Consider the following 144,179-nt stretch of genomic DNA (forward strand, 5'->3'; position numbering starts at 1 on the left):
CCAGAAGTAAAATAACTTGCCAAGATATACACAGCTAGTAAGTGAGGCTTTAGCCTAGACTGTTTCCAAGTCCTCCCGTTCAAACACTACAATAGACAGATTTACACATTGTACTTGATAATTTTTATGTCAGTGTCTATTCCCTCTTTAAAAATAAGGTAACTGAAAAAAAGAAAGATTCTCTGGCAAGGTTTGCAGGGTTTAAATGGCAAACTCGGAACTATATCCCAAGTACTATTGCTTCCAATCCAAGTTCTTTCTACTGACTGCTCCTGCCTCTCTCCATGTTAATATGTGATATCAGCTTTTGGCTTAGTTTAGACCCTTATTTTATTTTGTAATGGTGTATGTTCCACATATATGCCTTAGGAAACCACACATATTTGGACATTTAAATTAATTCATCTAAAAGTTTGAAAGCTTCTAAAATGCCAGTGGACAGATTGGAAACTACTGATTTTTGAATGAAAGGGCCTTTGAGCCTACAAATGAATGAACCAGAAAAGTGCAGCTGTGTTTAGAAAGAGGCTTTATAATAGTCCGAGGCAGAATTTATTAGTCATTCCTTCTTAATGAGTTCCATATAATATTCTCTCAGTTAATAAGCTAAAGATCATCTTTATAGCTGACAAACCTGCAGATTCTGACTTAGACTTACGAAAAATGCTGGGGTTTGTTATTAAAGCAAGGAGACACGATTCGGCTGTGCGCCAAATTCATGTTTTAAGGGGGAGAATTCCAGAAGCTGTATGGTGTTAGGCTGTAGCCTTCAAAGAGAAGCAGACAGGTATTTACTATTCTTAAATGCCATTTTCTTCCTGCTTCATTTCCAACTCTAACACTTAAAAGAACATCCCATGGGAACATACAATAAACTGAGCCGAGCTTTTCAAAGGCTAAAATCCTTTGCCTCTTTATCTTGTTTACCATTTCACAAAAAGAGGTTTCTGTTATGTGTCATCAATGGGATAGGGCGAGGCAATGCTAATTGACTAATAAAATCTCTATTCAGTGAGGTAATTGCTAAAGGACCTATAGTTTGACTGCAATTCTTGCTAAACCATGGGGGGGCTCTCCCCTCCTTTTGGCCAAATCACTGTCAATGATATTAATTGAACTGCAATTGCCTCAGGCTGCAAATTGGGATTTACTGACAATTGTTTCAAGTTGTAGGATTAAGATCAGATGTGGGATTTAGTCAGGAAACAAACATTAGCTAAAGTGCATTACCTCATCAGCTAAGGAAACTCACTTTACTGCTCATTATTTCCTCAATAATGTTAACTAGGAAATAAAATTCAAATAGCACTCTAAGATTTTTCATTGTAACGTTTCTGCACTTTACAATTCATAATTTTTCTTACTTTTAGTAAACTTCTGGCTTCAAAATTCTGTGATGTAAAATGGCCTTTATTTAGCCATATTAAAATATTTCTTATTTATTCTTCAAGATAGGTCTTTTAGACAAATGACTTTGTTCCCTATGTTTTTTAATATTATGTATTATATTCTTATTTGTATTACAGTGATTTGTACATTTAGCGTATCTTTCCTTCTTACATGATTAATTTATATCATTTAAGAGTGGAAGCTCTTTTATTCATCTTTACAGTTTTTGGTTAACACAGACCTTTAACATTAAGTATCCAATAAACATTTACTAATTTACAACTTTTGTTTAGTATTTTCTTGGAGGGTTTAGAAAGAATTGTTTTGGGTGTGATATGTGAGAATTGAGAAATTTGGAATGATATGGGGTGAAAATGCCCTAATTGTTTGGATTACAGAAAATCCAGCTAGAACAGAATTCATAAACTTTCTCCTTGTTCTTGCTGGCTAAGGACATAATAAAATAATATAAATGCATACACAGAGTACATATATATATAGAGAGGGAGAGAATGCAAAGTGCATTGAAGTATAAAATATCATGCTTATGCATATGTGCACATACACATCCTAAGAGAATAACCAGTCTTGAGTATGGCATCCCTATTTCCCATTAATATTAATCACATGAAAGTCTGTAAAGCATTCTTACTCCAGGGATGTGGCGTATGCTTTGAAAGAACTTGACCCTGACCTAACCTCTTAAAAGGTTAAGACTAGCTTCATTAGAAAAATGGGAGTGAATGCTAAACTATTGATATATAGCATAACCATACGCAATTAATTTGAAACATAATTTGAATAAATCTGCTGATCTAAAGCAAGAGAATAATATCCTATCAAGTAAGTACTGAGTAAAGGCTATAAACAAGATTTCAAGGATCGGTACTTTAAAATTTTATGTCCAACTATTTATTTCAGTATAGGTAATAAATGAGTTGTTTTTAAAGAAGCTTAATTTGAGCACTACATGTGTAACGGAAAATATTTTAACTTCATTATTCACTAAAGATGTAACCATATGACTAAAATACATCCTATATTCTCATTCACATGTGGGAGCTAAAAATGTGTATGTCATGAAGATAGAGAGTAGATTGGTGGTTATCAGAGGGTGGGAAGGTGTGGGGCAGGAGGGAGTGGATAAAGAAAGGTTAATTAATGAGTACAAATATACTGTCAAGAGAAATAAGACCTGCTGTTCCACAGATCAGTAGAATAACTGTAGTTAACATTAATCTACTGTATATTTCAAATTAGCTAGAAGACAACAATTTGAATATTCCTAGTATATAAAAAAGATAAATATTTATGGTGATGGATATCCCAATTATCCTAATTTGATTAAATGATGTGTCAAATTATCACATGTAGCCAAAAATATGTACATCTATTATATATCAACAAAAAAACCACTTAATGTTGAATAAATACATATTAGTTAAAATGAGTACTTGAAGACACTTGACATCCAAGCCTGGTCCACTTAAAAGAAATAGTGAAACAAAGTTAACCACTTACCCCAAAGAAAAGGGACTGGCTGAACTCAGTACTCCCATCACTGGTAAATGTTATATAAAATGGTCAAAATTAGTTTGGCTGGAGTTTAGGATATGAGAAGAGTAGTAGAGTAAGAAACAGCTGCAAAGATAAGTTAAACATTTAATAGAGATAGTTTTCTATGAATTTGATATAAGAGAGGATTTTTTACTTAGTTCATTGGGTACCACAAGGCAGCAAAGTTGTTTGAGTAGGAGATTGCTAATGATCATGGCTCTACTTTAAAGAAATCAATGTCATGATAATTAAATGAAACATGTGATCCTGGATTGAATCCAAAATAACAACAAAAAATAGTGGGACAATTGGCAAATCTGAATTAAGTCTCTAGACTCTTGCATTTGGTAAATGTTAATTTCCTGCTATTGATACATTGTACTACTGTGGTTATGACAGAAAATGTTATTGTCTTTTAGGAAACGCACTAAAGTGTGTAGAAGTAAAGGGATTTCACATCTACAACTTTATTTTAAACATTTCAGAAAAAAATTTTCATGCACACAGAGTATGGAAAGAAAAATAAAACAGGTGGAACAGATGTGAGAATCCTGATATAAAACCATCCTCATATAGCCATCTCATCTTTGACAAAGCAGACAAAAACATACGCTGGGGAAAAAAATCCCTTTTCAATAAATGGTGCTGGGAAAACTGGATAGCCACCTGTAGAAGGCTAAAACAGGACCCACACCTTTCACCTCTCACAAAAACCAACTCATGCTGGATAACAGACTTAAACCTAAAGTATGAAACTATTAGAACTCCAGAGGAAAAAGTTGGAAACACTCTCTTAGACATCGGCCTGAGCAAAGAGTTTATGAAGAAGTCCCCAAAGGCAATCACAGCAGCAACAAAAATAAATAAATGGGACATGATGAAACTACAAAGCTTCTGCACAGCCAAAGAAATAGTCACGAAAGTAAACAGACAACCTACAGAATGGGAGAAAATTTTTGCATCCTATGCATCCGATAAGGGACTGATAACTAGAATATACTTAGAACTCACGAAAATCAGGAAGAAAAAATCAAATAACCCCATTAAAAAGTGGGCAAAGGACTTGAACAGAAACTTTTCTAAAGAAGACAGAAGAATGGCCAACAAACATATGAAAAAATACTCAACATCTCTAATCATCAGGGAAATGCAAATCAAAACCACAATGAGATATCACTTAACCCCAGTAAGAATGGCCTTTATCAAAAAATCTCCAAACAATAAATGCTGGCGTGGTTGCAGAGAGAGAGGAACACTTCGACACTGCTGCTGGGACTGCAAACTAGTTCAGCCTCTGTGGAAAGCAATATGGAGATACCTTAAAGCGATACAAGTGAATCTACCATTTGATCCAGCAATCCCATTGCTAGGCATCTATCTACCCAAATGATCCAGTGACACTCTACAAAAAAGACACCTGCACTCGAATGTTTATAGCAGCACAATTCATAATTGCAAGGCTGTGGAAACAGCCCAAGTGCCCATCAATCCAAGAATGGATTAATAAAATGTGGTATATGTATACCATGGAGTACTATTCAGCTCTAAGAAGCAATGGTGATATAGCACATCTTATATTTTCCTGGTTAGAGCTGGAACCCATACTACTAAGTGAAGTATCCCAAGAATGGAAAAACAAGCACCAGATATATTCTCCAGCAAACTGGTATTAACTGAGTAGCACCTAAGTGGACACATAGGTACTACAGTAATAGGGTATTGGGCAGGTGGGAGGGGGGAGGGGGGCGGGTATATACATATATAATGAGTGAGATGTGCACCATCTGGGGGATGGTCATGATGGAGACTCAGACTTTTGGGGGGAAGGGAGGAAATGGGCATTTATTGAAACCTTAAAATCTGTACCCCCATAATATGCCAAAATAAAAAAAAAAGAAAAAGAAAACAGGTATGAGAGAATATTATCATTTGGGAAATTTGGATGAAGGGTACACAGAAATTCTTTGTAATATTTTTTCAACTTTTTTGAAAGTCTGAAAAATGTCAACAACTAAAAAAAATAAATATAAAATAGGTTAAAAATTGACTACTGTGAGATCTTGGATATATCATGGTGAAAATCTACATTAGCAACTTCTTACAGGGAAATTGAAAGAACCTACCAGAATTTAAAATGTAAACATCTTTCAACTCAGCAATTTCCCTTCTGGCATCTGCTTCATGGAAATATACACATACATGCATAAAGATATTTATTGCAATACTATTTGGTATTAGGAAAATATGCAACTTAAATTTTCACTTGAAAAGAAGTTAAATTAAGGCACATTCATCCTATAGAATAATAGGTGGCAGAAGGTAGATTTATGAATATCTAATATGTCATCACCTGGAAAGAACTCTAAGGCATATTAAATGGAAAAAAAAATGCCAATCTATATATAAGGTAAAATCCCATTTGTTATGTCCCATTATGTTAAATTATCTTTTATATTTAAAAAAATAGATAGAAGTTGGAAATGCTTAGAATAAGGTCTGGGAAAAAAATAATCTGAACAAGTATGAAAAAATAGTGACCTCTGGGGAAGAGATAATATTTTAAAGAGAGAAGACTAAGAAAGTAATTTTGAGTGCTTACTCTAAAATACCTCTGTTTGTTTTACAATACATCAACATATTCAGGTATTTCTGTGCAGTTAAAAATAAAAATTACAAAGTTAGTTCAGTACTTTGGTTTCTCTTCAGATAGTATAAATCTTTCTCCTTTTACAAAGTTAGTTCAAAATTAAATTGAGTTTTAGCGGAGTGAGATTGTAGACTGCTGAAATAGTCTGATTAACTAGAATGGGAAACTGAATTAGGACGGTGTCAGCAAGAATGGAGAGGTGGTAGGTGTAAGTGGAAGAATTTATAGGACTTGGTACTTGAAAAAATAGACAGTGTGGGAAAAGAAGGAAGATTTAATACAGATGACTGGAATAGCAATGACTTTAACATAAATAGAAAATAAGAGAACCTACTGATTTGTGACGAGGAGGTGATAATTTTTATTTTGAAAGCACTGAATTTGAGTTATCAGCAGACCCTGCAGGTCTGCAAATCTCCTAGAAATATATAATATTAAAAATACACATATCAGAACTAAAATTAAATTACTAAACCTTTGAGAGAAGAATTACAAACTAATGGTCAGTGGACACTTCTTGGTTATGATTGTTGTCTAAAGTTCCATTTATAGTTATATATACACACCTAATGCTGGGGTATCTATCATATATATTTAGGTATTAAAATTGATTTTAAGAGGCTATCATATTATAGAAAATTAATTCGTTCACATTTTTAACAAATAAATTTGTTTTGAGACCTGTCTTCCATATAGCATATCTTCAAAATTATACCTAGATCAAACTCCCTAACATGAATGAAATTCTCAAAAATAAAAAATAGATTATAAGCAAATGTAATTATTACAAATAAAAACTTTAAACGATTTAAGCCCTACTCACGACATTTTTTTCCTACCACAGTTCCATTTAAATGCTATTGCCCTAGGTCTTAGAAAGATACTGAAGTCCATCAATAGGGTTACTTGTAGCATTTTAAAATTATTCAGATAGCTATGCTTTTGCAATTAGAAGGTGTCTGAAGGACTATGGAGGATTAGATTATATTACCTTAAAAATTTTCATGATCAGTGAGAATCATTTAGAAATTAAAATCTTCAATAAACTGAGTAGCATTCAATTACTTATGGAAATTTGAATAAATAATATTTAAATACATTTTATTATTGAATTGGCCACACAAGCTCTCAGCTGCCACAAAACTCTCCAAATAATGTAAACATACTTCTTTTGTGTTATGTTTACATTATGTGAATTACTGATAGTCCAATTTCAATTATGGCATAAATAAAAAGGTGCATTGGATGTGATATTATTAGGAAATGGGAGGTCTCATAAAATGAGACTTAGTGCTTCCTTTCAGGTTGGAACAAGATCAAAGTAACTAAATCTCAGTTGTCTAGACTTTTAGAAAGAAAGAAAAGACAAGTAGAAGTGAAGTCTAACATAAACACAGATATTATCTACTTAATCTTTAAATATCTTGTATCAAATCCCAAAATATTCAAGTAAATAAAAAGTAAATTAATTCAGAAAACATTTTTAATTTAAGCAAAAATATGTAAGCATTTTAATAAAATAAAGAAGTTAAAATCCTTTAATGATTATGGATTTATTTTGAACTCAAGCTACTTCTAGTAATAGAATATTTATTTTTGGCTTCTTAAAAATAATGTAAAATCACATGTCTATTACTGCATTCCAATTTAAAATATGTATGACTGTTTTTAAGGCACAATGTTTTTGTGTACTCTATATCAACAAATGAAATTCATGGAAATATATTTAGGTTTTAAGGAGGATTAAGTAGAATTTCTTTTATCCTAAATATTTAATCAATGCATCTATCCTTTATTTATTTTTTATTTTATCAGAAGGCAGAATTCAGTATGCTTTTACATAAGTCCAGGTTTCCCTTTGTTTCAAAACGCTTACTGTGAATCATTATCTGACATTTTGACAACACAAGTACACCTTAAAATGAGTTGATTTCACAAATTCATGATTTTTGAACTTTGTTTTTCCATAAAGCCTGCATAATTATAATGGATATATTTCTACTTACAAAGTTTAAACAATATGTAATACAATTTTGCATAATCTGTGATGATACCTTCTAAAATTATACAAGAATAAGATGGCTTTCTTTGAAAGTTACAAGGAAGGAAATTTGAAATACTACATACATTAGAATGGTGACCATAACAGGATTCAGCGTGCATATCATTTTATTATCAGAATTATCTGAAGTATTTGCAGTTTATATTAACTGAAGAGTGCTGTTTGCATTTATATTATGTAGTATATTTATCTTTCATTTATTCCTAAAGCAATATGTTCATTATACATATATACATCATTATTAGAGCACAGACATTATATAATCATGCTGCCATTCAAAATGAAGGTGTCACATTTTTTTTTTTACAATCCAGTGGCATCCAAAATGCAATATATTGCTATGAAAATGCAAAAATTTTCACAGATTGGCATTTGTAAGTGGGTTTGGTCACAATGAAATGGAATTTTGTTTTATACAAATGGAAAAAATTTATCATAAATATATAGACCAATATATAACGTTGAAGAACAAGAAGCAGAAAGGAAACAATGCTCTTGCATAAAGATCGATTCTCTTTGCTGCTGTTGGGATAACAGGTTTGGCAGGAGGAGGCTTCTTGTTGTTCTTTGCCTGAGATTTCCCAAGTCCATTGTTGACTTCAATGGGTTTTCCATAACAGTCATAATTGGATAATTCAAAATCTCTTGGTAAGCTTCCAACAATGCTGAAATCATTCGATCTGAGATCAGACTTAGAAGTACAAACCTTTTTGCATCTAGTCTCACCAACCTGAGAATAAAAATTAAAGACAAAATGTATTTAGAATTTTCCTATTTATAAAACAAATCTCTTCAAGAGATATTTTAAAAATTGCTAGTCTCCACAAGAGAGTATTTGTTTATGCCACAAAGAGCTCACAGAGATAACAGTCAACTGATTGCCTGAATATTTACGGCTCTAAAATGTTGCCTAAATTATAAGGCTTATGTCATGGAATAAACTTTTGATTAGTTATTTTATGCTAAGTCAACATTCATTTTAGGTGCTACTAGGCTTGTGAGAGTTCTCAGTTGTAAGATTAATAAATAAACATCCATCCTTGCTCCAATATTTAACCATGACAGAGATGATATTACTACAATGTTTGTATTACAGACACTTTTTTTGACTTCTAATATTTTGACTTCCCTATATATCCTGTTTCCAAACAAAGTGGTTTATAAATAAATGCCTGAGGCATTTATCTCTCCAATGAGAGAAACTGTGTCTCTAAATCACATTCACAAATAAGAACTAAAAGATGGTCACAATCATCAGGAACCACATATTTAATCATGACAGGCATTCACTCCTAACTTGGCTGAAGTTGAATTAACCAAACACACACAGAGAATACAAAGAAATTATGTAATCTTCAGCTAGACCATATGCTACAGAGATTATTCAGCTATTAATGTCTGAATTATTAAATTTGAATAAATTCCCTATCACATATAAAATAATTATAGTTAACCCTTGAACAACATAGGTTTGATCTGTGGGGGCCCAGTTTAATATATGTAGATTTTTTTTTTCAATAAATACAATTGGCCCTCCACATCCACAGTTCTGCATTTGCAACCAAATCCAGATGAAAAATATGGTATTCGCAAAACTTGTGGACACGGGGGGCCAACTTTTTGTATCCACAGGTTCCACAGGGCTGACTGTGGGTCCTTAGGTATGAATGGGATTTTGTTATTCACAGTGGGTAACAGAGCCAATCCCTTTTGGATACTGACAGCCATATTTCACACTGAACTCTCTCTAGCAATCAGAAATGCTCTTAGAAAGAGTAGAGGTATAGCTAACCCCCCAAACCTTTAAATAGCACGAATATTACAGAAGGCCACAGAGAGGTCAGCACTTGACTCTCTTGCTTAATCTTCTCACTGTTTTTACTAGTGAGTTATGTGATTCACTTTTGGAACCTTCACTAATGACATTTACTAAGACTTTACTGAAAAAGGAAATCATGTCATTGCATATTGTAAGTATATCATAGTTACTATAGTTTTTGCTTTATTAGTATAATAAATGCATTGACTAATTCTTAGATTCTATTTACATTTACTAGATTATGGCTGGGTTAAAAAAAAAAACTATACCTAATATAATAAGTAAATCAAATTATTTCCCAGCAGTACTTTAGGTACCAGGAGACTACCCTTTATCTGAACACTGATATATATTCTCTGGACAAGGGGCAGATGACAGTGCTCAGAGGTGGACCACAAAAGGACCCAAGTATATTAAGTGAAAAAGCAAGTTAAAATGCATTTACACATCCTTCTCTCATTATACATTTAGATTATTTCCAGTTTTTTCCAATTATGAACATGTATTGATGTTATAATTCTAAGCTAGTATACAAGTGTTGGCTTTATTATTATATACTTTATACCACTTATATCTTTGTAGAATGCTATTGAGTAAGAAATTTTTGAAAAGATGTTTATGTAAATACATGGTACAAAAATACACAAATAATGTTGATAAAGAGGAATGGGGATTAAGGAACCAGAAGTTCACCTTCCTGAAAAGTTCATACCTATCAAAACAAAGGAGTACCCTAGCCTCTACCTATAGACTTAGAAAACATGACTTCTTATCATTTATATTGAGTTTTTACAAATAAAATCAAAAGTATTAACAAATATTATCTACTATAAATCATGTTTTTACATGGTGTCAGGTGTGGTTTTAGAATCTATAAATAACTAAACTGGAAGCCAAACTTATATGCTATTATCACCTAAGTCACACATAAATATTTTATATTTTCTAATCTATTTTATTTCTATAAATATAGTCTTCAATTTTCAGCAACTTTAATAATTTTGGAGTCCTATCTATACAGTTATACTTATATATAGAATGTTATGGTTTTTCATAGAGATTATTTAAATACAGTGAACATATCAGTAAGGAAAGAATAATTTCTTCAATGTTAAAGCAACAACATAAAAAAGCATTCCCAAAAGCATAAATTGGTTATATTTTTAGCCATTTAATTTATTCAAACCTTTCTCAGAGATGTATTTGAAGATTCTTGTATTCAAAATGAGTGTGTGTGTGTGTGTGTGTGTGTGTGTGTGTGTGTGTGTGGTGGATGGAAGTTCTACTATAGAAGTAATTTTTAATGATATGACACAACTGAAGAAGGAGCGAGATTAGGTCCCTACTGAGAGGTACTCAGGGTTTCTGAAATAGGTCATGATTCATTAACTAGTTGGCCCGTCTCTTCTTGTCCCATTTATCACAGATTTTACACAAACATAACTTTCTTTTTCAGTTAAGACTCTCTATACCTTATTATCATATCAAATGCATACATAAAAGTACAAAATAGTTTATAATATAAACACTATTTTAAACAGCTATAATATCACATGAAAAGGATGAAATAAACTGCTTATAAATAAGACAGTGACTTTACTTAACACACATTCTTAAAAGCAAATTTGGCTATATTAACCTACAATTAATAATCTCTCAATTATTCATTATTATGAATATGGGTCTCACTTACTTTCATCATATAAACTTCTGTCACTTCTGAAAATTACTGATAACAAAAATAAGAGAGTGTGATAATGAAACTGTCAAGAATAAAAAATGATGCAGTTAAAAATGTCCTAATGCTGCAGACTTCATCCTCTATGATTTTCTTTGTGGTTCTTTTAAGTTTGAATCCACACACATTTAAAAACAAATAACTTTATGCAATAGTTCTTGGTCAGAAGACTTAAGCATGATTTCCTGAAGATAATGGTATCTTGTACAGACAATAAAAGTATGTTCAGAGAGAGTAATCTGTATCTATTTTACCAAATTTAAATCAATCCTTATTTTTAAAAACATACCATTATCACAAAAAACAATCTTATTCACACAGGAAGAAATAGCTTTGCTTTTTAGTTTATTCAAAATTGTGGGCATGGATACTATTTTGTCTTTTATTCATAAAGTCTTTGCATATGACACATACTAAGTGTTGGGAATAGGGTGATGTTAACAACAGTAGGTACTCGACTGTTTTGTTGAATAAAAAAAGGAATATGTGAACTAACAAACAAATTAGTGACCAAAACATTGGAATAGCTGAGAAAGCCCCACCTTTAGGGGAAAAAAAATCCCAGACAATTTTATATGTTAAATGACATATTCTTGTATTCAGGCCACAAATTATAAAAAGCTCATACTAAAAATTAAATTAAGTTATCATTTATCTGTTTGGGGAGGTAATGGGCACAGGGTCTCACTCTGTCACCAAGGCTAGAGTGCAGCAGCATTGTCATAGCTCACTGCAACCTCAAACCCTTAGGCTCAAACGATTCCCCTGCCTGGCGAGTAGCTGGGACTATAGGCACACGCCACCACACCCAGCTAATTTTTCTACATTTTTTTAGAGATGGGGTCTCACCATGTTGCTGGGCTCAAGTGATCCTGACACCCTGGCCTACCAAACTTCTAGGATTACAGGTGTGAGCCACCTCGCCTGGACTCATTTATCATTTTATACTATTTTTTTTATCATTCTTTTCCTTAGCAAGCACAATATTATTTTATAAATCAGCTTCAAGTATTTTATGCAATCTAAATTTCATTGCCCCCATTATCATTGGTATTCTGTTTAAAAATAAATGACATCTGAAATTATTGGGCAAAACTTTGTAATCATATTTTTCACTGCAAAACCACTGAATTGAAAAGGCAACAATTTAAAATTTTCAATTTTTATATTTTCTTTCATGTTTCAATATGAACAATCTTATGCATGTATCAAGTTACACATTTGATGTAAGTAATTTCTGAACTCATATTTTCTTGAAGCTTATCTCAGGATATAAATATTTTATGAGTACAATGTTTATTTTGGAAAGCATATTTTGTACCATAAGAATAAGAGTAATTTACATTTATTTCTAAAGATTAAAATTTCTGGCCAACTCTTAACTTTCTAAGCATCTCTCTTTGACTTTATAGCAAAATGTTATGAATCCAGTCAAGTGTGTTTCCATTAGCAGCTAAAAATACAGAAAATTAAAATACAGAAGTTCTTAAATATGGTTAACTTTTATTCATTGGGTAATTATTTTAGTACTTGAAAGATAAATTTAAAATAATATAATTGGGTTTAATATCTCATGGATCCTCTTCTCCTTTATATACATGTTTATAAATAACCTTAATATGCTCTACAATGCTCCAAAACCCTGATTTAATTAGTCTCCTTCTATTAATACCCTACTTGATGGAATGTATTAACATACCAAGATCATTTGCACACAGAGAATTTCTGTGGTTATTGAGGCTCCATTATATGCCAGAGAATGAAGCTGGTCATGGCATTACTGAAATCAATCACCTGTTCTCTGGAACATCCATGTTTTCTGAGTCCAGATCTCTCAACCAGGGTTTAAGTTAGAGGGGATTTGTGGGCTGGAAATGTTAGGAAGTGGTAAAAGATGGAGAGATACAAAAGGTGAGGTAGGAAGATAGCATCAAAAAAAAAAACAGAGTGACCTCCTCCATCTCAGCTATTTTTCCTTCAATTTCTGGCACGGAGAAATAAGTGTTTGTTTATTATTTAGGAGAAGCAAATTTCCTACAAAGAATATGCTTCTAATACCAGTTCCCTGATGTGCTGAAGCATGTCCTTAAGTAGGCCCCTATCTCTCATAGGTACTATTTAGCTTCTTAGACTTTGGTGGTAACCATAGATGCAAGTAAAATATTGGAAAAGTGAGCTATAATTTCTCTGAAAGAGTGTTTGCCCAGTGCAGGATTACAATAAGTCTGAAATGGCCCAGTAGATAGAGCAGTTATAACTTTAACAAACGTGTCAAGAGTAGCCCCTTGATATGCCAATTCATTAACAATTATCAGAGTGTGGTAGGCAGGGTATAGGTACAATGTAAATACTGAAGCCTGGAAAATCATAGAGGACTTTTGCTTCCAAGAAAATAGAATAGACACACTTTTCCTATTCCTCCTGTTAAGGTCAGGGAAAAACCCTGGACATTATATAAAAATGAACAAACAAACAAGCAAGAAAACATGACTATGAAAGGTAGAAAAAACAAGACAGATCAGCTGGGGACCTCAGGACCCAAGAAGCCACATGGTGGAGAGTTCTTGTGTTTCCTTTTCCTTTTCCCAGATTTAGAGCTGAAGTAGTTGGCAACTAGAAATGCCAACGGATGCAGATGAAAAAAGCTCCAGATATATCCTGCTCTGTCTGGCTAGAGGACAAAGAAAGGGGCAGCCCAGGAATAAAGAATGTTTTCAGACAATAGCTTGTTTAATCCAGCAAAATACTACAGAAAAAACTGTGAGCCCACTCCTACCCATGCCAGCAGGAGGGAGGGAGGAGGGAGGAGGGAGTAGGGAGGAGATGAGTCTCTACTTTCAAGAGGCTTAATGTAGCACCCCCACATCCCCATTGAGGTGGCGTCAGAGAAAGCCACGTGGAGAGCCAGGACTTCCATCTTTGCACACCAGTAACCAGGCCCCAGTCTCAGCCTCAGTGTCAGTGGAAGCCACGTAGGGAGCACGGACCCACACCCAACAGCAACAAGATGCTCCTCCTCTTCCACACTAGGGTGACATCACAGGAGGCTGTGAGAGCCTGGACCACTACCAAGTGGTCATGAGGACACCTCCCCTGCTGTGCTGGTAGGGACCACACGGAGAACCGGGAGCTCCCAATCTCCCCAGAGTAACAAGGAGCCCCCGCTTCACCGAGTGGGGAACCTGGACTTCCACCGCTCTCCGGCAGTCACATGGCAGCCCCAGTCCTTGCAGAGTCAGAGAAAGCCAACTAAAACAGGTTTAAACAAAACTCACAATCTCCTAACATAATATGAAAAAAAAAAGTCCAGATTTCAATAAAAAAATCATTCATACAAAGAACTAAGAAAGATCTCAAACTGAAGTACAAAAGAACAATCAGGAGATGTCAGTCCCAAGAGGCCAATGTGTTAGAATTAACACAGTCTGAGAAATCTGAGAAAGACATTAAAGCATCCATGATAAAAATTCTTCAATGACCAATTATGAGCATGCTTGAGACAAATGAAATGCAAACTCTCAGCAAAAATAAATATATGAATACATAAATACATACCAAACAGAAATTTTAGGACTGAAAAATACAATAACCAAACTATAAAAAGCTTAAGGATGTGATCAACAGGAAAGTGGAGGGGGCAAAGGAATCAGTGTCCTGGAGGATACAACAGAAAGTATTATTCAATATGAGTAACAGAGAGAAAAAAAATGCAAAAAAAAAAAAAAAATGAACCGAGCCCCCCTCTGCAGGTTCCATATCCACAGATTCAACCAACGTTAGATCAAAGATTTTTTTTAAAAAATCAAAAAATAACAATACAACAATAAAAACTAATACAAACTAGCAATAAAGTATAACTATTTGCATAGCATTTACATTGTATTAGATATTATAAGCAATCTAGAGATGATTTAAAGTATATGAGAGGATGTGCATAGGTTATAGGCAAATACTACATCATTTTATTTAAGGGACTTGAACATCTGCAGATCTTGGTATCCACAGAGGGTGAATACCTGAAACCAATCCCCTGAAGATACGCAGAGATGCTTATGTAATAACAGATCTAACATTTGTGTTATTGGAGTCTTGGAGAAAGAGGAGAAAGAGGGCAAATCTGAAAAAGTACACAAAGAAATAATAGCAAAACACTTCCCAAATTTGGCAAGAGACATAAACCTATAGTTTGACAACCTGAACAATCCCCAAATAAGATTAATCCAAAGAAACCCACACAAGACACATCATAATTAAACTTCTGATCAATAAAGACCCAAAAAATATTTTTGAAAGCATCCAGAGACACGTGACACTCTACCTATAGGGGAAAGACAATTATTATAGGATGACTAGTGCTCATCAGAAGCTACAGAGGCCAGAAGAAAGTGAACCCAATACTTTTTTCAGTGCTGAAAAAAATAAACTGTCACCCCACAATCCTATACCAAAAGAAAATATCCCTCAGGAATGAAGGAGAAATCAAGACATTCTCAGATAAAAGGAAACTAAAAGAACCTGTCACCATAGACCTATCCAAAATAATGGATAAAGAAATTCTCTAAACAGAAAATAATAAAAGACATAATCTTGGCATATCAAGATTAAAGAAAGAACACAGTTAAGGAAAAATATACAATAAGCTTCTCTTCTCCTCTTGAATTTTCTAAATTATATTTGATAATGATGCAAATATTATAATGTGGTTCTAAGTGTATATAGAAGAAATATTTAAGACAATTATAAACAGAAGCAAGGAAAAAGATAGAAAGGGAGGTAATGTTTTTACACATCACATAAACCGATAAAATGATGAGAGTCATAGACCATGATAAGTTATGCATGCACAATATAATATCTAGGCCAACCACTGAAGAAGTTATACAGAGATACACTTACAAACATTGCAGAAAGCTCAAAATGAAATTCTAAAAAATGCTCAAGTAATCCACAATGAAAGCAGAAAAAAGAAAATGAGAAGCAAAAATAGAACAGACAACAGAAAAAAAACATAGACTTATGCCCTAATATATCAATGACTACGCTAAATGAAAATGAGCTAAATTTATTAATCAAACATAAGAGACTGCAGATGAGTAGATTAAAAATCATACACAAGGCGGGGCGCGGTGGCTCACGCCTGTAATCCTAGCTCTCTGGGAGGCCGAGGCGGGCGGATTGCTCGAGGTCGGGAGTTCGAAACCAGCCTGAGCAAGAGCGAGACCCCGTCTCTACTATAAATAGAAAGAAACTAATTGTCCAACTAATATATATGGAAAAAATTAGCCGGGCATGGTGGCGAATGCCTGTAGTCCCAGCTACTTGGGAGGCTGAGACAGAAGGATGGCTTGAGCCCAGGAGTTTGAGGTTGCTGTGAGCTAGGCTGACACCATGGCACTCACTCTAGCCTAGGCAACAAAGCGAGACTCTGTCTCAAAAAAAAAAAAAAAAAAATCATACACAAACTCTACATTGTCTACAAGAAGCTCACTTCAAACATAATGATATAGACAAGTTAGAGGTAAAAGGACAAAGATATATCAAAGATATAACTTCTTTAAGTCTATGATAGCTCTGTGTTAAATACATTTTTCTCCTTATTCTTCAGGAAGGGCATAAAGAGTTATAAGGCGTAAAGAAACCTCCCTGAAGATAGCCACTAAGGATTTGCAGAGCTTCTTGTCTTCAGGTTCCAATAATGAGTATAAATGACTTAAAAAATAAATAAATAAATAAAGGCCACAGGAAGCCCCATATAAGAATGATTCATTTGCTTTTGTATATAAAAAAATACATATGTGGTACACTTGCCCAGCATTCATGGCAAGGGGAATGGTGGTGATTAGCAAACTGTAGAGTAGTGTGGGGCCTGCCAAGAAGCAGAGCAGGCATGATGTTCAAGGTTGTAGGATGGCATGGACCTATTAGTCTCTTGTGGGATTTACTATGGAAATGGGCTTCTGGTTGACTATTCTTTCCAGCCAGAGGGCATCAATTGGGGGGCACTCCAGGGTAAATGGACAGCTAACCTTAATCCATGAAACAGCCTGGTGCTCAAGGATTCATCCCTGCTCACCATTCTTAGACCCATGATCAACTGGCAAGGCAAGGTTAAAGGGTGAAATCTTATCCAGTTCTTTTCTACCCACTCTCCAGTGGGCTGGACAGATTTCTAACTATGGACATAGTTTTCCTCTGAGCCAGACATCCAATAAATAAGTAGCCTGCCTGACATGATATGTACACAGCTCTCTAACCCGATAGGGAACGATGGGTGATGTAATCAAGCGCACGGGCTTCCCCAAATCTTCAGTGTTGGCAGAAGGTCAATGATGCCCTCGGATCTCTGGCCTTTCGCTAAGGCCTGCCAGATGAGAAACCACAGGGAGGTCCATGTTCTAGCAGGGTCTCTACATTCAACGGTGACCATAAAAGCAGAGGTGTATCCTTAAACTTAGTGCCAAGTCCTCAAGAGATTTAACAAGGTGTTAATTTTTTTCCCCCAAGTGGTATTTGACCTAAGTATTTTGAATATTTTCTAAACAATACATCCTTGAAACAAGTGTGTTGTGCTCAGTTCCTTTACATCTGTGAGAGAAATGCAGATGAATGCCAATCCCAGCAAACCTTTACACACACAGAAAAGTATGCCTCTCCTGATGCTGTCGACAAGACGTGGGGAATCACTTTATGGAGCAATTTCATTCTTACCTGCAAAGTGCTAATATGAACAGGAGTCCCTGTACCGTTCACGGTATTCTTTTTAGCCACGTTTCCACCTTTGCCATCTGCTTGCTCGGCCTTAGCAATTCTGGCTTTTTCGGCTTCAACCCTCTTGGGGTTGTTCAGCATCACCTGGACGACGGCATACTCCACCAGCGAGGCAAACCCGAAGAGAAGACAAGCGATGAGCCAAACGTCGAGAGCCTTCACATAGGACACTTTGGGGAGCTCAGCAGCGAGGGTCGTGCACTCAGAGGCCAAGCTGAGGACTGAGAAGATGCCTATAGAAACAGAAATAGGAATTAAAGTTGCTTTTTAGCCCTAGAAAATGTTATGCAGTCATCACTTTTAACTAAATCCCTCTAAATAACTTTCTTTTTTTTTTTTTTTTTTTTGAGACAGAGTCTCGCTTTGTTGCCCAGGCTAGAGTGAGTGCCATGGCATCAGCCTAGCTCACAGCAACCTCAAACTCCTGGGCTCAAGCAATCCTACTGCCTCAGCCTCCCGAGTAGCTGGGACTACAGGCATGTCCCACCATGCCCGGCTAATTTTTTTCTGTATATATTAGTTGGCCAATTAATTTCTTTCTATTTATAGTAGAGACGGGATCTCGCTCTTGCTCAGGTTGGTTTCGAACTCCTGAACTCAAACGATCCACCCAGCTCGGCCTCCCAGAGAGCTAGGATTACAGGCGTGAGCCACCGCACCCGCCCATTCTTTCTTTCTTTTTCTTTTTTTTTTTTTTTTATTATAGACAAGGTGACTGAGGACCGGAGAAAGAATGGCAGGTTGAATTATTATTTATAATGAATATAACATTTACAACCAGTACAAATCACAAAGAAGACATTAATAAACTGATCCATACGAGAAAGCTGTTCGCTCTGACATTTTATAGCAGGATAAACCTGCTGACCTTCGTGAGCAAACAGACCAGCGCCTCACTATGGAAGAGGAAGAAGCAAGAAAGCCATGAGGGGAGAGCTTTAGCCAATGTGTAATGAAGACAGAGCCCAGGGGGTGTCCAATCCAGCCCCTTTTTTTTTCAAGCAAGCAAAGAAGTCACATGATCGGTATTTGCCACAATTTTGGCCTCCCAGCATCTATTTCCTCTTTTTTTTTATTTTTATTTTAGGGTATTATGGGGGTACAAGTGTTAAGGTTACATATATTGCCCATGCTCCCCGCCCCCCTTGAGTAAGAGCTTCAAGCGTGTCCATCCCCCAAACATTGCACATCTTACTCATTGTGGTTTCCAATAACTTTCCATGGACCATGAACAATTTATCAGGTCTCTTTAAAGCTCAAAGACTAGAAGGAATAATCAGTACATGCTTTTAATCTAGGAACGTATTGATTATGATTGGAGATGTTCATAAATGCTTAGCCTTCAAGAAAATAAAATAGAAATAGACCAAGGTATGAAAACACAATTTGGATCTGTTTTAAATTAAAGATGTCTAAAACATCTAAATGTCTAAATACTTCTACAGTATCTCTGAGGAAGCCACAGAGCTCGCTCATTACAGAAGACTATGTATTTTATTTTTCAGCTTTGTTTTAGATAGATTACAGCTCAAAGAGCTAAATTAATGCCCCCATGGACAACTAAATCAGAACAAGAATAGAACATAGAAAGTAATTTTCTGATAAGGTTCACAATAAGAAAAAAAATCTAATAGATAAGACAAAGCAGAGAATGTTCCTGATTATTTCAGGGGAAAAATGATTCTAGCTTTTCAAGGAAAGGAATTACAGCTGAAAGCTAACAGATTATATATCAATTTAAGTAAAGTAACTGTAAATCTTCAAAGAAGAATTTCAATAAATTCTCTCTCTTTCTCTTCCCACTTGCCACACTCCCTCCCATTCTCCTTTCTTTCTTTTCTCCCTTCCATAGTATTCTCAGGAGAAGGGATGATTATAGAAGGCCTTTCAAGTCCTGTAATGAATTTGATACCATGTTTGGTAGAGAACATTAAGAAACTTTAAATCTGGGAGAAAGAAATTACATCACATCAAATTACATTACATCAAAGAAATGTTTAAGTTAAATTATTCTGCTATGGATATACAAAATCAAAAGCAAAAGAAAATACAGTAGTTGAGAAAACAAAGCATAAGAAAATGAAGGACTGGATTATGATAGGACCAATGAGAAAGGATTTTAGAGAAAACATTTGAAAAGATTTGCTTACTGACGCAAGAGGGAAGGAAAAGATTGAGACAAAGTTTTGATCAGGATAACTGGAACAATCTCCATGAAAAATGGGAAAGGGAGGCTATAGAAAATCTAATAACGTTGACAGGAAAACACTGAAAGGTTAGTAAGGCCAATATGCAAAAAACCATGATCTTGACATGGCATAGTGCACCTGGGAATTTGAAATAACTTTTTGAAAAGGAAAGATTAACCAGTGTCATTCAGATGAAGGTCATGTGGAAAGAGGGAAGAGTTCCTGAGATAAGTATGTTTGGGTGTCAGAAAAGAGGGAACAAAGAAACAGATGAAGGGACTATTTTTAAAAAGAGAGACACAAGACTCACAGATTTTGGCGGGAAAAAGGGTGTTTATAATTCTAGACATTAAGTTAAAAACAATGATAGTCATTTCTGTCAAGATTTTTATCGTTCCAAAGACAAAAGAACAGAAATGGATTAAGTTAAGGAGGAGAGGAATGTGAACATGTACCAAGTGCCTATCCTCAGGAAATCATATTATAATAGGAAACACCCATTTGCTTTTTCTACCCTCAAATAAGAAAGCTGAGCAAATAAAATTACTTTGGACAAATATTTTAGCATTATCAAAATAGCCTTCAAACAGGATTAATTCATTATTATTAAATTGCACATAGTAAAATTCTTTCTAAATTTTAATAAATTATAAACCAATAGAAAGAAATGTAAATCCATCATTCATAAAAATGTGGATTTTTAGAATGTGAATATTATGTTCTTAATAAATTATCTCCATGCTTCTTTTTAATAAATTCTAAGACTTCTTAGTATAATATTTCAAAAACATGTTGAAATTATATGAACCTCATTTGTCAGAATATTTCTTCCATTGTATAAAAATAAATCAAGCCTAGATTTCAAATCAGGGAAAATATCATAAAATTGATAATAACTCTTACAAATAGATGTAGAGTCTTCAAAGTTCTATGAAAAGTTAAAGCTAACAAATAAAATAAATGAAATTATTAACAAATGGGATATATAAAGAGGTTCAAGTGAACGAATGTTCCACAGACAATTCAATGTTAATGTTATTTCATTCATCAATGTGCAGTCGGACTTTTATAGTAATAAAATCACCTCAATTATTCAAGATATATATAGTAACCTCTATGATTGTGTAATATCCAGAGATTTCTTTCCCAACTAATCTCAGAGGAAGAATCTACAGAAAGATTCCTTAGCAGTATATACACTAGCAGTTATACTGGTGAAGAGAGAAAAATCAAAAACTAGAAAAACAAAAGAAAACAGAAGGAAGGAAGGGTAAAAAAAGGGAAAGGAAAAGAAATGGAAAGTAGAGAAAGTAGAGATAGCAAAAAATTCATTCAGAAGTGCTGCTAAATTATCTTAGCCTATTGTCATTTCATAACTTTTTAGTCGAAGGATATTAAAATGAAAAGGAATTGTGACCTGAATTATTAATATTTTTATATTTATAATTGAAAATTATTTGTTAAAAAATATATTACCTTTAGCAACAACTAAACTATCTTATGTATCAGGAAAAAGAAGTGCTATAGGATAACTTACTCCATAGTTACTTCCATAGTTACTTGGACAGATACTTCCATACTTAGAGAAATAACTTAAGACAAGAGTTGTCAATTAAAATTCAGAGGGGAAACTTTGATGCTTGTTAACAATGTAAAAAGTGAATCAAAAAACAACTGGTAGTAAAATAAAAGTAGAATACAGAACTAATCTGTTAAAAAACAAAATGAGTCGAGAGTAAAGTAATTACTTTGGGTTATATGTTTTCTCCTAACTTTTAGAAAACAGAAACTGTGGGCCGTAACAGAAAGAGATGGGCAGACTGTTTTGTTTTTTAATATTTTGGAAGAATGTAGGGGGGAAAAGTAGAAAAAGAAAAGTTAATGCTGAATAAAAACATATCAACTCCATATCCTGAAACTTAATCTGAGTCAACAGTACAATTTCTTTTTTCTTTTCAGATAAAATTAGAAATGTATAGGTCTAATAACAGACCTTTGAAATGACTGCAGGATAATTCTATAATTATAGTTGGATATTTTAACACCTCCCAACAATAGCAATAATAATAACTACACAAAAGAGATAAAAGATTTCAGCAGCACTATCAACCAACTAGACTGTAATGGTATTTACAGAGCACAGCTCCCAACAATGACAAACATACATTGTAAATGCTCATGATGGGGTTAGCAGGAGGCATATGCTAGGCTGGGCTATTAAAAAAAAAGTCTCAACAAATATAAAAGGATTGAAATCAAAGAGCATATTCTCTGACAGGAAAATGTTACCAAATTAGAAAGCAATCATATTCAGGCACCTAGAAAAACTCTAAATACATTTCTAAAGAATTCATGGGCCAAAGAAGAAATCACAAGGGAAATTAGAGAATATATTTTAATGGAAAAATGAAAATACAATATACCAATATTTGTGCATGGAAGCTAAAGCAATGCTTACAGGGAAATTTATAACTCTAAATGCTCATGTTAGAAAAGAAGAAAGATCTAAAATCAATTGTCTGAGTCCCACTTTAAGCACTGAAAGAGCAATCAACCTAGAACCAAAGTAAGTAGAAAGGAAATCATAAACTTAAGAGCTAAAATCAATAAAAAAGAAAGTAAACAAATAGAGAAAATTAATGAAATGAAAACTAAAAGCTAGTGCTTTGAAAATATCGATACAATAAAAAAGCCTTTAGCTAGAGTGATCTAGAAAATAAAGGATTTAACAATATCAGGAATGAAAGATGGGACATCACTATAGCCAGACATTAAAAGGAAAAGGAAGTACTATAAAAAAAAACTCATCTAACATCTAGAAATCAATTGATATAATTCATGAAATAAGAGAAGGTAGCCCACATAAATGTTTAAATATCTACCCACCTTCCTCTCTCCGTGCCCATATATTATACTTACTCTGCCTTCTCTCCTGACACTGTGCACCAGGGATGAGCTAACTATAACCCAATCTGGCCCACCACCTATTTTTATAAATAAAGTTTTATTGGAACACATCCACATCCATTCAGTTCCATATTGTTTGTGGCTGTTTCAGCATTATAACAGCAGAATTTGATGCTATGACAGAAACTATATGGCCCTCAAACCTTGGATATTTACTATCTGGCCTTTTATAGGAGTTTGCTGATCCCTGGGACAAACACATTTTGTTCCCAGCAAAGGCCGATCTCCCTGTCTTGGATCTCATCCCCTCTCTCTTTCTCAGGACACTGCTCCTCCACTTTTTTCCATCTCTCAGTTTTTCTTTCACCACTGGTTGTCTCTCATCAAAAATACACATACTATAATTTTGTCTACCTCAACAAAAGGAAAAACCTTCTCAACTCCTATTCCCACCCCAGCTGTTTCCCCACTCCTTTTCCTTTTACAGCTAAAACCTCCCATGAGTTGTTTAGACTGAATGTCTCTAGTTCTTCCCCTCATCTTCCCTCTTGAAGCCATTCCAACGAGGCTTCCCCCTTCTCCTCACTGCATGGAAACTGTCTGTGTCATGCCCACCAACGACTTCCTCAGTTTGTTTAAACTAGGGGCAATCTTTAGCCTTAAGCTTACTTGACCTATGAGCAATTGGTTGATTGCTGATTTCACATAGAAACACTTTCTCTACTCGACCCCTAGGAAATCACACCGTAATGGTTGCTCCTCATTTTTCTCTGTCCTCTTAGAAGTAGATTTCTTCTCTATCGATACTCGCTCCCCTGTAATTGCACTCAGTCTCGTTGCTTTAGAGACCATCTATATTGTGTAAAATCTTAAATTCTTACTCTAGCCCTAAAATCTTCAAGAAACCCTAGACTTGTACATCCAACTGCCTGATACCTCCATGTAACAGACACCTCAATCTTAATATGTCTAAAACAAAGCTCCCTGTCTGCCTGCCTTCGCAAGCCCACTCTACTTGCAGCTCTTCCCATATCAGTTAATATCAATTTCACCTTTCTAGCTTTTCATCCAGAAAAACCTTGAATCTCGACTCTACTTTCTTAAATCTGACATGTAACACATCTACAGATATCTTTTATCTCCACTCTCACTAGATCCATCTTTGAACATTTATCAGCACCTGCACTATTACCCAGCCCCCACCCTGGCCAAACCATGATTATTTACCTCAATTACTGCAATAGCTTCGAAACTGCTTTCCTTGCTTCCACCATTGCTCCATGTCACTCTGTTCTCAACAAAGTAGGCAAAGAGACCTGGCTAAAATTTCAGTTAGATCATGCACAAAAGCCTTTAGGGGCTTCATACTTCACTCTGAATAAAAGCCAAAAGCATGAGCATGCTTTCAGAGGGGGTATGTTATCTTTCTGACCTCGTCTCACTCATCTCCCTTCAACTAACTCTGCACCAGCCACACTGGCCTCATTGTTCCCAAACACCCAGGCATGCTCCGTCCTCAGGAACACAGCACCCGATGAACACTGTCCCGGCCCCCTCCTTCCTACACATTCATGACCCATATCTTCAACTCCTCCATTTCTTTACTAATTATTTATTAGCTATTTATTTTGTTGACTACGTCCCCATCTTCTTGAATAGCACCTAGCACACAGCACAGAATAAATACCTGTTGAGTGAATCAAAATATGCAAAAGTGCTTTGCAAACTGGAGAGCAATATGTAAATGCAGCATATTTTAACTCCTGAATGTATAATACAGGCTTTGCACTTATTTTCTCAGTCCTCCCAGTTATACCAGGGAAATACCATCCCTCTTGGTATTTCAGCAGAGTTATGTTTAAAGAAGTTAGATCTGCTGTCCCAGTTGTCACAGCCAGTAAGCACAGAGCTGGAATTCAAACCCAGGTTGCCTCTAGAGACTGACTTTCAGCCACTAAACACTTCTGCCCCATACGACTGCTCTCCCAGACCTAAGGTGACACCTCAGGAACCCTGTATCAGAAGTCCTGCAGTGAATGGAGATTCAGGAGAAAGTTCTTTTAAGGATATGTCTCCAGAGTAATCTTGGAAGCCTGATATTCATATCCCCACATGAACATAAGATACTTCCAATAAACAAAAAATGATTATTAATGATTATTTTAGAGAAAATACAGGGTATTTCTAAATTCAGTTTTTTGAAGTTTTATACAGTACAATATAATGCATAATTTTCATCCACTAAAGGAATTAATCTATCAGTTATCATTGTCTTCACTGCTGATACATAATCCTTAGGATGAAGTTTCCCACATTTTTGGTTATTAAGATACTGATTTGGTCTTCTTTATTTTTATTGGAGATAAATCCCAAATTTCTTATTCAGATAAAATTATCATTGTCATTGCTTCTTTCCTCGTTTCCTACTCTTTAAGATCTGTATTTCATTTAATTCCTTCAACAAGTCAGGAGGTAATTTGCACACAGCCTTCTTGATGGAAGAAAAAGATTAGATGTAGCAACCAATCAGAGAGATCAGATACATTACAGCTTTACTTATATGATTTACAGATGATATTTAGAAAACACACGCACATACACAAACACTGCAATAAAGAATTTAAAAACACTCAAAACAATCAAAATTTGTCGTTACAATGTCCCTATTTTGAAGTTTATTCACTCACAGCAATGGCTCTTGCTTATTTCCTCAAAGATGTTTTAATCCTTATACAGACACAATCTTCAGAAGACTGGCTAATGGTGTTTCTACGTCACAGAAGATTCAAAATAACAAAATGGAGAGCATGAGGATTCCAGGGAGACAACCAGCCCAGACTCTCTCTAGCCAACCCAGTGATAAAGCACACAATAATCAGTGCTTAAGAAAATGACGCTGCATAGTTTAAAAAATAAATTATTTTACTATTCCTTGATTACATGTATGGGCTAGTATAAACCATTGTTTAGAAAGATTTCCATAAAGATACTTATTTGTCTTCAACTTTGACACTACTGAAGATTTTAGACTTTTCGTTATTTGTGAGAATCACTTATCAATAATTATTTTATGACAGAAAAAGTAGAATAGATGAACTGCTTAAAATTTCCTGAGGACACGAAAAGAAAAACTTAGCTTAATGACAGAGTGCACACACATTGAGAAAATCTAGTTCAATATCAAGTTTTAAAGAAAGCCTTAAAAAATAAAATAAAATAGGTTGCCGTCAATTCTAAAACTCATTGTTTCAAAGTAGGTGATTATATAGTGAGTTAGATAAAGACATAATGGATTCCTGACATGGGAAGGACGCATGGAACACTTTACCCAGGGGCACTCTGGCAGCGCTGGCGTCCGGGTTGATCCAGAAGGAAAGCCAGGAAAGAACGACAATGAGCAGGGTCGGGGCGTAGACGCCCATCATGTAAAACCCGACCTGTCTCCTCAGGGTGAAGATGACTTCCACACAGGTATAGTAGCCTTTCAGAAACAAACACATTAAAGGTGTGAGGTTCTCTCCCACATACAACTGCAAAAATCAACAATGCGCCTGTGTGTGTTAAGTCACTTCTAGTTGAGGCAACTTCACAAAGTAAACTCCTCAAAAGAAGGTGTTTTATTTTCTTTAAAAATATATAATTTATGTGATCTAAAAGGGTGACATTATGGAACCAGTTTCGCCTGACCTTTCACAACTTCATTATGTCATTGAGAAATAGATCCCACATGCTGCTCCACGATGTCAGTGTCTAGGCTTTTCTGTCTTTGTTCAGAAAATTTGCAACAGGGCTGAACTTCCCTTACCCAGGGCTGCTCTCAGGGTGAATGATCTAAAGGAGTCATACTGGGAGCAGTAAATCAAAGCAGAACAAGTCTAAAAAGAAACACTCCTGGACTGCACGCTGTCAGGATAATTTTTTAGCCACAGGTACCACTTCTTGTCTAGAAAGGATGGCAGTCCACAATAATGCTTATGTATAGTTAAACATTACAAAATTAAGAAAGTATTAGAAGTAAACATTAGCAAGGATAAAATAAAATAAATGTTTTCAGTTCATGTGCATAAAAGATTGTCACACGCAAATATCAGATGTTCCTCTCAATTTTCTCTCCTCCTCCTCTACAAGCCCTCAAATATACTCAATTGAAGGAAAGAATTTTCATTTTCACATGCTCAGACAAATGCAGAAATTTCTTTACACCCTAATTCTAAAGTGGTCATGACATCAGCTAGTCTCCCAAATTAATTACAAATTCTGGGTGGCCTCATGATAGCTTTTACTGCCTTGACAAAGAAAATTAGTGGCACAAATATTCTCACAGCACTGCACTCAAAGAGAAGATATATTTCCAGATGTTTGAGATTATATGGTAATGTTTTGGTCCTTTCAGTTAGCAATTTAAATATAATATTTTATGTTTGAAATAAGTAATTTAGATAAGAATGTCATTTACCGTTTAACAAAAGTAAGGTTATGCGAAAATATCAAAAAGTTAAAATATCTCCAGTTGTTTTCAACTTAAACAGTGTATAATTCTTTTTAAAATTGTGAAACATATAAATGAACAGTGAATAAATGAAACAATTATGGGGGAAGAGTAATGTTACTATTTACTATTTTATAGTTTAAAAAATAATATTTATCTAGTCTTCCTAATCTTCCTAATTGGGAACACTATACATACTCTGGCACTAAGATAATCTTCATATTTATTCATTAATATTACCTAGCGCAGTACTTGCATACAACAGGGTCTTAATAAGTGTTGAATAAAAGAATAGCTATCTACATCTGAACAAATAACTTAGATTAGAAATCCATCCTTTTTCCAATGTGATTATAGTCATTGCTACTTCTGAGAGGTCAGAAAGATAGTAAAGCTAATATGTAACAAACATAATTCATTGATTTGAACTGAAGTAAATTCTAATTATGCCGAACACCTCCAGATTATATCAAAGAAATGCAGAGTGGTTCTTTCTAAATTTTTAATGCCATCAAAAATAGGCAATATATTAAATCATTCACAGATTTTAAAAAGATAAAAAAAAAACAATGAAAAATTTCCCTCTCTCTTCTGTTTCTCACCATTCATCTTAAATTCCTGTCTGAACAAACAAGAACATATGTTTCTAATTAACAATAATGCACTATATGTTGAAAATATAATCTTTCATAAGTACAACTGCCATGATTAGGAAAGCTCACACTATTTCCTAAAAGTGATTCTGCAGTACCTTGCTTTGTGATAGCATCACTTATCCAAGGTAATTTTATCTTTACCTAGTGCACATGAAATGTGTTTCTCAACAAATTATATATTTTTAGGTAGCCTCAGTTTTCACAAATATTAGAACAATTTGCTATAAAGTAGCACATTTTAAAATGCAATTTTGCATTCCATCCCACTATGTTTAATTGACAGCCAAAGTAACACGAGTCCTGTGTTCTGAAGCAAGTTTCTACCAGATCCCTTTGATGAAGGCATCCACTAGGGGAGCTTCATGAAACTTGAATACATTTAGCAGTAAAATACATGCTTGGATATTATAGTGATTTGCTCCATAAACTTTTATGAGAAACATTTCTTGATCTTTTTTGATCTTTTCCTACCACAGTTACATTTATGAGAGGCAGGTGGGCAGCTAATTGATATAAATGTTCATTGGGCAAATTCAATTTACTTTCTATTTCCTGTGAAATTTTATTTCATTATTCACTCAGGCATCCAATTTAAGTATTTTTGGATACTTGTTTTCCTATATGTCTCTCCACCATTGTATTTCTACAATCATGAAAAAGCATGATTTTAACAATGTTAATTCTATCATTATTTCTGTACATGTTAAAGAAAATATGTCATTTTAATAAATATTGCTCATATATATATTCTTTCTCACCATTCTACATTGTTAAGCATTCCATATATTTTGAATGTCCTATTTTTCTAAATAGACTTCTAAATACTGTTCAAACATTAAAATATGTTTTATTTACATTCATATGTATGATTCATATAAATGCTGATGAATTATCAGAAACATAATAAGTGCCAAAAAATGTTGCTAGACAAAACTTTTTTGTTGTTATTTTCTGTAGCTAACGAGATTTCAGGGACTTATTTATGACTCAAAAAATACCACAAAAAAGCTTATAACTCTTGCATAATCCCCAAATTCTCTCTACCATGGCACATTTTGTTTCCTTCTAAGAATTAAAATGAATTATATTTACTTTGTCTACTTGTTTACCACATTGGATAATGGCTCTGTAAGGGCAAGGATCTGTTTTTTTATTTACTACTGAGTCCCTAAATGGAGATTTTTTTTAAGTAGGGCTGATAAGTAAAGAAAAATGAACACCTGCCCCCAGGATTTTCCATGCTATTACATAATTTTATGCTATTACCTAAAATTACAAATAAAATTGTTAATTTTATTTTCATCTCTGGATGAAGTTTAAATCTTCAATAGGGTCTCTTTCATATTTCTTAAAACAATTTGGACACTATTCATTTTGAAATGTTAAGCATATAATCTGGATGCAGGTAACTGTTTTCAAAATACAATACAAATGCACAGGTAGTATAGCAATGTCAGACTCACTATTCCAGCTCATTGCTTAGAAACAGTCTGACCTTGGGCAAATCTCTTTGCTTCATTAGCCTAATGTTTAAAATAGGGATAATGAAAGCAGTTAACTCATAGGATTGTTGTGATGATTACATTATATAATTCCTGCAAAGCACTTAAAATAATGCCTAGTATAGTAAGAATCCAAAAAGATATCTACTAACTGTCTTCTTACACAACAATCTCAAAAAGATTTTTCTTGGCTTTCAAGATTATTTTTTTCATTATTAGATGAGTTATAAACATCCCTAAAAACTATAGTCTTCTTAATTTGAAGGAGTACAGATGGAAGAAAGAATACTACACCTAGTCCCATTGCTGACATTAAGTTGCCTGGTGACTTCCAATAAGTCATTTAGTCCAGGGGTCCTCAAACTTTTTAACAGGGGGCAAGTTCACCATTCCTCAGACCATTGGAGAGTGCGGCACACATTCCACACATGCGCACTGTGGGCCCAGGACGAGTAGGCTGCTAAGCAGGACAGGCAGCGGTAGAGGCAGCAAAAACACTGGGCGGCCCAATAAATGTCCTCTGTGGGCTGCATGTGGCCCGCGGGCCGTAGTTTGAGGACACCTGATCACTCTGCATTTCAGTTATTTTATATTCTAAGTAAAGGAGCTAGCTCAGAATTATCAGTAAGATCACTTCCATATCTAACAATCTATGTATCTATGACCTATTCCTTGAATACTTTGATGGTCAAATTTTTAAGAGCTCTCTGTTTTTATTTTTTAAAAACTGGAGAATTGTTTAGCAATATACTTGATTATTATGTCTCTTATCCTAATATACTATAAGCTCTAAAAGGAAGAACTACTTATATATAAATTTTATAGAATCTGTTAATGTATATGAAAGTCAACAAGAGATGCTTATACAGATTTTATACCAAGTTGCCTAAGTGTTGTCTTTATTACAACACTGTAAATATGCACTCTGCCTCTTATTTTAATGTCAACGGAAATGTTTTAAAATATATTTTGTCCTTGATGCCATCACAACAGCAGCATTCTACCTGAAACATCTGATCTCTCTATATTCTACACAGTTATATTATATATATATTTATTATTGCAATTCAACATAAATGTTGCAAGATTTATTTATTTATTATATCTATCTTAGATATCTTTTGTCATGATTTACTTCCTGAGACAGAATTAGAATTCTGTGATAATTTACAAGATCAACTGATTATTACTATTACTATTAATACTATTAATATAATGATCGAAATTCAATAATCTTCTTATTTATATTGCTAAGTGAAATAACACTATATTCGATATCTGAAACCTCAATAACCAATAACTACCAGCAGAGACTGAAAGGCTGAACACTAATCATATTATGACAGTATTGAGCAATGAGTACTGTATTTTTTGCAAAAGCTCAATGTAATTTAATGAATGAGTTTGATTTGTTGTGCTTTTCATAATTGGCTGTTCCATGACCTAGGCTTAGAAGACTGACTGTACAGGGAATATTTTCCAATTATTTCACATGGTTCTTGCTTCCTGCATGCACAAAGATCAATGCTCTTTTAAAACTAAGAATATAGGCCAACACAATCTAAAAACTACCCAAAAGACAATGGATGAATATAAATGGATTGTATTGTTCATACCTAAATGTTTAGCCCCAAATTGAATCTTGTCCAAAGTAGAATTTTTTGGCAACATCTAAGAAAATTGCTGCCTGGGAGAGTTTGCATTACTGAAATAATAAATTGTAAACTTCTATGCTACCAGAATTACATAAAGAAAAGCATATCTATCTAGTTATTAAAAGTTCAAAAAATTTTATTGAAATGTCATTCTGTGAAAAACTTAAATAAATGAATGTAAGGATAAACTGCTTATACTAACCTTATTTTTACCTAGTTTTCTTCTACTCTTCCCTTAGCATATATTAATTAAAATGAATCCCTGAAATAGGACTTAGTTATATTTAATTTAGCAACTATTACTTACCAGTGCCTTTATAGTATTTTGTACAGTTACCATATTCAATATCCTCTTTTTTAATGTCAAATTGAGGCAAGGCAATTTTTTCTAACTGAACAGGATCCCCTGACTGCCAGATGAATCGTAAATCATCAGTCGTATAGCCAACTATAACAAAAATAAATAAATAAATGTTAGTTTAAAATATAGTTAACTATCAACACTCTTTAATATTTTAACAATCCGCATATTAAACATAGCAAAGTTAAGAAAATAGGATCTTCACAAATGAATTGTAGCTAAAAATGTAAAAAGGTAAAATCTATGGCCGCTAATTATAATATTAGCATAAGAGTTACAGATAATCATCTTAAAGAACAAATAAAAATAATCAGCATATTGTAAAAAGTTAAATCCTAGGGCATCATATACTATAGTTATTCATTTCTCTACGTCAGAATTCTTTACTGTCATCCATAAAAAGGTAATAAATAGGTGTCGAAAGCTTTCTGGATGTATACATTTACAGTCACGCAATAGTTACCTGTTATTTTCTAAAGAAATGTTAAGCATTAAAACAATTTTTTTGAAGGAATCACAGCAAACTTCCCTGAAGAAGTTGCATCACCACAGAAGGGCTATAAAACAGTCCCTCAAATGGACACGATTACAGCATCATTTCAGCATCCCAAAGTACACATTTTGGGCTTAGGTAATGTGGCTACAATTCAAGAAGTTTCACAGCGTACGGTAGTCTACCATTGAATGCTAGAGTGCATATATTTTTTAAAGCTATACTTTGGTGCATCCAGTAATGGAGTTAAAATGTAATACACAGTTGGAATACAAGTACATACTGACATACAGGCCTACGTAGATATATAATACATACAAAACCACGTACATATATACACTTATATCGCAAAATCTCATTTTACAGTTAGCAATACATATTGCTAAGATTTGGAATCTACTTCAGTATGTTTTTTAAAAAGCAACAAATAACAGTGAAGTAACTTTAAGCATACAATTTAGCAAGCATATGTAATACATTTTACAAGGGTATTATTATTCTTTACTCTGAAGAAATAGGTCATCTTATATAGTTATTCAAACTAAACACTCCTTATAACATTAGTGTTAATTTTTTAAGGCTGATGTCCTATTTTAATTTCAAAAGATAAACATTGTAGTAAATTAATTAATATATTTTATAGATAAGTAATAATATCAATTAATACACCTAGTTTATTTTTAAGACTGAAAAACATATATTCTTTTAAAACTGAAAAACATATATGATCATAGAAACACAGATCATCCAATTTGTAAATGTTTTTAATGTCTTTAATAGAAAATGAATGTTTGGTTGGATTTATAGAATATTTTTCAATTTTTTCCAAATTTTCTTCTATGAAAATGTGATTTTAATGTCAGAAAAGTTATTTAAGGGCAGGCGCGGTGGCTCACGCCTGTAATCCTAGCACTCTGGGAGGCCGAGGCGGGCGGATTGCTCAAGGTCAGGAGTTCGAAACCACCCTGAGCAAGAGCGAGACTCCGTCTCTACTATAAATAGAAACAAAATTAATTGGCCAACTAATATATATAGAAAAAATTAGCTGGGCATGGTGGCACATGCCTGTAGTCCTAGCTACTCGGGAGGCTGAGGCAGGAGGATTGCTTGAGCCCAGGAGTTTGAGGTTGCTGTGAGCTAGGCTGACGCCATGGCATTCACTCACTCTAGCCTGGGGAACAAAGCAAGACTCTGTCTCAAAAAAAAAAAAAAAAAAGAAAAGTTATTTAACTTAGGAAATCATTCTGTCTTTTACCTTGCCTAGATTACTAATTCAAATGAGGGTGGCAATTGGAATAAGTTAGAAATGTATACCTACATTGAGTGAACAGAAATCAGACTAGTAAAAAAAGAATTTATCTATCTTAAGACAAATTAATATAGTAAAAGAATAACTATAATCTCTCTAAATAGATTATTCTAATGGCTATTTGGAATCAAAAGCATTAGTTTTACCACTGTTATCTAAGATATCAGTACAATGTATTACTCAGAAATTTTAAACATTTTATTTCCATAGTCACTGATGTTCTCATTTACATACAGCTCTCGAGTTGCATCTTGCAGCGTTGTGTATCCATGGGAAACAAAGTCAAGTCCAAAGGGCATGAAAGAGTAATAGATAGCCTGAAAATAGAAACAGGGGTTTTAGAAATCATTTAATATACTTCTCTGTGATCCACTGACTTTAAAAGGAAAACATAAATATACAAATATTAATTATAAAACAGTACCTCATGCTGACCAGAACATCTCCATCCCGAAAAATAAAGAGGAGGATATTTTCCTGGGTTACATCATGAAAATTGGCACTTTTTTCATTTGCAAAAAATAAGTCAGGTTTCCACAAACACTTGTACATCGTGGGATCTACGGTGAGGGCATCTGAGCCCCTAAAATCACTAGGAAGCTTCAGCCTGGGATCATTCCATTTTTGTCTCAGGAAGATGTTAACTCTGTAGTCCTGGAAAAAAAACATATATATGTGCATGTGTATGTTTATTGCTATTTTTATTCAACCCCAGAGTAAAAACGGTTTTCATAATTAGCAGCACAAATATTTTTTGCTTTTCCAACATCAACCAGGATTACTACAGCTCAGTTACGAAATGAGAGCTTCATTAGCAGTATTAAAAGACCTGTCTCTATCTAATTACTCTCTACAGACATTCCGTAGCACTTGCTAGCTCTAATGTCAGAATATAACCTTATGGATAATTGCTTTACCTTTATATAAACACCAGTTATTCCAGCTGGTTAGGTGGCAATATCACAAAAGCATGAGAACTGATAAATATTACCATCATTCCTCCCCAAAACAGAATAAAATTTATTTTAGAATAGATAAGAAGCAAAGGGAACTATTTCTACTTGTCTTTTACTAAATAACACACTACAAAAACATTGCATACATGCATAAACACACACACACACACACACGCATGCACACAGATTCTTGAGAAAGAAGAAAAACTCTCCTTGACTATTCACACATGTAAATGATTATATAGAGAGAGTTTGAGATAGTCAAATGAGATTTGAATTATGCAAAACAGATCAGAGTAGATGCAAAATTTATAAATACTATATTATAATCAACTACAGTAAAAAAATTTTTCATATCTACTAGCTCATTATTATATCTCAGTTAGTTGCCTATCTCTAATAATTTTAATTTTAAAACTTTGTAAAAACTGAATTATACCAAAACATACAGATTCTAAAACTATAGAAACTTAGGAAGATGTTGAATACTTTAATACATTTTATATTTGCCAGTAAAAATTGGGTTTTGGCACAAATTGAGTTGTCAGCGTATACAAATTCAGTATTGAGACATCATGATGAGATCTTTTAATTTTAATTTTATCGACTGATCTCAGAATATGCACAAAAGTGTTCAAGTCATAAATTATATTAGGCTTTAGCTTCCTTATTTTCAATAATTCAAAATTCATATAGTACTATCCATCCAAAGCCTTTTCACATGATTAAAATGAATTAGATCATAAATTTCCAATCAAAATTCAAGTAATTAAATAGGAAGAGATGATAGATCATCTTTTATTAAATAATAAGGCCTATTACATGAGACATAAATATACAAGCTTTCTATAAGAATAAAATATAAAATAAAGCATAAGCAATGAGCAGTGAGTGTGGAAAGGCTTGGGGAATTTACTCCCTCTCATATGATCTTATTCTTATATCCAGATTCCGTACAGTAATTGGAGAAGGGTAAGGCCCACAATAACAATATGCATTTACTAAATTACAGGTAGTAAAGTAAGATTTCATCTACCTGTATCTTCCGTTACTCCAAGCTTGATGTTTATAAGAACTTCAACATATAATATAAATTGATTCCTAAAAATCACATGCAGATAGCTTTGGGGTGTCAAAGTCAAATAAATTAAGAATTATATAAACTCACAGTGAACATATCTGCCATCTCAGGAGTAACACTGAAAAATTAACATTTTTCTAACCAAATGAACATGGCATTAAGAAGGGAGTAAAGTCCAGGAGGCCTAAGAAGACCTTAACAAAGCTGCATAAACTTTTTGTCAAAATATACAAATATCTTAAAATTCATAATGGGATTTAATTGATTATTTAATATTTTATTATGCCAACTACAAAAATTAACTCTTAAGTAGAGAGTCTTGCATGTCCTCCTGGGATGGATAAACATTGTTGTAACATTGTATTTGCTGAAAGCCTCACTATGTGAATTCTTTATATAATTCTTAATTTGTTTACACATATATTACTATCCTCATGTATAGATATTTATTTACCAAGTGCTATATTTAGTAGAATTGATTTACAAAACATCCTCGGAGTTTATATTATCAAATTGCTCTCCTAGTGCTCTTATATGCTTCCTATTACTGAAAAATAAGACTTAAGTATCTCATCATGTTTTTCTTTTTGTCTGGTAGCTAGGAAACTAAAAGTTAATATTATTACCAATTGCACTGCCAATTTATTTCTCATATCCTGGTGTAATTATCACTGTATGGCTCTTGCACATTTAGCCCTATTTCAATTATTTCCTTTCTTTTTTTTTTTCTTTTTAAGACAGTCTTCACCCTGTTGCCTGGGCTAGAGTTCAGTGACATCTTCATAGCTCACTGCAACCCCAAACTCCTAGGCTTAAGTGATTGTCTTGCCTCAGCCCTCTCAGTAGTTGAGACGATAGGCATGTGCCACTACTACGCCCAGCTAATTTTTCTGTTTTTTTGTAGAGATGGGGTCTCACTCTTGCTCAGGCTGGTCTTGAACTCCTAGCCTTAAGTGATCCTACCACCTCAGCCATGCAGAGGGCCAGGATTACAGGCGTGAGTCACCGCACCTGACCTATTTCATTGTATTTTTGTTATTATTATATACTTCAAATCCTTTCCCAAAATATAGATGAATGGAAAATAAACAACAGTTGAAAGAGCATCTTATACTTGATGAGAGTCTTTCATCATTATTTGAGTGTAGTTCCAAAGCAACATGCCAATGTGGCTTCCAGAATCAGAATTCTTTATTTGAGCTAACATTAGGTTTTTTAAATTTTAATGCAGTGTTACATGTATAGAGATATAACCATAAAGACCTCATTGGTATTCTTTATTTAGACCAAAACAAATATCTTTTACAATGTATGTCAGTTTGATTAATTTCTAAAGACATTACATCAGTATTTTATAATAATATTCAAGACATTGTCCAATAGGAATTAAAGCAATGCTAACATTTAATTAACTTCAGTATGTTTTCCATAATTCATAAAAAGGCATCTTATAATGTTTTGGGTGGAAGTTCATAAATTAAATCTACATTGTACTAAATTTCCTTTTAAATTTCCACACAGGCACACATACTTTTGAGAGCACGTTCTGCCTATTTTTAAAATGTAAGGTTAACTCTTTTAAAATGATATACCAAAATTATTTTACTTTTTGAATTTTTATAGTAATATAAGTAGTGTTTCTCACACTCTACAAAAAAGACACCTGCACTCGAATGTTTATAGCAGCACAATTCATAATTGCAAGGCTGTGGAAACAGCCCAAGTGCCCATCAATCCAAGAATGGATTAATAAAATGTGGTATATGTATACCATGGAGTACTATTCAGCTCTAAGAAACAATGGTGATATAGCACATCTTATATTTTCCTGGTTAGAGCTGGAACCCATACTACTAAGTGAAGTATCCCAAGAATGGAAAAACAAGCACCAGATATATTCTCCAGCAAACTGGTATTAACTGAGTAGCACCTAAGTGGACACATAGGTACTACAGTAATAGGGTATTGGGCAGGTGGGAGGAGGGAGGGGGGCGGGTATATACATACATAATGAGTGAGATGTGCACCATCTGGGGGATGGTCATGATAGAGACTCAGACTTGTGGGGGGAGGGGGGGAAATGGGCATTTATTGAAACCTTAAAATCTGTACCCCCATAATATGCCGAAATAAAAAATAAATAAATAAATAAATAGTGTTTCTCCATGTAAAGTTTACTTTTCTAAATACTTCTAAAGTCTAATCAATGTTTCTACGCAATCCAAGCTTATATTTATATAATTGATCAGTGTATTAAGTCCAAAATGCTTAAATCAGCAGAAAGCTGTGTAGTATAGTGAAAAGCACCAGGAGTTACAAATGATGTAAGAATGCTTTAATTTACAGTCAACCCCCCTTTTTAGTCTATATACATCCATAAATAACTTGTTTAAAAGTTATATTAATCTAATTTATAAAGCTTAGTATAATGGAGTCAGCATGGGTCTAGAAATATAAAGATCGTGATTCAAAGCTCAACTTGGAGTCTAAGAAGTTTTGACCCTGAACAAATTTCTTAATCTTTCTAAGTCAAGTTTCTTAATATAAAAAACAGGAATAGGAATATTCTAATGTGAGGATTAAATAAAATACTCAGTGTAAAAGATTAATATAAAACCTGCTATGTAAATAAGTTAGTTTCCTTCCCATTTTACATCCTTGGCAAATCAGCCACAGATTACTAATGTAATCTGTGCTTTCCGAAAACGTGTATTTAAATTCCTCCTAAATCCCTAGGTAATTAGCTGGTTTGTTCATTGATTCATTCAAAAATTATTCATTAATGATAAATTCCTTTTCATGCTCTGGGTACTAAGGATATAGCTGTGAGCTCTCCTTGCCTTTATAGAAATAACTATAAGAGATACCGTTCATCAGTCAAATATAAAGCAACTTGACAAAACTCATTGCCCTTGCTATGTAAAAAACAACAGTTCACAAGTGCACATCTAATTTAGACTCTGGGGATCAGTTAAAACTAACTAATGAGAGAAATAAATAAGAAGCATCAAAATTGGAAAAAGGAAAGTCAAATTATCTCTATCAAGCCTAAAAGAAAAGATATGCCAAAATCTTAAATGCATATTACTAAGTAAAAAAAGCCAATCTCAAAATTCTATATACTATATGATTCTAACTACATGACATTCCAGAAAAGGTCAAACTGTGACGGCAGTAAAAATCAGTTATCAGTGGTTGCCAGGATTTAGAGGGAAACAAGGGATGAACTGGCAAAGCACAGGGAAGATTTTTAGGGCAGTGAAACTCTTCTGCCTTAAACTCTTTAGAATCTGTATGATACTAAAATGGTGGATATATGTCATTGTGCATTTGTCAAAACCCATAGAATAGACTAAATCAAGGATTAAACCTAATTTAAGCTATGAATTTTGTGTGATAAAAATGTGCCAATATAGGTTCATCAATTGTAATCAATACACCACTCTGATGTGGGATGACAGTAGTGTGGTAGGTTGTGTGCATGTGGAAGGAACTGGATCTATAGGACCTGAATTTCTTGCTCAAATTTTACTGTGAATTTAAATCTACTTTGAAACATAAAGTCTATTTTTAAAAAGTGAATGCAAAGAAAATCAAAGGCAATAAATATAAAGTTAAGAGAAAAAAATCCAAAGTTCGGAGACAGGGCAAAAAGGCTGTCCTTTCCAATAGCATACTAAAGCATTATCTGTGAAGCCCACCTTCTCCAGAAAAATGTAACCTTATTTGACTTGCCACTTTCTATTGATCAGGGTTCAGACTCTGTAAATTTAGTTAACTTACATAAGATTCGTAAGTTACTAATGATTTCTATCTTGCAGAAAAAAATAGTCTCGGAGATTGTGCCTATATCACTCTGTATAACATTAACAAATTGTGCACCAAAATTAGCAATCTAATTTCATCGTTCATTCTTTCACTTCAGTCTCTTGAATTCTCCATTGAATCAGCTTTACTATTCTGCTGGTTCCTTCATTTGTGAGCCAAATAAATCACTAGTATATCTTTACTATCAATATGCTTTACATCTTTTATTAATTATACTTTTTCTTCAAAAAGTTAAAGACAGAATTACCATATGATCTAGCAATTCCACTCCTGGGTATATACTCAAAAGAGCTGAAAGCAGAGATGCCCACAGATACCCCCATAAAACCATGTTCACAGTAGTATTATTTACAATAGCCAAACGTGGAAATAATCCAAGCGTCCATCGAAAGATGAACAGATAACCAAAGTCTGGTGTGTGTATGTATTTGATATATATATAGTGTATATACATATATGTATATATATATTACACACACCCACATACACAGTGGAATATTATTCAGCCATCAAAAATGAGTGAAATTCTTATACCTGTTACAACATGGATGAACCTTGAACATATTACAAAAAACTCAAGCCTAAGGAAGAATTTGTCCAAAGTTATCACTTAGAGTAGGAATGCCGAACAAAACCAAAAGCAAATAACTTCAAAAATACCTGGAGGGGCCAAGCATTTAAAGGGCTGTCTAGAAGACTGAGAAAAAAAAAATCCCCGAGAATGTGATGTCACCAAGACAAAAAAAAATATATATAAGAGCTGTGAGATGGCTAATAGCAGCACACACCATAGAGGGCCAAACAGAATAAAACTCAATACTTTCAGCAAATGATGAAGCCACTAAATATTTTAGCAAAAATATTTTGGTACAGTAGTATATCAAAGGCAAAATTACAGAGGAGAATGGAGGACAAAGTTTCCTTACATATAAGAATGGGATAGTAAGAGCACACCTACAACATATGGTTTTAGTAAGGATTAAAGGAGATGATAATGTAAAGTACACAAACTGTACCTGGAGATATTAAGCATTAAGCAAATTTTTCATCTTGTTAGGATTTATCATTTGTGCTGTGGTTAGTTCTCTATAAGTTGGTCATAGTGATTAATATGCTTTTTTGCTTCAAAAAAATTCTGCATATAATGTAAGTCGTTTGATTTTCTCTGTACTGAGCTGATCCACCTACTATTATTCTTAACTATAATTTACTTGTACATCACAAATCTCAACACAGTGTTAAAATACATTTTTAGCCTCCTGAGATTTTTAGCACCTCCTAAACTCCTCTTCTTGCTTTAAGTTGTACCATTGTAAGCTCAAGACACCACATAAACAATACACTACATAGAGTTCAATTTAGTCTCTACAACCCTTTAATCTATTTATTTTTTTTAATAGAACTACATCAGAATTCTATGGCAATGAGCAACGCCAAAAAAACTGGAAATTCCTACTTCACTGGCCCATTCAATGTATCATTCCTGATTATCATCTTACTTCATTATGAAAGTGCTCCAAACATGCTTTTCTATTAGTTCTGTGGCTACATACTATTATGATCCAACAAAAGTTGCAGCAAGGTTATATACCTTTTAAGAATAGTTAAAATTTTTACAATTTAGATTAAGAGTTTGGGTTCAACATTCATTAAAAAATAAAAGCTCATTAGTTAGTATACTTTGGTTAATGTTTTATGAGTACTTTCAAATAATTACTAGTTATTGGCATTTCAATGCTTTATATTAAGATAACTATCTTTGAAACCTATTTATTTTCATTTATAACTATTTAATCACAACAATTATAGCTCCATCATTTATTTTGCGATGAACAAATTCAAATCAGAAACAGACTTCTTTTATCAGTGGGAAATTACTTAATTGTTTTTAAAGTACTTGATGACAAATAATGTTCATTGTTCATTCCAAATAGCACACTATTAGTCATTATCTGGAAAACGGATGTTCTCCAAAATATTTCAGTAGCAATTAACACCCAAATTAAACTATTTCTTCAAGGCAAGAAAACATTTCACAATAACACATTTAATCCGTTAGGTCTCATTAATGATATTTTATAATAAGAACTGTTTATCTACATACTATAGTTAGGTTGGCTCTTCTGGTTACTTTTCTTTGTTACCTCACTCTCACATATGCAATCCTTAACTCGTTTGTTTTCTCTACATTAAGATAAAAAATTAGCAGTCAAGAAAATAAAAGAGATCAGCTCTCACAGCACCTGGCAGCATTATAATTAAAGTTCTGTCAACAGAGCTGTTATAAAGCCTGGTTTGAAAAGGATTAAAAATTAAGCCTCTAGTGAAGTTCAAAGTTTTATGTAAGAATTGCAAGTTAGCAAAGTGCCAGTAAAAACCCAGAGGCTATATTTTGGTGATTTTTCTCACTATGTCATTTTTTAAGGTTTTTAGTTAAATATTGTGTAGCAATACTCTACGGATAATTCATTTTTCTAGATATATTGATAGTCCACTTTATTTGGAGTGCCTGCTAGATGGTGCCATGGTGCCACACTAGACTATAAAACCTATAAGAGTAGCAACCCGCTGAGGCTGGGAATAGAGAAAAGTCCAATGCATTTCTATTAAATACAAGAATTAAGAAATGACCTCTGTGACATTTGGACAGGTTAGGAAATTTGTCTAGCATTCTTCACATCATTAGCTTAATTTTTCTTAAAAATTAACAATAACCAAATTACTAGAAAGAAATAAAACTTGGACCGTTCTCATCCTTTCTCATTGCCTAACACGATACTCTTGTGAACTGCAATCACTAATGCATCTGAATAATATAGCTAGGACACCAAAAATAAAGAGAAAAATATACCCATAATAAATTATATTATTCGTCAGTTTCAGGTAAATACACTTAAAAAGTAACTTTGGTACAGAAAAAGAAATAAAGCATATTTTTAACTACTAAAAACATAGATTGTCTTTCACATTATATCCTTATTAGGAATAACCTTAATAAGTTAGAGTTTTTGATAATTAATAGAAAACAACTGATTAGTTTGGCATTTCCATTTATAGAAAAAGTTATATTATGATCAGATAACCCTCCAGTAGGATTGGGGAGAAATCTATATGCAATCAAAAAACCCTGGCCGGGCGCTGTGGCTCACGCCTGTAATCCTAGCTCTTGGGAGGCCGAGGCGGGCGGATTGCTCAAGGTCAGGAGTTCAAAACCAGCCTGAGCAAGAGCGAGACCCCGTCTCTACTATAAATAGAAAGAAATCAATTGGCCAACTGATATATATATAAAAAAAAAAATTAGCCGGGCATGGTGGCACATGCCTGTAGTCCCGGCTACCAGGGAGGCTGAGGCAGAAGGATTGCTCGAGCCCAGGAGTTTGAGGCTGCTGTGAGCTAGGCTGACGCCACGGCACTCACTCTAGCCTGGGCAACAAAGCGAGACTCTGTCTCAAAAAAAAAAAAAAAAAAAAAAAAAAAAAAAAAAAAAAAAAAAAAAACCCTACAGCAGGATTTTGGAGAAAAAAACATTAACCAGTATTCATCAGTCTGTGTATTAATTTCCTATTGTTACTATAAGAAAATTGCCAAAAACTTAGTGGCTTCAATTAAGCACCACAAATTTCTTATCTTACAGTTCTGTCATTCCAAAGACCAAAATCAGTTTCACTGGGCTGAAATCAGGGTTTCTGTCCAAAGAGCTAGTTCCTTTGGAAGCTCTGAGGAAAGAATCTATTTCTTTGCTTTTTTTCAGCTTCTAGAGGTCACTTGCATTCCTTAACTCATGGTCTCCTTTTTGCATCATTCCAAGTTCATGCTTCCTTCATCACAGCTACTTTGACTGATTCTGATATCCCTGTCTCTCTCTTAAAAGAGCCTTCACAAGTACACTGGCTCCACTTTCATCAAGTAGGATAATCTCCCCCATTTCAAGATCCTTGATTTAATCCCACTTGTAAAGTCCCTTTTACCATTTAAAACGTCCTATCCACAGATCAGGACATGGACATATTTGGAGGACCATTTTTTAGCCTACAACAGGGTACAAACTCTGAAAATCAGTAGCATGAAAAATAAAATGAATACAAAATCATTTTTAAGTTTATTATTTTACATCTAAGATGGAAAATAAAATTAACTAAGATGTAAAATAGAAAAAAATGGGACAAATATGTCTAATGCTATTACACAGTAAATGAAACCATACTTTAAAATTAATAACAAAAGCAACAAAACATAAAGAATAGTAAACTAACACAAGTTTTATGGAAGGGATTTTAAATCTCTATATAGAAACATATAAAATAAAATTGTTTTAAAACAACAAAGATGAGAAATTGCCAAGAACTAGAATTAAGCTCTTTTAGTTGATCCCAAATATGATTTTTTTTTCCTTGACAAGTACAGCTGTGCTGCCCAAAAGGAGTTGAAATCTATTATTAAAACAAACAAAAAAGTCATGGAGCAGAAAGGCATAGAAAGTGTGACAGGATCATGAATTGTAGTGCAATAATAATTCAAGATAATTACAAAGCATGCCTAAACTAAAGAAATAAAATGGACTGTATAAACAGGCTTTTATTTCCATGAAAGAGCTCTTATGTATTTCTGATAAGACAAAGTGCTAGTGTATAGATTATTACAATAAACCATAATACCCAATTTTCCCATGAGTGCAATAGTTCACATTTTCAATTATGAAAATCTTGCTGATTAAAGCCAAATTTAGAAACTGAATGAAAAATTCAACAAATATTATAAGCCTAGCTGCAGAACAGGTATCACCCAGCCTCTCACAAATCATTCTCACTGTTTTAAATGCTTTTATTTCAGTTGTCACAAGCAGTAGCACAGAAGCTGATAAAATTAGAAGTGACTGTTCTAGCAACTTCAAACTGGGATGATAACATTGATTTGACAATTTTGGTTATGCTCCTATTAATGTCAGTAAATACTTACAGTATTAATAACAATACCTTACAAAAATGATGTAAGATAGTAAAATACAAACGAGCACCCAGATATGAGCAATAGGAACTACAAAGTTACAAAATGCATTAAATAGGTTGAAGGAGCATATAGTCACAGAGATGTGGAAGAACTTAAGGAATATTAATATGCCTACAATATTTCCTCCATTACACAATTACGGTTTGTAAAGAATGTGAGATTACTTTTAGTTTAGCTAGCAATATTTAGCATCTACATTTAAAAGCAAAAATAAATAAGCAGGAAGGTTTTTTTTTTTAATCAAATAGAATTGGTTAAAATTTCTTGACAATAATGTTAATGCTGATAATCCTGATTGCTTCTTTGTTTGATAATCAACTTTATATACTAAAGAAATAGCTTGCCCCTTTGCCTTCAGAAGTTGCCCTTCATCTGTCTGACACTTGACCCTCATCCATTCACGTAATACCGTCCCCAGGCTCTGTGTTCTGCCTTGTGCTTTCTAGAATAAGCAACTGCCAGTTGAGGTAGAAAGGTATGAACTGGAGCGGGCAACACTGGAGCATTCCAAATGTCAGGATTTCCTTTATTTCAGCAGATCCTTATGGGGGAATTTTCTAGGGAGCTATTAATAGGCAAAGCCACAAATGTACAAAAGACTGTTATTACACTTATAAATGGTTCATTTTCTTTAAGATGGCATTCTATTGTGGAAATTTTACATTTATTTGCAAATGCATGACAACTAAAGAGTCACCATCAGTGAGTAGTTACTTTGTCAGGCAAAATACTGCTGTGTCGACTTTGTAATTTTTTCACTTTTTTTAGGTGTAACACAGCAAGTATACCATAAGCTCAAGCACAAGTCTGTCTGATGACACAACTCACACACTGTCCACCATTATGTTGCCATGAATATGTAGCCTATATTTAGACAAATCTGATACTCTCTGCCTTCCTGACCTTTTATTTGGGGGACTTTTTTTGTTTGTTTTCATTTGTTTGTTTATCTGCTCATAATATAGCTCCTACCCCTACATGAATACCCTTGTGAGTTCTCTTTTGAGTCATTACCATCGTTTCTGACCAATGTTTATAACAAGTAATGAAGAACAAGTTTTGTCTGGATCCATTTTTTTTCTTTAAGAAGACATTTTACTGTTATCTATTAATATATCTCTATAATAAAATGTGCTAACTATTAAGCAAAAATGTATTAGGGCATTTGCCTTTGAAAAGACTGAGTAATATATATAAAATATGACAACTCAAATGATATGCCCATACAATTCTGTCTTATAGGGGCATATGAAATAGACTTTGCTGAAAGCAACAAATAAAAATTATGATAAAATTAAATATTTAAGTCTATTTGATGAGTGTGGTTCTGATTCTGAACATTTAGGCTTTATCTGCCCAATACTAAGTGAAGAACAAATTGGTTTTCATCCCAGTTACAGGATCAAAAAAAAGCAAATATAAATAATTTGACTCATCTAGATAAAGGCCTTCAAAATTTCCAAAATTGACTCTCTATAAAATAATTACTTTATTCAGTCTCTTATTTAACCAAAGAAATGTTAAACATTAGTCTATTGCTTAAATATCTCTAGAAATCCTTTTACTTAACTAAGCAAATAGCAAAATTTATTTGTTCATTTATTCATTTGATATTAGCTAATACAAGAAAGTATTTATTAATGTGTTCACTATTTATTGACTTACCTGTTATCTTCTGTATTTTACAGAAAATGAAGAAGTAAAATAATTATTCCTAACTTTAAGAGCTTATATTCCATGAGAGAATAAAAGCAATATATAAAAAAATAGTTTAATTACAGTATAGAAGTTATTAGATTTAAGTAACAGGCAAATAATGGAGTTTCAATCCGGGTTGAAAAGTTATTAGATTTAAGTAACAGGCAAATAATGGAGTTTCAATCCGGGTTGAATTTTGTAAGACTACTCTTACAAAATTAGTAAGAGTAGTCATAAAAGGCTCTGATTTGAAGACAAGAGGTCATGATTAGGGATAAATAGAAGCAAAGACTCTATAGTGAGAATTGGTTGAATCTGGTCCCAGGAATAAGTATTTTGGTTTAACTACTATGACAGGTCTGTGCAAGAGAGAGAAGATAATGTTAGAAATGATTAAATATTTTATTATAATCCTCAAATAATCTGTAAGAAAGTCCTTCTCCCTTTTCTAATATCCCATTCTCTCAGGTATTTTCAATTCAGTACAATCAAGTAACTACTGATGGAACCTAGAGAGGTTTAGGTGTCTGATATTTAAAAGCAATATTTATTATAAAATAGATACATTATTGATACCTCCTGAGCTATCACACATGAATAAATGCAAATGAGAATAAAAAGATCTTTTCATTAGCTGCCCAAAGCTCTCTTTTGGATGTGATTAAAGAAAGCATGTAAGAGTGAGGATGTTTCCAAAAGGAAGCAATATCTCGAGAGTGGTGTTTTGGGATTAGTGTAGTGGTGTCATGTTAGATAACCAGGGTACAGAAAGGCATATGGAGGCTGAATAGATCTTTGTAAAGTTTTGCCTTAAGAAAATGGTATCTCTTATTCTTAGAAAGTGAAGTACACAGACAGACAGATAGACTAACCACATTTTCAATTAGTGAATGCTACACTGTCCCTTTGGTGATATATGGTAGTTTATATCTTACTTCACAATGGGCTGCTACTGATCTGTACTGTAAGTCTATGTCATTTAAGTGAACTGAAAAGTCTCCAGAAGTGAACTTTGGTATTGATCCCCAAATCTTGTTTTAAATAATCCTTCAAGAGCATCTACGCATTGTCTAAGAAAATCAGTTACTCAGAGGCTTAAATATATACCTCTACAAATAAATAACACTCTCATCACAATTCGATATAAAGATAAGTGTCGTAAATTAAATGCAATATACAATTGCTTTTATAACACTCTATACTGCCAGCAGGAATAATGGAATAAATATTTGAAGTCATTCTCTCACTAGTCTAGGACATTCCTGAAAAAATGGACTGTACTATAAGCATTCTTTCTATGTGTGTACTCCAAATCTTATATTATCTCTTAATAAAAATACAAGTATCTCCAAAATCTTTTTTTAAAAATCACTTGGGTTTTCTTTCTTCCATCTGAAGTACCATTTTGGCATGCATTTTGTCAAAAAGGGCACAAATCTGATATTCTAAAACCTTGAAAAGCGAGCTGACTTTATTGAATGGCTTTTAAGAGGCTGAGGGGGTAATTACATCCAACATCACTAAGGAAATCTACTAATAATACTTTATCGGCATCTTTGTCCCTAACGTTCAACTTATCATGGACGGCAGCCACTCTCTCAAACCTCTTTTCCCTATTCCTTTCAAGACGCGAGTCTGCTTGTCACTCCTTCCCAATCTTCCTCTGTCTTCTCCTCACCTTCTCCCCTTGTCACAGGTCTTTTCAGGGAGTTCTGTTGCCCTATGTTAGGAAATCAATTTTCCTCTTTGCTTCTTACAATTCTCTGCTCCACACATCACAAAACGAACCAACACAGAAAACAAATATTCTCCTCAGGAGACCGGAAGAAAAAAAACCTGTGAATACTTAACACATTGACTGCCACACTAGAAAATTTTTTTTCCTTTGGGGCCATTACGTTTTATTATAAAAACAGAATAAAAATTTTGAAAACAAAATGATCCTTTCTAATTTAATGAAAAATTTGTTATTTTTTATGGTTTTCTGTGTTTTCTTTGCATATAAAGTAAAATAAAAACTTGAAAATTAGTAATGTAAAAAGTAATGTGAAAATGACTTTTCTTGACTTGTAAGGCTTAAGCATAATTTAAAGGCAAACATAAATATAAAAACGAAATTTACTGATTTCTATTCACTTAATCCATGTTTTTAGAATTAAATTGTCAATATTAATTGTAACAATAAGAACATCAACAAGTAAGATTTTTACGAACCAACTGCAGGGTTTTGCCCAGGGGGCCACCCATCAGGTAACATGTATGCTACAACATGGCAGTGTGAGTTGCCTGCACACAATGTGGCTCCAAAGGTAAAGAGAGTTATACATGCTTCACAAGTGCCCAGGTTCAAAACCAGCCTGAGTTAAATACAACTCACATGGTAGTTAATGTGTTAAAACACTTCTGAATGCTCACACGTATAAGCACATTAGGAAAAAAAAGACTGTTGCTCAAGATTCTTCATGTCATAATTCCTTTTCCCAGGTTGCATCCAATAATAATTTTTCATGGAGAATACATCAATTCTTCCAAGTCTGTAAGTTTTAATGCAACATTAATGCTAAATTTCAATTATAAAACTGCGTGGGTAATACTATATTTTAATACTACGAGAGAGCATGCATGAGTTACTCCTTATTTTTCAGTTTTAATGTTACTTTCATGATCCTCTAGTTATACATTTGATGGTGAAAAATATTAAATTAATTATAATCTTACCATTGTTGTCTCTTGAATTGATCCAAAACTGTTAATAAAAATGTTGACTACTACATCAACAGGAATGCCTATGAATAAAAATTAAGTATATATTTACTAGCTGTAAAAAAATCTTGGTCAGAATCTTCATATTTTTATGGTTTAAGCACTTAATTTTTATTTTTCTAATCCACATAGAACACAAAATCCATGGTCTCAGTATAACATGTTCACAATTGCTATTAATTTATTTTTCTAAATAGGTACGGATCATAATACAAATAAAAAATGAGTTAGGCTGTATTTTTTTTAATGGTCTTTACTCAGAAATATTTATCTCAAATCGTAAAGACTCTGGAAAAATATGTTTACCTTTAAAATTTTATATTGGCCTAATACATTTACTTTAAGGAACTACAAATTATCCCTTTAAAATTTTTTTAAATAGGGTTTAATTTTTTTTTGCATTTTCCTAATTATTTCAAATTCTTACTTTAATTGGTAAAACAGTATTCAATACATTTTACTTATAATTACTATATTTTAATTTTTAATTCATGAAAATGCAAAATTAATCAGATACACAACAGAGTTATTACAAATATTTTTCCTGACTTTTTGCAAAATCATTGGAAAGTTCATGGAGTGAGAACTACAGTATAATGTTGCAAATTTCTTTCTTTCTTTCTTTCTTTCTTTCTTTCTTTCTTTCTTTCTTTCTTTCTTTCTTTCTTTCTTTTTTTTGAATTCATTGTGGCTGCTGGTTGTGCTAACAAAGGGAAAATGTGAATTTAGCCTTTTAGCCACATAACTACTGATGAAAAACAGGTGGTGAACACGGTAGACATGTGACAACCCAGACCATGGCTGCTGTTGAAAGTAACTGAATAGGTCCTGGTAACGAACAAAAACCCATTTTTACAACATAGTTGTATAACTTCAGTTGACTATAGAAGCAGCTGCAGACCTTTCTTTCTATAAAGGAAAAAAAAAATCAAGCCTTATAATGTTAATCTGATCTACATTAATACCTGTCCTTAACCAGCAACAAGGATTACAGTTTTCTAGAAGGGATTTTTTTGCATACAGCTTTTGTCTAAAATTCATCAAGAGGACAAAAAAAAAAAAAAAAAAGATTTATACAACTGTACTATCTGCTCATGACATTTATTTTTTTTGTAAATATATTACAATCTTCTGATGACATTTATTTTTTTGTAAATATATTTTTGACTCTTGAAAGATATGATAAATGGTAATATTTTGTTGGAATAAAAATGATGTATGATGTAGAACACAGAGTCACCTTTTATTCACAAAGCTAATGTGTTTTTAAAAACCATATAGCCATCTTTTGGCCGGGCGTGGTGGCTCACGCCTGTAATCCTAGCACTCTGGGAGGCCAAGGCGGGAGGATTGCTTGAGATCAAGAGTTTGTAACCAGCCTGAGCGAGACCCTGTCTCTACTAAAAATAGAAAGAAATTAATTGACCAACCAAAAATATATATACAAAAAATTAGCTGGGCATGGTGGTATATGCCTGTAGTCCCAGCTACTCGGGAGGCTGAGGCAGGAGGATTGCTTGAGCCCAGGAGTTTGAGGTTGCTGTGAGCTAGGCTGATGCCAGGGCACTCACTCTAGCCTGGGCAATAAAGTGAGACTCTGTCTCAAAAAAAAAAAAAAAACAAAAAACAAAAAAACATATAGCCATCTTTTTTCAACAAAAGAATGAAGAGAATTTTTTATCAATCTGAAATACTAACAAAAAGTAAGAAAGAATCTAAGTACACACTAGAACCCTTCTCCTTCTATAAATGAGTAAATTGCCATTCTATTATAAAAATTATAACTCTAGTGTCTGCAAATGAAAGCCAGTTCTATTTCCAGAGTCTAAATTTTAAACCACGAAGGTTAAGAATACTCAGTACTTAGAAAACCCATTACAGAGGTTAGCCTATTAATTCACAGTATACCTTTTTTGAATTTTTAAAATTGGTAACCACATAAAACTTTAGAATTAATATTTTACTTATCTTTGAATATTTTAGGCATTAAATTGCTCTGAACCTAAAGCATATTACAAGACAGTTATATGTCAACTTGAAATCTCATTGTTTTGAATATCACGAAGAATGATTTTATACATGTAAAACTAATTTTTAAAATGTAAAAAATGAAAGGTTTTCTTGGGGTTGGGATGGAGACAAACCTTTGAAATTTGGTCTTATCCTGGGATCATAACTGACCAATAGCCTGTTCAAGATATTGCTAGTGGAGTTGGCAGGTACTCGAGCCAGATCCTCTGCTGACTGCTGACTATAAGAAAGAGAAAAAAAATCCTAGTAAGTATTTAGAAATAGAAACAACAGAAATAGCTAATTTTCATTGGGAGAATAGACTGCTTTTTTGAGACAAATACACAAAAATACTGTGGCTTTTCCAAATATAAGTAAATAAAGAGTAGTGAACATTGTCAGAAGCCCAAAAGAATACTTGTTCTAAAAAAACACAATAAATGTCTTTTATCACTTAATTGTATTAAATGCACAAACACAGTTGTAAATATTCCATGTTACTTTCTATTAAGTAAAGGTAAGCAGACTTCTTACTATTCCTGAAGCAACCTGCAATCAAAATCTAGGTATATACATAGGGAGTGCATACAATGAGACAAAAACAGCCAAGATCATGTTTGAACAATATAATATCATTATATTATTATTATTATCTGCCTAAGCAAAGGAAACTGTAAATTCTATAAGATGATATGGCCAGAGTCTAAGAAGTCATAAAACAATCATGCTGGCATTTTTAAAATAACATTCCCCAAGAAACACTGCGAACGTCTTCCTCACTGAGTTAAATATGGTGGTGGGGGAATTGGTAAAAGAAATTTCTCTATTTTCAGATTAATGAAACAAGTAAAATGCTCTAAAGAGCTATAAGATATAATTTCCTTTTCCTGTACATATTAATATTTGTCATCAACGCACCATCAAGAAGAGAAAAACCAGCCATGTTTTGCTATTTTAATTAACTATGAATAATGAATTAGTGACAGAATTGGTAGTTGCTTTACAGTACCTTTTTAAAAAGGCTTCTCCTTGGAAGCCAAGGGAAATGATTTTTGTTTGTTTCCTTGGTTTGGTTTGATTTATCATCCATAAAGTCTTATTACATAATCATTTTCCCCAACACAAAAATAAAACAAGTCCATGACAATCACTAGGAAAATTAAAATTATACTTGTAACATCTAGCATTGTCTTTTCTGTACTGATATGGTAAGAAGTCTCAATTTCATAAACTATATTAATTTAATATAAATTATTATTGATTTATATGAAACAAACTTATATGCAACAGGTTTGACTTTGTATTGCAATTAAAGTTCTTTCTTATCAAGAAATTCTGTTGTGAGTTAATTACCATATAATCTGCTAAGAGGCAACCACTACAGGTGAGATACGACAGTAAAAAGTTTATGAAAGAATCTAAAAATACTACAAATTGATACAGACAATCCTTTCAAAAAGAAATCAGTCAGAGTGTACACCATTTACAAATAGGAAAATCAATTAGTTAAACCTCCCAAAGGTCCAAGAGATTATATAGATTTTTTAAATTGCTTCTCATGGCCTTTTCAGCTCCAATATCACAGCTTCAAGAACTGGGGACCTGGTAATGAGATTTTCCATTTCACTGCAGGTGAAATTGTAACCTCCTTAGAGCCTGTTGTCGTCCCTTATCAAAAGATGGAAAATGCTAAATAGAATGAGGGTGTGCAGGAAAATTGAATATTAACATGCAAATTAGTGTTCAAACCTATCTATAAGTTCAAAAGAAAAAAATAGAATTGATTACAAAACACACTTGGATCAATTAAGGACTGCTATTATTATGTCTCTTAATAAGGATTTTACAAGTATATACCTTCTAAGCAATGAAAAGACAACATAAAGACAATTAACACTGACTTTTGTAGTTTAGAATTTTTGGCCTGATTTTTTTTTTTTTCTTCCCACTGTAGGCTATGTCAGTCAAACTCATTTTCTAACCCTCTGATTCACAAATTTTGTCTTTCTTCCATTCACTGGCACAGAATCAGTCCCCCTTCTGGGAACACTATAACTTCCACTCCTCATTGTACTAATGGAAACCCAATCTGTCTTTTAAGGTTGCCTTAAAGTTCATCTCCTTTGTAAAATCTTGCCTCAGTCATGCCACCTTACTCTCATGAACACAAACTAATAAATACACTGTTTGGCAATTATTTGATAGCTTTTTTCCATATCTACATGTATATTACCAACTAGACAAACAAGCAGACAATATGATTAGGGAGGGACTCGTGGCTTCTCTATTTTTGTAGTTCCCTATATTGTTTGTATAGTATTAAATACACATTGGTTCAACACTTTCCATCTGCCAGCTCTTCTAAGCATTAAGAGATGTCAGCCTCATGTTGCCTGTGCTATAGCAGGAGCAGTTTCACTCATTATTTCCAGAGGGAAAGAGCTTTTCTTCCTGAGGTACTCGCTTAGGAGATAGTACTTATTTTTCCCCTTCAAAATCTTCCCAGCATTGGCCATTGCTGAACAAATCATTGGCAAGGAGGAAGAAACAATCATGATTGGCTCAGATCAATATTCTGGGAAGAAATGGATATTGGAGAACCAACTATGATGCCCATTACATTCTTTCATTTGATAGACACACTCATGTGTTTAAACAGAAGAGACAGTAACCACACAGCTGTTTTTCAGTGGAGAGAAAGAGTAAAAACAGATGAGTAGATGAGTGAGCAAGAGGTAAGTAAATGGGCTACAGAGTACATGGCGTAGAAGGAAACCAAGACACAAAAAGGTTAAGAGATTTCTCTAAGGGGATAGGGTCAAGAATGAAACCTGGTAATCCCAATTCTGAGTTAAACTCTCATTCCAAGGTAAGCCTGCCATCATGGAAGTGAAATATTATCTTTAATATTATCATCCAGACATGTATTGCTTTATGGCATATATATATTATACTTTGATTTCTATTAGTCTATTTTTTCAAATCATTATTACTGAAAATGTGAACGTTTTCTTTCTATAATTTATCAGTGTCACTCTTCTTCTACCATCTCCAAATGTCTTTACTTTTCCCCCACAGTTAAAAACAAATTTTTGTTTGTTAACAACAAAACCCCAATGTTGGTTGACTAAAATCCCTTGCAAATAATACAAACAGAAAACTCTGGGAATATACAAAAAATATCATATTGCCCCTTTTCTTCTATTCTTATTTGTGTCAATATATATTTTCATATCTCTGCTGCAGGGAACGTGACATGAATATTTAATCAACAGTTCACCTTTCTTTATATTAGAAATTCAGAGACATTTTAAAATTTAAATGAAATCCCATGTAGCTTATATTCACATGCATGAATTCAGGGTTTTTGTCTACCTAAAAAAATAAAAATTATTTTTCTTAGCTTGCCAGTACTAAAATAACATTAAAACCATCTCTACAGTTTAAAATATATTTAAGAGATTAGATGGATATAGCTACTTTCTTCCAAAAAGCTAAATTTGCATGTAGCATATTTTCCTACGTCTGTATGTTACTATATATAACCTTATAATTTTGAAAGTCAGTATTATTTATACTAAATAATCAGGAATAAGAAGAGTTAAGTGATTTTAATTAGGTCACACATTTAATGCCTGCTTCATTATTAAAGATTTCATATTCTGAATCTATGTCCAATGTTTTATCCATTTGACTACACTATTTTGCTTTATTTCAAGAAATCTATCAACAATTCTAATATATTACAAAGCAGAACTTATTTCCTAGAAATATGATATTAATTTAAGAAAATAACTTTCTCTTCTCAGGCAAAGTGATCAAATGACTAGAGAAAATAATGTTTTATATCAAAACCCTTTTTACAACCAGTTCTCTTTTGTTCACTTGCCTAAACTTGAACCAATGTCATGACTAATATGTAAAGTTATGCAAGGAATGTGTCAGGCTTTATAGCTATATGATGTAATACTTTCCAGCACTAAAGGAGAAATCCAGAAATTTCCAAAAGAGGAAGCTCAGTTTTCCATTAACTGTAGAACATTCTTATTTTTACATGACCCTTAAGTGACCACAGTGTCCAGTTTCGTTTCAAAACAGGTGTGTTTGAGCAGATTGTCTTAATCTTCTTCCTCAACCCAGGGATCTGACTACAGAGGGAGTGTTTATTTTCCCATAGAGCTATAAATGCAATTGTGACGGTCAAAGGTCTTCTCAGACCTGAATGAGTATGGGTGTGGGGGCTGCATGGCTTTCAGCTAGACGTGGACTGAAGCAGATACAAAGCCACTGACACTGGGAAGAATGAGGTATGTAAAATGTGTTGGTTATATTATTTTTCTACTCTAAGGCAGTGATTTTTTTTTTTTTTTTACCTCTTTGTTAGGTCATAGATGCCTCTGAGAATCTGATAAAAGCTGTGTTCTTCTCTGAAAAATGTACACAGAGTTTGTATTTCTGTGGGTTCCTAGATCTGTGGATCTCAGGTTAAGAAACTCTCCTTCATAGAAACAAATGCAATCATCCTCCCTCCTTATTGCAAGGGATTTTGACCCTGTGGGATGTTTTGATTACTGCCCATTCTCCTGTCCAGACATAACCAAGACACAAGAAAACACAAAGGATCACTGTTGGGTGAGGCTTTTGATAGAAGATTCCCCTCATGAATACTATACTAAAAGGACTCAGAAAGTAATTATGTCAAAGAAAACAAAATATCTATAAATAGTGGCAACAGTGATGTTGTTACTCATTATTTTTAAGCTGGTAACCTCATAAAAGGTGAGAGGAGAAGACAAGATATTTAAAAAGAGCAGGTATTTGATAATGACTAAGGAAGTATTCCAAAAAAAAAAAAAATACACACAAAACAATGAGATTATGTCAAAGGACAAACAGAAGGGCCAACTAGAAGAGTTTCCAGTGGCCAAAGCTATAAGGATTTGAGCAATAAAATAAAGTAGTATTGAATTATAATCCAAACCATTATATATAATCCAAACCATTAAAAACAATCCATGAGTCCATACAGAAATAAATAATACTTGAATAAATAAATGGGAAAATACAGACACATCTCCCATGAAGACTTCCAAATAATTGGTGTAAATCTTCTGCTTTCAAATTGGTGGAACATAAATCCCCTCTCCTTTGCATGGTGACTTCCTTCCAAACTTTTCAGTATGGAAAGGGGAAAAAGAGTAACTTTATAGTGGGGAAATCTGACAATTGTTCTCTCAACAGGTGATCAAGGTGAACCTCAATGGTGATAAGTCATGTTGATAAGTACTTTTGGGATGATGAGATGAGAATGATATTTTAACCCTGCAATCTTCCTCACAAAAACATATAACCCAGACTAATCCTGAGCAAAACATCAAGCAAATTCCATTTGAGGGACATTCTACAAAATATCTGACTGAAACTGTCATCACCATCAAAAACAAGGACGGTCTAAGTAACTGTCACAGCCAAAAGGGATCTAAGGAGACGTGATGACTAAACGCTCTGCCATCCCCAACCTTTTTGGCACCAGATAATGGCTTCACAGAATACAATTTTTCCGTGGGGAGGGGGAGGGCAGGGCTCTGGCGGTGATGCAAGTGATGGGAAGCAGTATTTTCACCCGCCGCTCACCTCCTGTTGTTCGGCCCCCCAGTTCCTAAGTTTCATGGAAGACAATTTTCCACAGTCAGGGGGCGGCAGAGCTCTGAGGCCCAGTTCCTAACAGGCCACAGACTGGTACTGGAGATGGGGACCACAGCTATATGGGATTCTGGGACCGCAAAAGGACTTAAGGTAAAAACTACAGAGATCTGAATAAAGTATGGACTTTGGTTAATAGCAAGGTATCAATTCTGATTCTTTAATTGCAAAAAATGTACCATACTAATGAAAAATAATAATAACAAAAACTATTAATAGATGCAGGATATTTGGGAACTCTCTGGATTATCTTGGAAATTTTTTTTTGTAAATCTAAAACTGTTCTAAAATAAAATGTTTATTTGAAAAAAACAAAAAAGAGCAGGAAAGAGGCTAACAGGCTCCGGAGAGCTATCCACATTCTCTTATTCCAAAAGCCACAGCCTTAATTGGAAGCAAACTCCATATGTAACCAGACAGAACTGACATCTTAATTATATGCTAATACTGGGGCTTATGGAAAAAACTCTGCTGGCCAGGGGCAGTGGCTCACACCTATAATCCCAGAAGGCTGAGGCAGGAGGATTGCTGGAGAGCAGGAGTTTAAGATCAGCCTGGGTAACACAGCAAGATCCTGTCTCTACAAAAAATAAAATATTAGCTGGGCATGGTGGTGCATGCCTATAGTCCCAGATACTCAGAAGACCAAGACAGGAGGATTTTTTTGATCCCAGGAGTTCAAGGTTGCAGTAAGTTATGATTGCACCACTGCACTCCAGCCTGAGCAACAGAATGAGATCTTCTAAAAAAAAAACAAAATAAAAAAAAACTCCACTGCTACAAGTCTGTACATATCAACTTATTAAATGTCCAGCATTATACTTCCATCTATATAGAATAATTTTTAGATAGATAATCAGACATACAGAGGTAATACTTTATATATTCAGGTAATAAATTCAATCAACATTTACTTATGAATGCACATAACTCTGTGGTTATCATAGAGTATTTTTATTTTTTGTATTTTCTATCTATCCTATAATTTACTATAACCCCCTTGACAGCTTCTGTATTTACTTCTTATTCTGTTTTCACAGATCAAAAAACTGTTAACAGGTTTATGAATACAAACAGTGAGTGACACCTTCTATATCGTTAGTTTAGTCTAAATTTATTTGAAAGACTGTGTTTATGGGTAGATGTGTATGTGTGTGTGGAAGGTCTGTTGTGTTATTATGGGCCAAGAATCTTAACTTAAAACAGCAGCAGTCATGCTGTTTATCCCTCAATTGGGCTTAAGAAACTGTTGTAGCCTGTGGAAACATTTCCAAATCTTTTCTATTTCCAATTATGCAATTACATTATCCATGGCTCAAAGAAAAATGTTTTGCATAAAAGTAGAAGCATCTATTTGGAGAGATGCTGAATTTTGAATACCAACGATTTCCAATCTCACTGAAAGCGATCTCACTTTTAAGTTCACATCACATGTGAGCTTATTCATTCTATGCTTACAATCAGAGAAGTTTCTTCTATTTATATGGCATGTTTCTCAAACAGTGTAAAACAATATACATTCTAACTACTTCTAATTGGTTTACTAATGAGATCCAAACTTCATGACACAAGGAATTAAACTTAAACCTCAATCCAAACACAAGGTTTATTGTGCAATTACTTTCCATACCATGCAGAATAACTACATCCCAGCCCAGCAAATAAGAGCCCATAGTAATACTTTTAACTCTGCAACCAACTGCAATGGTATTTATCTTAATGTTCCACATATAGCATAAACGTAAAACATTTCCCTCCCGACCCAACAAAAATGTTTATAAGATAAATCACATACACACATGCACACACTCAAGTTGAGTAAAGTGTGGGTATAATTGAAAACATTTCTTTAAGAGTCAAGAGATTGGTGTTCTAGCCCCAGACAGACTGTAAGCTTTCCACCTGATGTTGGGCAAATCACATACCCTCTGTAAGGTTCAGTATACTCATCTTTGAATCAAAGGTTTGAATTAAATGGTCTCTAAGATCCCATTCAATTGATAATGTGACTCTACCTATATGGAATGCTGTGAAGCTCCATCATAGAGATGTCCCCTTCAGAAGCGAGCTTGCTCCCAGGAATGTTAGCTGCTTAGGGTTCAGAGCTAAATTTTTTTTGGAACGGCCTTCAGCTAAAGAAAGATGTCTTGCCCTAGAAGCAGCCCACATCCAATGACACTTATATGGGGGAAAAAACGTAGGTGGATGGCTTTTTACTAATTAAGACAACTCTGAAGACCCATTCCAGCTTCAGAGCTCCCTGGAGCATGGACTGATGACTCATTTGCAACTGATGCAATAAAATCAGCAACCCCCTACACTCCTGTTTCCCCTCCACCTGCTCTATTTTTCCCCATAGCACTTTTTACCCTCTAACATATTAAAAATTCCTGTTTGCATGTTTATTTTCTGTCTCCTACTAGTATTAAACTTCCTAAGGGCAGGGACTTTGTTTTGTTCACAGCTACATCCGCAGCATCTAGGACACAACCTGCCAATTAGTCAATGTTATATAATTGCCTAGTGGTTGTGAAATCACAGAATATACAACATTACAAATACACTCAAAATACTAATGATTATGTCTTCTACTTAGAAATATCTGTAGGACTACTCCCTTTCATTCCATTGTTAATCCAGAACTGACCATGTGTACTTAATTTAGATGAGCAAAGACATGCACAATATTTGCAGAAATAGGTTAATTTTTATGGTAGATATTTTAATTCCAGTTCAAAATATCATTCTCCTTTTTCATTAGATTCATATTCTAGCCAACTCAGTACTACCAAAGTTCCAATTCTCCAACCCATGTGGTGCTAAATATTATTTTAATCTTAATCTGAAAAATGTTGATTTCTCTGAATCAAAAAAGCACTTCCAAGTTGACAAAATGAATAATATTTTTGGTAAACATAAACAGTGCTTCTGTGAACATTCTTATACCTTTTTTTAGTAAATAAGTATATACATTTCTATTGAGTATTCTACATACCTGAGAATAGAATGGCTGGGTCATAAGACGCAGGGAATTTTAGTTTTAGTAGATACTGCCAAAGGATTTGCCAAATGCTTCTGCCAATTTGGATTTTCACCAGCAGTATATGGGTGGTGATGATGTTCAGATCGTCACTAATCCTTGGTATTTTCCTTCTTTTTTCATTTAGCCAATCTGGTGGATGTGTATTGGTATCCCATTGTGATTTAAGCTTGCATTCCTTCGATGAACAAATGAAGTTGACCACCTTTACATAAGATTATCACCCTTTTGGCTGTCCCCTTTTGGTCATTTTCAATTAGATTATCTGATTTGTCTTAATTATTTCTAGAAGTTCTTTCCATATTCCAACAAGAGTCTATATTGTGGGGGGTGTATGTGTATATATATTTTGAAATAATCCAAATGTTTATGAACAGGATAGAAAATAAAGTGTAATGATTCATATAATGGAATATCATGTAGCAATAAAATGAATAAACTATCATAACATCTAACATTATCTGACAGATATAATGAGCAAAAGAACCAGTTATAAAAGAGATATATTGGATTATTCCATTTATATACAATTCACAAATAGACAAACTTAATCTATTATATGGCAATCTTTAGAAAAGGCAGTGAGTAAATTGGGAGAGACCATGAAGTGACTTCTAAGGTTTTGGACATGTTCTGTTTCTAGATCTGGGTGGTGGATACATGTGAACATTTATTAAGTTGTATACTTATGATTAGTGCACTTTTCTGTGTACACATTATTTGTGCTTTAAGAAGGTTTTAAAAATACACAAAATAACTTTTGCTTTTAATTATTCTGTTTGTGTATCACATATGTATAGGGGACAAACACATGCACACATACATTCATGCAGAAAGACAGACACAGAGATTGCACAAAGCAACTAAAAAATGATATTGTAATTTTTGATCAGTGAAAACAAAGTCTTTATATAATATCCTATATGAGAGAGCAAATGCATATGTCTAAATATCTCATGGTGGTTTAAAACAGGTGTCCCCAACCTATGGTGAGTTGTACAATTATATATATTACAATGTAATAATAATAGAAATAAAGTGCACAGTAAATGCAATGTGCTTGAATCATGTCGAAAACAGCCCCCCCCCCCACTCCTTGGTCCATGGAAAAACCATCTTCCATAAAAATGGTCCCTGGTGCCAAAAAGATTGGGGACCACTGGGTTAAAAGACAACTCACTTTTCTATCTCTGAAGAATTAGTCTATTGCTTTTTATCCCTTGAAAGCAGAGCCAAAGGGAACCATATGTTTTACACTTCACTTCATTTTTAGGTATGTCTTTGCAGATCTTATATACATATAGGCACTATGGAAAAGGAGTAAATCATATACTGTTTCCTGACAATAGTATTAGGTTATTATGTATGAAATGTCCAATTTTCTTGAGTACTAAGTTTGACAATTGCTATCTCTGATATTTCACTTTGACACTTCTTGCTTTATTTTTATTGTGAAGGTACATCCTCATTCTTTCAAATGCACATTTTGGCTGGTAATTTTCTTTCAAATTTTTTTAGAGCCATTTTTGTGAAACCATGGATAAGTCAAAAATTCATGTTATTTTCGAATATGAGTTCTGTCATGGAACCAATGCAGTGCAGAGAGCTCAAAATATCAATGAAGCATTTGGGAAGGATGTGGCTAATGAACTCACAGTACCTCAACAGTTTAAGAGGTTCCATTCTGGTGATTGTAATCTTGATGATTTTAATCTTGAGAATGAGCAACATGGACAACCTGAGACCAAGTTGGTAATGATGAGCTGAAAGCTGTAGTGGAAGCAGATCCATCTCAACCTATGTATGCATCACTAGCAAGGTTTGATGTTATTATCCCAACAATATGAGACCATTTGAAACAAATCGGCAAGGTAAAGAAGCTGTACAGATGGGTGGCGCATGAATTAAATGAGCATCAGAAGAGAAATCGCCTCAAAACTTGCCTTTCATTGTTGTCACAACATAAAGGCAAACCATTTCTACACTGTATTATTACATGTCATGAAAAATTCTTTTTGACAATCACAAGCATTCGGCACAATGGTTGGATAAAGATGAAGTGCAGAAACACAGTCTAAAACCAAATATTTATCAAAAAAAGCTAATGGTCTCTGGTGGTCCAGTGCTGATATTATCCACTACAGCTTCATGAAACCTGGTCAATCAATTACAGCAGATGTCTACTGCAACCAACTGGACAAAATAATGAGGATGCTTTCAATGAAGCAGCTGAAATTGGTCAACAGAGACAGGTCAATCGTCTTGCAAGACAATGCTCAACCACATGCAGCACAAACAATGCTGCTCAAACAAACCACAGAAGCTGGACTTGGAAACTCTCTGTCATCCACTGTATTCACCAGACCTTGCACCAACTGACTACCACTTCTTTCAAGCTTTGGACCCCTTCTTGCAAGGAAAAATATTCAATTCTCAACAAGCTGTGGAAAATGCCTTTTGCAATTTCATTGTCACTCACTCTCCAGGCTTCTTCATTGCTGGCGTAAACAAGCTACCAATAAGCTGGCAAAACTGTGTGGATAGTTTAGGTGCATACTTTGATTAATTGTACTGCTTCTTGTTTGAAATATAATAAACATTTTTGATTCAAAATTGAACATTTCATATTTCATGACCTAATAGCTCAGGAATGAGTTTTTATTTACAAAAAGTCCCTTGGTAACTAACATCCATACTAAATACTATTAATTAAACCACTGACTACTTTTTTATGTTATGGAACAAACATGTGTGTTGAAAAGAAAGATTGTAAGACTGTGCTCAGAAAGTAACATTTTGTTATTTAGAAAGTTTTTAGTTATTGTTGTTCTAAAAGACTGTTTTTATTTTAAACACATACAGTGTTGAATACAAATGTCTTTTAACCATTGTGGTGAAGATTACACTGACTGCTAACACTGATCACCTCCTCTTTTCTAAGACCACTGTTCTCAAAGTCTTATGAAATCTTACGAAGATGTGTCTCTTCCTTTACTTTCCCGTTTGTTGTAATAAGAGTCCCTTGATGAGAGCAAATATGTGACCAAATTTTCCATAATAGTTGGCAATTATCAAAGTTCTGCAGTGGCTGGCTTTCCTATTGGCACCTACAAAACTGAATGAACTTTAAATATATGTAAAAGACCATAAGTAAACCCAATATGCTACTTGAAAATAACAAAAATACACAAAGGCTAAGTGAAAATTAAGAAAAAAGGTGTGCTCCCATTGCTGAAGGTAATAAACAAATAAATATAAACATAGTGGTAAGAACATTCATGAAAAAAACTTGGACTGGGGATCAGAAGACCTAAGTTTAACTGCCAGATCTGCCTCTTGCTAGTGGTATGCCTTTAGGAAAGCCATTGTACCTCTGTGATGACAGTTTTGCAATCCTCCAAATAAACAAGAGGGACTCTGATATGTGCGGTACGACCAAAGAGTTAGCCTCAAATACCCACCAGGCTACTACTGACAAACATTATGACCTGAAGAAAACTACATAAACACTTTCCACATCACAAGCTCTTTACATATAAAGGGTTAATTATGGTGCCTGCTTATACAGATTCACTGTGGGAATTCAACAGGGTCTCCTGGCTCCCACCCTCACATAAAGAAATAATGCCACAAATGTATTCCCCCCCAATCCTAATACCCTAAGCTTATGAAGAAAGCTATGTATAATACGTTGACTCAGATATTTTGACCATGATTAGGTTTCCTATCTTTAAAAATTAGCTTAAGTAATGGTAGAAGAATGAGACCAAGAGTAATATGAAATATGCAAAACTCCTTTAAACTCTTTTAAAAAACTCTAATATCACAAACACAGACAATCCACTTTGTAGAACTTTTACAGTTTTGAAAATATTCTCACCTACAATTCCAAATTATATTAATATTATCAGAGAAGCTCTGCAAAATAGGTAGAAATTATTATTTCCATGTTACAGATAAGAAAATTGAGGTCTGGAGAAACAAAATGATCTCTTGCTCAACGCGGCAAATGTATTAAACGATCTATTCTAAGATAGAATCAAGGTATTCTAACTTAAGATAACACTGTTTCTACATTTAAAATTCCAGAATAAACTTTTCTCCCAATTATCCTGAGAAATCCATAAAACTATATTATCAACACCTTTATTTTAAAGAGCAAGACAATGAGTAACAGAGTGAATTAGAACCCAGTTCTCCTGAATTTCAATCCAATCCTTTCTCCTCTGTATTTATTCAACTACTTTCACTTTAAATTTATCACTATTAGTTTTATTTCTTTAGCAATTTCACTTGGTATGGATTTAATGGCAGGGAGTTATATAGAGCAGGTGAGTTTTAGTTGGGACTAGAAGGATAAGAAGGGACATAACAGGTTAAGGGGAAAGGGACAGGGAAAATTCTAGGAATAAGTTACAGAATAGACAACACAACAGAGTCAGAAATAGATCCGGCTGTTCAGGAACACAGAAGAAGATGCTAGAAGTGCAGAGCAGAATTGAAAAGAGAAAAGGTAGGCCACAAGCAGTGAAGTAGTGATTGAATATGCACTAGTATTTCAGACTTGAATATTCAGGAACATTTCTTTCAAAAGTAAATGAAAACAGCCCATTACTTTGAGGAAAACTACTGTATTTGTTGCTGACGATAAAATGTGAACTTTCAAACAAAAACTGCAATCTTTGAAAACTTAGTATTAGCCACCATGAGTTTGAGAGCTTCCCAATACTTGTGGACTTTCTAATGAGATCAGTAGTGATATTAGATAGATGTGATTTTTCTGATGTTGTATAATGAAATGTGTCAACATATGGAAGATTTGCAAAACTCAGCAAATCAATATTTTCCAAACAACCAATCTGTGATGTTATAAAGTCACGTTTGGGCAAAAGAGCTATCCAAAGTGCAAGACAAATGAGTGGATTTTAATGCAACAGAGTAGGAAATGTTCAATGATCTGAATTCATATTTCACACTGAAACTATCTTTTAAGGAATTAGCACTATGTTAAATTTTGACATGACATTAAAGAAGAATATTTACAATTATGACAAGGCTATTAACTTACTCCTCCCTATTCCAATTATACATCTGAATGGGGTCATATTCTTCACACACTTCAACTAAAACGATGTAACACAACAAACAATGCAGAAGCAGATGTGAGAATCCTGCTGTCTTCCATTAAGCCAGCCATTAAACTGATACACAACAATGTACAACAATGCCCCTCTTCTCATTAATTTTTTGTTTTTAAAAGTGTAATTAATTTTTGTAAAAATTAGTTATTCACATTAACATTTAATGGGGACAGTTATTTTAAGTGATTTAACACTTTTAATTTTTTTTCAATGTAATAAGGTAATATCCATAGATATTACCCACATAAGCTAAAGTTCTTTGTGGTCCTTGAAAATGTTCCTAGTTGTAAAGGGATCTTGACACCAATATATTGAGATTCACTGCTGTCGAGTATGAACAAAGTGGAGAGGACATGATAGATAGAATTCAGGAGTCTAGGTAAGTCATTGCAATAACAGATTCACGGCAAGATGAGTAATTGATGAGATGAATATAAAAGGGCATGGAAAATTTGAAGATGTTTCTGACATTTCTCATAAAAGGCCGGGTGCAGAGCTGGGAATACAGATCGTGGTGCTAGTTTAATCTGTTAGATTAATTAACTTTGAGGTCCAGTAGGAAGTTGAAGATAATTACTTGGAAATCCCAAGTGTAGTTACATGTAGAGATAAAGATATATAGGTAACTACAGATACAAATAGAATTTACTCAGGAGAAAATTGATGAGTAAGAAGCTAAAAGAACCAAGGATGAATATCCAGGTAAAACCCAATATTTCAGGACAGACAAAAAAAGGAATAGCCAGTGAAGGTGTTTAACCAGTTGCAGTCAGAGAGGTAGCAAAAGAGAGCCAGGAGTAAGTAAAATTCTGGAAGCCAAAGGTGGAACCAGTGAAACAGAGGATTGTTTTGGGATACAGAAAATATTGGTCCTTAATGAGTAATAACAAAGACATAAAAGAAAGTCAGCAGATTTGGGACTAAAATAGATATCTTTATCAAAAGTTGAGGGTGTCAGTAGTCAATATTAATAGGAGAATGATTAAATGATACATATTATTTCATTTGTTAAAACAATAATGCATGGCTTTTATATTATAATTTAAGCAAATTCAAGTTAGTTGAAGAAAAGAAATAGTGAATTAAAGCTCAGGAAGTACAGGCCATTTTAGTCTATAAGTTCAAAAAATATATCCATTGATAGAGGACCAAAAAAAAGTTAATGAAATAGGGATATAAAAACTACATTATATTTTTTCTCCAAGTAAGAAGACCCTTCAGTATGTTTGACAACCCTTGGAAAAAAGAGCCAAAGAAGAAAAGGAAATTAAAAACATGAGACAGCAGAGATAAGCTAATAAGAGATAAGTCTCAAAACAGAGTGGAAGAGATGGAATCCAGGGCCCATCAAAAGGACGTTCCTTTTCTTCTAACTCAGGAGCAAAGGAGAAAAGGAAAGATGATGTTACAGGTAACTTTAGAGTGCTACCTATCACACTCTATTGGGGGAGTTCCTGCCCAATGACCTCTATTCTTTTTCTTTAAAATAAAAGTTAAAATTTTATGCTAAGACTGAAAGGGGTTATGGTAAAGGACCGAAACAGTATAGAGGAAAAAAAAAAAATAGAACTGCTGAGGGTCAGAAAAGGGATTGTGAAACCACAATGAAGACCCAGCCAATCAATACACAAAATCAATCAGCAAAGATTCTGAATCATTGAAAACATCTACATTTGTAGAATTAAACCAAAAATAGTATAGATGCTCCAGGCAAATGAAAATAGAATGTATAGGTGATATTAAAAAGTGCTGCAGTAAAACCTTGGGGTATTCTTGCCAGGTCACTGAGAGTTAAACACTGAGAGAATGCCACATATCCACTCATTAATAGGTTGGTGTTTTCTATGAGGTTATTCTCAGATGTCAGAGTAGGAGGAGTGACTTCCCTGAATAATCATGAATTCCTACTACTGTTTTCTTGCAAGAGGACTAATAAAGATCAGATGTTTCAAGTTATCCAACACAGTCTATTAGCGATTTAATAAGTGTTTTACTGTTATTACAATCAGAGCTCTAGAAATATTATTTCATATTTACATCATTTCTCAGAGGAGCTATTTGTATGTACATAAATTTGAATAATTTGCTTCATAAATTCTAAGTGTAAATTTCCATAAAATGTCTATGGTAAAGGTACTCATTAATAAAGGGTACTCAGCAATCTGCAGCACAGCAGTGGCATGCCTATTCCAGGGAGTAGCACAAGGAGAATATAGAACACTTTTGCAAATATACTCCATTCTTAACCATATTATAGAAATTACTCATCTTCAAAAGAATAAAAAAGAATACATTTCTGTAAATCAAATTTCTTAATCTGTGTAAATCTGGTAGACTATGAATGTAGACAATTCACCTTCTACATATATTATTCTTCTCCTTTGGAGTTCAGTGAAAAACCTACATTTTGATAAGTTAACTCTGAAATTAAATCCCCTTTGTAGTTAACTTGGTTAAGAAATAGAACTTTGTATATTCTTTTTCTGTGGGTTAAGCTTGACTGGTTCAAAATTAGGAAACAAACAAAAAAAAAAACACTGAAAAAATATAAAATAGTTAATCCTGAATATAAAGGTGTCAAAGCGATCATAAACAAAAATTTATGGTATCATAAAGGCTATGGTTGCCATGAATGAAGGAAGGAAAGAAGGACAAAGAAAATTAGAAGACTACTGATCAAACTTCTCACTATACAAATTAGAAAATTGAGACCCAGATAGATTAAGGGACTTACTGAAAGTCATAAAGCGAATTAGCAAAGAGCTAACTAAGATATAACAGTGTTCTTTCTGCTATAATGTCCTATCCGTTATGATTTGGTAGACATACAAAGTGAATTTTAAACAATATGTATTTTACCTCTAAATATTGTCCCAGTGATCCATTAACCCACCAAAAGATTAAATTTATGACTTTTCTGTATAATCATTTACTCACTTAACTCCCTTTGATTTAGCATGCGTAAGTGGAGCTCTTATGCAAAGAATTTTTAAGAAGTCAGGATAAAAGTATACATAACCATCTTATCTCAAGTATTTACAATTTAGTTAGATAATTAACACTATATACACTTCAGCTAGACAATCAAAGGCATCATCTTATAAAGAATTAAATCTAATCAAGTGATAAAACATACAAGTATGGACAAAGAGGATTGCAGGAGATCAAGAAGAGGGAGTTTAACATTAGTTTTAATTCTAAGCCCCTGAGATCTTAGGGCTGAAAAGAACTTTTAAAATACTCTCAACTTGCTTGATTTGGGTTCTTTTCCTACCCATGCTGAGTTCAATCACTCTGGCAACAAAGAAATCCTAAAGAAATTCATTTTCTCTTTGGATTATTCTATAGCAGTGGTCCCCAACCTTTTTGGCACCAGGGACTGGTTTCATGGACCAGTTTCCCCCACCCCTACCCCACAGACCAGGGTGGGGAGGGGATGGTTTCGGGATGATTCCAGTGCATTACATTTATTGTGTAGTCAAATCTCTCTGCTAATGGTAATATTTATTTGCAGCCACTCCTCAGTGCTAGCATCACTGCCTCGGCTCCACCTCAGATCATTAGGCATAGATTCTCATAGGGAGCATGCAACCCAGGTTGAGCACAGTTTACAGTAGGGTTCACATTCCCATGAAACTCTAATGCCAGGGCTGATCTGACAGGAGGCAGAGCTTATATGGTGATGCCAGCGATAGGAAGCAGCTGTAAATGCAGATGAAGTTTCACTCACTCACCTGCTCACCTCCTGCTGTGCAGCCAGGTACCTAACAGGCTACCAACCAGTACTGGTTCACAGCCCAGAGTTTGGGAACTGTAGTTCTACAGTATCCTTTAAATTGAACTTGTCTTCCTTTGTGTTTCTTTCTCTGGTCTTAGTTCTATAACTTGGAGTCATACAAACAACATCTAGTTCGTCTTACATGACAACACCTCAAACATTAGGTGATAACTCTTCTATTCTTCAAAGAAAACAACCCAGAGTATAATCAATCAAAGAACACATGACAGACTTTCACGTTCATGCAAATACCAATCATGATTCTCTGAGAAAACTCCCATGTGTTTCTCTCATAAGCCATGGCAACCAGACTTTAACACAATGCTCCAGGTGACATAGCTACCATGAGTTCAACACTTTTTTCTTTCTAAAACTTGTATTTCTATCAGTGTCCAAGACTTCAAAGTATTAAACAGCTACAACATGCCATTAATTCACATTAATCATATTCTCAAGTAGAACTTCTAATTGTTTTAAAAGTTTATAAATCAAGGTAATATCTGAGATGAGCTCTGAAGAGCTAGCGAAATCTGGACACACTAAACAGGAAGTTGGCATGTCCAAGCATAAATATATCCAAGGCCAGAGAAGGTTAGGAACAAGGGCAGGTCAGCCTTTCCAAAATGAGAGAGAAGTTTCACATAGTTTGGAATATAAATTACAATGGCCCTTGGTAAGAGAAAGGTAAGTCTTAAATTCATCAGGTAATAAGGAGATATTGTGAGTTTCTGAACATATGAATAACAAGATGAAAATGGAAATAGTATGTTCAGATGAATAATAATGATCAAAGAATAGGGAAAATATTGTAAATATTGTAAAATATTGTAATTTCAACATATTGTAATATGTTGAAAATGATGGCAAGAGGAGATGCAATGAAGAAAAAGTTGAACATGCTAGATACAGGAGATTATTTTAAGGGACAGGCAGGCTCCATTTAAGTTTCATGCCTGCGTAACTGGAATAATGAGGATGCCAATTTCAAAACCTGGGGAATTATTTGGAAACAAAAGATCATTAATTTAATTGATTGTAAAAGAATAGCATGATATGAAAGTGGAATTGTTCAATAAGTCATAAGAAAATACATAACTAAACATCAGTAAAAAATTCTATCTAGATATGTTATAGTAATAACAATATAGGCAATTTTTAAGACTATGCATTTTATAGATTATCCATATTCTTTTCCAATAAACATTTCATCTTTTGAAATTCTGCCACTGAATATTTTTAAATCTTTATTATTAACATAAGCCTAAATATATTTTATATAGTAGAGTTCTCCAAGTCAATGCTTCAAAAAAAAAAAAAAAAGCAGACATATTTAAATAAATGGATCAGGACACACTTTTAAAAAACATGATTTTCTCTATGTCATTCTGCTATTGGATAATCATAAGGCTACAATCAAATGCAATATATTAGAATCATAGAATCTTAAAAATCTTACAAATTGAAATGACCTTAAATATCACCATCTGGTCTAACCACCTATATCCAACTCTCCAACTTTCTCAAAATATGCCTGCCAAGTAATTATCCCACATAACTGGAAGAACTCAGGCTTCAATACCTTCTTTCCCAGTCAATTATATCTAGGCAGAACTCCATTAGAAAGTTATTCTTAATTTGGAGCCAAGAGTATTGCTCCCTAAGTTTCTATCCATTAGTACCACTTTTAACTATCAGTGCCAAGCAACAATGCCTACTTTCTTACCTACATCATAATTTTTCAAAAATTTGAGGACAACATTCAAATCCCTAATATGAAATAATGTTAATTACTTCTACTATTCTTATTTCTCTCTCGTAAAAATATTGACTATCACAGGCAGAAATCTCTGTAAACTTTGCTTTAAATAATTCTGCTATTCATACTTAAGATTAGTAAAATTAACAATTCATACTTAAGATTAGTAAAATGAAAACACTACTATCCTTCTTAAACACTATATAAGCATATGTGTGCATGTATTTATTTGTATCATGAATATGATATTATATAATATTTTTTCAAAATGTGCTCTGCCACGCTGCTTTGCCCCACCTATACTTGCACAACTTATTTCTGGACCAAAGTGCAATTTATACTTTCCATCTTGTTAGACCTAGACTATCACTTTTTCCCTCTAAAATCATACTGGATCCTAATTTTCTCATACATCTTTACTGCCCATCCCAATACCACATATCCTCAGTTTGGATGAGTATTTCTTCTGTGTAGTTTTATTTTGACCACTGAAAAAAAATGTTGAATATGATGAGGCCAAAATTTCAAGAGGAAACATAATCCAGGATGAAGATGTTTCACTAATTATCTAGTTAACTCACCCAGTTTTCCTTATATTGAGATCGTATTTCTAAATATTATCCAATAGATATCATATAACTTATTTTCAAGTACCTTAACAAAGTCCAGATATAATGACTTCATAATAGATACCCAAAGATCTTTACGTTTTTATTCACTGTTTAAACAAATTTTTATCATATGTATATTTTGTTTGAGGTGCCATGTTGTTCTCTAATGAATGAGTCAAATAAGACCCTGCTCTCAACGAGCTTACAATCTAGTGAAGAAGGCAGACAATTATAGCCGGTGATTAATATATGGTATTATAAACATTAGAGGCAATTATGGAACTGTGGAGGCACAGAATATGGTTACCTAAACTAGACTCTGAGGATTAGGAAGGTTTCCCAAAGGACATAATAGGGTTTGAGTCTGAGTTAAGTGTGAGGCTATTTGGGGACACTCAGGTTAAAATGTTGGATGCATGGGTGTGATGCTCTTCAGAGAGGTCTGGGCTGGACATACACCTATGAATCAACAGTGAATAAAAAAAAAACAAAAAAAAAACATTGAGTAAATGGTAGTTATGGCCATGAATCTGGACAAGACCACTGAAGCAGGGGTTAAGCAAGGAAGAAGGAAAGTATTGGCATTTTATGTAAAGGGAAGAACATTTGCACAGACATGAAAGAGCAAGTGTGTAGGAGACCTGACTCATGTGGGCTGGTTTGGGGGAGGGGCTGGGATGGATGGGGAAGATGTTGCCGAGGTGTCAGAGGCCACCCCATCAAGAGGCTTGTGTGTGGGACCAAGAAATCGCAACCGTATCCAGAAGGCTTTGGAGTCTTAAAAAGCTCTCAATATGGAAATGACCTGACTAGATTTAAGATTTGGAGAATATCCTACAGGGCCAGTGTGGAATACAAATCGATGGAGGAAGACAAGAAGCAGGGTGACTCACAAGAGTTCACCAAAGAGGGCGGGGAGGAGTAAGTGAAGCAATGTACACATGGGGACAAAAATGACAGCAAATTCCACAGAGGGTAAGGGCTCTGAATTGACAAGAGTTGGTGACTACTGAATTTCAGAAGCTAAGGTAGAAAGAGAAGGTCTAGGGTGATCCCCAGCATCTTAGTTTGGTAAAGGAAGCAGTGATGTCATTAGCTGAGAAAGTGGTGAAGAGGGGTTCTGAATTGAGGTTTTATCAATTCAAGTTGAGTTTGAGATCAGAGTGGGACAGTGAGGTTGAAATGCTGCATGTTAGGGTAGGGCACTCCTTAGAGAGGTCTGAGCTAGACACAGAGACTTACGAATTAACAGTGAATAGTTACAGTCATGGACTGGGACAAAATGACTCAGGCAGAATGGAAAGTCAGAAGGAAGACCAATAGACTAAAGGCCATGTCAAATTCAACCTTAAAATAAAAAGGTAACTGTCCAAGGACTTATCTAAAATATTTTTATTAATTTAAAGTTTATCTCTTACTTGTCAATACACATTAAATTTCTGAGATTTTTGGAGGCAAATTTACCAGGCACTTTGTCAAGCCGGTACTGCTGCTCCACTTACACATCAAAAAATAACAAACAATAGCATTAATTTATGACTTTGTAGCATCTCAAAACAATGTGGGTTAAAAAAAAGAAACAGAAAAGAGGCCAGGAAAAGTTTGATATGACTCAAGTCTAACATCAAAATTATAGCCTAGAATATCAAGGCTCCCAAGTCCTTTATTTCTTCTACATTCTAAAACATGTTTCCTGTATTACAGTTTTTTGGAGGAAATGTTATAACAATAAAATGGGAAGCCATCACTCCTGATTGCTACATATTAACTACTTATGTCTATACACTCCTATTGCCTCCCAATGCTACTGATAAAAAACCACCAAAGTTTAAAAATCAAAATATCACTTGGGTGAAAATTTTACCATACTATATAGTATTATGGTAGTCTGTACTCCTGGGTTTTGTAATCTCAAATATTCCTCTTATTCAAAATGTTTTATATATAATCAATTTATACAAGATAAGAAAACTGGATTATTCTCTAATATACAAATAATTTGCCTATTTTTTTTTTACAGATTATTCTTGTAGCTAAGATTCTTAATCTGGATATCTGAAGAAATTTGATATAATGGATCCAATTATAGCCAGGGACAACTCTAGTCTTCTGAAGTTCATAACTCAGTGATAACCAAGCCAGAACTCTTAATAAAATACTCAAATAAAAATATTCAACTCAAATTCTCCAAGGTATATCTTCTTTTTAATGAGCCAAATATTTGTCAGCATCGCCCTTGCAACTGTTATTAGAGCTTTATCTAGTCTCATAATTATGAAAATAAAAAAATTTAAAACTATGATAAATTTCAAAGTTAAAATTTTAGTTCATTATTCAATATATCTAAAATAGTGTGACATAGGCTTAAAACGTATATATGTTGGGCCTTCCACTTGAAGATTTACATATTTTCCAAAAGAGAACTTTTATTATTTCACTCTTTATCTACTGAATTTAAATTTTAAAATCTGTCTTAAATAACCACAGGCACTATAAGCATATGTAGTCAGTTTATACACAAGGCAATTTAAGAGTGTAGTTCTGAAAAGAGAATGTCCTCTAAAACACTCTTGTAATATATATGGTAGCTATAAGACTGGCTGTTGCCATCTTCAGAACAGTTTGATTATGACATTTGATGTAGAGCAAGTGGTGGGACAAGGTGGAGGTGGGGGGTGTCACTGGGAAGAAACCAAGAGTCCTATCAGCTTCCTCATATAGAGAAACCTCACTGATCCAAGGTGGCTTGACTTCACACATAGAACCACATGGCTACAAGACACACAACTGTTTATGTTAATATGTCAATGCTCATCAAAGAAAAGGTTAACATATATAAATTATCTCTAAAACATTAAAATGTGCCCTTTCAGTTGGGAATTGAAAGTTCCCAGCTGGGCAGATGACCAAGGAAGAATACATGAACATGATTCAAGACCATTATGTCATACACTCAGAAATCTGGGCTGACATCAGACTGTGTAGCACTAGAATAAGCAAGACTATTAAAGGTGAAAAACAGACACTATCCTTTAATATGGAGCTTTATTTAATGCTAGACTTTGTATGGATCATTACACCATCTCCAGACCTTTAGTCACTCATAGTCACATTAATAGTCATTGCAAAATATTGATTCTAATGTCCTTTCTTTAGGAAATATACTTCCCAAAATGTACATTAATATATCTTACAGAAGAACATCTGTAAAAGTAGAACAATCTACATTTAGTGCTGACGATGCTGGAATAAAATGTTACCTATGATCAATGTAACATTTAAGAAATCTTACTTGAAAAATGACCTGCAATGGCAAATTAATTTTTATTCCAGATCACTGTGTATGTTGTATTATTACCTAAAAGCACATTATATTTCATGAGTTATTTACATATACACTATTCACTTGCTTTAACTATTGGATATTATTTGCTTTTATTCACCAGTAATAGTAACCATTCCTATGCAAAACAAAGAGTCCAAACCACAAAACTTTGTCTTTTGGGGTGGGTGTGTATTTAGATTTATATTTTGATTTTAAAAGTGTCAAATTTAATGACATGCTTTTTGAGAAACACCCTAATTTCCTAATATAACTCATTTACAAACAAATACTGAAATAGAAAGTTGATTCTATTATATGCATTTTCTTCTGCCATGCAGAAGTATAAACTTTATTTAGTATAAACTAAATAGACCTTAAGATCATAGTTTACCATCTGATTTTTTTACCATCTGATGAATACACCTTTTAGGGGTATTTTTAAAAATTCAATCTTTTGAACTGGTACTTACTCAAAACATAGAATCTCAATATCTCATTAAAGTTGCACATTCAACATAAGAAATACTAGTAACTTTTTTCTACTTCTGTAATGATGTATAAGAATTATATAATCCACGGCATGAACAAAACTTGATAGAACTTTACCTTGAACACTAGGAATTAACTCACGTTCTAAACCTCTCTTCACCTTATCATTTTCAACCTATGAAACAAATGTGTATCTTTTGTGATATGAAAGTTTTGCTGATGTGTATTTTAATAAACCACCTTACTTTTATAAAAAATGCAATAACATTTCTCCATATAAGAATATAAGACATGAAGGACATACGATGGGCATAGATACTGCTTCTTTTTCCCCTTTCCTTTCTTTGAAGATTTCTCTTTAGAATAGGCTTCTTCAACCCACAAGGAAATTAAAATAAAAAATGTAATCGCCAATAAAAACTTCATCTTGAAAAGTTATATTTCAGAAGATCGATCTACAAGAGAGCATAGGAAAATATTTACATTTATGAAGCAAATGATAACTGTATGACTGTCCCTTTAAGAAGTATGATCATTACTACCCAAAGGGCAAGTACATTTGTACATCAAATCCTCATTATTCAATCCTACATGGTTACATTTCACTATATATTTAAAGTGTCTTTTATAAGTACTAGTAAAGTCTTTTTCTATAGCATTAAAAGTCAGTTTAAATAATTGCACATAGAAAACAAGACCCCTGTGAGATATAATAGATTACTATGTAAAATTTCTGATTCTATAATTATAGAAAATTGTAAACTAATATTGAATTGTACAGTATATCAAAACATGTTTAGAAAGATGCCGGAAAGGATGTTTAACACAGTGTTAAAATGCTTATCTTGGGCCAGTACATGGAAGTACTTTTTCTCTTAAAATTTCTGTATTGTTTGAATTTTGCATATATATTTTTTCCAAAACAATGAAAGTATTTTAAAAAGACAATTCCAAATAATAAAAAACGGACAGAAGTAAAAGAAAAAATTAGATTAAAGAGTTCCACACTCTAAATTCATCACATTTTTATTTGTACACATTAAATTTGCAAGCTACGTTTTACCCCAAAAGGTGCATATTAAATTAACTTTTTAGTTTCCCCTCTTATGTGATAATAACATTTATAATCAAAAAACTAACTCCTGAAATTCTAGGTAACGCTATATGAAATAAAACAGCAAGTGTGATTATACTCTTTCAATAATCTTCTTAGACATATTTTAATAACATTTCTCATGCTCGAATGAGAATTCTATTCTTGTCAGACAGTCTGATGCATAAAAAAAAAAAAAAAAAAAACTTTAAGCGTCTACTAACACTGGGCTATTTAAACCTCGTCTGCATCCTTCATTTCCAAACCACAATTTGTTTCTTTTTCATTATTTTCTGCAGAGTTAAGATCTGTCACATTCTTCAACACCAACTTAATTTCCCATTTTTACCCTTATAAATTTGCTTCTCCTATGTCATATTTTTCAAGTCCCTTTTGCCCAGGATTTTTTCCCCTATTATCTTTTTTTTTTTTTTTTCTTGCACACTAAAAGCAAGCCAGAGGGAATTCTCCCTGGGTCCTTTAAACAGAAGACAACAGAGGGGGGCTTATCAGACCACCACCACCAGCAGCAGCAAAAGGCTCTCTCCTCTGTCAACTTACAGCACTGGGCGCTCCCTGCCCCCACGCTACAGCGACAGCCGCTTCCAGATACCTTTGCCCGCAGCAGCAGGTACTTACTTCTCCCACCTTCACACCCTCGCCCAGGAAACAGGAGGGCCTGCTAACTAGCGGCTGCAAGGGGGGCCAGAGAAATTCAGCACTCGGCTCTGTCTTCGCCCCCAGCCTTTCAAAGGGACAGCTGCAATGACTGGAAGATCTTCACAAACAAAACAACGCAAGGAGCCTTCCCGGCCAGTCTCGCGTCCCCCCGGTGCTCCCGGCCCTCTGCATCCCTCCATCCGGAGCGTCACCGGTGACCGGCCGCCCGCCGCGGCCCGGCGCCCCGCGCCCCTCTCCGCGCAGGGCAGGCCGGCCCCTCCCGCCGCGCCGCGCCGCAGTGCTCCCGCGCCCCCGCCGCCCGGCTCGACCCGCGTCTCCGCAGAGTCATCCACTCCAGCCCCCAGCCCGCCGCCGCCGCCCCGCGCCCTGCCCTCTGCCCCTCAGTGGAGCCCCCGGCACTTGCCTGGAGCGGCCCCTGCCCGCAGCTGCCGGGCGAGGTCGCGGCGGCCCTGGGCCCAGGTGGCGGCGGCTGCTGGGGGTGCGGCGGGCGCAGAGCGGGGGCAGCTGCGTCCCCGCCGCCCGCGCGACCGCCGAGCTCGGCTGACGCGCCTGCTCGGGCCGCGGAGCCTGCGCCGTGGCGCGCCGCTGTCGGGGCCGCTGCGGGGACCGCGCGCGGGGACCTGGGCACCCAGGACGGGAGAGGGAAGAGGTATCGCGGCGGAGCGACGTCGCGACACCTTCCCCTTCAGGCACGGGAGGGGGTTCCAAGCTGAAGAAATGTAGTCACCCCCTTGAGAGGGGTCTAAAAAGGATGGGGAGGAGGGACTGGGCTGATAGCGTTGGTACAAAAGGAAAAAAGAAAAAATCCCTTCAAGGAGCTGGGATTGCTTTGGGTCAGCTTTTGATCACTAGCAACAAAAAAACAACAGAACAACAAATGACCTTCTTGGGCCAAAGTGGGACAAAATACAGTGTCTGTGATTTCACCATTTGCCCAGGATCCTGGCATCTAGCTTGATCTCGGAATCTTACCTCCAATTTCTAAAAGCCTGACCTTTCCAAACAAGCTTACATTGGTCGAAATTATTAAGACAGTATAGTCATGCAGGTAATACCATTTTTAACATTTGTTACATAGTTAACATTTGTACAGAACTTGACAGTTTAAAAACACTTTCCACTTGCATTTTCTCATTTGGTCCTGGGCAATTTTTATGTCATCCTTCCCATTTTATAGATGAAGCAACTGAAATTCAGAGATATTAAGAGATTTACTTAGGGTTACAAATCTTGAAAGGAATTTACCAGACTCCCAAACTCACTGATTTTTAAACGTCTCAGGTAGATAGGGTCTCTGCCTTCTATTTGAATATGCAGCTCTTGGAAAAGACAGTTTTTTACCTGTTGAAGGTACATGCCTGATTGGTTTTTGAGTAAGAAAGCACTGTCTTAGGTGAGCATCACTTACATTGTATTGTGGACCTACAGATGTAACCACTAATAATTTTTTTCATTTTTCCATAGCATATAGGAGAGAGGAACATTCCCTATATCTAACTATATTCTGTAGACTTCACAAGGTATTCTGCTGCCTAAGAGTAGTGCTCATAAATAATTGATTATTAGTTTATTTATATTACACAATGATCATTACTAAAAGAGCTGTACTATTTGGAAACTCCCTAAATTGACTCCAGTTTTGACTTCTGATTTTACAGGTTTATAAAAGAACTATGTTGATAATATAAATGTTGGCTGTAATCCTAGCAGTTTGGGAGGCCAAGGTGGGAGGATTGCTCGAGTCCATAAGTTGGAGACCAGCCAGAGCAACACAGCAAGATCCCATCTCTATGAAAAATAGAAAAATTAGTCAGACGTGGTGGTATGCACCTGTGGTCTCAGCTACTAGGAAGGCTGAGGCAGGAGGATCACTTGAACTCAGAAGTTTGAGGCTGCAGCGAGCTACAATGACACCACTGTATTTTAGCCTGGGTGACAAAGCAAGACCCTGCCTTCCCTGGCCCCCAAGAAAAACATTTTTTAAGATATAACTTTGGGAGCATAGGTCATGTAAGGAAGGATAAAGGAGTTAGTTTTCATGCAACCAGGGAAGTTTAGAAGTTGAAGAAAACTGTAAAGTAGTTTTCAAGTAATCAAGGAATTATTAAGAATTTGCAATAATAGGATGTTCCGATTCTTGTAATAAATAGACAGCTTTTATTTACCAAATCTAATGTACATTTTGGAAGGACTCTTATGCTGAAAATACTTACAATTGACTGGTTCACCTCCCCTTGTCTCTAACTATGCCATTTATGGATATTATACTGGAAATTATATGGATATTATATTGGAAAATTAGGTTATTTGTAAAGAAAGTGTGTCAAACCATTTAGATGGGTCTGTGGGAGTTTAACCCAAAGTTTAGTTTGATGACCACAGAGCACCTCATCTAGGCCTGTAAAGTGATCAACTTCAGAATTTTCAATATTTTTCTATGAAGATGATCAGTTTACCTGTATTTATATAGCTATTATATAACATATTGTGAAAAGGGAAGCTTCTAAATAATAGCATGAAATAATCTATTTTTCCCAATTCTGTCAAGTGTTTATCTACTTTTCTCCATTTTTTTTCTATCCACATTCACTCTGTCAGTAATTTTTGTCTAGTCACATGGTTTTAAATACCACATGACGACTCCCAACTTTACTTCTCCAGGCTAGACCCCTCTCCAGAACTACACACTTGTCTATCTAAATGCGTTCTCAGCAGCTCAGCGTGCATATTTAATAAACATATCAAACGCAATATGCCTAGAATTTAAGTATTGCTCTCCCTCAAACCTCCACATTCAGCCACCCCCATCTCAGTTGATGACAACCTCATCGTCTGGGTTGCTCAGGCCAAAAACCGTGAAGTTGTTCTTAAGTCCTCTCTTTTTCTCCCATCCAATCTCTGAGCAAATCCTGTGTGCTCTCAGATTTTATCCAGAATTCAGCTACCTCTTACCATTTCTGCTGCAGCCACTCTGTTCAATAGCATCCTGGCTGCTCTCCCGCCTCTACTGCAACCCTCCCTCCTTCCTAATCATTCTCAACGCAGCGGCCCCAGCGATCCCTTTAAAACATGTCATATGCCATATCAGCATTTAGTTCCCACTTCACTCAGATTATAAACCAAAATGCTTACAGTGGTCTACAAGCCCCCACTGGTATGCGGCCCTCCCACTAACTCTGACTTCTCCCACTCTTGCCACCTCTGTTCTCGCCTCAGTGATCTTGCTGGTGCTCCAACAGGCCAAGCCCACCTTAGCTCATTGGCTCCAGCTGCTCCCTATGTCAAAGTTGCTCTTCCCACAGACAGCCACATACCCAACTCCCACACATCATCAATATTTTTTCTTCTGATGTCACCCTTTCACAGAGATGTATCGAATGTCATTTAAAAATGCAAACTGTCCCCATCCAAGGATTTCTGATTCCTTTTACCTGTTTTTTGTTTTCTTTTCATAGTACTTACTACCTTTTAATATATTATACAATAAACTTATTACATATTTGTTGCCTCTGTTTGCTTGCTAAAAGGTTACCTCACTGAAGACAGAGATTTTTGTCTGTAGATGTTGCCCAGTCACCTAGAATACTGTTGAATGAATGAGTGAATTTTGGCCTAATTACTTAACTTCAAATTTTATGTTTCCTTATCAGCAAAACAAAAATGACAAGACAGAATTTGCAGGACTGTTCTAAGAACTGAACAGGTTAATTGATGTTAAGTATCTGGTACAGAAAAGCAGATCCACAATTAACTACCCCTCTCAATTTTATTTGCTTCAATTTGCTTAATGGAATGATCAATTTTTGATTAATGGGACCCTGTTATACATTTATTTCTGCTTTTTTATTCGTTTCTTTACATCTATGCTGAAAACATTTTATGGGCCTACATCAAAACCATCAATAGGAACCCTATTTCCTATGCACCCATCTTCACGTGGCCTATAGTATATTAATTTGATTTGATTTGATCATAAAACATAAATGTGGCCCTAAATGTCTTATATTAAGAAATTAGACATTGGAAGGAGAGAGATTATTCTCACCAAATCATTTGTTCATATGACATAACATTCTTATCACTCTTGCCACTGCCTAAATTGCTTTAAAATATAAGTCTTGATTATATAAATTATTTATTTCCTATTTCTTCCATATATGAGTCATATTTATTCTTTAATGATGCCTGAATTGTAATAGTCATTCATGAGATTTTCCATCAAAACTTGTTAATCAGATATTTTCAAGAAAAGCATGACCAGCTATTTTAGATGTGGCTTTTCCTCAAATCATTATCTTTAAAAATTTCTCAAAGTGGATGATGAGAGTATAACTAGAAATAGATTACAGTGGGAAATGATGAGAATAGTGGGTCAGTTATTCAGCATCTGTTAAGCACTATTTATGAACTTTAAAAGAAAGTAAAACTTACATTAGGAGATACTGATGAGGAGGCAGACTTATTAGAATGAAAATAATATTTGATAAACCTAGATAACTTCCATGTTTTCCTCACATAGCACATTATCCTTAAAATAGTTTCTAATTTCTTAAGTATTTTTAAACTAACTTTTAAATAATAATAGCTATCGTTTACTGATTACTTGTTAATTGTAAGAATTGTCTTTTTTATTATGCTTTTAAATCTTCAAGATTTATTTGCAAGTTATTTTCATAGCCATATTTTTGATGAGAAATCAGAGGCTCATAAAGGGAAATTAATTTATCCAGGGAAATAGAGTTGGAAGGGGAAGAGAGAGGATTATTTCATCTTCAATGTCCTATTACAACATTAAGATTCTGGTTCCAATTGCACATAGTTGAGTGGAGGCAGCTTATTTTTTAGACATAGACATGCTTGTATAGAATTCTGGCTGCAGATTATTAAATTGAAGTCAAAGGTGCTGTCCTAGTACTAAATCTAGGCTTACTTCTAATTCCATATTGGTCTTAAAGATTAACAAATATGTGATTCATTTTTCACTTAAATTTTTTTGTCTCTTCAACCTAATAATAATAATAGCAAAAATAATAATGATTATCATTATTGACTGAGGCTGTAACATACTATCTTTCAGATACTATGCAAACTCCTTTACATTTATTATCTCCACAGTAACTTTATGGGGTCAATACTGTTCTTGTTGCAATTTATAGATGAAGACCTATAGGCACTGTGTAACTTTTCCAAAGTCACTTTGCTAGTAAGTGGTTGAGAGAAAAATGTACCTAAGTATGTCTGATTCTGGAAATTGGGCCCTTAAAATATTTTCCGTGTGACTGTAACTTGTATATTCAATAACATCTCATGATACACAAAATAATAATACACAAAATAATATTCAATCAAAACACCACATTAGTTGTGATGGTATGAGATAGAAGAAATATGAATAAGATCTTCCTACTTATGAATTTGAACACTGTATTCTGTTTCATCTAACTGAGGAAACAGTTCAGAACAACCAAATGGCCCACCTCAGTGACTACCAGTCTGTCATCGGTGCTTACTGCCATCGGGAGGAACCATCTGTGGTTTGTAGTGTATGGACCTAAAATAGATATCAAGATTGTAATGCATTGTCAGAGTACTCACTACTATGATGCAGCTTTTAGATAAATTAGCCATATGTTCTACGTTCTTAGCAAAAAAACAAAAACTAAATATTATCACCCTCCTTCATGTAAATGACGTGATACTATTACTGTTTCAAGAATGTGCCTTAGAAACAAATAAACCTATTGACTATATAAAGGCTGGTCCAATATCAATAATATCAAAATCACTCATTTTAGCCAAAATCCTTTATATCCTGATAGATATTACTAAGCAACTGTCAACCGCAGATCAGTCTGTGCAAATTATTTATTCTTCTTATTTTGTGGTTAGCATGTGACAGTCAGCTCATTCAGGACTGCTCCAAGCCAAACATTCCTCTGAAGCAATGATGACAGTTTTTATGGCAGGAGCAGATGACTAGTAACTCAGGTCCACAAAGCTGCCAGTCAAATATAATCTCTTCCAAAAGCAGTTTTTATTATGTCTGACCAAAGTTACAGTTGTCTCTTCTAACAAGCTTTGAATCTGCCCATCAGCATTCCTGCAGATCTGAGAAGAGGTCATGCTATCCTCCACCAGCCAGGATTTCAAGTCTTAACTATTCAAGACAACAGTCTCTTCCTCTGAAATCTAAAGCAGATATGCACTTTCAGTTCAATAAGCAATCCAACCATCTGCCTTTTACAAACTTAGCAACACTGTCAATCTTAACTATTTTTGTTATCTCTTTCTTTTAAGACCTAGGACAGTAAACAATATTGCAGAAGTATTATCTAAGGACTATGTAAAGAATTTATGCTTCTAGGAAATCAAATATCAGGATAGATCAACTGAAAGCTCCAAACATGCAAATTATGAATTCTGAATTGGTCTTTTTGAGAAATGTTTCATATTACCCACACCAGTAAACTCCATTTGTAATTTATGTATATGGCATGATATATAATGAATAAGAACCAGCATTCTACTTTTGTATTTTTTTAGAATAAGGAAGGAAATGGGTAATAGTCCTAAAAATCTTAAAAATAGGCTATAGAAAGAAAACTACAGTATTTATCAAATTATTAGGGTTTTAAAATTAAGCTCACAAAGCAAGCCCTCATCATGTCATCATTAAGTAACTACTTAAGCTTGCTGGAGATTTTTAAGATTGTATTTTTGTAACCTAATTTTTAAAGTCTTTCTTTATAGATAGAATTTATATGGAGTACTGGAGCAGGAGAAGAACAGTTGTTCTAGGGTACTAGCGTCAGCAGACAGTGAGAGAAGAGAAGTAAAAATACATTCTGAGGCTGGCTTGGCTGGGGAAGATGCCAAGAGGAAAGTTAATAAAGCATTAGGTTGGGTTAGAAAAAATGGGACCAGAATAAAATATCTGGATAAAATTCTGTAGGTTAGCATTTTTTTAAAGCATGTTCCATTCTCCATTAGCCCTCTGGATGCTCCATGACAAAAAAGAAGTCAATAAAAAATATTGTTGGCCAGGCCCATTGGCTCATGCATATAATCCTAGCACTCTGGGAGGCCGAGACTAGAGGATCACTTGAGGTCAGGAGTTCAAGACCAGCCTAAGCAAGAGCAAGACCTTGTCTCTACTAAAAGAATAGAAAAAATGAGCTGGGCATGTTGGTGTGTGCCTGTAGTCCCAGCTACTCCAGAGACTGAAGCAGGAGGATCACTCGAGCCCAGGAGTTTGAGGTTGCTGTGAGCTAGGCTGATGCCACAGCACTCTAGCCCAGGTGACAGAGCAAAAAAAAAAAAATATATATATATATATATATATATACATATATATATACACACACACACACACATACACACATATAATCTATCATATCTCCTTTCTAAGAGTTATAAAGTATCTGCACATATTAATTTTTGTTATGTTATAAATAAAATAACTTGTCAACTTTGTTTTACCCAGTGCAATGAACTAAATGTCTATGCTCCCTGGAAATTTATATGTTGATATGTTGAAATTCAACCCCCAATGTGATGGTTTTAGGAGGTAGGGCCTTTGAGTGGTAATTAGGTCATGAGGGTGGGGCCTCATGAATGCGATTAGCACCCTTATAAGGGGGACCCCAGAGAGCTCTCCAGCCCCCTGCCACCATGTGAGCACACAGCGAGACTGCTATCTATGAACTGGGAAGTAGGCCCCCGCCACACACCAAGCCTGTGGACACCTTGATCTTCGACTTCCCAGCCTCCGGTGTCATGGAAGGGAATATATACTGTGGTTTGACAATTTCTGCAATATAATTTTCTGCAATCACCCTGTTTATTTGTTTACTTATTTGTCTCTTCCATTAAAATGTAAGGTCTGTGACAGTAGAGATTACACCTGACTTACTCAACATCATATCCTCTGCATTTAGCCCTGTTCCTGAACAATAATAGGAATTTAATAATACTTTTTAAATGAATTTATTAGATATTTCCCTATGCTGAAACTCAGGAGACTAAGCAGGCAACCCAGGAAAAATTCATCAAAACTATGACAAGAAGGATATCTAGAGTTGATAATCCTGGACAGTAAATATACCACTAGAATCTTATATTGTGCAGTGAGATCTTTTACTGATTTTTTAAATTAAATCAACTAAAGTCCCTTTTGCTAAAAGTAAATATAAGGAAATTGGTTTGTTTAGTTACATTTCTATTGCCCATGGGGATAATCTAGGAAGCCAAGAAGAGGAAATAAAAAGGATGCTTCTGCATCTTACTTTATTTTTAAACTTAATGGTTCATGTACCTTTTGCTAAGTAAGTAGGGATAAACTGACAAGCTAAGTAACCTACAATTAACTTTAAAATTAAAAAATAAAGTAGTGGGGCTGGGCACATTGGCCAATGCCTTTGATCCTAGCACTTTGGAAGGCCAAGGCAGTGAATTGCTTGAGGCCAGAAGTTCGAGACCAGCCTGAGCAGAGAGAGATCCCCATCTCTACAAAAAATAGAAAAATTAACTGGGCATGGTGGCACATGCCTCTAGTTCTAACTATTTGGGAGGCTGAGGCAGGAGGATCATTTGAGCTGAGGAGTTTGAGGTTGCAGTGAGCTATGATGATGCCATAGCACTCTAGCTAAGGTGGCAGAGCAAGACTCTGTCTCAAAAATAAAAATAAAAATAAAAAATAATGGAGTGGGTAAAAAGCATTCTGACTCTGAAGCTTTACATCTACATTTATGTTTGCTCCTTTTACTAGTACTTTCTCCCTCCTAACATGATCGACTTTATTATGTATAAGAGGAGCAAGATTAGGATACCTATAGATTGGAAATTACATCACTCAAATTCAATTCTGTATTAGTTTGCAAGGGCTGCCATAATAGTAATTAAGAAAATACAGTTGCCCCTCTGTACCTATGGGATCCACTTCTGTGCATTCAACAAACTTCAGATCAAAAATTTTTGGAAAAAAGTTTGCATCTGTACTGAACATGTACAGATAATTTTCTTGTCATTATTCTATAAACAATATAGCATAGCAGCTATTTACATAGCATTTGCATTGTATTTGTTTTGGTAGATAATCTAGAGACAATTTATAATATAGGAGAGGATGCACATAAGTTATATCCAAATACAATACCTTTTATATCAGGGACTGGAGCATGTGCAGATTTTGGTTTTCATAAGAGGTCCTAGAACCAATCTTCCATGGATATAATGGGACAACTGTACTAAAGACTGGGTGGTTTAAACATCAGAAATGTATTTTGTCACAGATCTGGAGGCTGAGAGTTAAAGATTAAGGGCTGGTAAGGTTGCTGTCCTCTGAGTCCTTCTCTTTAGGTTGCAGACAGCCACCCTCTTGCCGCTTCTTCACACAGTCATCCCTCTGTGCATAGCAGTCCCTGGTGTGTCTCTTCTTATAAGGACACTAGTCATATTGGATTTGGGCCCCAGCTAACAGCATCATTTTAACTTAATCACCTTTTTAAAGGCAAAGTTTTAGACCTATTATAATGACTAGATTTGGGACAAAGCACCTGAAATGGGCAGCAGAGGTGGATGTGGATAGAACTGTGGAACTGAAATGGAAAAGAGAATATACAAGACAGAAATTTCAAAAGAAGGATCCATGACACTTGAAAATTGATTGAATGTGAATTGTTGTGGAAAACAATGAAAGACAACTCATAATTTTTGAACTTGGATAACTAGGTGGCAAGTGAGATATTAACAGAAGGATGAAATAAATGAAGAAGGGCAATTTGGGAAGAAATATAGACTACTCCATTTCAGGTGCACTGAGTTTGTGGCACCAAATAATGACATGGAATAGGCTATTAGAAATGAAAGACCCTATTTGTGGGAGAAAGTCAGGGATGGAGATGTCATATAAGGCACCAACTGAAACACTAAGGAAAAATACAGAAAAAGAAGTACAGCTGTATCTTTCAGGATGCTTACACTTAGAGGTAGAAAGAAAAACATTGTTAACATAGAGAAGGAAACAGATAGTGTCATGAAAGTGAAGAAAGGAGAGCTTGAAAAGAGTGTAATTACCAAAGCCAAAGGCTGCAGTCTGTCATCTTCCATGAGCAAGAAGGGGCTCACAGGAAAATGGGCTGGGGCTGGGATAACACTGTGGTCCCCAGCCCCCAGGAACTGGGCCACACAGCAGGAGGTGAGAGACAGGTAAGCAATCCAAACTTCCTCTGTATTGACAGCTACTCCCTGTCACTCACATCACCACATAGGCTCTGCCTCCTGTCAGATCAGTGGCGGCATTAGGATCTCATAGGAGCACGAACCCTATTGTAAAGTGCACATCCTAGGGACCTAGGTTGCACGCTCCTTATGAGAATCTAATGCCTGATGATCTGAGGTGGAGCTGAGGCGGTGATGCTAGCGCTGGGGAGCGGCTGAAAATACAGTTTATCATTAGCAGAGACGTTTGACAGCACTTAATAAATGTAATGCACTTGAATCGTCCCCAAACCATCACCCTCACCCTGCAGTCCGTAGAAAAATTATCTTCCATGAAACCAGTCCCTGGTGCCAGAAAGGTTGGGGATTGCTGTTTTAAGCCACTCAATCTGTGGTACTTTGTTAAGACAGCCCAAGCAGACTAAAACAGTGTGCTTAAAAAATAGATGAATGGTTTGAGTTAAACTTGCCAAAGAATTAGGTCAATGTCTAAGACTTCATTAACAGATGATTATACACACAATTTCTGACATGGCAGTGCCTGTTTCCTTTTTCTTACATGGCACTGCCATGGAAGAAATTGTGTGTATGATCATCTGTTAATGAAATCTTAGACAGTGACCTAATTCTTTGGGGGGAAAAGAGGAAAATGGGAAATGTGGCCCCAAGAAGTGAGGAATTTTTCATCATGAATGCCAGTGGGCCCTTAATCATCCAGCAACAGGTCACTTCACCAGGTTAATGTGGCAGTTCCCACATACTGGGCCTCCATGTGGAATGTTTGTGCAGGGGGAAAAAATCCTATAATTCTCCACTTTTCTTATCTTTAAATTGAAAACACATGTCAAAGTTCAATTTTTTCCCTGGTTGTAGTATCTTCCACTAATTAATATTCCCTTGAAAAGTTCTTAGAAAGCAGCTTGGCCAACTTTAGTCAAAAGCACATAAAGCTGCAGTCCCCAACCCCCAGGCTGCGGACCAGTACCACTCTCTGTCATTAGGAACTGGGCCACACGGCAGGAGGTGAGTAGCAGGTGAGCAAAGGAAGCTTCATCTGTATTTACAGTCACTGCCTCCCATCACTCCCAGGTGGGACCGTCTAGTTGCAGGAAAACAAGCTCAGGGCTCCCGCTGATTCTGCATTATGGTGAGTTGTATAATTATTTCATTATATATTACAATGTCATAATAAGAGAAATAAAGTGCACAATAAATGTACTCCACTTGAATCATCCGAAACCTTCCCCTCCACCCACCTCGGTCCATGGAAAAATTCTCTTCCATGAAACCAGTCCCTGGTGCCAAAAAGGTTGGGGACCACTTGAGTAAAGGACTGGCAGCAAGCATGGATCAGTTACATGTACGGGAACCTCTATGTACAGTATCCCTCACTCTGAAGGTAGGAATCATAATTCTTTCTTTTCTATGTACCAGGACCAGGCTTAAAACATAGGCCTTTTCATTTTCATATCCTGCTCTATATAAATAATTTATAGAAAGTTATTCATATAGAATTTTAGAAGAAATGTATGGAAGTCAAAATACAGCACTGAAGGGAAAAATAAAATTGGTAAAAACAATGGATAGGTAAGTAGGTAGGTAGATAGATCCACCACTCTGATGTTTTTAGTAAAACATGTTGCTAGTAAAAAGCAAAGTCTGATATTTTTCAACATCACATACAGGTCATCAAATGCAAAAGGGTGGAGATTTCCATAAGCATTTATGGAGTTTATCATTAGTCAAAATTAATAGTCCCAAGTGAAAACTTTCTATCCCAAGACAAAATAGTTAGTTGCACTTTGGATAAAGATTCATCTCTTGTTCTTGTGCTCCATTTATTTTATTTATTCATTCCAATTAATTCAACTCAGTGTCCTATACATTCCTTTGCAAATTAATGAAATGTAGGATCTGGTTATTGAAAGTTGATGAAGATGGAAATGATAGAGCAGTAAGACAATGCATCAGACAATAGTATCTAGAAGAAAAAAAAGCAAAAAAAATCACTCATTAATATTGAAGGGATACCACATAGCTCATTTTTATTTTATTTTTCTTTTAATAAAAACATTTTTGGAGTATCTACTCTAGGTTAAACACGAGGTAGGCAACTGTAATATAAAGAATAGTAAAAAAAGGGAAGCTACAGTGAAATGATCCAAAGTCAGGGAAACAGACGGATGTTTATAAAACAGTGGTGATAAGAGTTTTTATATAGGTGAGCACAGAGCATTCTGGGAACACAGAGCCCCCTCTGGGGGAATCATGAAGGTTTCTCAAAGGAGATGACTGGGATGAACCTCACAAAATAATTAAGGGGTAGCTGGATCAAAGTCCTTTTGGTGCAGGGATTTTTATTCTAAATAAAAAGTCCACAATGTATACAGACATTTGAAGTGAGCATGAGCCAAATAGTTATTATTCCGAACATCAGTATGACTGGAACATTGTAGGAAAGTGGGAAAAGATAAAGGTAAGAAAGATCAGGTAGTAAGGAACATTGAACAGCATGTAAAGAGTTTATTTTTTTCTTTGTTCTGAAGACTATGAAAGCCAATGAAGAATTTTAAGTAGGAGATAAAACATGACTAGATTTACCTTTAGGAAATAAGAATAGCAAAAGAATATTTTGATTTTGAATTGTTTCCAGACATTAAAGAATTTCATTAAAATGGATTAGGCAAACAATGTAATGAATTTGCACGGAGGGTAAATCTCTTTCAAAGTAACATTGTGATTCTAAAATAACACACCATTGTTATTGTAATTTTTGTGCTATATTAATTCCTTTTTGGTGTTTTTATTAAAATAGTTGTACAACTGGTTTAAGAAGTTATTTATGAAATTTTTAAAAAATTTAATCAGTCCATTAATGGAGTCTATATAAAACTTAAGTGCCAATCAATCTATAGCTTCAATTAATAACTGGCATTATCTCAGTGGTATTTGTTGAATAATGTACCTAAAAAAAAAAAAAATATATATATATATATATAGCACTGCCAAAAATGGCTGCTCTAATACAAACCAGTGTTTCCAGAGGAACTTCAGCCTCTATTGCTGTGACTGCATCCTGGATCCCTGGGCTGCCAGATGCTTGATGACAGATAAAAGGCAGACATTTGCAAGAAACAAGTTTACAAATTTACTTGCATGCAATAAACAGGCTTATATGTGGAATATTTAAAGAGGATGGAGAGAGATATTTATATCTCAGGCTTTTTATTTGGAGCAACCGTAGGGAATCTTTTCTGCTAGATTAATGAATCAAAGAAGATTTCATCTACTTAATTCCAGAAGAAATCTATAACAGAATACCATCAGAATTCCTATCTATTTAATATAAATCTCTGTCCATGGATTTTGGGAAATTTTCAGATGAATCATATATTTGAACAACAAATTTATCATTTTTCTAATGTAGGATATTATGATATATATTTAGAAAAACAAACAAATAAAGAGACAAAAAAAGAGACTTAGGTCTATGTCCCTTAGAAAGTTATAGTTTTTAATTTTTGTTTTGTTTTGGCATGTTATCAAAAGAAATACAGGAATTTTCAGAAATAATTCTTCATTTATCCTTAATCCATTTTGGTTAGTTTAATTCATAGGTAAAATATGTACAATTGATTGAGTTAATTGCTTCCATTTGAAAACCAAGACAGGATGTCTCAACCAGATGCCAAATCGGGTAGTTAGTGGTAGAAGAGTTAAAGGCAGTAGTGAAAGAATACCTTTTAAACTGTACAATAGATGACATTTGGTACAGTTTCACTGATTTCATTATGAACGTTTAAATCTGCTTTTAGCAAATTCATAGCTCCAAATAAGAATTGAGCTGGAAGAAGAGGAGAAAAGCCAGGAAAAAGGAGGAAGTAGGCCAAAATTTTAGAAGGTCCAAAGAAACTAGATGTTAATATGTGAATAAAGCTCAGTAAATTTAGCACTATTTGCATTGTTTTTGAAACAATGCATTCATTATCTCAACATTGACAAGTAGACAAAAATGTATTTCAAGAAATAGGCTTTTTCTTTTCCACAATTTATCAGGATAATATTTTGTGAATAAATAGGGCATTATTGACTTGAGGGCATTAGCCTGGCCAGATGCAAAATAATAATTGAAGAGCTCTTCTAATAAATAGATGTAAGCATATTGTTTTACATTAGCTAATTCAAATGTGAAGATCTTTTTATACAAAAGATCTAATTATACAAAACCAAATATAAAAATTCTTCAGTCTTTTTCAAGCATACATTGCTACATTCAAACAGACCTTAATATAAAAGAGTTATTACTCAGCCATAAAAATATTATACCCCTGTGATATTCTGAAATTAAAAAACATGTCCATCTAGAGAAGAATGGATAAAGAAAATGTGATGTATAAATACACAACAGAATGCTATTCAGCCATAAAATAATTAAATCCTATCATTTATAGCAACATGGATGAATCTGGAAAGCATTAGGTAACCTGAAATAAACCAGGAACAGAATGACAAATATTGCATGATCTCACTTTATGTGGAATCTAAAAAAAGCTGATTTCATAGAATTAGAGAGTAGAATAGCCATTATCAGAGGCGGGAAGGGGGAAATGGGAAAGACTGCCAACAGCTAAGAAGTAACAGGTAGGAAGAATAAGTTCTGGTGGTCTATTACACAGTAGGGTGGCTGTAACAAATAACAATGTAGTGTATATTTTAAGATAGCTAGAAGAGATTTTTAATGTTATCACCACAAAGAAATTATATTAATGCATGTTTAAAGTGATGGATATGGTAATTAACCTGATTTGATCGTTATACAATGTATACATACATTGAAACATCACACTGTACCCAATAAATTGTATACTTATGTCAATTATAAATAAAATATTAATTAATAAAAAGTATGAAATAAAAAAATGAGTTACTTTTTAGCCTTTTTTATTTGAGAAAATGGAAAAAAAGCTAAGAATATTCAAGAAGAGATTCTATAAAGATGACTTTCTATGTTACTAATGAATCCTTTCTGAAAAAAAAATTACCTCTTTAGTATATATTCCATGTATGTGTGTGTGTATGTGTGTTGTATATGTGTGTTGAGGAGCTGGAGCTGAGTTGGGGGAATGGAGAAGAATTTGGGGTCAAAGGATACAATTTAGGGAGAGGTAGGGGAATCCCACAATCGTTTAAATATCCTCTTTTACAAGGGGGCCCTGCCAGGAGCAGCTTCTGTGAACTGCGTTGTGCAATCACAAAAGACCAAGCAGTCTGAAAGGAGAGCCTGTAGGAGGAAGTTGGGGTGATGACATCCCCTGCAGTGACTTCCATGGAGGAACTGTTCCTCTCTGCTATGTGATCACAGCACAGGGAAAAACATAATGCTCTCATCTGCTATGTCTCACCAGGGAAAGGATGGTGCCAGGAGAAAGGGAAGCCAGGAGAAGAATGCAAACTTATTGCACTATTCCGTGAGAAGCTGTCAAATTTGGAAGCTTCCAAACACAACCACTCAATCTGTGGATCATAGCTGGCCAGATCATTGTCTCCTAGCCAACAGGAAGGTAAAGTCTACCTGGGTAAGACATTCCCCAGACCTGAGTAAGGAAATAAAAATAAATTCTTAAGATGAAACAGCAATATAGTTAAAAGAAATTATCAAAGAACAAAGAAGAGATTTTAAAATGTAAAGACAAAAACAACATGACTTTTGTATACAAAAAAATGTAAATAGAGGAAGTAGAAAAATAGTTGCTAAAAAGAAACCATCGTCTTGGAAAATCCAGTGTCAGAATTCTCGCAACGCAAAGAAAGGATACAGGTGGAAATTGCAATGACAGCATGGCAGTGAAGGGTTGAATTACCTTATTAAGAGGCTAAGTTGTACTTTACAAAAAACAAAATCCAACTCAGTGCTTTTTGCAAGGAATGAAACCAAAACATAATTATATAGAAGGCTAAATATAAAAAGATGACTAAGGATGTTTCAAACAAATGATAATTTATAAAGTCAGGATAAAATGAGATATACTAAAAGCATGGGGTATATTTACAATGATAAAGACTAAATTAGAAACTTCCAGTTTTACCTCCAAGGTATAAACCACTTGGAAGTTGTCTCTCCTCCTGTCCTTACATCAAGAAAAATCTGGCAAAAAGAAAATCAATGACATTTTTTAGATGTATCAGAGAATTAAATTTGCAGCGCAAACCTGCTGAGATCTGCTTGCCTGAAGCAGAAGCCACGGGAGCCATAAACTGGTAAGGACACGTTAGTCGTGACTTTGACAAATCACTGGGACCTGAATGTGGGCTAACATGAGAGTAAGACACTACCAGGGGCTCCATACCTCACAGGCTCTACCTGCCTGAACCCCAGCAGGTTCTCACAGTGAAGACTGAAGAAAACTCCTCATGACTTTGGGAAGAGGGGCGGTGAAGAGTAATCATTGTGAGATAAGCCCAGAAGTAACAAAAATCTGCTCTCCAGGGAAAGAGACTTTATCAGAGCCTCATCCCAGAGCTGTAGAGGTAGAATATTCCTCTCACTCCAGCCTCCTCTGTCTCCCCTAAGAGGGGAAGCAATACAAGAAGAAATACTTGCTAAAGTCACAGGCCCCCTCTTTAGTAAGACACAGGCTCCCTCTAAAAGACTGAGGTTTAATTGGAAAATTATAGAATGTTCTTCTTCACCCACACCTTACCACCACACCAAAAAGGCTCCTGTACTAATAGTGAATTATTGCAGAGAAACACAGACTCTCTGAGGAGTAGGAGTACTTAAGTACTGTGGTTCCCCCTTATCCATGGGGGATATGTTCTAAGACCCCCCAGTGTGTGCTTGAAATGTGCATAGTATTGAACCCTGTATAGACTGTGTTTTCCCCTACACACATATACCTATGATAAGGTTTCATTTATAAGTTAGCCACAGTAAGATATTAACAACAACAATAATAAAATAGAGCAATTATAACAATATAATATAATAAGGCCGGGCATAGTGGCTCATGCCTGTAATCCTTGCACTCTGGAAGGCCAAGGTGGGAGGATCATTTGATCTTAGGAATTTGAGACCAGCCTGAGAAAGAACAAGACCCCATCTCTAAAAAAATAGAAAGAAATTACCTGGACAACTAAAATATATATATATTAAAAAAAATTAGCCAGGCATGGTGGCGCATGCCTGTAGTCCCAGCTACCCGGAGGCTGAGGCAGGAGGATCGCTTGAGCCCAGGAGTTTGAGGTTGCTGTGAGCTAGGCTGACACCACAACACTCACTCTAGCCCAGGCAAAAAAGCGAGAATCTGTCTCAAAAAAAAAAAAGAAAAGAAAAATATTCTGGATTTTCTATTTTAAGGGTTTACAAACTTTTTTTCTTCCAACAGCCAGATAATGAATATTTGAGATTTTGCAGGCAATACTGTTTCTGTTGCAAATACTAAACTTTGACATTGCAGCATAAAAGCAGCCAGGGACAATCCATGGGTGTGACTGCCTTCCAAAAGCAGGTGGCAGGATGGAACTGGCCTGAGGGCCCTACGTTGCTCATCCCTGTCTAATGGCATCTCAGATCCTTGCCACTCTTTTCTCAGGTCTCCTCTGCAAAACAGAAGAGAATCCTGGAATAATATTTTCCAGAATCCATTTACCAGAATGGGTGTGGGTTAGAGTCTACCAAAGAGAGAAACTCACATGTGACATAAACAGTAAAGAATAGGAGAAAGCCACAATTGTCCAGAGTAAACGCAGGCAGTCTACCAGTGTTTGAGACTAGACGGCTCATTTGCCAAATCTTGGGATTCAGCTAGCAAGCCCGTTTGGCTCTCCCACCAAAATACATCCTGTATTTTAGACATTTCCAGTAAAAATAGATATTTTGGCATCTGCTTTCCATTTCTTTATTTTCTTAATTGATTTGTTTAGAACTCAGGGAAAGAAGAATGGTGCCATTTGCAGGAATACCTCAAGATACCACCAACAAGTGCTGTTTTCAAACATTTAGTAACAGGCGATACTTATGGTAAACACAACATATGAGAATGTTGTTTTCACCTTGTTTTAAAATAAGTACCATATTTTAAAAGGCAGAGAGTTTTCAGTGCATACAAAATGAGAAAATGTAATTTTAAAAATTCAATTCATAAGTGCAAAAAGAAAAATTAAAAGTTTAGAAATAAAACCCAAAATAAATGAGGTCTACATCAACAAAATATTAAAACTCTATTGAAGAATGTGAAGAAAGAACAAAATAAATGGAGTCACATTGTAATCTTAAGTAAGAATTATTCAATATTATAAAGAAACATTTTTTTCAATTTAATCTGTAAAGTCAATGAAATCCTCAAACTCAAACAAGATATTCTTGTGGAACTCTATTCATTTAAAAATCTGGGGGAAAATAGCATAAAAATATTCATTAAAAGACTGAGGCAGAAAAATCACTGAGGCCAGGAGTGTGAGACCAGCCTGCGCAATAGCAAGACCCCATTTCTATAAAAAATAAAAAAATTAGCTAGGTATGGTGGCACAGCCATTTTGAGGTCTGAGGTAAAAGGATTGCTTGAGCCCAGGAGTTTGAGATTGCAGTGACCTATGATGATGCCACTGCACTCTAGCCCAGGCAACAGAGCAAGATCCTATCTTAAAAAAAAAAAAAGCATAAAAATATGACTAAAATGTTATTTTTGAAGCCATTGTACTGGGATTTCTCAACCTCAGCACAATTGACTTTGGGGCCAGATAATTCTTTGCTGTGGAAGGCTGTCCTGTGTATTGTAGGATGTTTAGCAGCATTCCTGACCTCTACCAACTAAATGACCATAGGACCCAAAGCTCTACTTGTGGCAACCAAAAATGTCTCCAGACATTGCAAATTCTCCTGGCATGGAGTTGAGGGAGGAAAGCACCCCTGGTTGAAGTTACTGCATAAAAAGATAAAAAGATCAATGAAACTGGATAAAGAGTCTAGAAATAGTTTCATGTACATAATATAAATTAGTTTATGATAAAGGTGGCATGAGAAATTAACATAGAAAAGATGGACCAATCAGTAAAAGAGCTTGGAAAAATCAGCTCTACATTTGAAAAAAAAATGTTAGATCATTATTCACACCAGCACCAAAATAGACTCCCTGTAGATTAGTACCTAATTATTAAAAAAACATAACCTTTGGTGCCTGAAATTTGCAGAAGCAGACAGTGTAAAGTGCTCTGTGAAGGTGATCTGACCCTAGGGAGAGGGTAGTACTCAATTCTCAATTTAGAAGCAATCATGGAAAATAATGAACAAGGAATAATGGACAACTTTCAAGAAGGCTCAGCCAGGAACCACAGAGTATGTGGACAAGAAAGTCTATCCCAGTGAGCAGATTCAGGAATCAATCACTAAAGTTCTCCTGAAGTTAGGAAAGAGAGATCTGGCAATGTACCCCACTAGGATTTCTACATTGCTAGAAATTGGCATTGGCTACTCGTTTTCTAATTTTCTTTTTTCAAATGGGAGTATTTATTGTGATATTCTCCTCCTAAATACTGTAGATATGTGCATGAGGTGGGGGTGGGATAGGGAAGAGCAAATAACTTGTTTTTTAAGTTCATGGGTAACTAGATCACGTGGAGCCACATCTGCATTTCACAGAAAGACAGCACGTGACCCAGCCATCCCAGCACTTTGAACTTGGAATCTTGTTGACTTCCTTGGGGAGAAGATGTGGTAATTTTGTACTATGGCAGTTTAGCAAACCACAAAATTCTGAGAATTCCTTCCCTGCTAAGTTTAAGGCTAGCTTGTGCCACAAGAGGCATTTAGTATGAGATTTGGAAGGGAACAGGAAGCAATAGCCTTATTCTTTCCATGCCCGGAAGGTCCACTCAGGATATCGGGCTCACATGCATTCACCTTATTCGTGTGAGGCAGTGGCCAGCAGCTCCTTCAACTCCCAGCAGATCACCTCCTTTAGCCTCTTCCATTCTTGGAGCAAGCCTGTATGTAGGTCCATGACAAAGGTCTCAAGCTTCTGCTACAGATCACACACAATAACAAAATGGGTGGTTGTTGGGCGTGAGAGACCAATGCAGGGTCCAGCTTGTCCTGGTGGGTTCCAGTTTGGTCTTGCTCTCCCCACTTTATGTCCACATTTCTTTCTCTACTGTTTGCATTGCTGACTTTGGGTCCAGCTTCAGATGCCAAAGTCATAGCTATATATAAGTTCTTTAATATATAAAGTGAGTTGCCTATAACAAATCCCATATTTTAAAACATTCATTGTGATTCTGCTACTCTGATTAAACCCTGACTAATACAGAAGGTTACTGTGTTCTGAGCAGGAGAACAGTAGGACATCTTTGGTGACCAGAACGGCAGACTGTCAGAGTCCAGATAAATCTCCCAGAGCTCACAAGGAGGGAGAAGCTGTCATCAGAGGAGGACATGAACTGACAGAAGAAAGTTCTATTTTACCCTTTAGGAACCAGACATAATTATTTGCTAAGGTAGGAGGATGGGAGAAGGTAAGTGGGAGTTTTGAGGATAGAGAATATGAAATAGTTACTGCAGATTGATTAGTTGACTAGAGTGACTATACAATAATAATATCAAGCACTTGTAGAAGAAATATTCCAGGCATTGTACAGGCACTTTCTACACATTAACACATTCGATCCTCTCAAAATGCTTAAGGGTGTGCTATTGTTATTTTAATTTTATAGATGGAGAAACTGAGACAGAGAGAGGATAGGTACCTAGGTCCAAGTAACATTTTCAACAAACTAGCCAATATTAGTGAAAATTCCTTATGCTAGAAAACTATAATTCTTGGTACATAAATTGCCTATGGACTATTCTTTAGATGATATTTTTATTCCAATTTTATAGATGTGAATAATGAAGCCCAAGGAAGTTAATTTATGTGGCCAGGTTACATACCCAATGAGTGCTAAATTATGACTTGGTGTAAATGATAATAACAACAGTTACCAGTAGCCTAGCGATTTATAATTTTAGACTTTACATAATACATAATGAATATTTTATTTATATATATTTATATGTTTAAATATATATTATATTATATTTGTTTATTTATATATAGTATTTATATATATATGCATATACATACATACATATATATAAAACCTGACCTGTATTACAGATGAGAAATCTGAGGCTAAGAGTGTATAAAGTGATATCTGAACTAAACTTGTAAGTTGAGGGATGTGATTGTTAATTTTGTGTGTCAACTTGACTAGGCTAAGGGGTGCCAGACGGCTGATGAAACATTATTTCTGGGTGTGCCTATGAAGGTGTTTCTGGAAGAGATTGGCATTGAATGCCTAGGCCGCGTAAAGAAGATCACCCTCACCAATTTAGGGCCACCGTTCAATCCTTTAAGCCCCAGAAAGGAACAAAAAGCTGAAGGAAGAGTGAATTTGATATCCTTGTTTGAGTTGGGACATTCATCTCCTCCTGTCCTCAGTCACTGGGGCTCCTAGTTCCCAGGCTTTCAGACTCAGATTGGATACCACCACCAGCTTTCCTGCTTCTTCAGCTCACAGATGGCAGATTGTGGGAATTCGCCTCCATAATCATGTGAGCCATTCTTATAATAAACTATCTATATTGTACAGATGATTCTATGTTCATGATCACATTTAATGTACAACAATGATTTGAGGTGGGTACTATTCTTATCCCCATTTATAAATGGAAAAGAAGCATTCACAGTCATACAAGGAATATGTATTTAATAAAATAGTCAAGAGCTGAACACAGATAATCCTACTACAGAGCTCAATTATTTGTCTCTGCAATAGTAAGATTGTGCAGCACAATTTAGAGTATAAGATCAGGATTGGTGAGCCCAAATTTCTTGTGCTTCGTTTTTTTTTATTTCAGCATACTATGGGGGTACGAATGTTAAGGTTACGTATATTGCCCATGCCCCCCTCCCCCCTCAAATCAGAGCTTCAAGCGTGACCATCCCCCACACGTTGCACATCTCACTGATTATGTTTGTATATACCCATCTCCTCCTCCCCCCTCCAACATGCCTGACAACCAATAAATGTTATTCCTATATGTCCACTTAGGTGTTCATCTGTTAATACCAATTTGCTGGTGAGTACATGTGGTGCTTGTTTTTCCATTCTTGAGATACTTCACTTAGTAGAATAGGTTCCAGCTCTATCCAGGAATATATAAGAGGTGCTATATCATCTATATTACCAGGAATATACAAGAGGTACTACATCAGCTTTTCTTAAAGCTGAGTAGTACTCCATGGTATATATATACCACATTTTAGTAATCCACTCATGTATTGATGGGCACTTGGGCTGTTTCCACAACTTTGCAATTGTGAATTGTGCTGCTATAAACATTCGAATGCAGGTGTCTTTTTCATAAAGTGACTTTTGATCTTTTGAGTAGATGCGCAGTAGTGGAATTGCTGGATCAAATGGTAGATCTACTTGTATTGCTTTAAGGTATCTCCATATTGCTTTCCACAGAGATTGAACTAGTTTGCAGTCCCACCAGCAGTGAAGAAGTGTTCCTATCTTTCCGCATTCTCGTCAACATTTATTGTTTGGGGACTTTTTGATAAAGGCCATTCTCACTGGAGATAAGTGATATCTCATTGTGGTTTTGATTTGCATTTCCCTGATGATTAGAGATGTTAAGCATTTTTTCATATGTTTGTTGGCCATTATTCTGTCTTCTTTTGAAAAATTTCTGTTCATGTCCTTTGCCCACTTTTTGATAGGGTTGTTTGATTTTTCCTTGCTGATTTTTCTGAGTTCTAAATAGATTCTAGTTCTCAGCCCTTTATCGGATGTGTAGCTTGCAAAAATTTTCTCCCATTCTGTGGGTTGTCTGTTTGCTCTCTTGAAAGTTTCTTTGGCTGTGCAGAAGCTTTTTAATTTGATCAGGTCCCATTTATTTATTTTTGTTGCTGCTGTGATTGCCTTTGGGGTCTTCTTCATAAATTCTTTGCCTAGGCCAATGTCTAGAAGAGTATTTCCAATGTTTTCCTCTAGAATTCTAATAGTTTCACACCTAAGGTTCAAGTCTGTTGCCCAGCATTTGTTCATTTTTGTGAGAGGTGAAAGGCTCCTATAGATTTTGGCTGCCTGGTGTAGACATAGGAAATGAATGCAATTGGATGAATCTAGGGTTGGTGTTTTGCCAGGGAAGAATTTTTTTGGATTTATTTTTATTCTGTTTCACTGACCAGACTGTCAGTTTTCTCACCAGTACTACACTGTTTTAATAAGTATGGATTTTTAAGGATTTTAAATTTTTTATTAAAGTTTAATATATATACAAAAAAGTCACATTTCTTGTATACCTGAATGAATCTTTGCAAACTGAACACACCCATGGACTTAGCCTTATACTGAGAATCAGGCGATCAGCAGCCCTCCTTTTACCCCCTTCCAAACACAGTTCACCCTCAAAGAAATCACTTTCTTCACATGCAAAACCACTGATTAGTTTTGCCATTAATACAAATTATAATTATACTTTATTAAGTATAAATGGAATCATGTAGTATATAGTGTTCTTAATTTAAATGGAATCAAAAAGTATATATACTTACATCTAGCTTCTTTTCAACATTGTGTTTGTGGATTGATTATTTTTGTATCTAATTATTGATTCTAAGTAGTGATTAGTATTGTTTAATCTGAATGTATCACAATTTATTTACTCATTCTACTTCCAGGCAGTTTGCATTTCAGAATACTATGAATAGAACTGATATGTAGTATATATAGTCGGTAAATGCATGTGCTATTTCTTTTGGACATGCATTCTACTATAGTAAATACTACCAAACAATTTTCCAAATAATTGACAAATTTACACAGCATCAAAGTGTTTGAGAGTTTCAATTGCTAAATACTGTCATCAGTGCTTGATGTTTTCTCTCTCTTTCCTTTTAGTCATTCCAGCTGTGTGTAATAGTAATCCATTTTGGTTTCCATTTAGATTTCTCTGATGACTGATAACCTTGAGCACCTATGGATATCCTCTATTAGGAAGTGTCCTTTTCCCATTCTTCCATTGGATTGTTAATCTTTTCTTGTTGAGTTGTAGAGTACACTGGCAGAGACATGTTACAAGTATCTTCTACCACTCTGTGCCTTGCCTCTCAACTCAAAGGTATCGTTTAATAATTAGAAGTACTTAAATTCACATGGTTCATGTTTTAAATTTCCTTCCATTATGATTAGTACTTCCTGTGTCTTATTTAAGGAAATTTTGCCTACACCAACGACAAGAAAATGGTCTCCTGTTTTCCTCTAATTTATTTTTTGATTTATCCTTGACCTTTTGATCTGAAATTTGTTTTTGTGTATGGCTGAGGTAGAGCTCAAAATACTTTTTCCCAGCTGGGTAGCCAATTGAGCCAGAATCATTCATTGAAATTGTCATCCTTTGCAACACTACAGTGTCACTTTAATCGTTTGTGTAGGCTGGGTTCCATGGGCAGAATTTAGCATGTCAAATGCTTATTGGGGAATGCTCCTAGGTTCCACATCTGTGAAAGAGAAAGAAAAGAAGTGGGATTGGGCAGAGGGATAAGTATAATGACAGTATTGGAAACTTTACAGTGAGCTCTGGAGTGGAGATGGCTGCTCAGAGCTGTCTTGAGTTAGGATAACTTTGTACCTGTATGTTGACCAGTCATTGGATGCAGGTTGTTCCTAAAAGGTAGCATAACCTGTCCACAGAATTTTTCTTCAGCTGAGGCAACCCCTAAAGAGGAATGACTACTAAGAGCCATTTTCTAGAAATTCTTCCCGCAGATGAGGGTGAACAAGTCCTTTATTTCGAACAGGTGATATTAACATTAGTATACCTCTTTACCCCTCAGATCTACTTCTTCATAAAGGTTTGGGAGGTAGCTCCTCCAGGATTCAAATGGAAAACTTAGAAGAGGAATCTCAGTGAGACAAACAATAATCCCAGATTCTGCAGCAAGCCTCAGTTCTGCAGCCAGTATTTATGTTGCATTGTTTTCCTCCTCTCATAACTATCATACAGTCTGTTCAATGTCAGCAATATAATCAGGGAGCCTGTGATCATCAGCCCACAGCTATATATCCTCTGCTGTAAAGTAGGGTCATTTGGTCTAACACAATGTTATAAAGGATCCCATGCTAGTGAACCAAGTGCTTTGTAAGCCCTGGTATTGGCTGAGGACTTATGTGCCAAAAAGGCAAACACTTATTCAGAATATGTGCTTTTCTCTCTAAAGATTAATTACTGCCCTTTCCAGTGTGAAAGGGGCCCTATGTAGTCAACCTTTCACCCAGTGACTGATAGATCTCTTTAAAGAAAGACATAGAGGGATGAGTGTTGATTTCTGTTCTAACAGACTGAAATTTGGTAGTCAGAGTAGACAGTTCAGCTTTGGTAAGTGGGAGCCCATACTCTTGGGCCCCTCCATATTCCCGATCTCTGTCCCCAGGACTATTCCATTCATATATCCATGAATTAGCTCTGGGTTGGCCATTGACAGGGATGGCTGACATCAGCTGGCTGAGTAATTTTATCTACCTTGATTAGTGACTCTTTCCTGATGGTCATTGACATGTGATACAGAGATTTTCACACATAGTATTCACTCCAACATATCCATCCAGATACTTCTGCTCAAGAATTCCTTATACCAAGTTTCAAATCTCACCTCTCCCAACTTTTGGGCAGCTAGACAAGCCATTTGCCACTGACCATGAGTCCATATATTTCCCATTTAAAGCCATTTCTCTTTTTACATGAAGTTCATGACCAGGTATACTTACCAAATGTATACCAGCTCTGTCCATTAGAGAGATTTTCTCTCTCATACCGGACTGACCCATCCTGGAATGAAACTTTCTTTTTTCTCCTCCCTTGGTTGGTGATAATAGATCTCCCACTTGGTCTTCAGTGTGGGCCGAGAGAGAGACACTGTACAGCCATGGATCACATAGGGATCTGAGCTGCATGCCCAGTAAATAGATTGTGCCCTTCAGTCTTGTTCATGCTGGGACCCCATGACACACCATTCACCTCTTAAAGTGGATTGTTGATGGCTCATGCGACATCACTACATGGTCGATCTGACAGAATCAGCTTGTGATGAGCAGTTCTGGCCACGTGGTCACTTGCTATGATCAGGTGCTCCATCTTCACTAAGCACAGTAACACACCAAAGGCTTATTTTCAAAAAGCACTTAATTATCCACTGAAAATGACATGGTTTTGCTACAAAACGCTAAGGGTCTGTGTGAATAGTTTTTCCCATTGGAACTTTCCATTAAATCCTCACCACATCTTTTACTACTGATACATTAAACATCATCAGTTCTGTCAGGATGAATATTACAGAGTTTGCCTGGAGACCATAGGATCTGCTGCAGAGCCCTTTTCTGCTCTGGGTCCTACCCAAATTTGAAAGACTCTTGTGTTACCTGTAAAATCAGAGCAGTATATCCAGATGTGGTGCATGATGCTTCCTTAACACAAATGGGCTTGCCTAGTACTGTCCTTCTTTCTTTGTAAGAGGAGATATAGAATGCAATAATTTATCTTTTGTTTTGGAGAATAGAGGACCACTAGGTCCTTAAAAATTTCACTGATGTAATGGGTCACTGAATGTTTGTGAGTTTTATTTCTCACTATTTGGAACACACAGGTCTTGTCACGGTCTTCAATCCACTAGCCACTTCTTGCTTATCCAGTTTAATTAGGATAATAGCATCAATATAGGGGACCAGTGTGATCTATGGGATATCCAGAGGGTACAGTCTACCTTAGACTATGACACAGTGCAAGAGAGTTGACATAGTCCTGGAACAAAACTATAAGTGCCTATAAATGTCCTGTCTATTCCAAGTAAATGTAAACTGTTTATGATCCTCTTTTCGGATAAGAATGGAAAAGAACACATTCATCAACGCAATGGCCATATACCATGCACCTGCTATTCTACTCTAGCAAAGATAATCGCATCTGGCCCATGTGCTGCAACTGACACTACTACTTGGTTGACTTTGTAGAAGTCTGCTGTCATCCTCTCGCCAAGCAGCACATGCTCCGGCTCTGACATAACATTTTAGCATCTGCTTTTTTGAACACTTTTGGCAATAACTGCTGCAATTTGGCTTCCATATGAAGCAGGCTCTGAGAGGAAGATTAGCTTGCCAGACATTTATTAAACAGTGCTCCTGGGATTCCACAACTATAGAAGAGATAGAAAGGAAATAGGATTGCAGAGAGAGAAGTTAAGGTGGAATGCTGTCCTGATAAAAGCTTCTGTGAACTGCCTGGAGAAATCTGGAGCTGGGATGACCTTTCAGACTTGTCCTGAGTTGAGGAGAGGGGACTGTGTCAGATGCAAGCTAACCCTAGCGGTAGGTCTGATCTTGAGCAATCCAGTTCTCCTCAGCCAAGAGAATCCCTCCAGAGGACTGGCAGTTGAAAACCATCTTCCAGCAGCATTTCCAGCAGCTGAGAGCAGGGAACTGTAGACAGCACATATCTCAAAGCATCAGCCATGATCAGATGACACTATGTGGGGCTACTTCCAGGCTCTCTATGTTGTTCCATTGGTGAACTTGTCTATCCTTGCACAAACATCATATGGTTTTAATTACTACAGTAGTTTTATAAAGGCCTTGATATTTGATAGAGTCTAGCATTGTTTTTCTTCTTCAATATTGCCTTAGCAATATTAGGCTTTTCTATATACATTTTAGAATAAGCTTATCAATTTTATTTAAAAAATAAAACCTGCTGGAATTTGGTTATGATTGCATTGAATCTACACATACTCTGGAGAAAATGGACATCCTTATACTATGCCTTCCATTAGTATACCTTCTAATAAACATAAATTATCTCTCCATTTCTTGAGTCTTCCTTAACCTTCATAAGAATTTTAGTTTCTAGTGTAAAGGCTTTGAACATTTTAATTTATTCCTAGATAGTTGATGCTAATATAATGATAGCTTTCTTTTTTTAATTTTACCTTTTGCTGTTCTTGTTTTGTTGCTGGAATGTAATTTCTGTAAACTGAACATATGTCCAATAACTTTGCTAAATTACTTATTAATTCTAATTGTTTGTAAGGTCTTTATATCTTCTAGGTACATGATTATTATGTCTGTGAATAATAATAGTTTTATTTCTTTTTTTCTAATTATTATATCTTTTTTCTTGCCTTATTTTACTAGCTAGATTTATAGTACAATTGAATGCAATGTTAATATGAACATCTTAGTCTAATTTTTGATTTCAAGAGATATTCTTTCAATATTTCACTATTGTATAAAATTTTTGCTCTAGGGTTTTTCATAGATTTTTTTTTAGATTACTTACAGATTAATGTGTTTTCCTTCTATTCCTTATTCTTGGAGTTTTTATCATGTATAAGTGCTGAATTTTATCAAATGATATTTCTAAATTTATCAAAATAATCATGCAATTTTTCTCCCCTTTTTTCTGTAGTGTGGTAAATTACATGATTTTTCAGTGTTAAATTAACTGTGCATATGAGAAAAATCCCATCTGGTATTTTGCATATGTATATATAAACATATATTGAATTCAAAATACTAATATCTTGTTAAAGATGTTTGCATCTATGTTCGTGATTAGTCTGTAATTTTCCTTTCTTTCCTTTCTTGGATGTTAACCTTATAAACTGAACTAGAAACTTCCATCTTTTCCTATTTTCTGAAAGAATTTATGTCTGATTGGTTATTTCTTATTTACATTTCTTTCTTCAAATGTTTGGGAAAACATCATTGATACTATCTAGGCCTGGAATTTTCATCATTGTGAGATGGTATTTAAATAATGAGTTCAACTTTAACATTTAGACTATTAAAGAACGGCATTCAATCCCTAAATATTCATTGAACATGTGCTATGTACCAAGTGATGTACAGGATGCCTATTATGTCAACAATACACAGGTGAGATGCATGGAATGCATCTGCTCTTTTGGAAGTGTATTCCAGAGAGGGAGACAGACTTGTCAGCAATACGGCAAGAAATACAAAATTTCAATTTTGACAAATTCTAAGCAGAGGTTCATGGCGCCATGAGAGCTGAAAATGGGATGATTTAGGCCATGATATTAGGAATGAGTCTCAGGAGGAAATGATATTTGTAAATAAACAAATGTTTTCAACTTATCTTAACACTTTTAATTATTCCTTTCATCTTTAAAATATTACCTTAATATAGCTGCTCCTCTACATAGCTACTTTTCCAACGTAGGCTGGAAATGCAATCATATCTCTCTTACAGTCTCAAATATCCATATTAGAAGGAAACCCCAATTCTCTGTGGGCTTCCACTTGTCCCTCCTCCAGTTTGGAAGCTTGGTTTTTTACCCTTCTCTACTGCCATTGCTTCTCCCTACCACATGGTGTCTCTGTTGACAACTGGTCCTCCAAAGTCAGCTATGCGATTGAGTCCATGGGTCTCCAAAGGATTCTAGTCTCTAAGAATGAATATGGAAGAAGGATCTCCCCTGCTCAGATTCACATAACCCAGCTATTTGTGCTTATCTCTCTTAATCATATTCAGCCACCAAGAACTGTTTCAAAATTTTAACAATAATTTTCTTGGCTTCTCTGAACCAGTATCTACATGCCTAGAGGTTTAGCTGTCCCCTCAAAACTTTCGAAACTCCAAGGGCCTTATCTATCCCTTCTTTGCAATTCACTTGCCTACCTTTGTATTGGTGGTTTGACTAAATGACCTGGGCCTTCACCATCCCAAACATAGAAGATACTTGTATAGTCTCTTTCCGAGACCAAACAAGCCACTATGTTCAGAAAGAGCGAGTGATCTATGTTCAGACCACAAGAGAGATTTACCCTCCTAAGCATTACTGAGGTCCCTTCTAGCACTTCTAGCACTGGATCAAAGAAAGGGAAAAACAAACACAAGCTTCATTTGGGGGGTATATATACACTAAAAAGTTCTTTAATTAAACTCCCTTTTGTTCTGGATAACACTGGTATCGAGAAAAAATATTAGTCATGATCTTATGAAAATACTTCATGTACTTAATAACAACAATCACATTCCTCTGCAGGCTTTTCTTCTCCATGATAAACAACACAACCTTTCCTCGAGTCACTATTTTCGAACACTTTATTCATTTTTCTCATTCTTCCCTGATCTTTTCCAGTTTGTCCTCATCTTTTAAAAAGTATAGTGACCTACAGTAGCCACAATATCCTAATAAATAGCTCATGAATGCATAATATATCAGAAAGATTACTTCCAAATGCTCCATGAATTATTCCTTTTAATAAATTCCAGAATCACGGTAGCTTGGGGTCAACATCAAGACTCCAGGGTTTTGTTTTTTTTTTTCCATGTTTGTCTAGTAAATCTTTTCTGTTTTTTTATTCTTCTGCTAATTTGTATCCTGTTTCAAAAACCAAAATTTTTGCTAATGTCACTCTGATTCTTATTTTAACAATTCAGAATAATGACAAGGTTTCCAAATCTTAATTATTCTACACCTCAACATTTTTACATATGCTAGACTGATTATTCAGTAGTTTTAATTTATCAAGTTTTAAAATAACTATATGCTTTATATATCCCTTCCATACGATAACATTTATAAAGAAAAGCACAATTAAGACAATAATTCATAATGTCCTTCTGATTCTGGGCAAATTTAATTGCATTTTCTCCCATATTAGCAATAATGCAATAATTTTGTACAAAACAAAACCTGGTTCTATTACAATTGAGCATTTCTTTCAACAAAGTGCTATTACTAAGAGAATCTTTTCTTTTAGTTGTATATACCAATGCAGCTATGTACATGGAAGAAAACAGGTTGATGAAACATTTCTTCATGTTTTTATGGCACCATTATTTATGTTAAAGTAATGTATGTAAATTATATAGCATATCACACTGTTCAGAAAATAACAAAATGTATTGGGTGGCTCTCTTAAAATCCACTGAATAAAATACCCTCCAACCTATGAATCTTGAAATGACATTAGAAATCATCAAATAAAGCTCCACAATAAGGAATATGAGGTTCAGACAATTTTTAAAAGATTTGTCTGAAATCAATTAGTTACCAAAACTGAAAACTAGTTTTTCGGGTGCAAAACCTAAAATTCTTTCTTTTACACAACACCATCTCCTGAATTTTCTATTTCAGTAACTTCTAATAAAATGTAGAGTTGAATGTGTATACACATAGAAGTTTTAAGTCTATGAACTTACGTACCAAAGAGTTGTGGCTTTATAGCAGAAAAATGTTTTGTTAGTATTGAATAGATTAATGTAAGTATTATTTGTAACGATACCTAAATGAACTTTGGTGTGCACATTCAAATAATGTAATAAGTAAGCATTGTCAATGACTGCTTTATAGTTGTGCTGGATTTTTATCCTTGTCACTCAGCTCCCAATCTATCCTTCTACTGTGTACTCTGTAAAGCTGCAACTGCAACTCTGCAGATTGCACTTCACTGAGTTCTTCACAGCAGCTCCGCTTTAGGTTCTGCCCACAGGAGGAACTAATGAAGAGTAGGAGACAGGTGGAGGGAAGGAGAGACTTCTTTACCCCATTTAATGTGGTGCCTGTTGCCAGCACTCCAGCAATGGCAGTTGGTTTTAACATTCAGTCTTTTCCACTTCTGTGCTCCTGCTCAGAGATATCAGCTGCAGTCAGGCAGTGCCCTCTACTCAGAGGATTGCTCTTGGGTTCTGGTTACCCTAACTCTTCCCCTTCATTCCCCAGCACGAATGGTGCTAGCTACTTCCTGCTCTTAAAGCAAACATGTGGTTTGCTTTAGTGCTTCCCTTTGCTCCTAAACCCTCCAACACCTGGTTAGCAAATTTCCTACATTAAATCCCCCATATTTGAAAGCATTTGATCCCTGACAGATAAGAGTACCCAAATCAAGAAGAAGACTTGACATTTTCTTTCCCTTTGTTATTCAGAATGTTGTACTATTAAATTCAGAATTCTCTACAATTTGAGAGAGAGAGACAGAAAATTGAAAGACTTATTTTCTAAATGTCCACCTTCCTTGGAATAAAGCTCTCTAAAAATAATCAGACATGAGTAATAATGTATCTTACACCAAAAATAGATTCTAAAGTCATCATGCAAAATAGAGATAGGGTCCCATCAAATTATCAAATTATCGCTTAATAGTTCATTCGTATAGCACAGGTAGTTTTGAGTAAAATACTATATTAAAATATTTATACAAAATATATATAAAATGAACAGTATATTTTTAATGGTGCCTATATAGAATATAATTTAAATGATCATATTTAAAGGAGTTCTCCTGTTTTGTTTTTAAATATTTGTAGATGAAATTTTATTGTTTAAATTTAAAAGTAGATTTATGCAATTCACTGAATTGTGCAACTAAATCAGATTTTTGTAGAGCTGTGTGAGAATGTAGAAATTAAAATATTATTTGTTCCTTAGGATATAGTTTTGGAATCCAAGAAACAGAATGTGGGCTGGCCAAATTTTAGTTGTCTTATATTTATAAGTCCTTTAAAAGTGCGGATATAAACATATAAGTACTATGCTAATTAGAAATGATTTAATGTAGTTCTAGAGCACCTCTATTTTATAAGGATTCCTGGGAGCATTTAATAACTAAAGTGAATTTGAGAATAAAATAAATTCTTATAATTTTCTATTAATTTCCAAACAGTATAGGCTATTACTCTGGAAACACTTTAAAATCTTTCTATTTTTAAATCTGTCTCTATTTACTTTTTTTTTTTTTTTTTTTTTTTTTTTTTTTTTTTTTTTTGAGACAGAGTCTCGCTTTGTTGTCCAGGCTAGAGTGAGTGCCGTGGCGTCAGCCTGGCTCACAGCAACCTCAATCTCCTGGGCTCAAACGATCCTACTGCCTCAGCCTCCCGAGTAGCTGGGACTACAGGCATGCGCCACCATGCCCGGCTAATTTTTTTTTTATATATATATCAGTTGGCCAATTAATTTCTTTCTATTTATAGTAGAGACGGGGTCTCGCTCTTGCTCAGGCTGGTTTTGAACTCCTGACCTTGAGCAATCCGCCCGCCTCGGCCTCCCAAGAGCTAGGATTACAGGCGTGAGCCACAGCGCCCGGCCTCTATTTACTTTTTATGAAAGATAGTTCTTATATTGATATATTGTAAAGATATAGAAAAAGAGTTGGATTTTTTATAAATTCAAGGTTTTATAGACAGAAGTTTTTCTATATAGTCTTAATTAATTTTTTTAGTTAATTTTTATCCAGGTGAATCTTTGTAATTCCTGCAAATGCCTTATTAGTAATTTATTTTATTGTCAATTTTCTTTTCTCCTAGAATTTATAATCACTATCAATTCAGCTTTCCATATGTTTATTCAATTATGTTATTCTCTGGGAATTTACCCTCTCTATGATTTTAGAAATAGAAATAGAGTCCCATCAAATTATGAAATTAGCCCATCAAATTATCACTTAATAGTTCATTCATATAGCACATGTAAAATCTAAGATAGATTTTAGAAAATCTATTTTTCTGAGCCAATAGTATAAACAATTATGACAAGTGATTAACTTTTTTAATTATACAAGATAACTTAGAAAATTCTAAATATGTAAATTATAATCCAACTATTACCCAGGCCATGAGCTGTGTGACAGGGAAGTGGATATTAAAGAAATTATAATATAAACATAATATTATATAATTCAGACCAAAAAGTATTTTCTCACAGATATAAAAACCAGACAAATATGACATGATTACTTAAATTATCTTCATTGGTATATGGAAAGTCTTTGTTGCTTTGTGTGCTTTTCTTGGCACAACTTTCCAATTTAAACATTCTCTGCTTAATTAATAAGCTTAGCCCTTAAAATTCACTGAGCTTTAGACTTTAAATATAGAGTTCATGTTTGAATTAGGAAGCTGTAGTACAACTAAAAGTCCTGGGCAAACAGGGACATAGGTGAAATTTGAGTCTATTCTCTTATTTTATCTATTAAATTTTCTCTGTTCCACCTAGGGTATCTTGGAGCTCCAAGTACCTCAGACAGTCCTCTTAGCACCTGGTCAAATCTGTTATCCATAGGTAGTGCTCTCCCGTTTATTCCCAGTGACATTCCTCAAAACTTATGCAACCTGTCACAGCTGGAGGTAAGTAATCTGATAAAAGAATTCATACAGTAGAATGTATATGAAAATTACCCCAGGACTTCACACTTAGGAATTGATATTTGGAGATGATATGATTTGTGATATAGCAATATGTTTCCAGTGGTAAAATGTTAGTGTAGTAGACCTTTGGGAACCAAATGAGGACTTTGTGTTCTTACCACATATGTTCTTTAATATCCTGCCTTTCAGCTTTGAAAAGTAATATTAAATATAGCAAGAGGGTAAAGCTCTCTGGGAGGGTGAGTAAGTGAGGGGAAAGATCTTTATGAAGGTCTATGAGCTTAGAAGTTTGAAAAATTTTTTATTTCATTGTGAAAAATTTTTTCAATAATCAGGTTTATAAACTGTAATCCTTGAACTGAAGGGGCTGAACCAGAAGGAAAATAAAATTAATCTCACTTTAGAGAAAGACACAGACCATAGTCTTTATCATAAAAATAATGTGATTATTTTCTGTTTGGTCACCACAAAGCATATTGTTTTATTTTGTTTTTTTAAATAGTTAAAGATGGAATTTTGGCATGATTTTATAAAACCTGAGCCAGATTATCTTATTTTATTTGGATCCCTGCTTTATCTCAAGAGTTGGAATTCAGGGCCAGCCCATTTATGAAACTTTCCAATTATCTTTAGAGCTTGAACTAAGCTCTATACATCTTTATAATAAATAATTATCTTGGAATCAAAATGAGTATTTATCTTCAAGAAAAAACACAGGAAATATGACTATAGTCAAATGATCTACCTAAGAAGACTCAGAGTGTTAATGCTGACATTTAACGTGTTAATAATTTTCATTGTCATAGAAGCAGTTTACTATTAATGGAATAAGTCATGAGATATCATACAATATATGAGAAGCAAGACTTTCTTAGTTTCAATGCTTTTCACAGTGAGTGGCTTCCCAAGTTTGGGAACTGAATTGTTTTTCAGAATTTTATAATAATATTAAATATCTTTGGGTTGGTATACATAATGATGTAGGTATAGATTATTTATTATCTTTGCTTTTAAAATTGGGTTGCCCCATTACATTTTGTTAGATGGGTGAATATCTCATTCAATTCATCCAGAAAACTGCCTTTGTAAGGTGTTGGCCTTTTCATGTTGAGCAAAATATTTTCATGATTGAAAAAGGTGGTACGTCAAGATAAATAGCATTTTGCTCATGATTTTCTTTTGTTGCATTCCTTTTTCCTGAGGATCCCAACGAGATTAGCATGGCTTCAGAGTTTATAAGAGGTCTGTGTTCAAACAATTATAGCAAATGATTAATTTGTTTAATTACAGAAGACAGCTTGGAAAATTATAAATATATAGTAATTGTTGTTATCATTAATATGAATTTATAAGGAAGTAATTGTTCTTCTGGCATTGAATAAAAAAGAACAGCTGAGATAAAGCACCGATGTCTAGGAGTTTACATCTCAAAAATTAGGCACATTTTAACATTATGCAACTACAAGGAAGTTAATATTTAAAGATAGACTCAAAACCAGGCATCCTCAAACTATGGCCCGAGGACCACATGCGGGTTGCTTTGTCCATTTGTTTTTTTACTTCAAAATAAGATATGTGCAGTGTGCATAGGAATTTGTTCATAGTTTTTTTTAAACTATAGTCCAGCCCTCCAATGGTCTGAGAGACAGTGAACTGGCCCCCTGTTTAAAAAGTTTGAGGACCCCTGCTCAAAACAATTGCTTCCTGGCCTTTTGGTGAAGATCAAGCAGAAAGATAGACTCAAAAGTGACCTCTTTACAGCACTGATATATGTTTATATAAAACCCTAGGTATCTTGTGAAAAGTGCAGATCATGATTCAGTAGGTCTGGGATGAAGTCTATGTGTCAGTTTCTCTAACAAGCTCCCGCGTGATGCTGATATTGCTGGTCCACGGAACACACTTTGAGTAGCAAGGCTTTGGATTAGTACTACCTGATAGAACTTTCTGCAATAATGAAAATGTGCAATAGCTGTGCTTTCCAATAGGATAGACAGACATAGATGGTTATTGAGCCTAGAAATGTGGATAGGAAAACTGAATTTTTAATTTTAGCTAATTTAAATTAATTTGAATACAAGTTGCCATATATGTCTAGTGACTATCTTAGTGAATACTGCTGCTTGGGACTGCCTGACAGTTAATACAATATCCCCAGACATCTAAAATAGAGTTGGAGGACTAAAGGAAACTAGCTCTACACATACACATGATGTATCTGTATAATTAGCTTTTTCTAATAAGAGCCACATCTTCTAAACTAGGGAAACCAATTGATACTTTAAGGTAAACATGAAGAATGCAGTACATGTTTAGCCCAAAATAGTACTTCTGGCGAAAGGCATGCATTCTCAAGAGAGAGTATATTGCTACCAACAGGATAAAAATTAATTCTTGAAGATGGAGAGGAATAATATTTAGATATTACAAAGGGAGATGGAGGGGAATAATATTTAGATACTACAAGGGTTTGTGGCATTCCAAAGCCCAACCTTACTTAATATTGAAAAAAATATTTTTTCTTAGAATTTAGTTTCTCTCGTTAGGAAGAATTTAGATTTAATTTAATCTTTCTCTTTAGATGGGTGACATTAAAAAAAAAGATTAAGAAATACTGGTCTAAGGATCATGGTAAACTATTGCTGAATTTGAATCAATTAATTTATTTGACATTCCCCTGAATCACTCAAAAGAATATAATTGCACTCTGTCAGAAAGTATCATAAATGTAACAGTTTTAGGGGGCAACTTTTTCTGACTGAGACTTCATTTCTTTAAGAAATGTTGTAAGGTGTTTCTCACTTGACCTTTGAAGAAAAAAGAAGTTAAGGAGGAGAGGAAACATATTCAATTAACATGGGCTCATAAAAAATGTCACAAGATACATTAGCAATAAAAATTAAAAGTCAGTTGCAATCTTCCAACATTTAAATGTACTTGAGAAACACTGAGATCATTACCAACTCATCAAGATGTTACCTCCTTGCTTGAGACTTGGACTTTATGCAAGTAGGTTAGGAAGTCCATATGTTCTTCCTGTGCAAGCTAAAGCACTCTTAATGATCAGATTCTTATGCAGCAGAAACCTCAATGTGAAATAACAATGAACTAGAAGTTGAGGTTAGTGCAGTGCTATGGCTAGGAGCAAAAGGTCTCATTCATCATGAACGGAGGTGCTGAAACCTCCATCCCCTCATTGCTATTGGCTCACTTGTTAAATGATAACATTTTCCTAGCTGTGACCTTAAGAAATAATAATTTCTAGTATCAGAAGAGATGTGATTTTTTTTATACCAATGACTGTCATCATATTCTATGCAACGTCTGCTAGAAACATGACTTACAGTTAGTGGTGTGCTAGTGAATGTTTAACAACCAGCTCTTTGGAAATATAAAATCCATGATTTATAGCATTTGCCAATTTCCGTAAAATACTCCATGTCATGTCTGACATGACATCCCTGAATATGGAATTGGGAAGAGATGTATCACTGAATTCTATGGTATATCTACCATGCAGATACAATAGATATAAATCAATTCAAAAGAATAGTAAGAATAGTATCAGAAGGAGGCAGAGCAAAATAACCAAATAGAAACCTCCAATGATTGTCCCTCAGCAGGAACACTAATGTCCCTAACACAAAGCAATGATAAATGCCTCAGGTGATAGATACCCCAATTAAAACATCACACATATCCCATAAATATATACAACTATTATGTACCCACAATCATTAAATATAAAACTTTGTTTACAATAATGAAATGTAGTAAAATAATTAGAAGTGATAAATTACCTTGAATTTTGATACGATCTATTAAATTATAACTTTATATAAGTTAATTTTTGCTAATAGCTCTGTTTAACAAGTGGCCCAAAGAATATCCAACAAGATTTATTTAATTATTGGTTTGTTTGTTTGTTAGCCTGTTTATTTAGAGACAGGAACTCACTATGTTGCCCAGGCTAGAGTGAAGTGGCTTCACGTAATCACAGCACACTACGACCTTGAACTCCTGGGCTCTAGCAATCCTACTGCCTCAGCCTCCCAAGTAGCTGGGAATACAGGGTCATGCCACTGCACCTGGCTAGAATATCTACAAGATTTAACAATCGGCTCTCATGAGCAGATAGCAGTGGGCTCCCTCCCACCACTGCCTATCATGACAAAAAGAGGAGGTGAGTCAAAGATAGATTTACACTGCGATATTTGTAGGATCTGTTTGCCTCTAGGACTTTATTTTTTCATGGAAAAGACCACTTATGAGACTCACAGCTTAGTGGCTTTACTGATCACTAAATTTATTAGGTTGACATTATAAACATGACCCAGTTCCCTTAATATTTTATTTATTCCAGCAGGAAAAAAAAATGTGTTGTTATATTTTATTTATCACATATTTTAGCTTATTTATATTCTATATATGTTTCTGTTGATCTCAAAATTATTTATGGAAAAGTGGCTCCAACTCTTCTCTGTATAAATGAAATCTATTATTAGTGATAATTATATCCTGAGTAGAAGATTTGGCATTCATGGCACATAGAAAGAAGGCATGAAATCATAATAATACATGAGGTTTATGTGACAATTACAATTTATAATGTGTCTAACTCACATTATAGAGTGGTATATGTGGTAGAATTTCATTCAGATAAATTTTAATTTAAACACTAATTTTTTATCCAGTCTTTCTGTTTTTGTCTCACAATGTGAAATTCATTTCAGTGCATATTTATCTAACATTTACCATGTATAAGAAAATGTGTCATGTTAAATTAAAAATGAGGAACATAAGCTGTTTTGTCATTTTAATTATATAGGAAAACAGGGAACTTATTATAATTTGATCTACTGTTTAAGAGCCTTGAGGATTAGAAATTTTAGGCTAGGAAGTTTTTACTTCTACATGAAGGCAAAAAAGACAATAAGTGTATAGTCTGCCTTTCTGCTTCCCCAGCTCCAACCACCACTATTATTGTTATACAATAATGAAGATTTTTATTTGTACCTTTGATCACTAGAGCAATGATGGAGATTGGGAAAAAAAGTATTGGAAGAATTATTTTGATTCATACAATAAAGAGATCGCTAGGGAGTAAGAAGGAATAAAAACAACATCCAATGGCAAGAGAAAAGTTTAGAATTTGCAGCATTGGAAGGGAGTATTAGAGGAGCAGCCATCACTTTTGAGGACTCTGCAAAGACAGAAAGATAAGAAAGAATTGAATAAATTTAGGAAGTTTCCCTAGATCTTAGGTATTTTTCATTAAAACTCATTTTTACTCTAATCTTTTTTGGTGGAGAGAACTAGATTTGGTTTTCTTTTGGGTGTGTCACCTCCCACGCATGCTTTGATGGAAAAGCCAGGATAGGCAAATAGCTACAGCACAAGCATATTACCTGTTTTCTCCCTAATTCGCTGCCACTCATATCCATCGAAATCTAGAATTCTCTATGTGGATATCTGCGATCTATGAAAATTTTGGTTTAAATAATTATCATTAAAAAGGGTAAGAGCTTTTTTACTTTGAGTTATAAAATACATTAAAATATTTCTACTCTTACGAAACTTGCATTCTTAACATTGATTTAACCTTCAAATAGCCCAATATTCTGACTTCCTTTCATTTATTCCCCATACAGAAATGAATTGAAAGTCAGCTGGGAAAACAGTGGCTAAGCTGCTGACTGAGTCACACTGCATTTAAAAGCATACTTCAGCAGTTTTATTTTGTCTTTTGACCTAGACATCTCTTTATAGCTTTCTGTCCTGATAATCTATTCCAAATTTCCTGCCTACCTGCAAGAGATTCCTGCAACATATTTTGCAGCCTTTTCCATTCATTTGTTGAGCTCACAAAATCCCTGCTTAAAATATGACATTGGTGAAAGCTATGAAGAAAACAGCTATTGTTCAGACTGGAAATGTCTGCGGCCAAGAATAGCAATGATTTCTCTGGTGCCATTTCTATCATCAGTGTTCTTATTCCTGGCAATTCGACATCAGCATTTGGGGATTTTATTGAACAAAGGAAAATAGAATTAATGAGCCAACAAAAATGATCAACATCAAAGACTGAATGTAGTTGGAAAAAATAAGCAAAAGAATGAATGTGTTCAATGATGTTAGTGCTTTGCATAACTATTCTGAAGGATGTCACCTATCAACCTCTTGAATAAACAAAACATAGGTTAAGAGTCGTCGGTACTACAATTCCCTCTCTGAGTATAGATTTGGACGTGATCCCAGTGAATATATCCCTGAGGTATAATGGAGGATTCTCCCTAATCTGCAACACTTTAAACCCAAAACCATTCAATTGAATTTTCAGAGCCTTCTAATACCTATTTAATTCATAGTTGTAATGTCTATGCATACAAAGTGCACAATTGTTCTAACTGGCATCAGCCAAAAGGTTAATGTTGAAAAATATATATTTATAAATTTATGCTAGTCTACATGCTTGGACTATGACTCTCATATTGATTACTCTCTGTGGTGAGGTAAGGAACTAAAATCATGGGTATTTCCCAAGATTCTAGCAGTAAGATAAGTAGGACTCAGTACCAGGAAACTAAGATCACCAGCTGGGCAAACAGTAAAGCAAGAGAGAGAGAGAGACCTGTTAGAAAGTTCTGACTGACACTCACTGTCTACCAAAAACCAGTATAATAAATTACATTCTTGAGTCTTTAGTCCATCCTGTAATTGAGTTGAGATACTCCAAAATATGGTTATGGGTGGCTATTCTTATACTCCTGACATTTTATAGCTGGGTTAGTCATCATAGCTAAATTAAATAGAGCATTGAGACACTTGGTGGTTATAACCTCAATTTCTCTGATAAAAACTTGACCCAATTTCTCTACCTCACTGTGGAAGCTTGACATCATGGTTTTGCAGGAAAGGAAAGCTTTAAAAATCTAAATATTATTGCATTAAATGGTGTACACAACTAAAATTTCAGAAGAATTGAATTCTAATCCTAATCTAAGGGCTCCTTTTATTTGGAAGCATATGAAATGGTTTACATTTGCTGCCGTTTTCTTCACTGTTGCCTGGGGAGAATGTTGTCCCCTTAAGCTTAGCATGTGAAACTATGCATTAAAAATATACAAATAAACCCTGAAATTTTAAATATATCGAATATGATGCAAAAGCACTCAAAGAGATTAATTCCTCAATTTTCATTTTGAGAGTAAAGTTTTCCTTAAGAAGGATGTTTTTACTCTTAAATTTCCACTAGTGTGCCTCAAAATCACGCAGAGAATGAGTATTAATAATGAAAATCCCTGGGTTCCACTCTCTGGAGATTGTGACTTAGTAGGTCTGCGATGTATCCTGGGTGGTTCAGTTACAAATGATCCACAGACCACTCTGCCAAAACACTGCATGTTGACCTGCCATGTCATAGAATGTGTCATAGAATACATGCCACTCATTTTCAGTGCAGCTGTTGCTCTCCCTAATGTCAGGAATTAATCTGTAATGGCTGCATGTGTTAAATGAATCAAATTGGCTATTTTAATTTAATCTGATCTTAATATTTGGTAAGTATTGAAGCATTATAAGAAAAATTTTGTCATACTGGTCTCATGATTTAAACCATTATTTTTATCCCTATTATCAGGCACCATGCCTACTGCATGAAGAAAAGTAGGTAAGTCTATTAATAAATGGTAAAATACTTTTCATTTACAATGTTTTTGTGTTCAAAACATTTTATGTCTTCTTGATAATGCTAGAAAAATAGATAAAAATTGTGTATTTTAATATCAACATCTGATAATGTCTTCTTGTCATGACCAGATATGTGTATGTGTGTGTGCCTGTGTGTGTGTGAGAAAGTGTGTGTGTGAGTGAGACAGAGACAGAGAGAGAGAGAGAGAGAGAGAAACAGAGGAGGGTGGGGGAACAGAGTATTCTTGGTGGTAACATCTGAATACACAGGGAAATCATGTTCGAAGGCATTGAAGTTCTACTGTAGGACCACATCTCAAAATAAAGCCAGATCACCAGCACATGCTGGATGTCACAAAGTGTGACTAATGTCTATTACACAACAAAGCTCTAACATTCAGTAATGGTAGTCCACTACTTAACGTGCACTCATGAGTTAGTTAAGTTGTTCTTCAGAAAGAACACTGACATTGTAACACGATGTTATAAGATTTCACGCTGGAAGATGGTGCCATGGATATGGAAGAAGCAGTGTTAACAAGGTGATTTAGAGGGAGAAGAACCAGGTCATTATTAAAAATGTCTATGTCTTTGTATATGGTCAACCTTTTGGCTAGGTTGGGATTGTTCCATTCTATCAGTTATTCAACTTTATCTAACTGTATCAAGAATCTAGATTTTTTTCTGGAAATGAAAAAGACAGAAACTGATAAGTAGATGATATCCCCATCAGGGGCCATTTCCTAGATCTTGCTTTTAAAAGATAATTGTACAATGTTAATTGTCTTAAACTCCTACAATTCTATAAGTAAAAAATATACATTTCATATATCTAATATTTTGTATATTACATACTTTTCTGAGTTAGTTGGGGTTAAATTTATGATATTTTCCTTTTAGAATTTTAGAATCTAGGAGACATTACAGCACTCTTTCCTAATTCACTGCATTTACCATTTTACAAAGTTTCTATCAGACATATAGAAGAATGTCATCTGCAAAAAGCACTTAAAAAATATGAATGAGCTATACACCAGAAGACCTTGCCTGCAGGGCTTTCTGAAAATACCAGAGACTTATTCTTATTTATTTATTTATTATTACAAGAGTACAGATGTTTTGCTTACATGGATTGCTTTTGTACTGCTTGAGTCAAAGTTATAAGTGTGCCCATCACCCAGATAGTGTACATTGTACCCGTTAAGTATGATTTCATCCATCTCTTCCTCCCCCCTCCCAACTGCATGATTTCCATTGAGTTTTACTTGCATCGGTGCAATGAGTGCTGATCAGTTAGTTCCAATTTAATAGTATGTACATGAATTTGTTTTCTCATTTTTTAGATACTCAGGAGGATGGCCTCCAGTTCTATCTAGATTGTTGCAAAAGGTATTAATTCAATTTTTATGGATGAGTAGTGCTCCATAGTATATACAGACCACATTTTGTTAATCCATTCATTAATGGATGGCCACTTGGGTTGATTCCCCATCTTTGCAATTGTGAATTATGCTGAAATAAACATTCCAGTGCAAGTGTCCTTTTGATAAAATGACTTTTTTTCCTTTGGGTATATACCCAGTAGTGGGATTGCTGGATCAAATGGTAGGTCTACTTTTAGTTCTTTGAGGAATCTCTATACTATTTTCCATAGAGTTTGTCCTAATTTGAAGTCTCACCAACAGTGTATGAGTGTTCCTTTCTCTCCATATCCACGCCAGCATCAGTTGATTCAGGATTTTTTGATAAAAACTATTCTCACTGGGCTTAGGTGATATCTCATTGTGGTTTTGATTTGCATTTCTCTGATGATTAGTGATGTTGAGCATTTTTCATATGTTTATTGTCCATTAGTCTATCTTCTTTTGAAAAGCTTCTGTTCATGTCTTTTGCCCACTTTTTAATAGAGTTGTTTGATTTTTTTTCTTGCTTATTTGCCTGAGCTCTTTGTAGATTCTGGTTATTAGTCCTTTATTGGGTATATAGCTTGCAAATATTTCCTCCCATTCTGTAGGTTGTCTGTCTGCACTGTTGATTCCTTGGCTGTGCAGATGCTTTTTAATTTAATCAAGTCCCATTTGTTAATTTTTGTTGTTGTTGGGATTGCCTTTGGGGTCTTCTTCATAAATTCTTTGCATAGTCCTATGTCTGTAAGAGTTTTCCCAACATTTTCTTCTAGAATTCTTATGGTTTCATGTCTTAGATTTAAGTCTGTTATCCATCTTGAATTAATTTTTGTGTGTGGTGACAGATATGCGTCCTGTTTCAATCTTCTACAGAGAATCATTCTTGTATATTTCCCTTTGACCATTATAATTCTTTCACTTACATATGCCCACATATCATAGAGCATCTTGTGCTAGCTTCACAGACATAGCAAATGACAGCAAACTTCAAACACCAAATACATTAAGTATATCCTTAGCCTTTCAAGTATACAAAAGTATTTAAAGGCACTTAAAATTTTAGCCAAATATTTGCTTATTACATAACATGGGTTGTCATCTTTCCAGATTCCTGTAAATTTTCTTACCATACACCAACCAGCCCCAAGCTAGTACTAGACCATTCCAATTCTTTGTTGTTATTGTGAAAAACACTTTACTTCTAGGTATCAATATGTCTATTTGTCGGCTTTAGGTAGATTATTCTCCATACAAAAAAAAATCTCAAAATCTCAGTGGCTTTAATCTTAATTAAAAATAACAAACTGGGAGGCATCAGTCTTCCTGATTTCAAGCTGTACTATGAAGCAATAATAGTTAAATCAGCCTGGGACTGGCACAAGAACAGAAGCACCAATATTTGGAAGAGAACTGAGATTCCAGAGATGAAACCATCTGCATACAGTAACCTAATCTTTGATAAAGCAGACAAAAATATACAATGGGGAAAAGAAACTCTGTTCAATAAATGGTGCTGAGAAAACTGGATAGCTACATGCAGAAGAATGAATCAGGATCCCTATCTCTCAACTCTTACAAAAATCCACTCAAGATGGATAACAGATTTAAAAGTAAGGCATGAAACCTTAAGAATCCTAGAATAAGTAAGATGTTGGGAAAACCCTATCAGAAATTGGCCTAGGCAAAGAATTTTTGAGGAAGACCCCTAAGGCAATCACCGCAGCATCAAAAATAAACAAATGGGATCTGATCAAATCAAAAAGCTTCTGCCCAAAAGAGCATAAGACATTCTATTATAAACACATCTCCACCCAAATGTTTATGGCAGCACAATTCACTATTGCAAGGACATGGAAACAACCTAAGTGCCAGTAAATTCATAAGTGGATAATTAAAATTTGGTATACGTTCACAATCGAATATTACTCAATTCTAAGAACGACAGAGAGCTAGCACCACTTATACTATCCTGGATTAAGCTTAAGCCCATTATCCAAAGTGAGGCGACACAAGATCAGGAAAATGGGCTCCACACGTAGTAGTACTCGCCATCAAATTGGTACTGACTGATTAAAACTATGGTGCTCAAATTATGGTAGTGTTTAGCAGGGATTGGGGGGCGTGGGGAGACCCACATCTTAGGGATGTGGTGAGCATTGGGGAGGGGAAGGACATAGTTCTAACTCTTCCTAGGGAGAGGCAAAGATATAAAATGTAACCAAAATGTCAAAAAACCCCAAAACATTCATTGGGTGGGAGGCAGGTGGGAGGAGGGGATGGGTGTATACTTACATAATGAGTGCAATGTGCACCTCCTGGAAGATGGACACGCTTGAAGCTCTGACTTGGTGGGGGTGGAGGGTGGGGGATGGCAAGGGCAATATACATAACCTTAACAATATTTGTACCCCCATAATATGATGAAATAAAAAAACAAATCTCAGTGGCTTATATTATAAATATTAATACTTATATCTTCAAATTGATTGTTACTGGCTACTGTAGCTGTGTGCTGCCACTGTGCTCGGGCTGTGAGCTGGATTCAGGTGTGCTAGGAACAAACCGCTGGCAACTGCTAATGTCTTTTGTGTTTTAAAGTCAAGAATTGTCAAAGTGCCACTTATACCTACATTCCATTGTCCAAAACAAATCATATGACGAAGCTCAACATTGATGGGATAAGAAAGTGCATTTATTTCAGTAGCAAGAGAAGAGAAGATCGAATACTTGTTGAAGGAAGGATAATACAATTTACCACAGTTGCTCAACTTTTATTGGTCTTACATGATGTGAATCAATAAAGGGAAAGGAAGACAGATAAGTATCTATATTATGTCACTAATGATTAGATGCTAATAAATCTGTTTCTAGTGTCTAAAAATAGTTTAAATAATAGCTTTATAAACTATTATTTAATAGAAATAGTTTTAACAATGGTTTTAATAACTAGTTATCATTTTGAAATAAAGCTGAAACCTATCTACTCCTTGCTTTCAAAAAACATATTTATTAAAATACTGTGCTGACTTTCTTACTGTTAGCATATGACCTGAAGTTAAGGAGCATGCAGTAATGACATTTAGGTCTGGTACTACACAAGTTATGTGTAACATATGATCAGAATAGCAGTGAGAAAGAACAATAATTTCTTTATAATACTAAAACATATAAAAGCAAATTTTTCACCCCTTTGGACAAATTTCAACCTTTTCAATCACCATAATGCTACACTGTAGTATATTTAGCAAATAAGTTGCCTTTTAGTATTAACACAATACTATCAGTCTGTCAGCCAGGTTTACCTTGGCTTTCCATGTGAAAAATAAGTTTCTCCGGAACATGATCCAGGTATAAAATAAAACTTCTTCTACTACCAACCCTCCCTACCATCCTCCCAGCATTCTTAGTGGGAAGTTTGAAATTCTTTTGAATTATATAAACTTTTAGTTTTTATCCTTTAGATAATATTTACATACAACAGTCAGAGTTAGAGCAGTCATCCCGAAGCCCGCTGCTAAAAGGGAGGTGTGAACAAAGGCAGAATGTGCTTCTCTCATGAGGAATTTAGCTTATCCATTCTCAGCACCTTTAAAGATCTTACTCAGCACCTGATAATCATTTCAGAATGTTAACAGATCTCTGGCACTCTGCAATAAGCAATTATGTCAGTGCCATTAGCTTTGTACACGGGTCCTATCATTCAGCCATTCTGCAACTATTATGTTATCTTTCTGTCAGATTTCATAACTGTCAGGATAAGGGTAAAAAACTCAGTGCTTCTAAAGGAATTTTATACCAGCTGCTCATGTCAGTTTTCCACCTGTTCATTCTGTAACAAGCTTAAATTCACAAGCGGGGGTATAACTACTTTCAAGTCAAGACTGGGGCCATCAGTTCCAGGGTTGGGACTGTCTCTCATTTCTTCAGGGGCACAATGTCATTTTACTCACTTATCGTCGGCAGTTCCACCTGCTCTGGGACGTCAGCCAAAAAATGCTGGACTCAGTGAAGGATGAAGCATATTGTACAAAATTCTGATTCTTAGAGGCATGTTCTTCACCTGAAGTCTCCTCTTCATGCATAAATCAAAGTTGAGTCTAAGACTCAAAGGTGATCTAAGACTCAAATACATTAGTCCTAGATTCTCAGATGTAAACACCAACTCTCTATTTTCTTCTACTTTTCATGTGTAATAAGCAAGACTTTTGCCTGAAAACAGATGACAAGATAAAGTGCCATGAAATAATAATTTAAGAAGAACCACCACACACCTTAACACTGGAATGGCTAAAATCCAAGTACTAACAACACCAAATGCTGGGGAGCATGTGGAGCAACAGGAACTCTCATTCATTGCTGGTGGGAATGCAAAATGGTACGGCCAATTTTGAAAATAGCTGGGTAGTTTCTTATAAAACTAAACATACTCATACTATATGATCCAACAATTGCACTCTTTGGTATTTACCCAAATGAATTGCTAAATATGCAAAAACCTGCACATACATGTTTATAGAAGCTTTATTCATAACTGAAAACACATGGAAAACACATGTCCTACACATGGGTGAATGGGTAAATAAATGGTGATACATCCATTCAATGGTATGTAATTCAAAAATAAAAAGTAATGAGCTATTAAGCCACAAAAAAGACCTGAAAGAACTTTAAATGCATATTCCTAAATGAAAGAAACCAATCTGAAAAGGCTACATACTGTATAATTCCAACTACATGACATGATGGAAAAGGAAAAACTATGGAAAGAGTGGTGGCCAGGCCTGCAGGGAAAGGGAAGAAGGAATAAACAGGCAGAGCAGGTGGGACTTTTAGGGCAGCAACGCTAATCTCTATAATACTGCTATGATGGAAACATATCCTTAGACATTTACAACACAATACACAGTACAACACAAAGAGTAAACCTTAATATAAACTATGAACTTTAGTAATAATGTATCAATAGTGATTCACCAGTTATAACAAATGTACCAGACTAATGGAAGATATTAATAAGAGTGGAAACTGTGGGGAATGGAGACCCACATGTGAATTTTCTGTACTTTCTGTTTAAAAGTAAACTGTTAAGTTTATATAACTTAACTGTTTATATAACTATAACTCTTATATATAGTTATATAACTATAACTGTTAAGTTTACTTTCTGTAAATTTTAAATTAGCTCAAAAAATTAAAGTATATTAATGTAAGAAAAAGAATTTTTAAAAATAGAGAGCTATGAAGAGATTAACTTTAACTAAGTTACAACATATGGCATCATAAGTTTTTTTTTTTTTTTTGACAAAGAGTCACCCAGTCTAGAGTGCAGTGGCATAATCATAGCTCACTGCAACCTCACACTCCTGAACTCAAGTGATCCTCTGCCTTAGCCTCCTGAGTAGCTGGGACTACAGGTGTGCATGCCACAATGCCTAGCTAATTTTTCTATTTTTTGTAGAGACAAGGTCTCGCTCTTGCTCAAACTGGTCTCCAACTCCTGACCTCAAGTGACCCACCCACCCTGGCCTCCCAGAGTTCTAGGATTACAGGTGTGAGCCACTGTACCCAGCCATGAGTTAAAATTAATTAAACTGAAAAATTTTATATTTTATAATTTTTAAAAAATTATAAAATAAAATTAATGAAATTGATTCCACAAGTTATGCATGAAAACAAATTTCATCACATATTACTTTTTATTTCATAAAAATCCCAGATATATTCACTAAAAAGTTAAAAAAATATGTGAATATTGATACAATATTTACTATGTATTTAAAAGCTTTGTATTTTAAAAATATGGTTTCTCAAAAGAATATTATTTTAAATATTATATTTTAACTAAATATTTTTAAAGTATTCTATCATTTTAAATATTTTAAAAAATATTCTCTTTTAAAATAATTTTATATTGAAAACATCTTTAGTTACACTTATACATCCTTCTGCCATTGCCTAAGTTAAAAGTGCCTATTATATTATCTCTTGTCTAAAATACTTATTCATCCATTTGTTCAACATATATTGAGTACTTAATATACACTAGGCATTGTCCCAGATATTACAGTAGAAAAAGAGATAAATAAAATAAATAATACTCCTGACCTCGAGGAGAGAGCACATAGAATGTAAACCATTAGTAAAACTAGTAAAACACTAGTAAAACAGAGTGATAGACTCTCAACTTTTCCAACCATTACTCCTTTTGATAAACATAAAACTTATTTCTAATATACTGACTTGAAAGAGGAGTGGTATGAATCCAGGTTGATAACCTACATTCTTGGTATATGTCCACTGGACGAGAGTATGTCCTGAGCCCTGGTATTCATTAGGATATATTTCTTTCCCTTAGTTTTTCTTCCATCCTAACTTCCCTTTCCAGCCTCCCCTATTCAAGAGTCTGAGTTATAACATTACCTGATATTTCCTGCAAAAAACCCACAAACAAAACAAACAAACAAAAACTGGGATAAAATCCCAGTTGATGTACAGTGATGTTTAGATAGCTCGTCCTTTGTTGCGTTATTCTGTGATACCCTGTGATAAATGCTCACAAAAGATCAAGTGATTGATTTAAAAGGAAGAACCAATAAGTATTATTTGTTTTTAATTTCAAATGTTTTTAGCAAGGTTCCAGGAATGTGAATGAATAAAACATTTTTTTTTTTGGTCCCTAAAAAAAAAAGTGATTTTAATTCTGCAGCAATGTCAAAATCTTACCAGCTTAACAAAATAAAGGCTAATTTCCAATTTATATCACAGTCTGATGTAGATGGATGTGTATGTGGTAAGGGTGGGAGCTGCTGAGGGGAAGAATGCTCCATGCAGTGACTCAGAAATTCAGGCTCTTTCTATCTCGTGGCTCCAACTTCAACATGTGGTCTTAAAAAAAGAAAAGATAAAAAGGAGATAAAATGTGGCACACTGTATACAGGCTTTTACTTGCAGGTACAAGCCTAGTAGCATACATCACATGGCCCTGATCTAACCATAAAAGTGGGTAGGAGATAGAATCTCTCTGTCTCCAGGAGGAAATGAAATGGATGAGTAAAGAACACAGTGATTCTTTGTCACAGAGATATGAGGAAATATTTCCAATATAACGTGATAAATGGTAGAACAGATTTATGTGTAAGCAGTCTTATTTTTATTCAAGAAGCGACTTTCCAAAGACATTTATATTAAAATCTACATAATTCAACTAATTTTCCCATAAAGATAAATGTAAGTTACAGGAGGTGTGTTCTTGGATGTTACAACTCTCCACCAATTTTAGCACTTTTTTACTTAAATGTTCCTTTTCATTTTCTCAACCTATGTCTAATATTTTAAAGTTTTCTCTTCTAATGAATTAGCCAAATATGTTGTGCAGAGTTTGGACTTCTTCTTGGCATTTCCTTACATCTAACTTCCATTTCAAAATCTAAGGTACATTTTTCAGTAACTGCAGTAATACCACCACTATAAATTACCTCCAGATGACACTGTTATAGGATATAAAAATATCTTAAGTTATAATAATATCATAGGATGAAATACAGCCAAATATCCCCAAATCACCCATAAACAGTCTGAGACCCATAAACAAATGCACGCAATACTGACTCAACATGGATGGAAGCCATGTCTATTTACTAGCCAAACTGGCGCCACCGTGTGGCAATAATGCCAACACAGTTTACAATTTCCTCTGCTTCATAGTTTTAAAAGTATATAATTTTGATGAATATTCTTAAATTTTATCAGATTCTCAATGTCAGAAAGTGCTATATTAATATTTTAAACTACACTCTTTAAAATCACATAATAAACTTTGCATAAAAGGTGACCAAATTTACACCTCTTTTTCAATAGCCTGATAAGCTACAAACCAATCTGTGACAGCCCTTCAATTCTCAGCCACTTCTACCTCCTTCCCCACGTGATCCACAGAGAATTATAAATGAGAAGCACAAATCTCATCCTATTACGCTTTTCAGTAAAAGCCTTCCCTACTTCTTCACCAAACTAGTTCCAGTACCTATAGGAAAAAAGGCCAGACTCTAAAGATTATAAATGCAATTCCATACAACAAACATTTAATGAAAAACTACTAGGTGCCAAGTGTTTGGAATAAACAGAACTGACAAAGTCTATAATCTTTGCAAATCTTTGCAAATCTTATTCTTTCGTCATATTTTCTACCACTATCTATCTTTGGCTCTAACACACACTTAGCAGCTGTCTATTCCCTGACCACAAGATTTTTTTTTTTTATATCTCCTTGCCTTTGAGCATGCTGTATCAGCCAAAGTCAAGTATAGGAAACACGCACTGCAAGCAAAAAGGGATCTATCACGGGAAATGAAATGCTTACAAAATGATTAGAAGGGCTGGAGCAGAGAGGGTCACAGGACTGCTCCTGGACCAACGAGCTCCAAGACACACTGGAGGCTGAAAACTAGACCCAGAGACGAAGATTCTGGCTCCTGCAATGACTACGACTACCTTGAGATTGGAACATTGTCTAGTTGCTACAACTACGTTTAAACTCTAACATCTCTGTGGCATTATTTGCCAGTTAAAATAGCAGCAAGAAAAAGGCTCCCACCACATAGCCACATTCCAAATTTCGTACAAATGCATCTAATTAGCATAACCTAATTTGCATCCAGACTTTGGCTGCCAGAAAGTTGAGGAAACATAGTTTTTAGGTTTCTGACCCCTGTAGTTCTAGAATGCACATAGAAGGAAGTAAGGATGAACGCTGAGTCATACGCAGGACACAGTCCTTTTCTGATGCCTGGATTGCTTTCCTCCCCTATCTGCCCACAATACTCACTCTCACATCCAGCTCTAGGAGTTACTTCTATGTAATGATTTCCCTGGCTGTAAGTCAGGCTCACAACACTGCTCAATGCCTGGTGATACCTTTCTCATAGAAGGTAATAAATAAAAAGAATATATAGAATGTCTTGGCTTCTGAGTGAATAGTGCCCCCTGAAACTGTTGACCATTCTAGCCCTACCATAAGTCTGACTCTTGTCTGCTTCCGCAAACATAATTGCAATGTTTTGCTCCCTGTTGATCCCACTAGACTGCGTACTTTCAGGAAGCAAAGCCTATTTCTTATTCTTATTTGTATATTTCTCTTTTCTTTTTCCCACACCCCAGTGTATAAAAGGCACCTTAAGAAATGTTTGTTGGCCGGGCGCTGTGGCTCACGCCTGTAATCCTAGCTCTTGGGAGGCCGAGGCGGGCGGATTGCTCAAGGTCAGGAGTTCAAAACCAGCCTGAGCAAGAGCTAGACCCCGTCTCTACTATAAATAGAAAGAAATCAATTGGCCAACTGATATATATATAAAAAATTAGCCGGGCATGGTGGCACATGCCTGTAGTCCCAGCTACCAGGGAGGCTGAGGCAGAAGGATCGCTCGAGCCCAGGAGTTTGAGGTTGCTGTGAGCTAGGCTGACGCCACGGCACTCACTCTAGCCTGGGCAACAAAGCGAGACTCTGTCTCAAAAAAAAAAAAAAAAAAAAAGAAATGTTTGTTGAAGGAGTGAGTCAATCAATCAATCAAGCAAGCAAGCCAGCCATGAAAATACCTTTTAATCATAGATTTTTATGTCATTTTGTTTTGTGTTATCAGATCAAAAAGGCAACTTCTAGAAACTTTTTTATGTATGTGGAGGAAATGTTTTGTGAAATTTTTAAATATATAGGAGATTCTTTTTAATCACTTATTTTAAATGTTTAAGATCTGGGAAAAAATACATAATGATTCGCATTTGAGAGTTACCAATTGTAAGTCAGGTATATTATTTTTAGTATGTATGTATGATCTTCCATGACCAAGTCAGTTTTTTTTTTTTCTATTTAGGATTTAGAATTAATTTGAAAACAAAGCATAGTACCGAACAGAATTGGTATATGTTCTCTTTCGAGGTTTGTTGTTGCAAGGAACTGAAACTCACTGAGGCCATACAAAGAGAAATAGGTGTCACTGTGGGAAGACACACACATAGAACCGTAAACTAAAGCTGGAAATTAGTCAGTTCAAGCAACGCCAAGGATGAGCCATCTCCTGTCTTGCAAGCCACATGGCTTCATTATATCTCTCTTGCTCTCTATTTGCACTTTTCTCCTCTTGCTAAATTTTCAACTTTATAGAGTAGCTCTCCTTCCTCCCTATTTACTCACATTCTTCTTCCTCAAAAGTTTGACTTGCCTGAGATCTTCGTGGTTCTGGCTAGATTCTCATGCCACCTCTGTCTTCATCTTTTGAGCTGCTGCTCTCTGATTCCGGTTCCCATTCAAAATCTTGAGAGAAAGACCATGATTGGCCCAGCTTATCTTTTCACACTAGGCCACCGCTTGGGAAGATTTCGTACCAAGCCTGCGTTTTCAGCCACTATGAGTCAGCTTTCCTTTGAGTTCCTGCTGGAAACACTCTAAATCTTCTGGGAAATACTGGCCTACCCCAAACCAACGGGAAGATGATTTCTCATAACTCCCTAAGGAGTTCTTATAAGTTCCTCGCACACAACAGTTTACCACAATTACTTATTCCTAGTTATTTGGGGTGTATAAAAGTTTTTTTGCTGCTATGTGGCAGACAGTACCTAGGTCCTTGAACAATATATAATAGAGTCAAAAAACTGTGAAGGACTTGACAGTTTACCCTGCTTGCAAGCTAAGTTAGACTGCCACAGCTTTCATGGATGTGCAGAAAACACAATATTCCTTGGTCAGAGAACATGAAAGTTTATTACTCATGACAATAGCATAGGCTGAGTAGCCTCATGTTCTTGCATCAGTTCTATGAGGTCCAGAGGCCACCGGTCAATGTGACTAGGACCAGTGATGCCTATACACAAAGTGGGTTATGTTATAAGACAGAATTCACTGGCTTTGGGCACTCTAATCTTTTACAAGACTGAAAGCAAACTTGTACATAACCTTTGCTTGGTAGAGAGACATTATCTTTATTATTATAGCGGACAACAAACAAACCTGCCCTCTGGCCCGGAGGAAAATACTATCTCTATCTTCCAAGGCTATTTGCTGTACAAACATCTCTGAAAAGATAATCCAAAAGAAAAACTGTCAGTGCCTCTACTTGTAAGATACTCAGAAACATGAGAGACCAAGAGAGAATTTTTTATATCAGTAGGTTGCTCACTTACACTCAAAGAGGAATGATCATTTATCTTCATAATTTATGTAACCAAATAACAAATGTAATTGATTTTTTAAATTGGTAATAGCTGGCCTTGCTCACTTTTTCCTTTTTAAGCTAGTAATAGATTATAATTATAGGCTCCCTTGATATCAACTATTATTTTATTTATCAATAGCAAACACAAATTTGCACTGAAATCTTTATTTGGACAATCTTCCAATATTCTTTTAATGAATATCCATTAAGTAATGTGTTACATGAATTTGAGTTTGTATTTTGTTTTTATCCTAGGATTTCGCTAGACTTCTGAGTAGAAGTTATTAAAAGAGATAAGACCAATGTTTAATACTGATTTAGTATTTAGACAGTATTTAATATGGGTCCATAAAAATAAATTTGCATTCCTAATTTTTTGCAAACAAATTTGTTGGTTTTTAAATGCAATGATATCTTGTTTTGTAAAATGTCAATAAATAATTATTTTTTATTGATTCATAATAAAAATTTGCTGTATTTTTCTTGGATTTGCAATAATATATATATTTTTAAAGAAAACAGCATTTTCGGCCAGGAGCGGTGGCTCATGCCTGTAATCCTAGCTCTCTGGGAGGCCGAGGCGGTCGGATTGCTCAAGGTCAGGAGTTCAAAACCAGCCTGAGCAAGAGCCAGACCCCGTCTCTACTATAAATAGAAAGAAATTAATTGGCCAACTGATATATATATAAAAAATTAGCCAGGCATGGTGGCACATGCCTGTAGTCCCAGCTATTCGGGAGGCTGAGGCAGAAGGATCACTGGAGCCCAGGAGTTTGAGGTTGCTGTGAGCTAGGCTGACGCCACGGCACTCACTCTAGCCTGGACAACAAAGCGAGACTCTGTCTCCAAAAAAAAAAAAAAAAACGAAAGAAAACAGTGTTTTCAAAGCTGTGAGCTTTCTGAAATTATACTTCTAACTCAAATTATGCATATTTTTCATGTTAAAATGCCTATTTAGAACAGTGATACAAAATTTTATAATCTCATTCATAAAAGCGAATGAACTCATAAAGATTAATAAAGAAAGATCTTTATACCAAGTATTTTTGAGTTAAGGGATAATATTAATATTATTCCACAGACATCATAATCACTGAAAAGACACTTTTTTATGGCTTTGATGAAACAGTACATGAAAGCAATAGGTCTTCAGTTAAGGAGTAGAGAAGACCTACAAATCAAATTGCTTACTCTTAAGAGAGAAATAAACTATTCATATTTCCACAGAAATCACAAGGGGGAAAATTCTATATTAAATGTACTACAATTTGTTTTCTATCACACAATCCTTTCCTCATCACCTCAATATGAAAATTATTTATCAAAAAAGATCCAATATATTAGTAGTCAGGCAAATTGTTTAAGGAAATATAAATATTGATATAAACAAACCTCAGTCTTTGTAGTATCTTAGGAAAGTGATGTTAGCTAATTTCCTGATAAAGAAAGAAGGTAAATTATAATATATTGAGCCTTTTTTATATGTACACTGGGAATCCTCATGTATATTATCTTAACATAAACACAACTTGTAAAATAAGTATTATTATCCCTACCTTTCAAAACAACAAGATCATATCCCACTGCAGTTCATATGGCCACTAAGTAACATATCTAAAATTCAAACTCAGATATTGTCTTCAAAGCCCTGACATAGTGTTTGACATAGTGTTGAGAATCATATTTAGGGGAGAGAAAGACTAAATGAAACAGTATAAGAAATAATATAATCTGCCCTGCTTCATTTAATTTGTGATATTTGTCCCTTTACTAGGGCAGATTAGTAGGGTAACCCTTAACAAGAACACAGTGCTCTGAATGAAGAAGATATTTCTATATCTTCTTCCCACTAATATATGGGCAATACAGACTCCAGAGTCAGGCTAGATTTGAATACTGGCCACACTATTTAATAGCTGTGTGACCTTGGGCAAATTAGGAAAACTCTTTGTCTCAATTCCTCATTTGTAAAATGGTGCTAATAACAGTACCTAATTTTAACAATTATGGGAACTAAATGAAATAAGAACATGGGAAGCTATTTTAATGGTGCCTGCACAAAAATGAAATATATTCTTGTCATTATTTCTGTTCTTCTTATATATATGCACACATGTGGAACCTGAATATAACTAGGCCAATCTGGACTATATCATGATATTGATAAATAAATAAATAAATAAATACAAATATATCAAATTGCAAAATTTTTAATATTAATGTAGACATTACTGAAGGAGTGGCCACACATCATATAACAAAGTTTTCTAAACATACTGTTTAGGCTTCTCTCTTCCCAGGTTCTAAGTAAGTGCTCTCTCAGTTTCTAAGACTCTCTGTCTCTGTCTCCGTCAATATCTGTGTTAATATCTCTCTCTCAATCTCTCTCTCTAATTCCCTTAGCCCCAAAGCCAAGCTGTCCTTTGCATCTATCATCCCAAAGCCTAAACACCTACGAAGTAGAGTCACCTTTTCTTGAAAAAGACTGTGATGAACAAAATAATCAGTTGTTTTATATATAAAGCTAATTAACATTGCAGATAATGAATGTTAATCTTCAGGGCCTTTAGGAAGAGCCTCAGAAGTGTATTCAGATGGTCGTAAGTTTTTGTAAAATCCTCAAATGTTAGATATTTTCATTGTAATTATTTAATAGTACTCTCTCTTTCCCTTCTGGCTATTCCTTTAACACATATTCTTTTCTATGGGGAGTGGTGGTGGAGAGCCGACGTGGCCACAGATAGTTTTGGGATCCATCTAAAGGGAAGTAGATACATTTAGCTTAGGTTTGGTTTTAGTAAAGTCTATTATGAGATTCTTGATCATTACTGTATGCAGATAAGTTAGTTATAAGTTGGGAATCAAACAAAAGTTTGTCTAATCCAAATAATTCTTGAGGCTCACTGACCAAAGACTGTCAGAAGCATTGATAGTCAAAAAGTTAGTGGGGATTTTTTTGGTTCGTTTTTTAATTGTTGTATTTGTTTTTGTTTGGGCTAGTTGCAGAAAGGGAGAATGCAACTCAGCAGAAGCATGGAGCATCTCAGAAAAGCAGAGGGGGGTTGTGCTCCTTAAATGAGCTGAGTTTATGCAGGAGTAAGAAACAAGCTGTTTCTAGGTTGGATACTGTCAAAAAGTGGTGACAACTTGGTGATTAGCTATAATGCCTCTGGGAAGCAGACAAGACAGATTTTAAGTTCTACAGATCGATCGAGAGAAAGACTTGCAATGGATAAAAGAAAGAGGAAGCAGGAGTGGGCAAGGACGGCCTTCATTCCTACGTGCTGGTCTGACACTTGGAAAAGAGAAAGAGGAGAAAGGAAGACTGGGTAGGATTAGCTTCAGACTGCAGTGCAGCTCTGAGAAAATCCTGGCTAGGCTGATGTGGAACTCAGCAGCAAGGGCTGTTAGGAGAGCCCAATCTTGGACAGAAACGGCCCAGCTCTGGCACCACCACCCTGCTCAGTTATCCGCTGGGGCTGCCCAGGGTGAGCACATCCTCACTGTGCATGCTGCGGTGGAGCCCAAAGAGGCTGCAGCTAGAGGCCATCAGCCACCTGCCTTCTGCACAGTGGGACATCTGAGCAGTGCACCTTCGTGGCTCCCACCATCCTCTTCCTGCACTGCACACATCCACAAATATTCAAGGAGAAGCTCCTCTAGAGTTCCTGTTAGTCTTTGTGCCTGAGGAGAAACTTAGAAGAGGGAGTTAGTGGGATAACAACAACCCCAGTGACTGTCGGTCTCAGGGCCACAGCTGGTACTCATCCTCTCCTTCCGCCACCATCCTTTCTACAGTCGCCCTGCACTCAGCTATCACCTCTTCAAGGCTTGGTGGCCTACCTGGCAGTGTGACCCGGATCATCATTCCTGAAGAGCTTTAGCCCCTGAAACTCATACCTTCCTCAGGTCAGAACCGCTATGTGTCCATTCACCATTATCTTTGAAAATGGGAGTACTAAGAGATGGCCAAGTGGATCACCTGAGTTCCACATATATTCTTCTCTGCCTCATTCATCTCCAAGCAGCCCTATGTCATCCTGCTGATCAATGTCACTTGCAGCTACTCTCTTCTGGGCTGCTGGACCCCAGATACAAGAGCAATAGCTAGTAATTCAATGGAACACCTTTTGTGCTCTATTGTAAGACTACATGCCCTTTGGTGACCAGGACTTCTAGCCCTGCAGAGCCCAGAGTTGCGAGAATGGGAAGCACAAAGTCCCCCATTGGGACATTACCAGTAAGTTGGGCCATGTTTGCTTCCACCGTTTGGTTCTCTAACCAATGTATTATTCCTACTGGGGATTCAAAACCATATGTAGAGGTGTTCTTCATCCATTTTCTATTGCTATAACAGAATACTTGAGATTAGGAAATTTATGAAGAAAAGAGGTTTCTTCCTTAAGATCTTGGTGAGAACTTCTAGATTGGGCAGCCACATCAGGTCAGCTTCTGGTGAGGGCTTCATGTTGCATGGTTAGATTGTAGAAGGAATCACAGGCAAGAGGGACACATGGAAAACCAAACTGGTTTTTATAAGAGACCAAATCTCCTGATCACCCATTAATCCATTAAGCCACTAATCCATTAACCTATGAATGGATCAATTAATTCCTAAAGCTATCACCACCCAATCACCCCTCAAAAGCCCCACCTCTTAATATTGATGAATTGGGGATAAAGTTTCAACCTGCGTTTTGGAAGGGACAAACATTCAAACCATAGCAAGAAGTCTCTAATTTGGCACCTATATCACATCCTAGAAGGTGACACCCCTTACTAGTAGACTGTTGCCGCTAAGCTGACAGTTCAGGTACACATTCAAAAATCCATTCCAGTGGTCTATGTGGCCAGTGGCTTTTGGATGGTGTGTCATGTGATACACCAGTGGATTCCATGCACATGGGCCTAGTACCACACCTCCCTTCGCTGGTCTGATGATATCTTGTGTGGATCATGCACTCTGTGAGCCCCCAGATAGTGGTGTTGGCTAAGGCTTTGAGGGTAGGAAGGATAATTCCCTACCCAATATAGGTATCTATTTCTGTAAGGATGAATTCTGGCCCTTCAAATGATGATGGGGCTCCACGTAGATGGTTTTCCACTGTGTGTACACTGGTCTCCCTGAGAAACAATGTCATATTTGGGGACTCAGCATTGGTTTCTGTTGCTGGCAAGTTAGATAGCCAAAGGCAGCTGCAGCTAGATCAGTTTTGGAAAGTGAGAATCTGTACAGTTGGGCACAGGCATGTCCTCCATTTCTGCCATGATGGTCATTCTATCTATAGGTCTGCTGTGCCAGTTCTTGGATGGCTGATGACAAAGTCTGGCCAAGTTATTTTGCCAACATAATTGTTCGGTGCCTTTCCCATGGTGGAAGCTTTCTGGTGGGCATGAACATGCGATTTAAACAATGTCTTCACCCTTCATGCTCACTCCTGTATATGCACCTACATGCTTCTACCTCCCACTTCTCTGTCTCTGATTTTTTGGTAATTTTCTTTCCAGAACCCTGACTAACTGGGCAGGACATTAGCTACTGCCTAGAAGTTTATATACCTTCTCTCCCTGGGGCACTTCTCTTTCCACAAAACTGGAGGCCCAGCTTTACCACTCACAGCTTCACACATTGGGAAGATTTTCCACACCCCTTTTCGTATATGCACTATTCCCCCAAACATTTCAAATGTCAGGGTCACCACCCACTGCCAGGGTGTTTGGACATTTTCCTGGGTCACCACTGGTGAAATATTCAGCAATTGGGCTGTTGCCTTGTGCCAGTGACACCCTGTGACACTCACACCACTTGGGGCAGTGTCACCGTTGCCGGTCGGGTGCTGAGTAATCTGGTCCACAGACCTTGTCCTCCTTCCTGCTTTCCTGGTCCCCTTGCGATACCCACTGTGTTAGATTAGGTCCTCCAGAAAGCAGACACTACGTTGGAATTAGAAATGCAAGAGATCTATTAAAAGAAACATCTGTGAAGAATAAAGGGAAGAGGACACACGGGCAGGCAGGCAGAGCCTGCAGCCCACTCTGTTGGTCTGATACTTGTGAAAGGATTGGTCTGATACTTGGGTAAGAGGATTGGGTAGGAAGAGCCTCTGATTGCAGTGTTGCTATGAGAAAATCTTGGCCAGGCCAGTGGGGAAACCGGATTGTCTATTAGAAGAGCTTCACAACAGGTAGAAATGTCCCATCTCAGTACCCCTACCAAATCAGGCACTGGCTATCGGTAGCCCAGGCAGAACGTGGCTTCCTTGTGGACAGTGTGATAGATCCCAGGAATCCTAATATTTTTTATCCAGAAGGCAGAAGGATTAAAGAGGAGCTGGAATTCCCTTTGTAAAGAAACGGCGTCTCTCATGGTAATCAGAAGAGGGGGGGTGTTTAGTCCCTTTTATGGTTACAGAGTAGTGAACTTTTCTCATCCGAGCATTGTTTATGAGAGAGGAACACCCTAGACTGTCTGCCAGCAAGGCCCTTTTTCACTTTCTCATGATCATAACAGAACATTATATTGCCTTTCCTTGTCTTTGTGATCTACTAACAGGCCTTTAATTACTTTACTTGCAGGCAATACAGTCTAGCTACAGCTACTTACCAGAATGTTCTATTTCCCTACTGGGCTCCAACACACTTTTCTGATCACATCACCCAGTGGCGCACTACTCTACACACATTCTATTCTAACTGGATGCCTTAACAAGTGCCAGACCATGCCTTTGTTCACACTCTTTCCTTGGCCTCAGATAGGCTTGCCCATATTGTACCTACTCAGGATCTTATTAATTTCTTGCTGACTTAACATGAAACACTCATATCAGTAAAAAAATATTAATAATATGTAATTCACGTTATGATGCACTACAAGGATGGCATAGACATTACAATGAATGATATTGACATTGGGTTAAGATGAGTCATGGCACAAGGAAACTTGAAATCACACAGCTCACATTTGAAATAAACTGGTTGGAGGTTTTCTTAAATATAACCACAATTCTAAAAATTTACAACATATTGTCAATAACAATTTGAAAATCTGAAATAATCATTTCTAAACCATCAATAGTAAGACATAAACTTTGACCCACTGTGCTTTAGGAAAGAATAAACTATTTCTCTATTCTCTGTAACTATTTCTCTATTCTAGCAGATGATATTGCAAAATTGAAATCACATGAAGATGTGGATTAACTATAGATCAAAATAATATAGAAGAAACTTAATATAGGGATGTATCAGATAGTTAATTTATTAAAATAGTATATTATTTTTCTCACTTGCATGATGCTTGTGGAATTTGCTATTTTTTAAAAGTTTATATTTTAATGTGATTTATTTTCTCAGTCTATACAAAATTCAAAGAGTACCTAATTTAATTTTTGAAGTTTTGTGTGATTTCTTTTAAAGAGAATGCCCCTAAAGAACACTTTTTCTCTTTTGAAATATTGGCATCATAGTAGACTAGGAAGGTACCAGACTGAAAATCAGTGTAACTTATTGCTATTCTCTTTCCACTGAAATTAGTTTTTTTTCTTACTTACACAAGACCTTATTCAGTCTCTTTATCTGAAAAATTAGAGATTAGGCCAAAGTTTCTTACTGTTTTAAAATTACAGGATGATTACCATCAATTTACTGGGATATACAAAAAACTCATCATTATAAAATACATTCTCCTTTGCTCTGTAACACAAAACAAATAAAAAATTTCAAATATTGTAACAGCTTAGTGAGTGTTTAATATTATCAGTAACTATCAATTTTTGTCAAGCTCCCATTTAGATATGTCTCCAAATTTTTTCTATTATATTTAAGAAAACTCATATTTTAGAGAGAAAATGAGAAATAGTTATAACTACCCAGTCCAACTGGACTCCCTACCAGCTGTAATATAGACTCAAATAACAGTGGCTTGAATGAGACAGATTTTTTTTTTCAGGTGAAACAAATCCAGAGATAAGCAACTCAGGGTTAGTATGAATCCAGGAAAGGAATATATATACACATATACACACACATACACACACATACACACACACACACACACATATACATTTATGTATGTATATATATATACACACACACACATTTTAAAAGTGTATTTCCTTTAATGTATTTTTTAAAGTATATTTCCCAGAAGTAACACACAACACTTTTGCTACAATTATTGGCTAAAATTTTTTCATTTGACCTTAACTAGCTACAAAAGAGTGTGGGAAATGTCCTTACTTTTTCCTGGAATGGAATATGTCCACTGAACATTAAAGTGGTTATTAGCAAGAAAGTAAGGGAGAGTAGATATTGGGATACTGCTAGCAATCCCTGCAACAGGACATTTACCTTATCTTCTAAGAAGTTACTGAAATTATTACTCTTCATTTCTAAGCCTTTGTTCAAGTCCTAGCCTCCATCTTCTGCTCTTATTTTTTCCCCCCTGGTTTCTACTCCACTGCCTTAACATGATTTCTTTCTGTTTCAGAAGAGAATGCCTGATGATTCTCTTGGACCTCTGCCTGCCTTCTGATTTGGCTTCTTCCCAAGACTGCAGTTCAAATCAGAGCCTCAACTTGGCTCAGCCACTTAAGCCCACAGTCACCAGTCACGTGACCCACCCTATCCCCAAGCCCAGCTCAGTTAGTTACTCTGTAAGCCTGAAACTAACACTCTTCGCTTCATTTTTTTTCCAAAAAGAGAGATTATCCACTAATAGCCTAAGTTTTTACAATGAAGACAAGAAGTTTAAGAGAAAACCTTTTCTAAATTTTACTAAAGGATAGGTTTTCATTTTCTAAACTAATTGCTTATTGATTACATTATTTCAATCATTCATTCCCTTTTTACCCAAAATTTATTGAATACCTACCGTGCACTGGGCTTTGAATAGCAGAGGATTCTTTTTAATTCATATTGACACATTTTAACAAAACACACTCTCAAGACCTAGCAGTAAGAGTGGGTTAATCACAGATAATTTCTTTTCTCAACAGAACACTTTGCCACATAAAACAAGGGATCACTGTGTACTTTCACAATGCCCTCCCAGTCTAATATTTCAATATTTCAAGACAGTTATAGCACATTTCCTTATTTATCTCCCTAACTCTTTCAACTCTAGGTTTCAGTTGTTGGCAGGTATACTTTGGCACTTTCTAGTGGATATTCTTATACACCTTCCAGCAGGAATGGCTTCAAAGAATTAGCCTATTTACTGTTACTGATTATGCAACACATCATTTTTGACAGCCATAGCACTACTTCCTGGAATTATGAGAACACATTGTACTTAACTGGCAATTGATAGAAAAAGTATAAAAACAATTCCCCAAGAAAATTATTTATGATAAATTAAAAACAATTTAAAGTATTTCATATATTAAATATTATCTAAATATATTTCAATAATCTAGAGGATACAGTAACAGAGAATAGGTTTGGAAAGAATAAAGTGACTTAATGTAGGCCTCTAGTTTCAATGAGATCAAATTCCCGGCAATAAGGTTAAATTCTTGGCAAATCACCAAATGTGTGAATTCTGATATTATTCCACCCAAATGTGTGAATTCTGATATGTTTCCAACCACTATGAGGATCCAAAGGCAAAGAGTGACATTATCTGATGAAAGGCACTTAATTTTATGCTCTAAAAAATCTAAAAAGTTAATTTGGCCTCTCTTAAATTAGATAGAACATCAAAAGTACACTTTTTCTTTTAGGACCTCAAAAACTTCCCTTCTTTCCTCCTTTTTTTCCCTTTATCATTCAAACAATTAATCTATACTTTTTCACGTACCTTTTTATCACTTGTTCATTTCCATTGCTCCTACGATTTAGCATAATGTATTAAACATTACCACAAGTATTAGCCAGGGTAAGATAACCGATACCGCAGGGATAAAATTCCAAACCTTTATTGTGTACACACACACACACAGACACACACACACACACAAATGAGTATATTTCTCGCTTAGAGAAAGTCTGATGCAAGTCCGCTGGCCCTCCAGGGCACCTCCCTTCCAAATATGTCAGGGATCTAGACTGATTCTATCTTGTGGCTCCAGAATCTCCATATATAGCCACCACAGTCAAAGGGTGGAAAACAATGAGCTGGAGGATCATGCAACAGATATTCATTGCCTCAGTCCAGAAGTGACACATGGAAGTTATTTCCACTTACCAGTTATTGTCATAATTAATCACAGGGCTGCCTACTTGCAAGAGGACTGGTAAGTATAGTGTTCTACAAATCTACAAAGAAGAGAATTGGCTATCAGGGCATTTTAGTAATGTCTACCATAACACTGGATGGAAACTACCCTGTTTATTTTTAAGTATGACAATACAGTATTTCCTAAAACCTCATTTTTATTCATTTTATTATAATTTCCTACTTGGATTTATTATTATTTCCAAAGTCTATATATACTCACAACTTCTTTTTAACCCTTGGCCAAGGTTGCAGACATATTTTTAAAAAACAAAAACAAAAATTTACCTTGACTTCTGTGGTCTGCACCTCAAGGAATTCATTTAGATTTTTTTTTTCTGGTTCCTTATTCCAAACCTACTAGCTGTTTATGTTTCCTGTGGAGAACTGAAGTTATCTACCCTCACAGTCTGAGAACAGAAACCACACTTTACTGTCTACATTAACAGGAATTCGCTATGATATTGTCTTCATTAGCATTATTTTACTTTCCCTGGGAACTCTTGCACAGTTAAATGATCTGCTTGTTCATTCCAAGAACTTTCAACTTTTCGATGGAAACATCAATAATTTGAGCCCTACGATTCTTTAAATTCTTCTCCTCAAAATCCTCATGTTGCTGTTTCCAGCAGTCCTAGACTGTCATATGTAATTATTACTCAATCCTAATCAAGTTTTCACATTGAAAGATCCCCTTAAACCAAACTTCTTGTCAATAAACTCTGACCTTTCCTTCTGCTTTGAGATATTCCCAAAGCTCCGTGGAGGTGGTGTTCTTCCTTATGTTGTGAGCAATAAGCTCAGCTTTGCCTTACCAACACACCATGCTGATAATATTTGGGGAACCTCAACGCTATTTTTTTCTTACCTGGTTTCTGCCTCTTTCCTTCACTATCTTAGATAGAAGTTTTGTTTAGAATGTCTTCTTTTTTCATAATTTCATTTTACTGCTGACTTCCTCTCTTACCTTTGGTTCTACATTTTGTGGCCAAGAATTGTTCTGCTCCAGCCTTTCCTGGTCACAAATCTGCCTCCCAACCTTCACCTGAATATTACTATTAATATTATGATAGGGATTGCATTGCATCTATAGATTGCTTGGGGAAGTATGGTCATTTTAGCAATATAAATTCTTGTCCATCAACGTGGGATGTCTTTTCATTTGTTTGTGTCCCCTCCAATTTCTTTCATTAGTGTTTTCTAGTTCTCCTTGCAGATGTCTTTTACTTCCTTGGTTAAATTTATTCATAGGTATTATACTTTGTATTTTTTGTAGCTATTGTAAATGGAATAGCCTTCTTCATTTCTTTCTCAGCTGGTTCATTATTGGTATATAAAATGCTACTGGTTTTTGTATGTTGATTTTGTATTCTGTAACTTTACTGAATTTATTTATCAGACTTAAGCAATTTTTCCCAGGAGTCTTTAGGTTTTTTGTTGATATAATACCAGATGTTCTACAAAGAAGGAGCAATTTGACTTTCTTTTTTCCAATTTGTATATCTTTCGTTTCTTTCTCTTGCCTGATTGCTTTGGCTAGGACTTCCAGTGCTATGTTAAATAAGAGTGATGAAAGTGGGTATATTTGCCTTGTTCCATTTCTTAGAGAAAAGGCTTTCAGCTTTTCCACATTCAGTATGATGTTAGCCATGGATTTGTATGACTGCAATTTTTGCTCTAATTCTGAAGTAACTCCAGTCTTAGACTTCAACTCTTCCAGGGAATCAAACTAAGCTTAGTTCGGGTTTTATGAGTTTTCAGATGATAAATCTGAAAAATTGGGTGAAATTTACACATAGGTAAATTTTAACTCAGTGTAAATTCAAACTTTCCAACAATTGGAACTATTCAGAAATGGTTTGGCCAACTTTGAGATATAGGGATTTCTTTGTCTCTAGGGGCAGTCAAACTGAATTTGGACAAAATCTTATTAGGATTCTTTTACTATTGATTAAATTATTAACTATAGAATTAGACCAGATGCTGTGTGGAGAATTTCAACTGGGAGTGACCAATTTCATGATTAAATTATATCTTTTTGTTGTTGTTGTTGTTGTTTTTGTATGTAGATTGGAGCTCCAGGAGCATGAGCACAATGCTAAATGTGCTCTCCTAAAGTTACTGTAACTCATATATTGTGTAGTAGGATGTTAAGGTGAGACTTTTTCTATTGTCTGGGAGTTTTGGCTCAGACTCCAAAGCTGAGGACAAGGCATGTTAGCAATCTTTAAAGTGGGTGATGTAAGATAGTTACTCATAGAAGATGGGGTGCTTTTCAGCTTGACAGAATCATAAAAATACATCTCCGTAGCCAGCTGGGTGTTTGTTAAGCTGCAGAAATTCAGGCCTTTTTTCTGAATACAGTGACAAAGTATGTGGGAGTGTGTGATCCCCTCGGTTTGGAGGGGACTGATTGGTTGAGACACTCGCAAGTGAGTCTTTCCTAGAAAAGTCAAAGTCTAGGATTGGAGTTGTGAAAAATCAAAGCAAACATTACAGCTGCCAGGGTTGTGGCCAGTCCTTAAAGAATTTGGTGGGCAAAGGAAGTATAATGTTTCCTAAAGCCAGAAGCAATAGCCTGGAAGGTAGCCAGATGTGAATCATCAGAGAAGAACGCTACACCAGCACTGATCTTCTGTGAATACCGCTGGGGCAAGGGTTGAGTGACAATTGCAAGGAAAATGTTAGCCAGAAAATCCATTGCTTGAGTTAGGAAACAGTACTGTGCTGGAGAGAAAGGAGG

At 35.2% G+C, this 144,179-nt stretch overlaps 1 protein-coding gene across 2 annotated transcripts; it reads right to left on the minus strand.

Moving 5' to 3' along the window:
* Nucleotides 1–7,744: 7,744 nt before the first annotated feature.
* GLRB (glycine receptor beta) lies at nt 7,745–77,052 on the minus strand. 2 transcript variants are annotated; one of them, XM_012783613.3, is made up of 10 exons: nt 76,905–77,052; nt 75,032–75,182; nt 51,019–51,125; nt 48,830–48,897; nt 33,966–34,195; nt 33,776–33,858; nt 31,686–31,826; nt 26,405–26,557; nt 17,921–18,213; nt 7,745–8,385 (listed from the first exon to the last, which is right to left on the minus strand). In XM_012783613.3, the coding sequence occupies exons 2-10, from the start codon at nt 75,151–75,153 to the stop codon at nt 8,089–8,091; spliced, it is 1,494 nt and encodes a 497-aa protein (XP_012639067.1). In that variant the 5' UTR covers nt 75,154–75,182; nt 76,905–77,052; the 3' UTR covers nt 7,745–8,088. The 2 variants fall into 2 exon arrangements, with proteins under 2 accessions (XP_012639067.1, XP_012639068.1); XM_012783614.3 differs by lacking the exon at nt 76,905–77,052 and adding an exon at nt 76,460–76,700.
* Nucleotides 77,053–144,179: the final 67,127 nt, after the last annotated feature.

This window comes from Microcebus murinus, chromosome 15 (assembly GCF_040939455.1).
Source record: "Microcebus murinus isolate Inina chromosome 15, M.murinus_Inina_mat1.0, whole genome shotgun sequence".
Lineage (NCBI taxonomy): Eukaryota > Metazoa > Chordata > Mammalia > Primates > Cheirogaleidae > Microcebus > Microcebus murinus.

What these genes read in the sequence shown, in the direction of transcription:
- GLRB (XM_012783613.3), bottom strand. Translation starts at nt 75,153, where the DNA reads ATGAAGTTTTTATTGGCGATTACATTTTTTATTTTAATTTCCTTGTGG. An exon ending in CAAGATGCAACTCGAGAGCT is followed by an intron (nt 31,827 to 33,775) that starts GTATGTAAATGA and finishes TTTTTGTTATAG; the next exon opens with TTGGCTATACGACTGATGAT. An exon ending in AAAATACTATAAAGGCACTG is followed by an intron (nt 26,558 to 31,685) that starts GTAAGTAATAGT and finishes TGTTTCTGAAAG; the next exon opens with GCTACTATACCTGTGTGGAA.